The sequence below is a fragment of the Telmatherina bonti genome (assembly GCF_933228915.1).
Source record: "Telmatherina bonti genome assembly, chromosome: 18".
In the NCBI taxonomy this organism is placed as follows: domain Eukaryota; kingdom Metazoa; phylum Chordata; class Actinopteri; order Atheriniformes; family Telmatherinidae; genus Telmatherina; species Telmatherina bonti.
The window spans coordinates 31,579,598-31,723,776 of NC_136616.1; the positions used below are offsets into that span (position 1 = coordinate 31,579,598).

Consider the following 144,179-nt stretch of genomic DNA (forward strand, 5'->3'; position numbering starts at 1 on the left):
CTGAACAGATACAGGAAGGAGCCACATAAACCCAAACATCAACAAAATGACAAACAATAAGACATCAGAGAACCATCTAGAAAGTGTGACTGGCAGCTGAAGAAATGACTCAACATTGATGGGAACTAAAATACACATTTTAACCATCTGAACCTTAAATGATTTCTGTCTATTTGGGTTTGATGAATTCAGCAGTGGATTCAGGAACTAAAAGCCAAACTCCAGCATGTAGCGGCTGAGTGAATGTTGTGTGGACTCTGTGGAGGAGAGTCATGGTTTCAGAGACGCTGTAGAAAGACAGAAAACCTGCTGCATGATCCAGATACACTCCTACTCTGGAGGAAGGAGGACCTGAGAATGGAGTTTGGACGTTATTGTGCTGAAAAATGTAATGTGATTTGTCACAATATAATGACCAAGATTTGTCATTGAATCCAAATAAACATTCATCTGAAGCTCCTGAACTGCTGATGTTTTTGTAGGCGACTGCTACATAAATTCTTTCCCCTGTGCACTCCACCTCCCAGTAACAACGTCCAGTCAGACTCTCTCTGCTCAGGACCTGATGACAATAACCAAATCTGTCTGGGTGACTGGAATGAGACTGTTCCTCCTCCATTAATGTTACTTTCCTGTCTCCATCAGATAATGATAGATATGTGTGAGCTGTGTTTGGATCCAGTGTGATTTCTGTTGCACAGGTTAAAAATTCAGCTCTCCTTTTTGGTTCTGGTTGAGGCAGTAAAAACTCCACATCATTCAGTGCAAGTGAGACTTTTCTCAGTTTCTCCGTCAGGATGTCCTTTAGTTTATCTCTGGTCTCTGACACAGCTGCTGTCACATCCTCAAAGTATCTGAGAGGACGAATATTGATGCTGGATGAGTGTGTAGACTGACTGAGTGCTGACAGTGAGGGGTAGTTGTGTAGAAACTGGCTGTGATCCTCTGTGTGTGAGAGCTGCTCCAGCTCACCGTCTTTCCTCTTCAGCTCAGTGATCTCCTGCTCCAGCTTCTCCTGAAGCTCTTTGACTCGACTCACTTCAGTTTCCTGCTGGGATCTGATCTGCTGCTTCACATCAGAGCTTCTTTTCTGGATGAGACGGATCAGCTGAGTGAAGATCTTCTCACTGTCCTCCACTGCTTTATCAGCGGAGACATTGATGGCCTCCACCTCCTGTTGAAGCAGCTTCACATCTTTCTCTCCGTCCTGGATTCTCTGCTGGATTTCTTGTCGACTCACCTCAGCTCTTTCTGCAGGAACCGAGACTGTTTCATGACCTTTATGTTCATCCATTGAGCAGAGATAACAGATACTCTGCTGATCAGTACGACAGAAAATCTTCTTTAGCTCGTCATGATGAGAACAGATGAGCTGCTGGAGATTCTTGGAAGCTTCAACTAGTTTATGTGTTTTAAAAGTAAAAGATTCATAATGAGGTTGGAGATGTTTCTCACAGTAAGAGGCTCGACATACCAGACAGGACTTGATGGCTTTCAGCTTCCTCCCAGTACAGACATCACAGGCCACATCTTCAGGTCCAGCATAGCAGTGATCATCTGGAGCAGCTTGGAGTCCAGTCTTCTTCATCTCCTCCACTAACTCTGCTAACATAATGTTTTTCTCCAGGACAGGTCTCGGTATGAAAGTTTTCCTGCACTGAGGACAGCTGTGGATTCCTCTCTGATCCTCTCCATCCCAGTGGGTTTTAATACAGTCCATACAGTAGCTGTGTCCACAGGGAATAGTCACCGGATCCTTCAGGAGATCCAGACAGATGGGACAAGTACATATTTCTGAATCCATCTGAACTCCTTTCTTTTCCACTTCACGTCTCAGCAGTGTCTCAACCGTTTCACAAAAACAAGATTCAGAGCCAGGAAAACTTCTTCCTCACACTGATCTTCAGTAGGTTGACGTGTCAGTTCTCTAAGTGCAGCACAGAAATTAGACCGATCCCTAAACTGTCAGATCAGTGAAAGAGAAGGAACCAGGAACTACACAGTCAGACCAGAACCCTGTGCTGGAGAGAAGGGAGGAGTTTGTTCATTTATAGGAAATGAAGCAAGTTGCATCAGCATTAATTTCTCCTTTAGTTTTTTTGTTTTTCTTTCTCTGAAATCTTCAACAAATATTGTAGTTTGGGTTTTCAGTGAATATTTTAACTTTTATAAAAACAAAAACACGTTTTAATTTGATTTCTGAAATCTATTTAAAAACACAACATACCTGCAGCACTGAACTCGCAGACTGTCAGACCCCAAACCTGCCATACAGAATGTATCAAAACCACATCTAAAATATGAAATACAACATTTCACAACTATATTTACCTGATCGGCTGCTATGAAAAAAGATGCTCCAAACCTACATGACCCAGCGACACTCGAGTCACCCAGCAGGAAACCGCCTGGTAAGATGCTGCTTCGTCTTCGATAGAGGGAGGGCTCTGAAGCCAGAGCAACACTCTGCGGTTCTGCTTGCAACAAGGAACTGACTTGAAACCAGTGTTAAGATTTTTAAACGGGTATGATGTATTCAGATCTCTCTCATTTAAAGTGCCAGCAGCAGCATCTGGATGAGCTGCAGATGTTTAATGCTCTTTTCAGAAAGTGCTGTTGCAGGACCATCAGTCTACATGGTTGAGTTTCTCCTGGTCTTACTGGAAGACTAAACTTCATTTTGCTGATGTTTCTGAGTTAATGTTGCTGAAAACCAGATCTGTGTTAAAAAAAAAAAAAAAAGGACTGCAAAGTTGAAAACTTGGTTGGATGTTTTATAACCTGGAATCTCCAGGTGTTTACAGTACTGACTCTCCTCTGATTTCTACCAAACAGAACAATCTCAGTTTTCTCTCATCTCTCATATAACCATCACAGTATACGAGACTTGGTTTCTTTTCTTGCTTGAAATTAGAAATTATTACTTTAGAAGATAAGTTTTACACTTGGAGTACTGATTTGTAATTATTGGTATTGTCGTTTAAAGCACAATTAGAAATGATGTCCGTCGCCATCAATAGAATTAAAATGATAGATTTTATTGGAATTTTTCTCACACACAAAAAAAAACACGGTCAGTTTCAGGTCAAGTTTGAAAAATAAAACAAATATTAAAAGCTGCAATCTGCTTTCAAAATGTTTCAAAGAACAGAAATCAGATTAAACACTGACTCACTACAGTATTTTATTTAGGTAATAGTTGTCTGTTAAATCCACCAAAATAAAACACGAATAACCAGATTGATCAAATATTTACCTCTTAATTTCAAACCATACAGATAAAAATACAAAACAGATAATTACGAACGTTTGACTGAACTGTTTCTTCACCATTCAACCCAAGACGTTTCTTCATGTTAAAGGTCAATATAAAGATGCTTCTGTTTGCTGAGTTTGGCTTTCAGACATCCATTCATTTAATAAACTTTACAGTATTTCAGATGTTATGACTCCAATGATAATGTTTCTGTTAATGTCACGTGTATGTTTTATGTCTAAGTCTTGGACGGCGTGTTCTGGAATTAATTTTGTTGTGCCGACTGGTTCAATTACAATAAAGTTTCTGAATTGAACTTTCTGACCTCTTTTAAAAAGAAAAAAACAGAAGTAAAAACATCATGATGTTCAAACAAGACTAAACACAACCTGCATGAAGCTGCAGAAGTTTGTCATTTACACTTTAATGAACTCAGCAGTTGATCCATAATCGAAAAATGAAAGTCCAGCATGTAGCGGCTGAGTGAATGTGGTCTGGACTCTGTGGAGGAGAGTCATGGTTTCAGAGACGCTGTAGAAAGACAGAAAACCTGCTCTGTGATCCAGATACACTCCTACTCTGGAGGAAGGAGGACCTGAAACATCAGTTAGGATTTTGTTGTGATAAAAAGTAACACTGGTCCTTTCACAACGTAAAGACCAAGATTTGTCATTGAATCCAAATCTACATTCATCAGATTCTCCATGTCTTTTAATATTCTTGTAGGCGACTGATATATAAACTATTCCGCTCCACTCCACCTCCCAGTAACAACGTCCAGTCAGACTCTCTCTGCTCAGGACCTGATACCAATAATCAAATCTGTCTGGATGACTAAAATAAGACTGTTGTTGAATCATTAATCTTGCTTTTCTTTTCCCCTCAGATAATGACATATATGTGTTTGCTGTGTTTGGATCCAGTGTGATTTTTCTTAAATATTTTAAGAATCCAGCTCTGGTTGTTGGTTCAGGTTCCGGCAGTAAAACATCCACTTCGGTGAGTGCCAGTGAGATGTTTGTCCATGTCTCTGTCAGGATGTCCTGTAGTTTATCTCTGGTCTCTGACACAGCTGCTGTCACATCCTCAAAGTATCTGAGAGGACGAATATTGATGCTGGATGAGTGTGTAGACTGACTGAGTGCTGACAGTGAGGGGTAGTTGTGTAGAAACTGGCTGTGATCCTCTGTGTGTGAGAGCTGCTCCAGCTCGCCGTCTTTCCTCTTCAGCTCAGTGATCTCCTGCTCCAGCTTCTCCTGAAGCTCTTTGACTCGACTCACTTCAGTTTCCTGCTGGGATCTGATCTGCTGCTTCACATCAGAGCTTCTTTTCTGGATGAGACGGATCAGCTGAGTGAAGATCTTCTCACTGTCCTCCACTGCTTTATCAGCGGAGACATTGGTGGCCTCCACCTCCTGTTGAAGCAGCTTCACATCTTTCTCTCCGTCCTGGATTCTCTGCTGGATTTCTTGTCGACTCACCTCCAGCTCCTTCTGCTTCTCAGCTCTTTCTGCAGGAACCGAGACTGTTTCATGACCTTTATGTTCGTCCATTGAGCAGAGATAACAGATACTCTGCTGATCAGTACGACAGAAAATCTTCTTTAGCTCGTCATGATGAGAACAGATGAGCTGCTGGAGATTCTTGGAAGCTTCAACTAGTTTATGTGTTTTAAAAGTAAAAGATTCATAATGAGGTTGGAGATGTTTCTCACAGTAAGAGGCTCGACATACCAGACAGGACTTGATGGCTTTCAGCTTCCTCCCAGTACAGACATCACAGGCCACATCTTCAGGTCCAGCATAGCAGTGATCATCTGGAGCAGCTTGGAGTCCAGTCTTCTTCATCTCCTCCACTAACTCTGCTAACATGATGTTTTTCTCCAGGACAGGTCTCGGTAAGAAAGTTTTCCTGCACTGAGGACAGCTGTGGATTCCTCTCTGATCCTCTTCATCCCAGTGGGTTTTAATACAGTCCATACAGTAGCTGTGTCCACAGGGAATAGTCACCGGATCCTTCAGGAGATCCAGACAGATGGAACAAGTACATATTTCTGAATCCATCTGAACTCCTTTCTTTTCCACTTCACGTCTCAGCAGTGTCTCAACCGTTTCACAAAAACAAGATTCAGAGCCAGGAAAACTTCTTCCTCACACTGATCTTCAGTAGGTTGACGTGTCAGTTCTCTAAGTGCAGCACAGAAATTAGACCGATCCCTAAACTGTCAGATCAGTGAAAGAGAAGGAACCAGGAACTACACAGTCAGACCAGAACCCTGTGCTGGAGAGAAGGGAGGAGTTTGTTCATTTATAGGAAATGAAGCAAGTTGCATCAACATTAATTTCTCTTTTAGTTTTTTTGTTTTTCTTTCTCTGAAATCTTCAACAAATATTGTAGTTTGGGTTTTCAGTGAATATTTTAACTTTTATAAAAACAAAAACACGTTTTAATTTGATTTCTGAAATCTATTTAAAAACACAACATACCTGCAGCACTGAACTCGCAGACTGTCAGACCCCAAACCTGCCATACAGAATGTATCAAAACCACATCTAAAATATGAAATACAACATTTCACAACTATATTTACCTGATCGGCTGCTATGAAAAAAGATGCTCCAAACCTACATGACCCAGCGACACTCGAGTCACCCAGCAGGAAACCGCCTGGTAAGATGCTGCTTCGTCTTCGATAGAGGGAGGGCTCTGAAGCCAGAGCAACACTCTGCGGTTCTGCTTGCAACAAGGAACTGACTTGAAACCAGTGTTAAGATTTTTAAACGGGTATGATGTATTCAGATCTCTCTCATTTAAAGTGCCAGCAGCAGCATCTGGATGAGCTGCAGATGTTTAATGCTCTTTTCAGAAAGTGCTGTTGCAGGACCATCAGTCTACATGGTTGAGTTTCTCCTGGTCTTACTGGAAGACTAAACTTCATTTTGCTGATGTTTCTGAGTTAATGTTGCTGAAAACCAGATCTGTGTTAAAAAAAAAAAAAAAAAAAAGGACTGCAAAGTTGAAAACTTGGTTGGATGTTTTATAACCTGGAATCTCCAGGTGTTTACAGTACTGACTCTCCTCTGATTTCTACCAAACAGAACAATCTCAGTTTTCTCTCATCTCTCATATAACCATCACAGTATACGAGACTTGGTTTCTTTTCTTGCTTGAAATAAGAAATTATTACTTTAGAAGATAAGTTTTACACTTGGAGTACTGATTTGTAATTATTGGTATTGTCGTTTAAAGCACAATTAGAAATGATGTCCGTCGCCATCAATAGAATTAAAATGATAGATTTTATTGGAATTTTTCTCACACACAAAAAAAAACATGGTCAGTTTCAGGTCAAGTTTGAAAAATAAAACAAATATTAAAAGCTGCAATCTGCTTTCAAAATGTTTCAAAGAACAGAAATCAGATTAAACACTGACTCACTACAGTATTTTATTTAGCTAATAGTTGTCTGTTAAATCCACCAAAATAAAACACGAATAACCAGATTGATCAAATATTTACCTCTTAATTTCAAACCATACAGATAAAAATACAAAACAGATAATTACGAACGTTTGACTGAACTGTTTCTTCACCATTCAACCCAAGACGTTTCTTCATGTTAAAGGTCAATATAAAGATGCTTCTGTTTGCTGAGTTTGGCTTTCAGACATCCATTCATTTAATAAACTTTACAGTATTTCAGATGTTATGACTCCAATGATAATGTTTCTGTTAATGTCACGTGTATGTTTTATGTCTAAGTCTTGGACGGCGTGTTCTGGAATTAATTTTGTTGTGCCGACTGGTTCAATTACAATAAAGTTTCTGAATTGAACTTTCTGACCTCTTTTAAAAAGAAAAAAACAGAAGTAAAAACATCATGATGTTCAAACAAGACTAAACACAACCTGCAATAACCTGCAGTAGTTTCTCTTTCACAGTTAAATGAACATAGCAGTGGATCCACTGCTGAAAAATGAAACTCCAGCATGTAGCGGCTGAGTGAATGTGGTCTGGACTCTGTGGAGGAGAGTCATGGTTTCAGAGACGCTGTAGAAAGACAGAAAACCTGCTCTGTGATCCAGATACACTCCTACTCTGGAGGAAGGAGGACCTGAGACATCAGTTTGTTCTGTGTTGTGATAAAATGTGTAATTAGTTGTGTCACATCGTAGCGACCAAGATTTCTTGTTCCACCCAAAGAAAGATTTATTGGAGTCTTCTTTTCTTTCGATATTCTTGTAGGACACTGCTACATAAACTGCTCCTTCTCTCCACTCTACCACCCAGTAACAACGTCCAGTCAGATTATCTTTGCTGAGGACCTGACAACAATAAAAGCGTCTGTCTGGATGACTAGAATATGACTGTGCCTCCTCCATTAATGTTACTTTTCTGTTTCCATCAGATAGTAGCAGATGTTTGTTTGCTGTGTTTGGATCCAGTGTGATTTCTGTTGAATATTTCAGAAATGTTTAAAGGAAGACTAATAAAATATGTATTAATAATATTATGAAAAGAAAAAACATTTTACTGTATTCTATTTCTACTATTGATTCCATTATTTTGCAGTGACATCAGTCCAGTAAGGTGAATGTTGCTTCAAGACATCTTCATTTGCCTTGCAAATCTTTACACAAATACCTAAGTAAATACACATATGCTGACACAGACCTCTCATTGTTTCATTAAACTTCATTCTGACTTCCTGTTTTAAGATTTTTCAATCTTTTTCTTCAGTTTTCACATGAGGGCAATCTTTGAACTGCATGTCTAATTCAGGATATCTGTGTGTAATTTATATCTGCAGATGACAGTAGAGCTTCATCCCTATACATACTGTACTGGTCTCCAGCATGTATTATCAGGATGTAAAGTGATGTTGTGTCAGGGTGCTTCAGGTGCCACCATGATCAGGTCCTGACAAAACTTACCGAGATCTTGCAGAGCAAACATTATGATGTTTTAACTCCTATCTTTTTTTTAAAGAGTCATAACATCTGAAATATTGTAAAGTTTTGTGAAAATGACTCACATGGGAAAGTTGTGTCAGACTTTTTTCATTTAGATTTGAAGTTTATCAAAATAAAACAGTGTAAACATGGACAGATTTTATTTTACTCTGACTCAATGAAACTCCTGTCTTTGGAACAATTTTCTGGTCTGTTTAAAATAATTACATTTGTGGTTGCATACAGTTATTTTAATTAAATGTAAGATAAATTTTATATTCAATGTTTATTGATTCATTTATTTGTGATGAATATGTGAGCGTTGAGAATCAGACATGGTGTTTTGGTGGAAAAAGGAAATAAAATTGATCTTTAAATTGAAAGCATAATCTTTGTTTTTAATTCTTATTTCACTTTCATGTTCAGTTATTATCAAGTACAACCAGAATATCCTCATTATTATCATCAGTATTAGAGGTATTTTAGTAATCCTCTGATCCCAATCCAAAGAATTAAACAGGAGGAAAGGTCCAGCAGAACCAGAACCAAGAAGGTTCTCAACTATCTGCTTTAAGAGGATTCAACTCCTGTTTTCCATCTTACAAACACAAATCCTTCCTTATTCCTCTCTCACTTCATTAATAAACTGCTGATGACACCAAATCATCTTTTATCCTCCAATAACTTTCCTCACCTGCTTCCTTGAAGCTCTGCAGGCTCATCAGTTAAGTGAAATGTGGTTCCCAGTAAATTGAATTTGTCAGGTTTCATGGTGGTTTTGAGGGCAAGAAAACATGCAGCCTTCATCTCAAACCCCTTCAGCTTCACAAAGAAGATCCTTGGGCAGAAAAGAAGCAGCCACCTTAACTACACAGAAGATGAGGTAAACAAGTACCTCAGCACCACCTACTGGGACAGTGCAAGAAAAAAACATCTTAGCTCATGCAAAACCTTGATTAACCCATCAAAACCCACCTCAGCACTTAACATCAGAGAGCCAACTTGGAAAGAAGTTGTGGAGGTCGTCAAAGCTGCTAGAAACAACTCAGCCCCAGGTCCCGGTGGAGTGCCATACGTCGTTTATATGAGATGTCCAAAATTCTTAAGGCAACTATGGTCCATCCTAAAGGTCATCTGGAGTAGGTGGTTTAGCAGTGGAGTGGTGCAGAGGGTGTCTGGATTCCAAAGGAGGAAAACTCAAGGACTGTTGTGCAGTTCAGGACAGTCTCATTCCTCAGTGTTGAGGGCAAAGATTTTTTGGTGTTGTTCACCAGCACATGACAGAGTTCCTCTTGAGGAACCCCTATATCTACACCTCTGTGCAAAAGGACTTGTCATGTAAGTTCCAGGATGCATTGAGCATACAGGAGTTGTCCCCCAACTGATCCGGGATGCACGAGAAGCCAAAGGAAACCTGGCAATCCTCTGGCTCGATCTTGCAAATGCCTACAGATATATTCCACACTAGCTGGTGGAAAACTCACTTGAATGACACCACATTCCAGCCAAAACTAAGTCTCAAACTAAAGCCGTTTTAGTTTGAGACTTACCACTGGAATGGTAAGATCTCCATTTCATCGGCTGGAGAAGGGCATTATCGCCGGATGTACTATTTCAGGGATGTTTTCCTTAGCCTGTTGGTGAAGTCAGCAGAGGTGGAATGCTGAGGCCCCCTCACCAACTCTGGTATTCAGCAGCGTCTCATCAGGTGGGCATGGATGGACTTTAAGCCAACCAACTCCAGGTCCCTGGTTGTGAGGAAGGGTAAAATGTAAGACTTGTTTTGCTTTTCAATTGGAGGTGTTCAAATTCCATCTATGAGAGAGAAGCCAGTGAAGAGCCTTGGAAGGATATATGAAGGTACCTTGAAGGATGCTGCAATGCTCCAATCAACATCATAGGAGTTAGATACCTGGTTAACAGTGGTGGACAAGTGTGGGATACCAGGCAAGTATTAAGCCTGGGTTTACCAGTATGGCATTTTGCCATGACTCATCTGGCCACTGCTGGTCTACAGTGTGCCAGTGACCACCATTGAGTGCCTTGAGAAGAAGGTCACCCGCTTCCTACTCCAGCTTCTGGCTTCATGTAGCCTCAGTAGCATTGCCTTATATGGAGAGAACAAGCCTAAAATGCCCTTCAGTAATCTGATGGAGGAGTTTATGCTTACCCAAGCAAAGGAGGTTCTGCTGTATAGGGACTCTAGTGACAACAAAGTCTCCTCAGCAGCCACTGAAGTGAAACCCGGCGGGAGGTGGAATGCCCATGAGGCAGTTAGTCAAGCTGAAGCCCGGCTGCAACATTGCAAGCTGGGGGAAACAGTAGCATCCGGACGGGCAGGTCTTGGAAGCATTCCAAGGTCTAAATACAATCAGTCCCAAGGAAAGGAGAGGCAAAAGCTGATCCAAGAGGAGGTCTGAGCAGGATTGGAGGAAGCCTGCTGCACTTGGATAGCAGGTATGTGTGCATGGACCCAATTGGAAGAGGTAGTTGACCGGAGGATATCCTGGACAGAGTTATGGAGATCTAAGCCACACCAGATCAAATTCCTCATTTAGTCGGTGTATGATGTACTCCCAAGTCCGTCCAATCTCTTTTGCTGGGGCTTGGCCGAGTCTCCACTGGGCTCCCTCTGCCAGAAAGCTAGATCGCTGAAGCACATTCTGTGCTGTTGCTCACAAGCAGTTGGAGAGGGGTGATACCACTGGCGCAACAACCAAAAGCTGCGGGTCATATCAGAGCTCATCAGTGCAGGGATTTTCACCAGCAAACGCCAACACCCAAAAAGGCAAGTCATTGCCTTTGTTGAGGTTCGGGAGAAGCCACAGGAACACCGGAGCTAATCAGGGGGACTGTTGCCATCAGTTGCTACCAGCTCTGGACTGGCAGCTGAAGGTCGACCTAGGGAGACAGCTCAAGTTCCCAGAGAACATCACTGAGACCACACTCTGGCCAGACATCTCTGGTGTCTGGCCAGAGTGTGGTCCAGTCAGGTTGTACACAACTACCCCTCACTGTCAGCACTCAGTCAGTCTACACACTCATCCAGCATCAATATTCGTCCTCTCAGATACTTTGAGGATGTGACAGCAGCTGTGTCAGAGACCAGAGATAAACTACAGGACATCCTGACAGAGACATGGACAAACATCTCACTGGCACTCACTGATGTGGATGTTTTATTGTCTGAACCACAATCAAAGAGCAGAGCTGATTTCATGACATATTCAACAGAAATCACACTGGATCCAAACACAGCAAATTCACATCTTATATTATCTGAGGGAAATAAAAAAGCAACACTTATGGAGGAAGAACAACCCTTAATCCAGAAAGATTTACTCCATGGTGGCAGGTCCTGAGCAGAGAGAGTCTGACTGGACGTTGTTACTGGGAGGTGGAGTAGAGAGGAAGAGTTCATGTAGTAGTTGCTTACAAGAACAACACCAGAGCAGGAAACTCACATGAATGTTTATATGGCTTCAACAACAAATCACAAGTCATTGCGATATGACACAAATAGTTTCACATTTTATCACAACAAAGTCCATATTACAGTCTCAGGTCCTCCTTCCTCCAGAGTAGGAGTGTATCTGGATCACAGAGCAGGTTTTCTGTCTTTCTACAGCATCTCTGAAACCATGACTCTCCTCCACAGAATCCGGCCCTTATTAACTCAGCCGCTAAATGCTGGACTTCGAGTGTCCAACTTTGATAGCAACACTGCTGAATTCATTCAAGCCAAATTGAAAAGTTTGGTAAAATTTTCATCTTTGTTTGGTCTTGTTTTCCTTTTGTTTTACATTTCACATAGACATTTTAGGTACATTCAGTAATCATTATCTTAATGGTTAGATCTAAGTAGTAATCTGTAATTCTTAAGTCAGTCTCCGGGTTTGAATTTCAAACCCCTAAAATCGATTTAAATTTTCAAAATACAAATTCAGAGTTCACTTTCTTCCCCTTTTTAACCATCTGATTTTACTTAAGATTTCTGCTTTAAATCATAATTCATCCTGGAGTACGAGTTTTTCTTCAGTAGGAGGGTTTCTCAAAATTTGCTGTCAAATTTTGAGAAATATAATATTATAATATTATTATAATAAAAAAATAATATTAAGTTGTTCACTGCATTGCTTAATCTAACTTCTCTGTGCAGCAAAACTTACAGTATTGTGGTGCTTAGGAAAGTTACAATGAACAGAATCCACTGGTGCTGGTTGTGTTTGCTGCAGTACCACTAAATGATTAGTAGATAGCAGCAAAGGTCCACGCAGAAATGAAGGCAAAGGATTTAAATTCTACCATACAAAAAAGCTGGTGAAATGTTTTTATTTGAGTCATAAGGACTACATTAAAATCTTAAAATTGACTTCAAATGCTTTTAGGACCCTTGATGTTATCCAGTTAGTTACAAAAAGATAACACATTTCCTGAGATGGAAGGGAGTAATAAATAAGCACACATGGAAATACCAAATTCAACAGTAAAGAGAATCGGTTCCAAAGTTTGAGACATGTTCACTTGCATCAGTAAGAGAACTTCATTACCCACAATGCATATGGGTCAAGAATGCTCTTTTCTGTGGTTTTTTGGTGCAACGTTAGTAATTAAAAGAACAAAGTGGAGTAGAGTTGGAAGATTTTCTCTGTAACTTGTGTATTCAGTGTTCTGTAAAGTTGACATTCAACTGTAAGCCAGAGTCTTGTCCTGTTTGATGCAGTTCACTCTTACTGCAATAACAGAGACTGCTGTGATACTCATCATTGTTTAGTGGTAAAATGGTGCTACAAAGCGCACGAACACATTCTTGTTTTTCTCACAGAGAAGAAGAAAAGTTACCGTGCAAAGAAGTAAAAAACCATACAGTCAGCATCCAGACCGATTTATTAATGTATCTCAAGTCCTGAGTAAGAATCAGCTGACTGGATGTTGTTACTGGGAGGTGGAAAGAAGCAGCAGTGTTGGAGTTGCTATTGCTAACAAGATATGGCTGCCAAAGCGTGCAAAGTGTTGACAAAAGGTACAACTGGTACCATAAAAATCAGAATTTGTCACCAACTTGGTGAGAAATGCTGACTATGGTCATGTCGGTGCCTCATCACGGAGATGAAACCAATCTACTAAAACCCTCCAAAAATCACATATCCTCACTATTTTTTAAGTTTGTCATAGTTGTCTTGTCTTATATTTAGAACTTTATAACTGTGTATAGAAAGAAAATTTAAAAATCAGAATTTACCAATATCTTGTAGAGACAAGCTGATTTTGGGCGTTCAAATGCCTTGTCAGAGCACTGACAACCAAAAACCACTGTATTCTCCTTATTTATGAAAACGGTGACAGTTTTCAAGACTTTAATTGAATTTTAAATATTATTACAGTATTATAGATGGATATCAAGACCAGCATTTGTATAGATAATATCAATATCGGAATCAATCCAGGTAACACTTGTGGCAGCAGCGCACTGCACAATCTGCCAGTAAAACAAAAGATGATTTGTGAACCCAGCACCTAATTCATTTAGCTTTGACATGCTATTTGCAAGATGAAGGTAAGCTTTGGGATAATAGCTGCCAGCTTAACAAGACTAAAAGCAAGCCAATCAAAATTTAGGGCCATGCAGTGCCATGTTTAGTTATTAGTGGACTGTGCTGGTGTGAATGCACCTTTAGAAAATCTTTGGACCAAAAGTAATGCAGAGGAAGGTGCACTGTTGTGAAAATGTGGAACTATAAGATCTTAAAGATCCACCTGTGCTGTGTCGTGAAGCGTTTTATATGAGAGTAGAAGGAAAGTGAAGCGTCTCCTGCTTCCTCTTTGCTTTCAACAAGTAGAAAGCAAATGAATATGTGTGGCTCTGCAGAGAAAAGTGCATGCATAGCTGTTGTATCATGTCAGTAAAAGGAAGAGGAGGATTTTTTTATACAGGTTTTGTCATCTGAAGTGCCACCTAATAACTATTAGATGGAAACAAAAACCAGTAGTGAAATCAAGTAAAGCCTGCAGATTCTGCATTGGAAGCATTTTGTTTTTTTTTACATATTTATTAGTCAAACATTCAAAGTGAAAAATGCTTAAACCTTCATAAAAATTAATGTTGAATAATCAAATGAACAGTGAAAGATTTTGTAACACTGTACTGTTCAGTTATTTAGATTTAAACTGTTAATTTGACTATTATTCTTTTAAATTGGCTGAAATTTTACCACCAAAATCCTTCAAAATATTTATTTTCCTTCTTTTTTGTTTTTTGGGTCAGCTACATTTGACACCAACTGAGGAAAGTAAACTTGTCTGGGCAGGACAGCGACCCACTGATAAAGAGTTTTGTGACAGAAATGTAAATACATTATTCAAAAGAAATTTCAAAACAAATCAGGCTGTTTTTCAGATGGAAGTTGTCACAACCATCAGGTTAAAGACCAACTCCTATTGTTCTTTTGAGCTTTTTGAAAATGTTCTCAGTTGTATTTAAATTGTGATTATGAAGTTTTTTCGCCAAAACCACAAAACCTGAGCTATTTTTTGGACTCATTAGCAAACCTTCTCTAAATTGTGGGTGGAGTCAGCGCAGCTCAGTGTCCTCACCACTCACCCGTTCTCAGTGAAGACCCCCCTCCCAGTCACCACGAGTCCCCAACTCTAACAAAGGCAATGACTTGCCTTGTTGGGTTTTGGCATTTGCTGGTGAATATCCATTCACTTATGATCTCTGATATGGCTTGGGAGTACATCATACACAGACTGAATGAGAAACTTGATCTGGTGTGGCTCAAATCTTCATAACTCTGTTCAGGATATCCTCCTGTCAACTATCTCTTTCAATTGGGTTCATGCACCCTGCTGCCGCAAACCTACAATCAGACTGCAACAGGTTTCCTCCACCCCTGTCCGAACCTCCTCTTGGATCAGCTGTTGTATATATATATATATATATATATATATATATATCCATCCATCCATCCATCTTCTGCCGCCTATCCGGGGTCGGGTCGCGGGGGCAGCAGCCTAAGCAGGGAAGCCCAGACTTCCCTCTCCCCAGCCACATTTACCAACTCTGCGGGGGGGATCCCGAGGCGTTCCCAGGCCAGCCGAGAGATGTAATCCCTCCAGCGTGTCCTGGGTCTTCCCCGGGGTCTCCTCCCAGAGGGACGTGCCTGGAACACCTCACCAGGGAGGCGTCCAGGAGGCATCCTGACCAGATGCCCGAGCCACCTCAACTGGTTCCTCTCGATGCGAAGGAGCAGCGGCTCTACTCTGAGCCCCTCCCGGATGACCGAGCTCCTCACCCTATCTCTAAGGGAGAGCCCGGCCACCATGCGGAGGAAACTCATTTCAGCCGCCTGTATCCTCTCCCTGAACCGTCACCTTATCGTGGTGGAGGGGTTTGTGCGTCCCGAAGATCCTAGCAGCTATGTTGTCGGGGGCTTTATGCCCCTGGTAGGGTCACCCATGGCAAACAGGTGTCTAGGGGAGGGACCAGACCAAGCATGGCTCATAGACCCCTATGATGACGACTAACCTGGGCATGAATGTTCCCTTGCCCGGACGCGGGTTATCGGGACCCCCCTCTGGAGCCAGGCCTGGAGGCGGGGTACGAGAGCGAGCGTCTGGTGGCCGGGCCTTCGCCCATGGGGCCCGGTCGGGCTCAGCCCGAAAGGGTTACATGGGCCCCACCTCCCATGGGCTCACCATCTGCGGGAGGAGCCGTAGGGGTCGGGTGCAATGTGAGCTGGGCGGCAGCAAGGGGCGGGGACCCTGGCGGTCCGATCCCCGGCTGCAGAAGCTGGCTCTAGGGACGTGGAACATCACCTCTCTGGTGGGGAAGGAGCCTGAGCTTGTGCGCGAGGTTGAGCGGTTCCGACTAGATATAGTTGGACTCACCTCGACGCATGGCTTGGGCTCTGGAACCAGTACCCTTGAGAGGGGCTGGACCTTCTTCCACTCTGGAGTTGCTCATGGTGAGAGGCGCCGAGCAGGTGTGGGCATTCTCATCAGCCCCCAGCTTGGTGCCTGCACGTTGGGGTTTACCCCGGGGGATGAAAGGGTAGTTTCCCTCCGCCTCCGGGTGGGGGGGACGGCTCTTGACTGTTGTCTGTGCTTATGCACCGAACAGCAGTTCAGAGTACCCACCCTTTCTGGAGTCCTTGGAGGGAGTGCTGGAGGGTGCTCCTTCTGGGGACTCCATTGTTCTGCTGGGGGACTTCAATGCTCACGTGGGCAATGACAGTGAGACCTGGAGGGGAGTGATTGGGAGGCATGGTCCCCCCCCCTCTTAACCCAAATGGTGTTTTGTTATTGGACTTCTGTGCTCGTCATGGATTGTCCATAACGAACACCATGTTCCAGCATAAGAGTGTCCATATGTACACCTGGCATCAGGATTCCCTGGGCCGCAGTTCAATGATCGACTTTGTAGTCGTATCGTTGGATCTGCGGCCACATGCCTTGGACACTCGGGTGAAGAGGGGGGCGGGGCTGTCAACTGATCACCACCTGGTGGTGAGTTGGCTCAGATGGTGGGGGAGGAAGCCGGTCAGAGCTGGCAGGCCCAAACGTGTTGTGAGGGTCTGCTGGGAACGTCTGGCTGAGTCCCCTGTCAGAGCGAGCTTCAACTCCCACCTTCAGCAGAGCTTCGAACATGTCCCGAGTGAGGCAGGGGACATTGAGTCCGAATGGGCTGTGTTCCGTGCCTCTATTGCTGAGGCGGCCAGCCGGAGCTGTGGCTGTAAGGTAGTTGGTGCCTGTCGTGGCGGTAATCCCAGGACTCGTTGGTGGACACCAGCAGTGAGGGATGCCGTCAAGCTGAAGAAGGAGTCCTATCGAGCCTTCTTGGCCTGTGGGACTCTGGAGGCAGCTGATGGGTACCGGCGGGCTAAGCGGCATGCGGCTTCGGCTGTTGCCGAGGCAAAAATTCGGGCATGGGAGGAGTTCGGCGAGGCCATGGAGAAAGACTTCCAGACGGCTTCGAGGAGATTCTGGTCCACCATCCGGCGGCTCAGGAGGGGGAAACAGTGCTCCATCAATACTGTGTACAGTGGAGGTGGGGAGCTGCTGACCTCAACTCGGGACGTAGTGGGTCGGTGGAGGGAATACTTCGAAGACCTCCTCAATCCTACCAACACGTCTTCCCATGAGGGAGCAGAGCTGGTGGACTCAGGGGTGGACTCTCCTATCTCTGGGGCTGAAGTCGCTGAGGTGGTCAAAAAGCTCCTTGGCGGCAAGGCCCCGGGGGTGGATGAGATCCGCCCGGAGTTCCTTAAGGCTCTGGATGCTGTGGGGCTGTCCTGGCTGACACGCCTCTGCAGCATCGCGTGGACATCGGGGGCAGTACCGCTGGATTGGCAGACTGGGGTGGTGGTCCCCCTTTTTAAGAAGGGGGACCGGAGGGTGTGTTCCAATTACAGGGGAATCACACTCCTCAGCCTCCCTGGTAAGGTCTATTCAGGGGTCCTGGAGAGGAGGGTCCGCCGGATAGTCGAATCCCGGATTGAGGAGGAGCAGTGTGGTTTTCGTCCTGGTCGCGGAACAGTGGACCAGCTCTATACCCTCTCTGGGGTATCACCTTTATCACCGATTCTGTTCATAACTTATATGGACAGAATTTCTAGGCGCAGCCGAGGTGTTGAGGGGATCCGACTTGGTGGCCTCAGGATTGGGTCCCTGCTTTTTGCGGATGATGTGGTCCTGTTGGCTTCATCTGGTCGTGATCTCCAGCTCTAGCTTGAGCGATTCGCGGCCGAGTGTGAAGCGGCTGGGATGAGAATCAGCACCTCAAAATCTGAGACCATGGTCCTCAGCCGGAATAGGGTGGATTGCCCTCTCCGGGTCGGGGGTCAGGTCCTGCCTCAAGTGGAGGAGTTTAAAATATATATATATATATATATATATATATATACATGCTTCATTTCACACTTCCCTACCCCCCCTGCCCCTGCTCACATACTCACCAATGCACATATACATTCCATTTAACACAACTCCCCTCACATGCTCTCTCTCTACACACCTCGATACGCATCCCCCTTCTCACCCCCAGTTCACACGCTCTCTTATTTATCAGTACACACACCCCGTCCCACAAACATCCCCACCACACCTCAAATCACCCATTCCTCCCTACACACACACATGCACCTCAGCTCACCTTTCAGTCTCCATTCATACACTACCTCCTATATGTGCCCACACCTCCTACCCCGTCCCTCCACCTCTACACCCTACTTGCATACTCCCCCTTTATTCATACACACCCCATTGCACAATCCCCCCACCCAACCTCCACTCTACCCATACACACCTCACCCCCACCTCTACTCTCTTACATTTCATCTGCAACTTTATCCATTCGCTCCTGCATGTCCTCATCTTTCCTTCCCAACATGTCCCATATGGGATGCCCCTGGGGGACCAGCAAGGCCCTAATCAGGGCCACCACAACTACGGCCCACACTTAATAAATCTAGCTCCTGACCTTCTCTCTAGTGATGACACTGACTTTATTTCACACAATGACCTCCATTGCATAGCTTATGTCTCCTTTGGGTCAGATCAGTCATACGAAGAAAAATGTTCTACGTTACTCATGAGGTTTTGGCTTTAACCTCTGTTTTTACAATTCTGAAATGGCTGCTACAGCCATTAACCCTGCAGAGTGATGTTTTTTATGTTTGTTGATCACTTCCTCATTTGCCTCGAGCAAAGCCATCCATTTCAAAGTGACAAGACCTGGGTCCTTTTGTAAAACAACATCGTGATGGTCAGGACTGGCAAACCCACTCCTGATCCATTTGGTTTTCTCCTTACCTGAGGGTGTGTTACTTTTCAGTCCTGCACATTCATGCAAATCAGTGAAACTGGTTTCCATGACTGCTGTCACTTTCTCTCACAGCTTCCTGCCTGAGGAACAGGCAGCAGCCATCCCCTCATTACGGGATATCCCTTCAAATCTCTGACCCCAGAAAAAAAATATGAAGGTCTCAACTGTAAGCCTGTCGTTATTACCCTAAAATGTGATTGCAGACCTTGTCAACGCAATTATCCTTTCAAACCTGGGGCTATAGCTAGCATTAAAAATGTGTTTGACTCCATGGTAAAGACCGGAGTCATTATTCCATGCGACAACTCAACTGTCTGTTCAGCTTTGTTTCCTGACAAAGGTGAGCCTGAGGAATGGTGTTTTATCCAAGATCTGTAAAGTGGTAATGCAGCAATTCAACCATTGTGCCAAATCCCCATACAATTTATTCTCAGGTGCCACCAAATACCAGTTATTTTCAGTAGTGGATCTCTAAATTCAATTTTATTCTATTCTATTCTATTCTATTCTATTCTATTCTATTCTATTCTATTCTATTCTATTCTATTCTATTCTATTCTATTCTATTCTACAGTCATTTAGCAGATGTTTTATCCAAAGTTACTTACATATGAGAGTAAGAACAACACAAGCACAAAATCAAACAGTAGAGGACATCATGGGAAGGTGCTATTGGACTGCTGGAGTCCAGTAGGATGCAGGTGTTGACATGTAGTGCTACAGGCTTCTTTTTGCTTGTTTTGTTTTATTTTTCTTTCCACCCAACAATATTCCCTATGTTAAAATGCAAAGAATAAATACCACAATATTTGTTGCAAAGAATTGGGCTCAGTTCTCCAACTCCTCTAACAAATATAGTTAAACGAAGTGCAGAAGTGCTCCTTGAAGAGCTGAGTCTTCAGCTTGCTTCTAAAAGTAGACAAGGACTCCGCAGATTGGAGAGTTTGGAAGGTCATTCCACCATCATGGGACAAGGGTAGAAAAGAGTCTAGCTAGAGATTTAGTCCCACGTAGTGGTGGTAACACAAGGCATCTTTCACTGGTAGAGTGTGAAAGGGTAGAGTTGAGAGGGAGTGCCTGTTCACCCTGAGAGCCAGTTTTGGTTTGCATTTACTTTTGAGGGAAAAACTTGGACCTGACTCTGTCAGGGAGAGTGTGAAATCCCCTGCATTTACAATGCTGCTCTAAAGCAAAGTCTTGAATCCCTAAATCTAACCCCTGGCACCGCACTTTTCAATATGTTGATGACCTGATACTGTTTCTCTCATCCATCTTGAGCAGAAAACTTCTCACCTCTCCACAGCCAGATGGCTCAGGTATAACTCCATCCCTCTTGAAATGCCTAACATCACTGTAAAACAATGTACTGTTTTGAATCCAGCCAAGCTGCCACCAAACCCTGATCGTAGTGAAGAACACAACTGTGATGGTGAAGACCACAAGTGTGAGGCTGCCTTGGGACACACGAGAGCAGCTCTCCCTGACTCAGCAGACGCTTCACTTCATTCACGAATCCAGAACACTGGATTCAAACCAGGACACTGGTTGTTGATGAAAGACTTCAGGAGAAGACTATGGAACTCCAGGAGGTGGCGAGGTCCATTCCAGGTGTTACTGACCACACACACAGCTGTGAAAGTGGCAGAGAGAGCAATCTGGTTTCATGCCAGCCACTGCAGACAGGTTCCTGAACCAAAAGGCAACCTCTCCTCTGATGTACATCAGCCCCACCTGATGGACTCTGAGCAATAAACTGTTCCACTAATCGCGGAACAAAGCAGTGAGAAAGTTACTCCCACCCGTACGCTTCAGGGTGTGGGGAAGAGGGCTGATTGAGCTGAATGTGCTTGCCTTTGGAGCCACAAACAGCCCACTTTAGGGCATTTGAGTTGCGTGTGTCACTAGACTATCTCTGTTCTGTGCAACAGACCCTTGCCCCTCTCCACCAGGAAGCATATCAAACCACAAAGACTCCACTGGGGTCAGATCTGTCATGATAATCATTTCCTGCATGCAAATAGCTCTGATGTTGATCCTGATTTTGGCCCTTTTTGTACATCCTGATATTCAACCTCATGATTCTGGCATGAACACCAAACGGGATGTGACATGGCTGTCCATCTTGGAAATGAAGCTTAACCATTCAAGCCCCTACACATTAAACCTTTGGTACTGGCACACTCATTTTGTGGCCAACACAAGACCAATTGTTGTGTCTCCTCTCACATGTCGTTGACAACAGAAACGCCCACTATCATCCCACAATCCCACAAACATCCCAATGCAATTTCCCAGTTCTCATTGTCCCCCCTTCTCCAGGACTATGTGACAGTTCCTCAGATGACTCCAATGATACCTCGGTTGTGTGATGAATCAATTTTCAGTTTTAAAATGTTTTCAGTGCCTGTACTCCTCATAAAAAGCTGTCCATTTTGGTCATGCATTATGATGATGATCATTGAATCTTTGTGAATTTCATTATTTGATGCTTTATGGCTGCTATTGTGTTATTACTATAAAATACATTTATATTTTATTATAAGAAAAAGAAGGGAAATGTTGAGAAAATTTATTCCCTTTTTTAAATTTCTTATTGTTTCTACTTGATTAATTCATGACTTAGTTAATCAGACACCCAACTGAGAAAACCAAGATAAGCCATGCTTATCTATGCTTGGAAAAACTGTAGTGAACCATTGTTTGTGCCTTTAGTATACAAAAGACCTCTGTAAGAAATACACATCTCCTGAAATCTATAAAATTGTGATCTGTTGTCCTATGAGCAGATCACTCATTTTGATGCCAAATAAATAATGAGCTTTGCTGAATAAAGAGCCCAGATGTGTGTGTACATACACAATATGAGTGTGAGCTTATGCATGCAGTATATGAGTTAGGGTGGCCTAAGTAAGTTTGACTCCTGGCCTGACTTTGTTTCTCAGTCTAGCTGTGGAGGTTGGTGTGTGTTGCCTGTCTTCCTGAACCCACTTGACTTTCATGTGTCACCGTGTAGTTTGCTGTTATCCAAGGGCTCTGCAAGATCTCGGTAAGTTTTGTCAGGACCTGATCATGGTGGCACCTGAAGAGCCCTGACACAACATCACTTTACATCCTGATAATACATGCTGGAGACCAGTACAGTATGTATATGGATGAAGCTCTACTGTCATCTGCAGATATAAATTACACACAGATATCCTGAATTAGACATGCAGTTCAAAGATTGCCCTAATGTGAAAACTGAAGAAAAAGATTGAAAAATCTTAAAACAGGAAGTCACAATGAAGTTTAATGAAACAATGAGAGGTCTGTGTCAGCATATGTGTATTTACTTAGGTATTTGTGTAAAGATTTGCAAGGCAAATGAAGATGTCTAGAAACAACATTCACCTTACTTGACTGATGTCACTGCAAAATAATGGAATCAATAGTAGTAATAAAATACAGCAAAATGTATGTTCTTTTCACTACATTATTCATTCATTCATTCATTATCCGAACCGCTTATTCCAATTCAGGGTCGCGGGGAAGCTGGAGCCTATCCCAGCCGGCTTTGGGCGACAGGCAGGGTACACCCTGGACAGCTCGCCAGTCCATCGCAGGGCCACACACAGAGAGACGAACAACCACTCTCACGCTCACACTCACACCTAGGGGCAATTTAGAGTGACCAATTAACCTATCATGCATGTCTTTGGATGGTGGGAGGAAGCTGGAGAGAACCCACGCATACACAGGGAGAACATGCAAACTCCACACAAAAAGGCCACTGACCAAACCAGCCAAGGATCGAACCAGCAACGTTCTTGCTGTGAGGCCACAGTGCTAACCACTGCGCCACCGTGCAGCCCTTCACTACATTAATAATAAATATTTTATTATTATTATCTTCCTTTAAACATTTTATAAAAACACAAAGAAATAGTTGTTTGTTGATTTAACATACACATGAAGTTAAAGCAGTAGGGAAAAGCTTCATGTTTACTGCAACTGCCTTATTTACCTACATGAAAACACCACTGACTGCCGCTCCCTTCAGTTGGACTGGTTTTAGGTTCCTCCCCCACGATCCACATATCTGCCAGTTGAGGGTTCAGTGTGATCTCTGTGCTGCAAACAGAGCTGACAAGACAGAGTGAGGAAGAGGAGGACTTTGGTTTGGCTCTGAGACTTGGTTTTCAAAGAAGTGAAACTGTTGAGACACTGACTTGTGGAGAGGTAAAATGGCTCAGAAAAGAGTTTGGATGGATTCAAGGAAATTCTCGTGCTCCATCTGTGGGGATCTCCTGAAAGATCCTGTGACTATTCCCTGTGGACACAGCTACTGTATGGACTGTATTAAAACCCACTGGGATGGAGAGGATCAGAGAGGAATCCACAGCTGTCCTCAGTGCAGGAAAACTTTCAAACCGAGACCTGGCCTGAAGAAAAACATCATGTTAGCAGAGGTAGTGGAGGAGATGAAGACTGGACTCCAAGCTGCTCCAGCTAATCACTGCTATGCTGGACCTAAAGATGTGGCCTGTGATGTCTGTACTGGGAGGAAGCTGAAAGCCATCAAGTCCTGTCTGGTATGTCGAGCCTCTTACTGTAGGAAACACCTCCAACCTCATTATCATGTGGCTCAGTTGAAGAAACACAAGCTGGTGGACCCCTCCAGGAATCTCCAGCAGCTCATCTGTTCTCGTCATGATGAGGTGATGAAGATTTTCTGTCGTACTGATCAGCAGAGTATCTGTTATCTCTGCTTAATGGATGAACATAAAGGTCATGAAACAGTCTTGGTTCCTGCAGAAAGAGCTGAGAAGCAGAAGGAGCTGGAGGTGAGTCGACAAGAAATCCAGCAGAGAATCCAGGACGGAGAGAAAGATGTGAAGCTGCTTCAACAGGAGGTGGAGGCCATCAATGTCTCCGCTGATAAAGCAGTGGAGGACAGTGAGAAGATCTTCACTCAACTGATCCGTCTCATCCAGAAAAGAAGCTCTGATGTGAAGCAGCAGATCAGATCCCAGCAGGAAACTGAAGTGAGTCGAGTCAAAGAGCTTCAGGAGAAGCTGGAGCAGGAGATCACTGAGCTGAAGAGGAAAGACGGCGAGCTGGAGCAGCTCTCACACACAGAGGATCACAACCAGTTTCTACACAACTACCCCTCACTGTCAGCCCTCAGTCAGTCTACACACTCATCCAGCATCAATATTCGTCCTCTCAGATACTTTGAGGATGTGACAGCAGCTGTGTCAGAGACCAGAGATAAACTACAGGACATCCTGACAGAGACATGGACAAACATCTCACTGGCACTCACCGAAGTGGATGTTTTACTGTCTGAACCAGAACCAAAGAGCAGAGCTGACTTCCTGAAATATACAACAAAAATCACACTGGATCCAAACACAGCAAACACACACCTGGTATTATCTGAGGGGAAAAGAAAAGCAAGATTAATGACTCAACAACAATCTTATTCTAGTCATCCTGAAAGATTTGATTCTTATCAGGTTCTGAGCAGAGAGAGTCTGACTGGACGTTGTTACTGGGAGGTGAATTACAGTGGAGGAAGAGTTCACATAGCAGTCGCCTACAAGAGTATCAGAAGATCAGGAAACATACACGGATGTTTATTTGGTTTCAATGACAAATCCTGGTCATTATGTTGTGAAACAAGCCGTTACATATTTTTTCACAACCAAGTCCAAACTGCAGTCTCAGGTCCTCCTTCCTCCAGAGTAGGAGTGTATCTGGATCACAGAGCAGGTTTTCTGTCTTTCTACAGCGTCTCTGAAACCATGACTCTCCTCCACAGAGTCCAGACCACATTCACTCAGCCGCTACATGCTGGACTTCGGTTTTCAGTTTTTGGAGCCACCGCTCAGTTTAGAGTCAAACAGTAAAACCATCATCAAAGAGCAGGTTTGTGTTCAGCTCCTATTAAGGACCCTGATATTTACTCAGGAAATGGTTGGAAGGAGCATGCAGATTATAAAGTTGATTTACAAGACTGAAACAAAGGAAAGAAAAACAAATAGAAACTAATCCAAGTCAGATCAAGTTATAATAAAACATGTTTCTGCAACAAATGCAACAACAATCTAAATGTTCCTTTAAAAGCTAAAGTTTCAGATATCAGGTGAACATGTTCACTCCAAATCTTACCTCTTTCACAGAAAAATGTAAAATAATGGAGCAGCTTCATCTGCTGCCCTTCTGTCATTTCTTCATCTCTTCACAGAGATGGAGATGAAAATCCTCTGAAACCCTTCATACAAGATTTATTAAATTGATCAAGTTTCAACAATTCTGGATTGTATATTTCCTCCAAATATGGTCATGATGGAAGTTCTTTGTTTTATCGAGGATGGAGGATAAAGCTCCATTGTATGTTATATATTAATATTTTAAATGATGGAAACCGGCTGATTTTCATCATGTTTGATCAATCTGGTTAATCGTTTCATTCTCTTGTTACTGTGCTGGTTTAACTGATGATCATCTTCATATCCAATGTAGAAATAAATTACAGCGGCAGTCAGTTCAGTTATGAGAGATGTGATTGTTTTAAGATTATTTGATTTAAAGTTAGTTTCTTCCTCTGAACTTTAAAGATTTGTTGATTTTCTTGTAAATATTTGATGGTAAACAGTTTGATGTTTTTCTCTGTGTGATTTGGATGTAAAATGTTTTAAATAAAATCAGTCATTTTAGCATCTGAGCAGCAGAAAATCTGACTTCCAGTCAGACTGATTGAATAAAGTTGGATCTTTTTGTATCTGTAAATGAAGTTTGTTGGATAAAGATTATTTTTAAAATTAAAGTAAAACAAAAACTCATTGAAATGTTTCTAGAGTTCATTTTGAGACAATCTTTCTGTCAGAGTTTAACAGGTAACTTATTCTACAGCTGGAAGGTTCACAGCCAATCGGGATGCAGTGAAGTGCACCAGCTGCCACGATTAAAGTGTATTAACTCCCTTAAACTGGACAAACTGGTGAAGCTGTTTTTCTCCAGGTGAATAACTCTGCTGACGTTCACCTGCCAGGTTGTATTAAACTCTCTAACTCTCACTGTTTCACACTTGGAGGTGTGGAGGTGCTAAAAAGGTGCTAAAAAATCACCAACTATCATTGAAAAAAAATGTGATTCTGCTCCAGTACCAAGCCTGTCCCTGTCGTCTCGACCTCCAGAGCCAAGCCTGCCCTTGTCATCTTGGCCTCTGGACCAGCCTCTAGAACCAAGCCTCTATGGAGAGAAATTTGTGTCTTTATTATTCAATCAAAAAAGTTAGATTTGAAACCAAAAATGAGTTTCTATTCTTTGGTTTCACCTGGCTTTGTCGCCAACTACACCTTCTGCGTTTACCCATTTCTCTCTTGCTGTCCTGCAGCAGTTCTCCAAACTAATACCGTGCATTTCCACATTAAGTTAATAAGCGCTACTATCATGTCAACTTGCTGCTGAGAGTCAGGTAGGCCTGTACAGGTTGTGTGTGTGTCAAAAGGAAAGGCAGGGCGGAGACGGGAGGGGGGATCAACTCGCAACTGCAGAGGTTGTGAACAGGTTCGTCTCACTCACGGAGGAAAAGCGAGGAGGGGGGGCAGGGGGTAGACGGAACTCCTATTATCCCCCCCCCCCCCCCCACACACACACACACACGCACACACAGTTTTGAAGTTGGAGAAGTATGCTTTCTCAAATATATATATTTCTTAATTGGAACCTAATTAGTTTATATCTCTACAAAAAAAAAATTGATTCTCACTTGTTTTTTTTTTTTGCTCTCAAAAATCACATTTGGTTTCAAATCTAACTTTTTTGATTGGATAATCAAGACACAAATTTCTCTCCATAAGCCTGCCCCTGTCGTCTTGGCCTCAGGTCAATCCTGTGCTGGGCCCTCTGGACATTCCCCCAGGGTCCAGTACCTCTGGACTTGGTGTCTTGGCACTGGTCCCTCCCCCCCACCCATTCTTGTTTTTTGTTTTTGACTGACAGGTGGCCCTCCAATTAATTTCCAATTCATTTAACCTGTTCCTTGTTATTTCCTCTGTGCATTTCTATGCCTTGGGTTATGTTTTTAGTTGCTGCTTTATTATGTTAGTTTGTCCATAGTCCCCATGGTGTGTCCGTCCTGTTTTCTGTTCAGTTTGTTGTAAGGATTGAACCTTCTTCCTGCATTTGGCCTGCCTCCTGCCTCTTTGTCCTGCAATTGGGTCCCCACACTTCCACAAACATTGACATTAACCAGACTGATCAAACATGATGAAAATCAGCAGTTTTCCATGATTTAACATATTGAACATTTTACAGAACTTTACCAGTGTAAAGTTGTATTTATAAATCAAACTGATGTGATTCTCTGACCTCAGCCTCCCTTGTAAGGTCTATTCAGGGGTCCTGGAGAGGAGGGTCCATCAAGTAGTATCTCAGATTGAGGAGGAGCAGCGTGGTTTTTGTCCTGGTCACGGAACAGTGGACCAGCTCAAAACCCTCTTTGGGGTCCTTGAGGGGGCATGGGAGTTTGCCTAACCAATCAACATGTGCTTTGTGGACTTGAAGAGGGCATTCAACCGTGTCCCCAGGGGGCTCCTGTGGGGGGGTACTCTGAAAGTATGGGGTACCAGACCCCCTTGTACGAGCTGTCCGGTCTGCATTGCCAGCAGTAAGTAGGATTCGTTTCATGAGGGTTGGACATCTGCCCTTTATCACCAATTTTGTTCATAACTTTTATGGACAGAATTTTTAGGTGCAGTCGAGGTGTTGAAGGGATTTGGTTTGTCGACCTGTGGATTGGGTCTCTGCTTTTTGCAGATGACATGGTCCTGTTGGCTTCATATTGCTGTGATCTCCAGCTCTTGCTTGAGCAATTCGCAGCCAAGTGTGAAGCGGCTGGGATGAGAATCAGCATCTCCAAATCTGAGACCATGGTCCTCAGCCAAAATAGGGTGGATTGCTCTGTCCGGGCCTGGAGTGAGGTCTCATCGCAAGTGGAGGAATTTGAATATCTCGGGGTCTTGTTCACAAGTGAGGGAAGGATGGAGCGTGAGATCAACAGATGGATCGGTGCGGCCTCGACAGTAATGCAGACCTTGCGCTGATCTGTCATGGTCAAGAAGGAGCTGAGCCAGAAGGCAAAGCTTTCAATTTAGCAGCTGATCTTTCTTACTGTGGAGCGGTGGTCAGTGAGATGCCACATAGCAAAGGGGGATTTTCAAACAAATGCCAGACAATGCTACTCTGGGGTATTCACCCAGGGAAAGGTATGTGGGTGGTTACAACCCAAATTAGACACCAATAAGATGATCACAGCTGACATTCACAGCGACGTGCAGGATGGCTTACAGCTGTCTTCTGAGCTCAATGAGGAGCGTGCAGCCTGCAGCAAAACCCACGAGTCTCTAGAAGATCGACCAGAGTGAACAACCTGAACAATGCTTAACAAACAACCTGTAGCTGCAGCCACAACCTACCTGCCACCCTTTGGAGAAAAAACCACGGACCTGGAAATGACGTACCAACAGTTCCCAGCAAGCAAGACCTAGAATGTACACCCTGCTGACATTTTAAGTGCTGCGCCCTCTGCCGATTAGCTGGCACGCTGGATGCACTGAGGGATATAGCAATTGAAGGTAGGTGTGTCCTGGTGCACTGTCATGGAATTTATCTGATGAGAAATAAATCTTAAGATCAGCCATGTTCTTTCCAGTTTATTGACAATGCACAGTTGTTGTGAGCGAGAGGTCTCAAGAGCTCAGCCCCTGCTAAGGGTGTTACAGCCTTCTTTAGGCATACACAAATAACCTTTGTCTGGCAGCACTAGTCAAAACAACTTCCAGCTTGAAGATAGCAACAGCCAAAGCTGAAACAGGCCTTGAACAGAACATTCAGTTTCATTCATTCATCATAAACCTACTAAAGCAAGCTTTCTGAACCACTCTAAACTATGCAGAATATATATTTTGTACTACATAAAAAAAAGCTTAATAAATGAGTAACATATTAAAACTACACTATGCGCATAATTTCCACCACATCCCCCCTTTTGATCCTTCAATTCAGGGATGCAATAATACAACAAAACAAGCCCAGAAAATAAAACTAACTGCTTAAAGAGATACAGGAATATCTAAGACATCCGAATGGTCACTCCATGCAGGGTTGAAGAACATTCGTCATAAAACATCCTGAAAGGAAAACACTCACACGTCAATATCAGAATCAGAAAAGCCATCACTATAAAAAAAAGAAGGGAAAAGAATCAGAGAGAGGGAGATCCGAAGCAGGAAGGGGGTCATAAACAAGCCAAGGAACACGATATCCCAAGGCAGTGCCAATCAGCCTAACCAACAAGGCTCTGATACACAGAACGCAATAGCAGGGGAGCTAGTGAAGCAAGTGAAATCTTGCTGTGCCACATCTGAATCAAACAGGGGAGGGGACCGTGTTTGGGAGGTAACAGGGAAAGGAACATTCCAGGAAATGCATTTTGAGAGGGTTAGGTTTAGGGTTCATGGAAGAGAGCAAGTCAACCATACAGGCAGAGCCAAACTCAGGTGGAGGGGTGACTACACGCAGTACAGGTCTGGCTCCCAGGCAGACCACACAGGCAACCTCAGTACACCTACTCGTTCTGCTAACAACCAGTTATTATTATTGCGGATATGCCAGTCATCATTTCAAAATAATTATCTACGTACGTTTCACCATTACACACAAATAGTACCATGTCTAATTGAGAATTGGGTCCTGGAACGAGGCCGCCAACGGGGGAGTGGTAAAGGAATCAGTTAAGGTACGAGGCGCAGTTACAGCATTACTCTTCACAGAAAACGAATGAAAGGGTCCTGGCAAGGGCGAGTGAACGTGCACAAGCTCTGCTGTGGCAAGGCCTTGTTTTAACATACACGGGAATTTCCAGTATTCATGTAGGTCCCTGTACACACAAAAACATTTCCCCAAGCAGAGATGTAGATGGAATCAGACAAACACCACCAGCAACTAGTCCACCAATCCATCCAAAGAACCAGAGCACACACATGGCGTAGATATCTTAATGACAGAGGAGCCCGCACAGGGGCTCCTTAGAGTGCTACCTGTTAGAACCCTTCTTGGCACTCAGCAACCACGGGGCAGAGAAGGAGCTGAGTGGCAGAGGGGTAGTTGCCACAGTGTGGTTAACAGGGGGTGAAGCAGATTGAGTAAAGAAGACAATAGGAAACACAATGATGCTAGCTAAAATAACCAAGCAACACTTTGAGCCCTTTAATGACCAGCCATGAACCCTAAATGGATGCCAGGGTGGATTTCTCTCCATGACGCCGGGTGGGCGGAGCTTGCGTTGGAGCTTGGCATGCTACTGTTGCAGGTGGACACTAATTTCACTCCACACTGAGATTGCTTGAGAACGGCGGCTGGTCTTCAGGTGTGAGAGTAGACTGTCTCACTACCCACGCTACCACAGGGACTATTCTGTCCTCTGTTGGGTGGTACGTTATTCTGCTGCATCAGGAGTAGCAGCAAGCTGGGGAGCTGAGGTCAGTGCAGGAACCTTCCTGTAGTGATACTACGGTAGTTGGGTATTACGGGCACCAAAGTAGCACGTATTCAGCCAAGTAGCAGGGTCATCTGCCAGGGTTGTCAGAAGAATTTGAAACGGGCGGTCCCAGAGCTGATGTTTGAAGCCTTTCATCAGGACAAAGTCTCCAGGCTGAAGTAAACGGAGTTGCGTAGACGCTGTTGCAGAAAGGGCTGCAACTACCTGAAAGCAAATGCCTGAAAAGGTTCACATGAGATCAGCACAGTATGATAAAACGTTAGTTTTAGTTAGGGCCGTGTCTGGAGGGTGAGCTTTGAGAGGGGCCCATGCCCATTCGGGTGGACCTGCAAATAGAATCTACAAGGAGAACTGTTGGGTCCTCCCCTTTTACGCATGCACATGGACAACAGCACTAGAGGAAGTGCATTGGTCCAAGAAAGGCCTGAGAGAGACAGAGGAGGAAATCTCCCCATCTGTGGGCTGTGAGAGAAAAGAGGAAGTGAGAGGCTACATATGGGGGTGTGTCAGAGACACAGCCTTCATCTGCAAAAGAGTCACTTGTAGAGACAGGGTCAGAAGAGTTAGTCTGAGCAGCACATTTGCATACAGCAACCTGTCGAGGGAGCAAAATGGCAGAAAGAAGGGAGCCAATAAGACGATTGTGACAAACTGGTTCACCATTAGATGTCAGGAAACCACGGTAGTTCCACAGCGCTCCAGAAGCCACACCTGAGTCTGGGTTCCAAGCCGCAGAGCCATCAACATAAAAATCAAGTCAGGGTCAATTAGAGGTTGGTCATGAAGGTCAAGTCTAGGGGTGCAGAGGATGGTCAGTCCAGCCACACAGTCATGGAACGTGTCACCGACAGGAGCAGGGAGTAGAGAGGCTGGATGTAGGACTGTGCATCAATTCACAGTCAAATCGGGAATAAAATGTCCAACACTGACATTAAAGATGATTACATCTCCTACAACAAGACTAGCATGCACACACGTGCACATGTGCATACCCACACTCACACGCACAGCAACACCTCCTTCTTAGTGGTTTTGGAGAATTGAGAATGTTTTTCAATGTTACACACACTTCTCCACTGGATTTAATACAAATGTGTGTATCGGAAAAGGCCAAGGCTAAAGGTTTAGCAAAACTAGCTTGACCTTGGAAAGATCAATATTATCCCAAATGGTCGGCCTCATGTCTATGGTATTTTGAAGACTTTCAGGGTTCAAATGATTTGTTTGCTAAGCGCGTTGACCCAGAGACAGGGCTGTCTACTGACAGCCACCACAAGAGTTGCTTCCCTTGTCAAATAAAAGCATTTGGTGTGTACTTGTGACCAGGCTGAGCCACACTACTTTAAAAAATATCCCCAAGCTAAAAGGTGGCCCGAGTAGAGAGCACCACTACAACACCAGGGAGACGGACCAGTAAATTCAACCCGATTTATTTTCTTACAATTTGGGGTTGATGACACAATCATTAAAAGTCAGAAAAAAGATAAAACCAAGGGAAATGTCCATAAAACTCCCAAGTTCCTGTTACAAGTTAAAACCAGTCTTGGCTGACTTGATGTCACTTCAATCGAGGGCGGCTTTTCCACTGCTCACGGCCAGGCCCGGCTCCGTGGGGAAAACCTCGTCTCGCGGTCCTGCACGTAAAAAGACGATGGCAGTATTCCACTCTACCGGCGATATAATGTTACAGGGAAGTCGCTCACATACATGACTGGGCAGGGTCTGTCTGCCCTGCCCATCCGCGACGTAGGGTGTTTCATAACTGCCATCCCCACTTCCTGTTCCGATATGCCACCTGCTTCCTCTGCACCAAAATCACCACCTCGTTTGCTGCCAGATCACGCCGCTCCGGCTGGCTCTAAACCATCTCGTACACCACCAGGTCACGCCACTCCAGCTGAATTCCGCACCACTCTGTTTGCTGTCAGCTCAGGCCACCCCAGCTGTACTCCAAGTCACCGCTGTCTCAGCCTTGTATCTCCACCAATAAGCCTGTGGAGAAAACAAACCCCTCCCCTGTCGACTGCCCATTCGTTGATCTACGAGCCGCTCAATAGTCGCTGGGTTTCTGAGCCCTCTCTCAACGTCCACACACCTGCAGTTAATCTCAACACTGGGAGGCAGGGTCAAACAATCAAAAAGGATGAAACCAAACATGCAATAGCATAAAAACAGTCAAATAAATAAACATGCCACTAATAAAAACAATAAAAGAAAGACTCAAACCACCCTGTGACATACCTAATAATAACAGAGTTCAGATCAGAACTAAAACACCGGGCTGTCAGCAAATAAAAACATGGAGGATTCCAACCTTTCCTAATATTCTTCTTCGATTGGTCATAATATTGCACCTGAGTGGCGTACACAAAAGCCAGAAAACTACCTCCTTATTTCTCGTCATACAGCGTCGCAGTTAATGCCACCTTATGTTGTCTGGGCTGAAAAATGATAAATGCACAGGGCTCAAGCTGGGAAGATTGTCCATGTGATGTCTTTAAAACAGGTTTGCCACCTTAACGGCTTGCCTGGTGCATGTTTTGTCAGAGACTCGAAGATAAATGTTTTGTGATAGGCACAGCTAAAGATGTAGAGTGTGCCAGAAGTTGTTTTGTCCGTATGAACTGATGTTTAGCTTCACAGCAACAGAGCATAGAGACCTCGTTCAGTTGCAAAAGTCTGCAGGACTGCAGAACTTTGTATGCGTGTTTATAAGTGTAGTATGAAGCTAAGCAGAAATAGTGAGAAAATGTTTGGTCTTTGGCCTAATCTCTTGGCCTGGTCTTGTGGATACAATGCCAGGAATATATGTAGGTGTGTATAATCATTCAGCTCAGACCCCTCGGGTCTGCTCAGGAATCAGATCCACTACAGTCACCACACTCTCCCCACCAATCAGCATACAAGCAGAAATTCACGTTTCAAAATTGGGACCACATGCTTTGTGTGTGTCACAAACACAACAGTCTTTCTGACAGAATCAGGGTGCAGCTTATTCCAGAAAACATCACCTGACTCTGTAGGCGGGGTGGGATTCATGCTGCCTGCCAGCCACATCCGTTAGTCTTTTACTTCCAGAAAATCCCACAACTAAAACAGTCTGAGGACAAGGAGGATCCATCAACTCCAGAGGTCAAAGGTGAAAATCAAGCCCACGTGTCCACCATAAAATCCATATCCACACTGTTCACAGTCACAATCAGCAGGGCTCTGCAAGACCCTCTGGTTCTGGGATCTGCATATCAGGTGCTGCTCCAGGACTCAGAGCCAGCACAGGAGGGAGGTGGAGTGTTGCGGCACGTTGTAGGCTCGTTTCTGCTCCAGTGTCCTGATAGACCACTTGTGTGACACACAGAACTCTGCAGTGGCCCAGACCAAGAACTCCCTCTTCCCCAGTCCTCCCCCTGAATCCCCCTCGGCCATGATAGACATTTTGAGGTCCCTGTGGAGACTGTAGAGCATGCTGACAAGGGTTAAAGGGTTTAGTCCATGCAATGTAAATTAATTAAACGGAGCCAGTTCCTCATGCTAAAAACCACTTCCCTTATCTTTTGGTTTATTCTCTTCTTTTTCCCAATGTGTTGTTGCACTTGATTTTCTCAGATGATAATAAAAAATTGCAATTCCTGTAGGAAAAGGGTTCCACATTCATACAAGGAGTGGCTTTCATGCTGTTACAAAAGCTTTAGGAAGAACCACACAAACAGCTATTTTACACAGGATTTATATGTTTGTTTATGTTTACCATGCTATGACATCATTCCCTTGCAGTGAGCATTAGGCCTTTAATGAACACACTCTTCTCCCTCACTTTCCTCTCTCATGTTGTCCTTTTCTTTGCTCCGCCTTCCTCATCCAAGCTTCCCCTTATCACCTACACCTGCACTGATCAATAGTTTGCAAAATACATGTAAACATGTTAGTTTTGCTTTGAACTCATCCTCTGCATCTAACAGTTCTTTCTAAATTTTTTAGAAATTTGCTATACTCTGTGCAATAATACATAATTGTCTGTCGTTTAATCTTTAACCCCCTCTTCACTAGACTGTTAGAGGAAGATAATGCTCTCTCTTTTCTTTCCTGGTCCATCCAGGCACGTTCTGTCACTTCTAACAGAGTCTGTCTGAACCAGGCTTTACTGTCATCTTTTGGAGAAATGCCCGTGATCTGATATTCAATCTTTAATTGATTTTTTTTCTTAGACATTGACTTGAGAAAATGTGCTTAATCATTAGTCAGTGTGGACAGCAATTTGTGTATGTAATTTTGATGCTTGGCACAACAGATATTTGGATCCTACACCCACTTTAACATTTGCAGATCTTTCATGGGCCATCATGTAAGCAAACTTACACATGCGCTGATTTCTGTGTGAATAGCCGCTATGGCCCTGTGATTTCAACCAAGCCAGCCAATCACATGGTTTTAATTCACCCAGGAAAAGAGTCACAAAAAAAAAAAGAAAAAAAAAATCTCCTTCAATATCTCCACACAACTCTCCAGAGAATAGCAGGTCAGACCTCTATTTTTAATTCTGCTTATGGAGAGTGAACCAGCCCGCGCATTAATGTTTTTTTCTGTTCCAACATTTCCATCTGATACATGCTCATAAAGCTTCCTTCCAGAAACCCACATTCTTCACACCAGAATGTTAAGAAAATTTACTTAGGTCTTCACCATATTTCTTCTTTATAAACACCAAAATAGAATCTGGTGAAAGTTGCTCCTCCTTTCCCCCTGTATTCCCCATTGTCACCTGGTCTTATATTTCTGCTATGTCGGTCTGATATTTCTACTCACAGGACTTTGTTTAGTAACCTGATCTCGTACTCACAGGACTTCGTTTTGGAACCTGATCTTGTATTTCTACTCACAGGACTTCATTTAGTAACCTGATCTCTCACTCACGGTCCTTTATTCCTTATTTAGTCCGTGATTGACCGAAACCGTTAACTGTGGCCCTCGTCACTCTTAAAGCCTGTTTGAGGTTTGAAGATGCATCTGTTTGGATTCAGGTGGCCTGCCCCTCAGTCCGGTCCTGGCGGAAACACGTGAGATCCCACTTCTGACACCAAACTGTCGTGGAATTTATTTGATGAGAAATAAATCTAGAGATCAACCATGCTCTGTCCAGTTTATTGACAATGCACAGTTTTTGCGAGCGAGAGGTCTCGAGAGCTCAGCCCCTGCTAAGGGTGTTACAGCCATCTTTAGGCATACATAAATAACCTTTCCGTGGCAGCACTAGTCAAAACAACTGCCAGCTTGAAGATAACAACAGTCAAAGCTGAAACCGGCCTTGAACAGAACATTCAATTTATGCATAAACCTGCTAAGCAAGCTTTCTGAACTACTCTAAACTATGCAGAATATATATTTTGTACTACATAAAAGAAACTTAATAAAGGAGTAAAATATTCAAACTACACGTTGTGCATAATTTCTTCCACCACACGTAGCAACATTCACAGCGACGTGCAGGATGGCTTACAGCTGTCTTCTGGGCTCGATGAGGAGCGTGCAGCCTGCAGCAAAACCCACAAGTCTCTAGAAGATTGACCAGAGTGAACAACCTGATGAACGATGCTGAACAAACAACCTGTAGCTGAAGTCACAACCTACCTGCCACCCTTTGGAGGAGAAGCCACAGACCCGGAAATTACATAATACTGGTTACCAGCGAGCAAGACCTAGAATGTATGCCCTGCTGACATTTTAAGTACTGCACCCTCTGCCAATTGGCTGGCACACCAGATGCACTGAGGGATAGCAATTGAAGCCAGGTGTGTCCTGCTGCACTACACTCACCTATGGTCATGAGTTGTGGGCTGTGACTGAAAGAACGAGATCTCGCATACAGGCAGCTGAAATGAGTTTCCTCCGCAGGGTGGCCAGGCTCTCCCTTTGAGATAGGGTGAGAAGCTTGGTCATCCGAGAGGGGATCAGAGTAGAGCTCGGGCATCTGGTCAGGATGCCCCCTGGTAAGGTGTTCCGGGAACGTCCTTGTGGTAGGAGACCCAGGGGGAGACCCAGGACACGATGGAGGGATTATATCTCTCAGCTGGCCTGGGAACACTTTGGGATCCCCCCGCAAAGTTGGCAGATGTGGCTGGGGAGAGGAAGTCTGCGCTTCGCTGCTTAGGCTGCTATCCCCATGACCCAAACCCCGGATAAGGGGCAGAAAACGGACAGATGGATGGTGATTCTCTGACATTTTAATGACTGATAATGGGGTTTTTTTCCAAGCTAAGTTACTATAGCAGTGAGGTCACTTTTTATTTTTACTTTTCATTTTACACTTATAATGAAAAAATAAAACTTTTGATTGTTTGAGTAAAATGTGATTTTGTTTCTTCACCGTTCAACCCAACATGTTTCTTCATAATAAAGGTCATATGAAGATTCTTCTGTTTGCTGAGTTTGGCTTTAAGATCTTCATTCATGTAATAAACTTTACAATATTATAATAAACAATTCAGCAGCAGCAAAAAGGTGATGTATTTCAGGAGTACTTTTTTTTAACACCCACACAAAACAGCAGAAGGGGGGGGGGGGGGGGGGGGGGGGGGGGGGGGGGTCTCTCCTGGAACAGTCTTTCAGACTCTTCTTGCCAACGTGAAGACAGAATTACAAGCCAAACTTAGCATGAACGTAATAATGAATAAGAGTAATTTGGTAACTTTTTTTTTTATTACTTTATTCATCCCTGAGGGGCATTTTGAAGGCAAAGAGCAAATAAGCTACAGATACAGATAAAAGCTAAAAGCACAAAGAAAATTCAACATAAAGGAAATCTTAAACAAAATGAAATATTAAACAAGGTAAAGGTCCTGGTTGACTTATTGAGTTCAAGAGGAAAACTGCCTTGGGGACAAAGGTAGCTGTTCTTCTCTGGGTTTTGTGGGCTGGACAGTGGAGCCTGTGACCAGATGGCAGCAGCTCAAAAGCTGGAAAGTGAGTGTGTGGGGTCCTTGAGAATGCGACCAATACAGTACAGGACTTGAACTTAACCGGTAACCCGTGATCTTTTGCAGCTGTTTTAGCTATGACTCTTTAACTCTATGACTCATGACTAAAAAATACTGTATCCAACCACAAACGTATGTTTATTTAAAACAGGCCAGAATAATGTTCCAGAGACAAGAGTCTCATTGAGTCAGAGTAAAATAAAAGCTGTCCATTTTTACAGTTTTATTTTGATAAACTTCAAATCTCTGACACAAAAGTCTGACACAACTTTCTCATGTGGTTCATTTTCACAAAACTTTTACAATATTTTAGATGTTATGACTCTTAAAAAAGAAAAAGACAGAAGTAAAACATCATGATGTTCAAACAAGACTGAACACAACCTGCTTGAAGCTGCAGTGGTTTTCTCTTTTACTCTTTAATGAACTGAGCAGTGGATCCAGGCAGTAAAAACTTCAATCCAGCATGTAGTGGCTGAGTGAATGTGGTCTGGACCTCTGTGGAGGAGAGTCATGGTTTCAGAGACGCTGTAGAAAGACAGAAAACCTGCTCTGTGATCCAGATACACTCCTACTCTGGAGGAAGGAGGACCTGAGACTGACGTTTGGACTTCGTTGTAAGCAAATATGTAACTGTTTGCATTACATCGTAACGACCAAGATTTCTTGTTGAATCCAAATAAACATTCACGTGAGTTTCCCTCTCTTTTGATATTATTGTAGGCTACTGATACACAAACTCCTCCTCTCCACTCCACCTCCCAGTAACAACGTCCCATCATACTCTCTCTTGCTCAGGACTTGATAATAAGATGTGAATCTGTCTGGATGACGAGAATAAAGATTGTTGTTTTTCCATAGCTGTTGCTTTTCTATTTCCGTCAGATAATAACAGATATGTGTGTACTGTGTTTGGATCCAGTGTGATTTTTGTTGCATATTTCAGGAAGTCAGCTCTGCTCTTTGGTTCTGGTTCAGACAGTAAAACATCCACATCAGTGAGGGCCAGTGAGATGTTTGTCCATGTCTCTGTCAGGATCTCCTGTAGGTTTATCTCTGGTCTCTGACACAGCTGCTGTCACATCCTCAAAGTATCTGAGAGGACGAATATGATGCTGGATGAGTGTGTAGACTGACTGAGTGCTGACAGTGAGGTGTAGTTGTGTAGAAACTGGCTGTGATCCTCTGTGTGTGAGAGCTGCTCCAGCTCGCCGTCTTTCCTCTTCAGCTCAGTGATCTCCTGCTCCAGCTTCTCCTGAGCTCTTTGACTCGACTCACTTCAGTTTCCTGCTGGGATCTGATCTGCTGCTTCACATCAGAGCTTCTTTTCTGGAGGAGACGGATCAGCTGAGTGAGATCTTCTCACTGTCCTCCCACTGCTTCATCAGCGGAGACATTGATGGCCTCCACCCTCCTGTTGAAGCAGCTTCACATCTTTCTCTACTCCTGGATTCTCTGCTGGATTTCTTGTCGACTCACCTCCAGCTCTTTCTGCTTCTCAGCTCTTTCTGCTGCAGCTGGAACCGTTTCATGATCTTTATGTTCATCCAATGAGCAGAGATAACAGATACTCTGCTGATCAGTACGACAGAAAATCTTCATCACCTCATCATGACGAGAACAGATGAGCTGCTGGAGATTCCTGGAGGGGTCCACCAGCTTGTGTTTCTGTAAATGGTGGAGCATCATAATGAGGCTGGAGGTGTTTCTCACAGTAAGAGGCTCGACATACCAGACAGGACTTGCTGGCTTTCAGCTTCCTCTCAGTACAGACATCACAGGCCACATCTTCTGGTCCAGCATAGCAGTGATCATATGGAGCAGCTTGGAGGTCCAGTCTTCTTCAGCTCCTCCACTAACGCTGCTAACATGATGTTTTTCTCCAGGACAGGTCTCAGAATCAATATTTTCCTGCACTGAGGACAGCAGTGGATTCCTCTCCGATCCTCTTCATCCCAGTGGGTTTTAATACAGTCCATACAGTAGCTGTGTCCACAGGGAATAGTCACAGGATCTTTCAGTAGATTCCCACAGATGGAACAAGAGAATTTTTCTGAATCCAATCCAAACTCTTTTCTGAGCCATTTTACCTCTCCACAACAGTCAGTGTCTCAACAGTTTCACTTCTTTAAAAACCAAGTCTCAGAGCCAAACCAAAGTCCTCCTCTTCCTCACTCTGTCTTGTCAGCTCTGTTTGCAGCACAGAGATCACACTGAACCCTCAACTGGCAGATATGTGGATCGTGGGGGAGGAACCTAAAACCAGTCCAACATAAGGGAGTGGCAGTCAGTGGTGTTTTCATGCAGGTAAATAAGGCAGTTGCAGTAAACATGAAGCTTTTCCCTACTGCTTCAACTTCATGTTTATGTTAAATCAACAAACAACTATTTCTTTGTGTTTTTATAAAATGCTTAAAGGAAGATAATAATAATAAAATATTTATTATTAATGTTGTGAAAAGAACATACATTTTGCTGTATTTTATTTCTACTATTGATTCCATTATTTTGCAGTGACATCAGTCAAGTAAGGTGAATGTTGTTTCTAGACATCTTCATTTGCCTTGCAAATCTTTACACAAATACCTAAGTAAATACACATATGCTGACACAGAACTCTCATTGTTTCATTAGACTTCATTGTGACCTCCTGTTTTAAGATTTTTCAATCTTTTTCTTCAGTTTTCACATTAGGGCAATCTGTGAACTGCATGTCTAATTCAGGATATCTGTGTGTAATTTATATCTGTAGATGACAGTAGAGCTTCATCCCTATACATACTGTACTGGTCTCCAGCATGTATTATCAGGATGTAAAGTGATGTTGTGTCAGGGTGCTTCAGGTGCCACCATGATCAGGTCCTGACAAAACTTACCGCGATCTTGCAGAGCCCTTGGATAAAAGCAAACTACATGGTGACACATGTAAGTCAAGTGGGTTCAGGAAGACAGGCAACACACACCAACCTCCACAGCTGAGGCAGACTGGGGTGGTGGTTGCCCTTTTTAAGAAGGGGGAACGGAGGGTGGCGTTCCAATTACAGTGGGATCACACTCCTCAGCCTCCCTGGAAAGGTCTATTCAGGGGGTCTTGGAGAGGAGGGTCTGTCGAAAAGTCGAACTTCGGATTGAGGAGGAGCAGTGTGGTATTTGTCCTGTTCGTGGAACATTTGACCAGCCCTGTACCTTATTTTGGGTCCTGAAGGGGACATGGGATTTTGCATATCCAGTCTACATGTGCTTTGTTGACAGTCTAGTCTACACATATTTCCTATGGAGGCTATGGATGGTGGAGGGAGTTTGCCGAACTCCTCCCACACTAAGCCGCATTGCGCTTAGCCTGTTGGTACCTATCAGCTGCCTCCAGAGTCCCACAGGCCAAGAAAGCTCGATAGGACTCTTTCTTTGGCTTGATGGCATCCCTCACTGCTGGTGTCCACCACAAGTTCTGGGATTACCGAAATAACAGGCACCAATGACCTTACGGCCACAGCTCTGACTGGCCGCCTCAACAACAGAGTCATGGAACACAGCCCCCCAATGTCCCCCCACCTCACTCGGGACATGGTTGAAGCTCTGCTGAACGTGGGAGTTGAAGCTCACTCTAACAGGGGTCTCTGCCCTCACAACACATTTGATCCTGCCAGATCTGACCGGCTTCCTCCCCCACCACCTGAGTTAACTCACCACCAGGTGGTGATCAGTTGACAGCTCCCCCCCCCTGCACCTGAGTGTCCAAGGCATGTGGCTGCAGGTCCAATGATATGACGACAAAATTGGTCATCGTAGTGTGGCCCAGGGAGTCCTGATGCCAGGTGTACATATGGACACTCTGATGTTCGAACAAGGTTTTCAGTATGGACAAACCATGACGTGCACAGAAATCCAATGGCAAAATACCATTTAGGTTCAAATGGGGGGACAATGCCGCCCACTCACTCTCCTCCAGGTCTAACTGTCATTGCCCAGGTAAGCATTAAAGTCCCCAGGCAGACCAATGGAGTCCCCAGAAAGAGAACCCTCCAACACTCCCTCCAACTACACTTTTCTCCACCAAGCAAAACCTAAATGTACAGGCACCAAGCCGGGGTCTAATGACACAGCAAACACCTGCTTGGCGCCTCTCACCATGAGCAACTCCAGAGTGGAAGAAGGTCCGGCCACTCTCGAGGGTACTGGTTCCAGAGCCTAAGCCATGTGTCGAGGTGAGTGCAACTATATCTAGCCAGAACCGCTCACCCTCACACACAAGCTCAGGCTCCTTCCCCACAAGAAAGGTGACATTTGATGTCCCTAGAGCCAATTTCTGTAGTTGGGGATTGGACCGCCAGGGTCCCCACCCCTTGCTGCCACCCAGCTCACACTGCACCCGACCCCTACAGCTCCTCCCACAGATGGTGAGCCCACAGGAGGTGGGGTCCATGTAGCCCTTTCGGGCTGAGCCCAACCGGGCCCCACCGACAAAGGCCTGGCCACCAGACGCTCATGCCCCACCCTAGGCCTGGCTCCAGAAGGGGGCCCTGGTGACCCACATCCGGGCAAGGGAACGTTTTTGCCGATGGTCGTTGTCATCATAGGGGTCTTTGAGATGCACTAAGTATTTGAGATGCCTAGACACCCGTTTGCCATGGGTGACCCTACCAGGGCCATCAGCTCTGTTGTTAGATAAGTGGATCATGTGGTAGTAACCTAAAACCAGTCCAAGCTGAAGGGAGTGGCAGTTAGTGGTATTTTCATGCAGGTAAATGAAGCAGCTGCAGTAAACACAAAGCTTTTGTCACCTGCTTCAACTTCATATTCATGTTGAATCAACAAATAGTTATTTATTTCTGCTTTTGAAAGAATAATAATATATTACATCATATTTATAGAAATAATAAAATCCATCCATTTTCGTAACCACTTAATCCAATTCAGGGGCATGAGAACGCTGGAGCCTATCCCAGCAGTCACTGGGTGAGAGGCAGATACACCCTGGACAGACCACCAGTCCACCAAAGGGCCAACACAGGAGGACAAACAACCGTTCACGCTCACAATCATTCCTGGGAACAGTTTACAAGGATCACTTATATGTAAATAACTTCTTTTGCGGCCAAATTTATTATCTAAGGGTTTAAAAGATGCAGTCGACTCTGTTTCAAACAGACTGAAACTTGGAATAATAAACAGAAATCCAGAAAAAAGCCAGTGTTATTCAGTCTCCCCCTATAACTCCAGTTTAAGAGGATGACATGCTGAATGTTGCAGGTCTTGAGCTTTGCTGTGATATTGCATTTTGCTACCATCTAGTGTTTATCTGATGCTACTGCAGTTAAATAATACAGAATATCTTGACATTAATATGTCAACTTCATAAAAATAAAATTTCATAATTCTTCATTTTTTGCATTCTCATGAGGAAAAAATGTGTCTGCAAAAGTAAAAATTCCAAACCTGCAACCTGTGAAACTCCAGAAACAATACTTTGATCTAAAACTGGATGTTAAATGACCAAAATCTTTCTACTTTATTTGATATTGTTTTTGATTGTGTTTCTATCATCTTACTCATTTTAAATCCAACCCACTCCACAAAATAACAAAATGAAAAAGATTCACCCCTTTTTCTACGTCTATATAAATATACCATATATATATATATATATATATATATATATATATATATATATATATATATATATATATATATATATATATATTCGTATATATACATATATATATGTATATATATATATATATATATATATATATATATATATATATATATATATATATATATATATATATTGAAGCTGCAGTATTGGCAACAGAATCTGGCAGGTTTTTGCAATACAGCGCTTTACCTGCCTCAGTCATTACGCAATTTCCAGTTTCCACATTCTATTAGAAAGATGGGTCTTTGCTGGTGATGAGACACTTTCATCTGTAAAAGATTACCAACATAACCGAATTAATTGCATTTGGATTTGTTTTATGTACTGTCAGAAATGAGGACCCGTGTGGTGAAAATGTCGGCCACATGCACAAAACATGACAATGGAATCACCTCAGTCTAATTTTTTTGTTTTTTGCACCTTTTCAATGGCAGTTTAATCATTTATTTCAATCATTCATAAAAAAAAATCTGAGAAAACATTATTTTCTCGAACATAATTATTGGGGTGCACATCAGCTTAGTGGTCAGCACGGGGTCCTTACAGCAAGAAGGTTGCTGGTTTGGGCCTTGGCTGGGGGGAGGTTTATACAGTGGCCTTTCTATGTGGAGTTTGCATGTTATCCACGTGTATGCTTGGCTTCTCTTTGGGTACTCCGGCTTTCTCCCACCATCCAAAGACATATATTTACCTATTTACCTATTAGGTAAACTCTAAACTCTAAGTTGTTTGTCCTTCTCTGTTGGTCCTGTGATGGACTGGAAACCTGTCCAGGGTGTGCCTGCTTCTCGTCCAATACTGTTGGGATGATTGCCTGTGACTCTGTGCCTGAGAAAATGAATGAATGAACTTAAATATCACATGGATGGGTGGTGATTAGAGTCTTAGATATGTCAAAGACCAGCAACAAAATTGATATGATGTCATCAGTAGTATTGACGTTGTTTTAGACATTTTCTCTGATGACTTTTGTGGCCAAAACTACCCCTTGGAACCCTATTAAAACTACTTACATCTGACTGTTATTACAGTTTGAAGTCATTCATTCTTTATTGTCAGCATTTCATTTAGAAAAGGTAGTGATATTGGATATTTTTTCTGGATTCCATTTGATTCAACTGGTTTCTCATGACAAAATTATGCAGGAAATCCTGATGTGTTTGACAGTCATATTGTGGAATCATTGGACCACTAGGTGGTGCTAAGACAGATTTCTTTGCATGTGTGTTTGAAATTATTTCTGATTATCAAAAAGTAAATTTAGATGTTGATGGAAAATTATAATTTTCCACATACAAATAGACAAAAACATATGTTGGTGTTTCCTGGTGGTCTCACAGCTCCATAACCTGACTGACAAAAATACCAGGTAATATTGTTATAGCAAACACTCTTGGAGCAACTTAAACACATCCTCAGTGTTGTATTACAGGTTCATTGGGTGTTTCGGTTTCACAACAGACACCCTCGCCTAGGTGACCCAACCAGGGTTGATCAAGCCCCGGCTTGTGTCTAAGTAGCCTGTAGCCACGCCCCCCCCCCCCCCCCACACACACTTGATACGCAGCCATCTCGACACATTCTCTGCTGCGTCTGTGATGTTTTTGATGGCTTTCTTCTTCTGCAGCCCATTTACTCCTAACAACTTGAGGGCCCTAGTGAAGGACTGGCCAGCAAACCCTTTGCACCTGACCTCAATGGGGTTACACTGGGTCCTCCATCCCCTACTCCAATATTTGCTTGCCAGCTCCTCATAGTTGGCCCTCTTGCTCTCAAAGGCCTCTTCCATCCTGTCTTCCCAGGGCACAGTCAGCTCCAGCAAGAACACTTGTTTTGTTGTTTCAGTCACCAGAACTATGTCTGGCCAGAGTGTGGTCTCAATGATGTTCTCTGGGAACTTTGGCTGTCTCCCTTGGTCAACCTTAAGCTGACAATCCTGAGCTGATGCCAACAGTCCCCATGATTGGCTCTGGTGCTGCTGTGGCTTCTCCCCAGCCCTAAAAAAGGCAAAGACTTGCTTTGTTGGGTTTTGGCATTTGCTGGTGGAAATCCCTTCACTGATGATCTCTGATATGACCCGTAGAACTTGGTAGTGCGTTCCGGCAGTATTGCACCACTTCAAGTGCTCGTGGGCAACAGCACAGAATGTGCTCCAGTGATCCAACTTTCTGGCAGAGGGGCACAGTGGAGACTCAGCCAGGCCCCAGCAAAAGAAAGGACTTGGAAGGACTTGGGAGTACATCTTACTCTGACTGAACTTTAACTGGTGTGGCTCAAATCTTCATAACTCTGTCCAGGATATCCTCCCTTCAACTACCTCTTCCCATCGGGTCCATGCATCCTGCTGCTGCCAACCTACTATCTGACTGCAGCAGGCTTCCTCCACCCCTGACCAAACCTCCTCTTGGATCAGCTGTTGCCTCTCCTTTCCTGGGGACTGATTGTATTTAGGCATTGGAATGCTTCCAAGACCTGCCCGTCCTGATGCCACTCTTCCCACCAGCTCATGGTGTTATAGCAGTGCTTCAGCTTGACTAACTGCCTGATGTGCATTCCACTTTCTGCCGGTTCTCACTTCAATGCCTGTTGAGGAGACAGTGTTTTTGCTGGAGTCTCCATACAGCAGCACCTCCATTGCTCAGGTAACCATAAACTACTCCATCAGACTACTGAAGGGAAGTTTAAGCTTGTTGTTCTTCTCATACAAGGCAATGCTGCTGAGGCTTTGTGGTAAGTCTAACCACTTCCAGAGGAACAAGTGACATTCCTCTTAAACCACTCTATGGTGGTCATTTTCACATCGTAGACCATCAGCGGTCTCAAAACCCAGACTTGTCCACCACTGTTTATCAGGTTTCCAATGACTATGGTGTTGTTTGGAACATTGCGGCATCCTTCGAGGTACCATCATAGCTCTTTCCCAGGCTCTTTGCTGGCTTCTCTCTCATAGATGGAATCTGAACGCCTCCTATTGAGAAGCAAAACTGGTCTGACACCTTACCGTTTCTCACAACCAGGGTCCTGGACTTGGCTGACTTAAAGTCCATCCATGCCAAGCTGATAAGACACTTCCAAATACTGGAGTTGGTGAGGGGGCCTTAACATTCCACCTTTGCTGACTTCACCAACATATTCATGGCTAAGGAAAACAACGTTCGTATTTCTGTAAGAATGCCCTTCTCCAGCCAATGAAATGCAGATGTTACTGTTCCAGTGGTAACTCTCAAACTGAAAAGGCTGTAATTGTCCAATATGAGGTCCCTAATCTTGGCTGGAATGTGGCGTCGTTCAAGTGAGGTTTCCACCAGCCTGTGTGGAATAGATCCAAAGGCATTGGAGAGATCGAGCCAGAAGACTGCCAAGTCTACTTTCCCTTCTCATGGCTCCTGGATCAGCTGGGTGACAACTCCTGTATGCTTGATGCATCCTGGAAACCGTTGGTACACCTCCTTTCTGCACAGAGGTGTCGAAATAGATGTTCTTCAAGAGGAACTCTGTCATGCGCCGGCTGAAAATTAGTTTTCCCCCAACACTGAAGAGTGAGATGATCCTGAGATCCACCTCTCCTGACTTCGCCAACATATTCATGGCTAAGAAAAACAATGTTATCTGTGATAATGCCCTTCTCCTGCCGATGAAATGCAGATGTTACCGTTCCAGTGGTAACTCTCAAACTGAAATGGCTGAGAGTTACCAGCCAAGATTAGGGACCTCCAATATGAGGTCCCTAATCTTGGCTGGAATGTGGTGTCATTCAAGTGAGGTTTCCACCAGCTTGTGTGTCATAGATCAGTAGGCACTGGCAAGATCGAGCCAGAAGACTGTCAGGTCTCCTTCACTTTCATGTGCCTCCTGGATCAGCTGGGTGACAACTTCTGTATGCTAAATGCATCCTGGAAACTTTTGTACACCTCCTTTCTGCTCAGAGGTGTTGATGTAGGTGTTCCTCAAGAGGAACAACATAATGCACCGCCTAACAACTCTGAAAAATGTTTTGCCTTGGACACGGAGGAGTGAGATGATCCTGAAATGTTCAATGAACCTCAGCTTTCCTCTTTTGGAATCCAGACACCCTCTGCACCACTCCACTGCTAAGCCATCTTCTCCCTTGTCCAGATGATCTTTAGGATTGACCATAGTCGACGTAAGAATTTTGGACATCTCATATAAACGACGTATGGCACTCCACTGGGACCTGGGGCTGAGTTGTTTCTAGCAGCTTTCACGACCTCCACAACTTCTTTCCAAGTTGGCTCTCTGATGTTAAATGCTGAGGTGGGTTCTGATGGGTTTATCAAGGTTCTGAACGGGCAAAGATGATTTTTTTTCTTGCACTGTCTCTGTAGGTGGTGCTGAGGTACTTGTTCACCTCATCTTCTATTCAGTTAAAGTGGCTGCTTCTTTTCTGCCCAAGGATCTTCTTTGTGAAGCTGAAGGGGTTTCAGATGAAGGTTGCATGTTTCCTAGACCTGAAGACCACCATGAAAACAGGATGGAAAACAGGAGCTGCATCATGTTGAAGCAGATCGTTGAGAACCTTCTTGGTTCTGGTTCTGCTTGACGTTTCCTCCTGTATGAAATTACCTCTTTGGATTGGGATCAGAGGATAACTAAAATACCTCTAATACAGATGATAATATTCTGGTTGTACTTGATAACAACTGAACATGAAAGTGAAAAAATACTTAAAAACAAAAAATATGTTGTCAATTTACTGATAAATTTTATTTTATTTTTACACCAGAACATTGGTTGAAATGATATAATTACACTTAATTAAAATAACTGTATCCAACTAAACATATGTTTATTTAAAACAGGCCAGAATAATGTTCCAGAGATAAGAGTCTCATTGAGTCAGAGTAAAATAAAAGCTGTCCATGTTTACACTGTTTTATTTTGATAAACTTCAAATCTAAATGAAAAAAAGTCTGACACAACTTTCTAACGTGATTCATTTTCACAAAACTTTACAATATTTTAGATGTTATGACTCTTAAAAAATCGTAAAGAATAATAAATAATCTTAAAAGTAAAAACATCATGATGTTCAAACAAGACCAAACACAACCTGCATAAAGCTGCAGCAGTTTCTAATTTACACTTTAATGAACTGAGCAGTGGATCCATAGTTGAAAAATGAAACTCCAGCATGTAGCGGCTGAGTGAATGTGGTCTGGACTCTGTGGAGGAGAGTCATGGTTTCAGAGACGCTGTAGAAAGACAGAAAACCTGCTCTGTGATCCAGATACACTCCTACTCTGGAGGAAGGAGGACCTGAGACATCAGTTTGTTCTGTGTTGTGATAAAATGTGTAATTAGTTGTGTCACATCGTAGCGACCAAGATTTCTTGTTCCACCCAAACAAAGATTTATCGCAGTCTTCTTTTCTGTTGATATTCTTGTAGGAGACTGCTACATAAACTGCTCCTCCTCTCCACTCTACCTCCCAGTAAAAACGTCCAGTCAGATTCTCTTTGCTGAGGACCTGATAACAATAAGATAGTCTGTCTGGATGACGAGAATATGACTGTTGTAGAATCATTAATGTTGCTTTTCTGTTTCCATCTGATAGTAGCAGATGTTTGTTTGCTGTGTTTGGATCCAGTGTGATTTCTGTTGAGCATTGTAGGAAGTCAGCTCTGCTCTTTGGTTCTGGTTCAGACAGTAAAACATCCACATCAGTGAGTGCCAGTGAGATGTTTGTCCATGTCTCTGTCAGGATGTCCTGTAGTTTATCTCTGGTCTCTGACACAGCTGCTGTCACATCCTCAAAGTATCTGAGAGGACGAATATTGATGCTGGATGAGTGTGTAGACTGACTGAGTGCTGACAGTGAGGGGTAGTTGTGTAGAAACTGGTTGTGATCCTCTGAGTGTGAGAGCTGCTCCAGCTCGCCGTCTTTCCTCTTCAGCTCAGTGATCTCCTGCTCCAGCTTCTCCTGAAGCTCTTTGACTCGACTCACTTCAGTTTCCTGCTGGGATCTGATCTGCTGCTTCACATCAGAGCTTCTTTTCTGGATGAGACGGATCAGCTGAGTGAAGATCTTCTCACTGTCCTCCACTGCTTTATCAGCGGAGACATTGATGGCCTCCACCTCCTGTTGAAGCAGCTTCACATCTTTCTCTCCGTCCTGGATTCTCTGCTGGATTTCTTGTCGACTCACCTCCAGATCCTTCTGCTTCTCAGCTCTTTCTGCTGCAGCTGAGACTGTTTCATGACCTTTATGTTCATCCAATAAGCAGAGATAACAGATACTCTGCTGATCAGTACGACAGAAAATCTTCATCACCTCATCATGACGAGAACAGATGAGCTGCTGGAGATTCTTGGAGGGGTCCACCAGCTTGTGTTTCTTCAACTGAGCCACATGATAATGAGGTTGGAGGTGTTTCTCACAGTAAGAAACCAAACAAACCAGACAGGACTTGATGGCTTTCAGCTTCCTCCCAGTACAGACATCACAGGCCACATCTTCAGGTCCAGCATAGCAGTGATCAGCTGGAGCAGCTTGGAGTCCAGTCTTCTTCATCTCCTCCACTAACTCTGCTAACATGATGTTTTTCTCCAGGACAGGTCTCGGTAAGAAAGTTTTCCTGCACTGAGGACAGCTGTGGATTCCTCTCTGATCCTCTCCATCCCAGTGGGTTTTAATACAGTCCATACAGTAGCTGTGTCCACAGGGAATAGTCACAGGATCTTTCAGGAGATCCAGACAGATGGAACAAGATAATTTTGCAAAATCCATCTGATATTTTGCTGTTAGTTTCTTACTACTTTACAAGAGTCCCTTCTTCCTATAATCTCAGGAACCAGAAGAACTTCCTCATACCTTAAGTAGTTTGACTTGTCTGTGTGCAGCTCAGAAATTAGACAAATCCCTAAACTGTTAGATCAGTGAAAGAGGAGGGACCAGTAAATAGACCAATCAAACTGAACTCTGTGTTGTAGAAACAGGAGGAGTTTGTTTATTCCAGGAAATGAAGCAGGTGGCATCAACATTAATTTTCACTTCGCTTTATTGTGTTTTGTCTCTGAAAACTAACAAAAGTCAAAGTTTTGTTTTTCAGTAAATATTTTCATCTATGTCTGATTGCCTTTTTGTCTGAATGTGTCCAAATGAAACAGGATACACATAGCAGAGTTTGAAACCCCCACCATCATGATACATTGGTTCTTACTCCCCTCCAGAGGTGATCTTGTGGTACCACAGATAAACAAAACAGAACCAGGGCATTCTGCTAATTTTAAGGACCTTTTTCTGATTTTAATTCACTCCAACATGCTCTGTTGGTGTTAGACATTAAGAAACACAGGTTTATTTTTTCTCCTCCTCCCTCCGCCGCCACCTTATCATGGTGGAGGGGTTTGTGTGTTCTGAAGATCCTAGCAGCAATGTTGTCACGGGCTTTATGCCCCTGGTAGGGTCACCCATGGCAAACAGTTGTCTTGGGTAGGGACCAGACTTAGTGCATCTCAAAAACCCATATGATGACAACGACCATCGGCAAAAACGTTCCCTTGCCCGGATGTGGGTCACCAGGGCCCCTTCTGGAGCCAGGCCTAGGGTGGGGCGCGAGCGTCTGGTGACCCGGCCTTTGCCCGGTGGGGCCCAGTCGGGCTCAGCCCGAAAGGGATACATGGGCCTCACCTCCTGTGGGCTCACCATCTGCGGGAGGAGCCATAGGGGTTGGGTGCAATGTGAGCTGGGCAGCAGCAAGAGGCAGGGATCCAATCCTCGGCTGCAGAAACTGGATCTAGGGATGTGGAATGTCACCTTTCTTGTGGCGAAGGAGCCTGAGCTTGTGTGTGAGGGAGAGTGGTTCTGGCTAGATATAGTTGCACTCACCTTAACACATGGCTTAGGCTCTGGAACCAGTACCCTCGAGAGGAGCCGGACCTCCTTCCACTCTGGAGTTGCTCATGGTGAGAGGCGCCAAGCAGGTGTGTGCCGTGTCATTAGACCCTGGCTTGGTGCCTGTACATTTTGGTTTAGCTCAGTGGAGAAAAGAATAGTTGGAGGGAGTGTTGGAGGGTTCTCTTTCTGGTTGTTCTGCCTGGGGACTTTAATGCTCACCTGGGCAATGACAGTTAGACCTGGAGGAGAGTGAGTGGGTGGCATTGTCCCCCCATTTGAACCTAAATGGTATTTTGTCATTGGACTTCTGTGCACATCATGGTTTGTCCATACTGAACACCTTGTTCGAACATAAGAGTGTCCATATGTACACCTGGCATCAGGACTCCCTGGGCCGCAGTATGATGACCAATTTTATCGTCATATACTTGGACCTGCAGCCACATGCCTTGGACACTCAGGTGCAGAGGGGGGGGGGAGCTGTCAACTGATCACCACCTGGTGGTGAGTTAACTCAGGTGGTGGGGGAGGAAGCCGGTCAGATCTGGCAAGATCAAATGTGTTGTGAGGGCAGAGACCGCTATCAGAGTGAGCTTCAACTCCCACGTTCAGCAGAGCTTCAACCATGTCCCGAGTGAGGTAGGGGACATTGGGGGGCTGTGTTCCATGACTCTTTTGTTGAGGCGGCCAGTCAGAGCTGTGGCCGTAAGGTCGTTGGTGCCTGTTATTTTGGTAATCCCAGAACTTGTGGTGAACACCAGCAGTGAGGGATGCCATCAAGCCAAAGAAAGAGTCCTATCGAGCTTTCTTGGCCTGTGGGACTCTGGAGGCAGCTGATAGGTACCAACAGGCTAAGCACAATGCGGCTTAGTGTGGGAGGAGTTCGGCGAACTCCCTCCACCGTCCATAGCCTCCATAGGAAATATGTGTAGACTAGACTGTCAACAAAGCACATGCAGACTGGATATGCAAAATCCCATGTCCCCTTCAGGACCCCAAATAAGGTACAGGGCTGGTCAAATGTTCCACGAACAGGACAAATACCACACTGCTCCTCCTCCTCAATCCGAAGTTCGACTTTTCGACAGACCCTCCTCTCCAAGACCCCTGAATAGACCTTTCCAGGGAGGCTGAGGAGTGTGATCCCACTGTAATTGGAACGCACCCTCCGATCCCCCTACTTAAAAAGGGCGACCACCACCCCAGTCTGCCTCAGCTGTGGAGGTTGGTGTGTGTTGCCTGTCTTCCTGAACCCACTTGACTTTCATGTGTCACCGTGTAGTTTGCTATTATCCAAGGGCTCTGCAAGATCTCGGTAAGTTTTGTCAGGACCTGATCATGGTGGCACCTGAAGCACCCTGACACAACATCACTTTACATCCTGATAATACATGCTGGAGACCAGTACAGTATGTATAGGGATGAAGCTCTACTGTCATCTGCAGATATAAATTACACACAGATATCCTGAATTAGACATGCAGTTCAAAGATTGCCCTAATGTGAAAACTGAAGAAAAAGACTGAAAAATCTTAAAACAGGAAGTCACAATGAAGTTTAATGAAACAATGAGAGGTCTGTGTCAGCATATGTGTATTTACTTAGGTATTTGTGTAAAGATTTGAAAGGCAAATGAAGATGTCTTGAAGCAACATTCACCTTACTGGACTGATGTCACTGCAAAATAATGGAATCAATAGTAGAAATAAAATACAGTAAAATGTTTTTTCTTTTCATAATATTATTAATACATATTTTATTAGTCTTCCTTTAAACATTTCTGAAATATTCAACAGAAATCACACTGGATCCAAACACAGCAAACAAACATCTGCTACTATCTGGTGGAAACAGAAAAGTAACATTATTGGAGGAGGCACAGTCATATTCTAGTCATCCAGACAGACGCTTTTATTGTTGTCAGGTCCTCAGCAAAGATAATCTGACTGGACGTTGTTACTGGGAGGTAGAGTGGAGAGAAGGAGCAGTTTATGTAGCAGTGTCCTACAAGAATATCGAAAGAAAAGAAGACTCCAATAAATCTTTCTTTGGGTGGAACAAAAAATCTTGGTCATTACGATGTGACACAAATAATTACAGATTTTATCACAACCAAGTCCAAACTGATGTCTCAGGTCCTCCTTCCTCCAGAGTAGGAGTGTATCTGGATCACAGAGCAGGTTTTCTGTCTTTCTACAGCGTCTCTGAAACCATGACTCTCCTCCACAGAGTCCAGACCACATTCACTCAGCCGCTACATGCTGGAGTTTCATTTTTCAGCAGTGGATCCACTGCTATGTTCATTTAACTGTGAAAGAGAAACTACTGCAGGTTATTGCAGGTTGTGTTTAGTCTTGTTTTAACATTATGATGTTTTAACTCCTATCTTTTTTTTAAAGAGTCATAACATCTGAAATATTGTAAAGTTTTGTGAAAATGACTCACATGGGAAAGTTGTGTCAGACTTTTTTCATTTAGATTTGAAGTTTATCAAAATAAAACAGTGTAAACATGGACAGCTTTTATTTTACTCTGACTCAATGAAACTCCTGTCTTTGGAACAATTTTCTGGTCTGTTTAAAATAATTACATTTGTGGTTGCATACAGTTATTTTAATTAAATGTAAGATAAATTTTATATTCAATGTTTATTGATTCATTTATTTGTGATGAATATGTGAGCGTTGAGAATCAGACATGGTGTTTTGGTGGAAAAAGGAAATAAAATTGATCTTTAAATTGAAAGCATATTCTTTGTTTTTAATTCTTATTTCACTTTCATGTTCAGTTATTATCAAGTACAACCAGAATATCCTCATTATTATCATCAGTATTAGAGGTATTTTAGTAATCCTCTGATCCCAATCCAAAGAGTTAAACAGGAGGAAAGGTCCAGCAGAACCAGAACCAAGAAGGTTCTCAACTATCTGCTTTAAGAGGATTCAACTCCTGTTTTCCATCTTACAAACACAAATCCTTCCTTATTCCTCTCTCACTTCATTAATAAACTGCTGATGACACCAAATCATCTTTTATCCTCCAATAACTTTCCTCACTTGCTTCCTTGAAGCTCTGCAGGCTCATCAGTTAGGTGAAATGTGGTTCCCAGTAAATTGAATTTGTCAGGTTTCATGGTGGTTTTGAGGGCAAGAAAACATGCAGCCTTCATCTCAAACCCCTTTAGCTTCACAAAGAAGATCCTTGGGCAGAAAAGAAGCAGCCACCTTAACTACACAGAAGATGAGGTAAACAAGTACCTCAGCACCACCTACTGGGACAGTGCAAGAAAAAAACATCTTAGCTCATGCAAAACCTTGATTAACCCATCAAAACCCACCTCAGCACTTAACATCAGAGAGCCAACTTGGAAAGAAGTTGTGGAGGTCGTCAAAGCTGCTAGAAACAACTCAGCCCCAGGTCCCGGTGGAGTGCCATACGTCGTTTATATGAGATGTCCAAAATTCTTAAGGCAACTATGGTCCATCCTAAAGGTCATCTGGAGTAGGTGGTTTAGCAGTGGAGTGGTGCAGAGGGTGTCTGGATTCCAAAGGAGGAAAACTCAAGGACTGTTGTGCAGTTCAGGACAGTCTCATTCCTCAGTGTTGAGGGCAAAGATTTTTTGGTGTTGTTCACCAGCACATGACAGAGTTCCTCTTGAGGAACCCCTATATCTACACCTCTGTGCAAAAGGACTTGTCATGTAAGTTCCAGGATGCATTGAGCATACAGGAGTTGTCCCCCAACTGATCTGGGATGCACGAGAAGCCAAAGGAAACCTGGCAATCCTCTGGCTCGATCTTGCAAATGCCTACAGATATATTCCACACTAGCTGGTGGAAAACTCACTTGAATGACACCACATTCCAGCCAAAACTAAGTCTCAAACTAAAGCCGTTTTAGTTTGAGACTTACCACTGGAATGGTAAGATCTCCATTTCATCGGCTGGAGAAGGGCATTATCGCCGGATGTACTATTTCAGGGATGTTTTCCTTAGCCTGTTGGTGAAGTCAGCAGAGGTGGAATGCTGAGGCCCCCTCACCAACTCTGGTATTCAGCAGCGTCTCATCAGGTGGGCATGGATGGACTTTAAGCCAACCAACTCCAGGTCCCTGGTCGTGAGGAAGGGTAAAATGTAAGACTTGTTTTGCTTTTCAATTGGAGGTGTTCAAATTCCATCTATGAGAGAGAAGCCAGTGAAGAGCCTTGGAAGGATATATGAAGGTACCTTGAAGGATGCTGCAATGCTCCAATCAACATCATAGGAATTAGATACCTGGTTAACAGTGGTGGACAAGTGTGGGATACCAGGCAAGTATTAAGCCTGGGTTTACCAGTATGGCATTTTGCCATGACTCATCTGGCCACTGCTGGTCTACAGTGTGCCAGTGACCACCATTGAGTGCCTTGAGAAGAAGGTCACCCGCTTCCTACTCCAGCTTCTGGCTTCATGTAGCCTCAGTAGCATTGCCTTATATGGAGAGAACAAGCCTAAAATGCCCTTCAGTAATCTGATGGAGGAGTTTATGCTTACCCAAGCAAAGGAGGTTCTGCTGTATAGGGACTCTAGTGACAACAAAGTCTCCTCAGCAGCCACTGAAGTGAAACCCGGCGGGAGGTGGAATGCCCATGAGGCAGTTAGTCAAGCTGAAGCCCGGCTGCAACATTGCAAGCTGGGGGAAACAGTAGCATCCGGACGGGCAGGTCTTGGAAGCATTCCAAGGTCTAAATACAATCAGTCCCAAGGAAAGGAGAGGCAAAAGCTGATCCAAGAGGAGGTCTGGGCAGGATTGGAGGAAGCCTGCTGCACTTGGATAGCAGGTATGTGTGCATGGACCCAATTGGAAGAGGTAGTTGACCGGAGGATATCCTGGACAGAGTTATGGAGATCTAAGCCACACCAGATCAAATTCCTCATTTAGTCGGTGTATGATGTACTCCCAAGTCCGTCCAATCTCTTTTGCTGGGGCTTGGCCGACTCCACTGGGCTCCCTCTGCCAGAAAGCTAGATCGCTGAAGCACATTCTGTGCTGTTGCTCACAAGCAGTTGGAGAGGGGTGATACCACTGGCGCAAAAACCAAAAGCTGCGGGTCATATCAGAGCTCATCAGTGCAGGGATTTTCACCAGCAAACGCCAACACCCAAAAAGGCAAGTCATTGCCTTTGTTGAGGTTCGGGAGAAGCCACAGGAACACCGGAGCTAATCAGGGGGACTGTTGCCATCAGTTGCTACCAGCTCTGGACTGGCAGCTGAAGGTCGACCTAGGGAGACAGCTCAAGTTCCCAGAGAACATCACTGAGACCACACTCTGGCCAGACATCTCTGGTGTCTGGCCAGAGTGTGGTCCAGTCAGGTTGTACACAACTACCCCTCACTGTCAGCACTCAGTCAGTCTACACACTCATCCAGCATCAATATTCGTCCTCTCAGATACTTTGAGGATGTGACAGCAGCTGTGTCAGAGACCAGAGATAAACTACAGGACATCCTGACAGAGACATGGACAAACATCTCACTGGCCCTCACTGATGTGGATGTTTTACTGTCTGAACCAGAACCAAAGAGCAGAGCTGGATTCTTAAAATATTTAAGAAAAATCACACTGGATCCAAACACAGCAAATTCACATCTTATATTATCTGAGGGAAATAAAAAAGCAACACTTATGGAGGAAGAACAACCCTTAATCCAGAAAGATTTACTCCATGGTGGCAGGTCCTGAGCAGAGAGAGTCTGACTGGACGTTGTTACTGGGAGGTGGAGTAGAGAGGAAGAGTTCATGTAGTAGTTGCTTACAAGAACAACACCAGAGCAGGAAACTCACATGAATGTTTATATGGCTTCAACAACAAATCACAAGTCATTGCGATATGACACAAATAGTTTCACATTTTATCACAACAAAGTCCATATTACAGTCTCAGGTCCTCCTTCCTCCAGAGTAGGAGTGTATCTGGATCACAGAGCAGGTTTTCTGTCTTTCTACAGCATCTCTGAAACCATGACTCTCCTCCACAGAATCCGGCCCTTATTAACTCAGCCGCTAAATGCTGGACTTCGGGTGTCCAACTTTGATAGCAACACTGCTGAATTCATTCAAGCCAAATTGAAAAGTTTGGTAAAATTTTCATCTTTGTTTGGTCTTGTTTTCCTTTTGTTTTACATTTCACATAGACATTTTAGGTACATTCAGTAATCATTATCTTAATGGTTAGATCTAAGTAGTAATCTGTAATTCTTAAGTCAGTCTCCGGGTTTGAATTTCAAACCCCTAAAATCGATTTAAATTTTCAAAATACAAATTCAGAGTTCACTTTCTTCCCCTTTTTAACCATCTGATTTTACTTAAGATTTCTGCTTTAAATCATAATTCATCCTGGAGTACGAGTTTTTCTTCAGTAGGAGGGTTTCTCAAAATTTGCTGTCAAATTTTGAGAAATATAATATTATAATATTATTATAATAAAAAAATAATATTAAGTTGTTCACTGCATTGCTTAATCTAACTTCTCTGTGCAGCAAAACTTACAGTATTGTGGTGCTTAGGAAGGTTACAATGAACAGAATCCACTGGTGCTGGTTGTGTTTGTTGCAGTACCACTAAATGATTAGTAGATAGCAGCAAAGGTCCATGCAGAAATGAAGGCAAAGGATTTAAATTCTACCATACAAAAAAGCTGGTGAAATGTTTTTATTTGAGTCATAAGGACTACATTAAAATCTTAAAATTGACTTCAAATGCTTTTAGGACCCTTGATGTTATCCAGTTAGTTACAAAAAGATAACACATTTCCTGAGATGGAAGGGAGTAATAAATAAGCACACATGGAAATACCAAATTCAACAGTAAAGAGAATCGGTTCCAAAGTTTGAGACATGTTCACTTGCATCAGTAAGAGAACTTCATTACCCACAATGCATATGGGTCAAGAATGCTCTTTTCTGTGGTTTTTTTGGTGCAACGTTAGTAATTAAAAGAACAAAGTGGAGTAGAGTTGGAAGATTTTCTCTGTAACTTGTGTATTCAGTGTTCTGTAAAGTTGACATTCAACTGTAAGCCTGAGTCTTGTCCTGTTTGATGCAGTTCACTCTTACTGCAATAACAGAGACTGCTGTGATACTCATCATTGTTTAGTGGTAAAATGGTGCTACAAAGCGCACGAACACATTCTTGTTTTTCTCACAGAGAAGAAGAAAAGTTACCGTGCAAAGAAGTAAAAAACCATACAGTCAGCATCCAGACCGATTTATTAATGTATCTCAAGTCCTGAGTAAGAATCAGCTGACTGGATGTTGTTACTGGGAGGTGGAAAGAAGCAGCAGTGTTGGAGTTGCTATTGCTAACAAGATATGGCTGCCAAAGCGTGCAAAGTGTTGACAAAAGGTACAACTGGTACCATAAAAATCAGAATTTGTCACCAACTTGGTGAGAAATGCTGACTATGGTCATGTCGGTGCCTCATCACGGAGGTGAAACCAATCTACTAAAACCCTCCAAAAATCACATATCCTCACTATTTTTTAAGTTTGTCATAGTTGTCTTGTCTTATATTTAGAACTTTATAACTGTGTATAGAAAGAAAATTTAAAAATCAGAATTTACCAATATCTTGTAGAGACAAGCTGATTTTGGGCGTTCAAATGCCTTGTCAGAGCACTGACAACCAAAAACCACTGTATTCTCCTTATTTATGAAAACGGTGACAGTTTTCAAGACTTTAATTGAATTTTAAATATTATTACAGTATTATAGATGGATATCAAGACCAGCATTTGTATAGATAATATCAATATCGGAATCAATCCAGGTAACACTAGTGGCAGCAGCGCACTGCACAATCTGCCAGTAAAACAAAAGATGATTTGTGAACCCAGCACCTAATTCATTTAGCTTTGACATGCTATTTGCAAGATGAAGGTAAGCTTTGGGATAATAGCTGCCAGCTTAACAAGACTAAAAGCAAGCCAATCAAAATTTAGGGCCATGCAGTGCCATGTTTAGTTATTAGTGGACTGTGCTGGTGTGAATGCACCTTTAGAAAATCTTTGGACCAAAAGTAATGCAGAGGAAGGTGCACTGTTGTGAAAATGTGGAACTATAAGATCTTAAAGATCCACCTGTGCTGTGTCGTGAAGCGTTTTATATGAGAGTAGAAGGAAAGTGAAGCGTCTCCTGCTTCCTCTTTGCTTTCAACAAGTAGAAAGCAAATGAATATGTGTGGCTCTGCAGAGAAAAGTGCATGCATAGCTGTTGTATCATGTCAGTAAAAGGAAGAGGAGGATTTTTTGATACAGGTTTTGTCATCTGAAGTGCCACCTAATAACTATTAGATGGAAACAAAAACCAGTAGTGAAATCAAGTAAAGCCTGCAGATTCTGCATTGGAAGCATTTTGTTTTTTTTTACATATTTATTAGTCAAACATTCAAAGTGAAAAATGCTTAAACCTTCATAAAAATTAATGTTGAATAATCAAATGAACAGTGAAAGATTTTGTAACACTGTACTGTTCAGTTATTTAGATTTAAACTGTTAATTTGACTATTATTCTTTTAAATTGGCTGAAATTTTACCACCAAAATCCTTCAAAATATTTATTTTCCTTCTTTTTTGTTTTTTGGGTCAGCTACATTTGACACCAACTGAGGAAAGTAAACTTGTCTGGGCAGGACAGCGACCCACTGATAAAGAGTTTTGTGACAGAAATGTAAATACATTATTCAAAAGAAATTTCAAAACAAATCAGGCTGTTTTTCAGATGGAAGTTGTCACAACCATCAGGTTAAAGACCAACTCCTATTGTTCTTTTGAGCTTTTTGAAAATGTTCTCAGTTGTATTTAAATTGTGATTATGAAGTTTTTTCGCCGAAACCACAAAACCTGAGCTATTTTTTGGACTCATTAGCAAACCTTCTCTAAATTGTGGGTGGAGTCAGCGCAGCTCAGTGTCCTCACCACTCACCCGTTCTCAGTGAAGACCCCCCTCCCAGTCACCACGAGTCCCCAACTCTAACAAAGGCAATGACTTGCCTTGTTGGGTTTTGGCATTTGCTGGTGAATATCCATTCACTTATGATCTCTGATATGGCTTGGGAGTACATCATACACAGACTGAATGAGAAACTTGATCTGGTGTGGCTCAAATCTTCATAACTCTGTTCAGGATATCCTCCTGTCAACTATCTCTTTCAATTGGGTTCATGCACCCTGCTGCCGCAAACCTACAATCAGACTGCAACAGGTTTCCTCCACCCCTGTCCGAACCTCCTCTTGGATCAGCTGTTGTATATATATATATATATATATATATATATATCCATCCATCCATCCATCTTCTGCCGCCTATCCGGGGTCGGGTCGCGGGGGCAGCAGCCTAAGCAGGGAAGCCCAGACTTCCCTCTCCCCAGCCACATTTGCCAACTCTGCGGGGGGGATCCCGAGGCGTTCCCAGGCCAGCTGAGAGATGTAATCCCTCCAGCGTGTCCTGGGTCTTCCCCGGGGTCTCCTCCCAGAGGGACGTACCTGGAACACCTCACCAGGGAGGCGTCCAGGAGGCATCCTGACCAGATGCCCGAGCCACCTCAACTGGTTCCTCTCGATGCGAAGGAGCAGCGGCTCTACTCTGAGCCCCTCCCGGATGACCGAGCTCCTCACCCTATCTCTAAGGGAGAGCCCGGCCACCCTGCGGAGGAAACTCATTTCAGCCGCCTGTATCCTCTCCCTGAACCGTCACCTTATCGTGGTGGAGGGGTTTGTGCGTCCCGAAGATCCTAGCAGCTATGTTGTCGGGGGCTTTATGCCCCTGGTAGGGTCACCCATGGCAAACAGGTGTCTAGGGGAGGGACCAGACCAAGCACGGCTCATAGACCCCTATGATGACGACTAACCTGGGCATGAATGTTCCCTTGCCCGGACGCGGGTTATCGGGACCCCCCTCTGGAGCCAGGCCTGGAGGCGGGGTACGAGAGCGAGCTTCTGGTGGCCGGGCCTTCGCCCATGGGGCCCGGTCGGGCTCAGCCCGAAAGGGTTACATGGGCCCCACCTCCCATGGGCTCACCATCTGCGGGAGGAGCCGTAGGGGTCGGGTGCAATGTGAGCTGGGCGGCAGCAAGGGGCGGGGACCCTGGCGGTCCGATCCCCGGCTGCAGAAGCTGGCTCTAGGGACGTGGAACATCACCTCTCTGGTGGGGAAGGAGCCTGAGCTTGTGCGCGAGGTTGAGCGGTTCCGACTAGATATAGTTGGACTCACCTCGACGCATGGCTTGGGCTCTGGAACCAGTACCCTTGAGAGGGGCTGGACCTTCTTCCACTCTGGAGTTGCTCATGGTGAGAGGCGCCGAGCAGGTGTGGGCATTCTCATCAGCCCCCAGCTTGGTGCCTGCACGTTGGGGTTTACCCCGGGGGATGAAAGGGTAGTTTCCCTCCGCCTCCGGGTGGGGGGGACGGCTCTTGACTGTTGTCTGTGCTTATGCACCGAACAGCAGTTCAGAGTACCCACCCTTTCTGGAGTCCTTGGAGGGAGTGCTGGAGGGTGCTCCTTCTGGGGACTCCATTGTTCTGCTGGGGGACTTCAATGCTCACGTGGGCAATGACAGTGAGACCTGGAGGGGAGTGATTGGGAGGCATGGTCCCCCCCCCTCTTAACCCAAATGGTGTTTTGTTATTGGACTTCTGTGCTCGTCATGGATTGTCCATAACGAACACCATGTTCCAGCATAAGAGTGTCCATATGTACACCTGGCATCAGGATTCCCTGGGCCGCAGTTCAATGATCGACTTTGTAGTCGTATCGTTGGATCTGCGGCCACATGCCTTGGACACTCGGGTGAAGAGGGGGGCGGGGCTGTCAACTGATCACCACCTGGTGGTGAGTTGGCTCAGATGGTGGGGGAGGAAGCCGGTCAGAGCTGGCAGGCCCAAACGTGTTGTGAGGGTCTGCTGGGAACGTCTGGCTGAGTCCCCTGTCAGAGCGAGCTTCAACTCCCACCTTCAGCAGAGCTTCGAACATGTCCCGAGTGAGGCAGGGGACATTGAGTCCGAATGGGCTGTGTTCCGTGCCTCTATTGCTGAGGCGGCCAGCCGGAGCTGTGGCTGTAAGGTAGTTGGTGCCTGTCGTGGCGGTAATCCCAGGACTCGTTGGTGGACACCAGCAGTGAGGGATGCCGTCAAGCTGAAGAAGGAGTCCTATCGAGCCTTCTTGGCCTGTGGGACTCTGGAGGCAGCTGATGGGTACCGGCGGGCTAAGCGGCATGCGGCTTCGGCTGTTGCCGAGGCAAAAATTCGGGCATGGGAGGAGTTCGGCGAGGCCATGGAGAAAGACTTCCAGACGGCTTCGAGGAGATTCTGGTCCACCATCCGGCGGCTCAGGAGGGGGAAACAGTGCTCCATCAATACTGTGTACAGTGGAGGTGGGGAGCTGCTGACCTCAACTCGGGACGTAGTGGGTCGGTGGAGGGAATACTTCGAAGACCTCCTCAATCCTACCAACACGTCTTCCCATGAGGGAGCAGAGCTGGTGGACTCAGGGGTGGACTCTCCTATCTCTGGGGCTGAAGTCGCTGAGGTGGTCAAAAAGCTCCTTGGCGGCAAGGCCCCGGGGGTGGATGAGATCCGCCCGGAGTTCCTTAAGGCTCTGGATGCTGTGGGGCTGTCCTGGCTGACACGCCTCTGCAGCATCGCGTGGACATCGGGGGCAGTACCGCTGGATTGGCAGACTGGGGTGGTGGTCCCCCTTTTTAAGAAGGGGGACCGGAGGGTGTGTTCCAATTACAGGGGAATCACACTCCTCAGCCTCCCTGGTAAGGTCTATTCAGGGGTCCTGGAGAGGAGGGTCCGCCGGATAGTCGAATCCCGGATTGAGGAGGAGCAGTGTGGTTTTCGTCCTGGTCGCGGAACAGTGGACCAGCTCTATACCCTCTCTGGGGTATCACCTTTATCACCGATTCTGTTCATAACTTATATGGACAGAATTTCTAGGCGCAGCCGAGGTGTTGAGGGGATCCGACTTGGTGGCCTCAGGATTGGGTCCCTGCTTTTTGCGGATGATGTGGTCCTGTTGGCTTCATCTGGTCGTGATCTCCAGCTCTAGCTTGAGCGATTCGCGGCCGAGTGTGAAGCGGCTGGGATGAGAATCAGCACCTCAAAATCTGAGACCATGGTCCTCAGCCGGAATAGGGTGGATTGCCCTCTCCGGGTCGGGGGTCAGGTCCTGCCTCAAGTGGAGGAGTTTAAAATATATATATATATATATATATATATATATACATGCTTCATTTCACACTTCCCTACCCCCCCTGCCCCTGCTCACATACTCACCAATGCACATATACATTCCATTTAACACAACTCCCCTCACATGCTCTCTCTCTACACACCTCGATACGCATCCCCCTTCTCACCCCCAGTTCACACGCTCTCTTATTTATCAGTACACACACCCCGTCCCACAAACATCCCCACCACACCTCAAATCACCCATTCCTCCCTACACACACACATGCACCTCAGCTCACCTTTCAGTCTCCATTCATACACTACCTCCTATATGTGCCCACACCTCCTACCCCGTCCCTCCACCTCTACACCCTACTTGCATACTCCCCCTTTATTCATACACACCCCATTGCACAATCCCCCCACCCAACCTCCACTCTACCCATACACACCTCACCCCCACCTCTACTCTCTTACATTTCATCTGCAACTTTATCCATTCGCTCCTGCATGTCCTCATCTTTCCTTCCCAACATGTCCCATATGGGATGCCCCTGGGGGACCAGCAAGGCCCTAATCAGGGCCACCACAACTACGGCCCACACTTAATAAATCTAGCTCCTGACCTTCTCTCTAGTGATGACACTGACTTTATTTCACACAATGACCTCCATTGCATAGCTTATGTCTCCTTTGGGTCAGATCAGTCATACGAAGAAAAATGTTCTATGTTACTCATGAGGTTTTGGCTTTAACCTCTGTTTTTACAATTCTGAAATGGCTGCTACAGCCATTAACCCTGCAGAGTGATGTTTTTTATGTTTGTTGATCACTTCCTCATTTGCCTCGAGCAAAGCCATCCATTTCAAAGTGACAAGACCTGGGTCCTTTTGTAAAACAACATCGTGATGGTCAGGACTGGCAAACCCACTCCTGATCCAAAATTTTGGTTTTCTCCTTACCTGAAGGTGTGTTACTTTTCAGTCCTGCACATTCATGCAAATCAGTGAAACTGGTTTCCATGACTGCTGTCACTTTCTCTCACAGCTTCCTGCCTGAGGAACAGGCAGCAGCCATCCCCTCATTACGGGATATCCCTTCAAATCTCTGACCCCAGAAAAAAAATATGAAGGTCTCAACTGTAAGCCTGTCGTTATTACCCTAAAATGTGATTGCAGACCTTGTCAACGCAATTATCCTTTCAAACCTGGGGCTATAGCTAGCATTAAAAATGTGTTTGACTCCATGGTAAAGACAGGAGTCATTATTCCATGCGACAACTCAACTGTCTGTTCAGCTTTGTTTCCTGACAAAGGTGAACTAGAGGAATGGTGTTTTATCCAAGATCTGTAAAGTGGTAATGCAGCAATTCAACCATTGTGCCAAATCCCCATACAATTTATTCTCAGGTGCCACCAAATGCCAGTTATTTTCAGTAGTGGATCTCTAAATTCAATTCTATTCTATTCTATTCTATTCTATTCTATTCTATTCTATTCTATTCTATTCTATTCTATTCTATTCTATTCTATTCTATTCTATTCTGTTCTACAGTCATTTAGCAGATGTTTTATCCAAAGTTACTTACATATGAGAGTAAGAACAACACAAGCACAAAATCAAACAGTAGAGGACATCATGGGAAGGTGCTATTGGACTGCTGGAGTCCAGTAGGATGCAGGTGTTGACATGTAGTGCTACAGGCTTCTTTTTGCTTGTTTTGTTTTATTTTTCTTTCCACCCAACAATATTCCCTATGTTAAAATGCAAAGAATAAATACCACAATATTTGTTGCAAAGAATTGGGCTCAGTTCTCCAACTCCTCTAACAAATATAGTTAAACGAAGTGCAGAAGTGCTCCTTGAAGAGCTGAGTCTTCAGCTTGCTTCTAAAAGTAGACAAGGACTCCGCAGATTGGAGAGTTTGGAAGGTCATTCCACCATCATGGGACAAGGGTAGAAAAGAGTCTAGCTAGAGATTTAGTCCCACGTAGTGGTGGTAACACAAGGCATCTTTCACTGGTAGAGTGTGAAAGGGTAGAGTTGAGAGGGAGTGCCTGTTCACCCTGAGAGCCAGTTTTGGTTTGCATTTACTTTTGAGGGAAAAACTTGGACCTGACTCTGTCAGGGAGAGTGTGAAATCCCCTGCATTTACAATGCTGCTCTAAAGCAAAGTCTTGAATCCCTAAATCTAACCCCTGGCACCGCACTTTTCAATATGTTGATGACCTGATACTGTTTCTCTCATCCAGCTTGAGCAGAAAACTTCTCACCTCTCCACAGCCAGATGGCTCAGGTATAACTCCATCCCTCTTGAAATGCCTAACATCACTGTAAAACAATGTACTGTTTTGAATCCAGCCAAGCTGCCACCAAACCCTGATCGTAGTGAAGAACACAACTGTGATGGTGAAGACCACAAGTGTGAGGCTGCCTTGGGACACACGAGAGCAGCTCTCCCTGACTCAGCAGACGCTTCACTTCATTCACGAATCCAGAACACTGGATTCAAACCAGGACACTGGTTGTTGATGAAAGACTTCAGGAGAAGACTATGGAACTCCAGGAGGTGGCGAGGTCCATTCCAGGTGTTACTGACCACACACACAGCTGTGAAAGTGGCAGAGAGAGCAATCTGGTTTCATGCCAGCCACTGCAGACAGGTTCCTGAACCAAAAGGCAACCTCTCCTCTGATGTACATCAGCCCCACCTGATGGACTCTGAGCAATAAACTGTTCCACTAATCGCGGAACAAAGCAGTGAGAAAGTTACTCCCACCCGTACGCTTCAGGGTGTGGGGAAGAGGGCTGATTGAGCTGAATGTGCTTGCCTTTGGAGCCACAAACAGCCCGCTTTAGGGCATTTGAGTTGCGTGTGTCACTAGACTATCTCTGTTCTGTGCAACAGACCCTTGCCCCTCTCCACCAGGAAGCATATCAAACCACAAAGACTCCACTGGGGTCAGATCTGTCATGATAATCATTTCCTGCATGCAAATAGCTCTGATGTTGATCCTGATTTTGGCCCTTTTTGTACATCCTGATATTCAACCTCATGATTCTGGCATGAACACCAAACGGGATGTGACATGGCTGTCCATCTTGGAAATGAAGCTTAACCATTCAAGCCCCTACACATTAAACCTTTGGTACTGGCACACTCATTTTGTGGCCAACACAAGACCAATTGTTATGTCTCCTCTCACATGTCGTTGACAACAGAAACGCCCACTATCATCCCACAATCCCACAAACATCCCAATGCAATTTCCCAGTTCTCATTGTCCCCCCTTCTCCAGGACTATGTGACAGTTCCTCAGATGACTCCAATGATACCTCGGTTGTGTGATGAATCAATTCTCAGTTTTAAAATGTTTTCAGTGCCTGTACTCCTCATAAAAAGCTGTCCATTTTGGTCATGCATTATGATGATGATCATTGAATCTTTGTGAATTTCATTATTTGATGCTTTATGGCTGCTATTGTGTTATTACTATAAAATACATTTATATTTTATTATAAGAAAAAGAAGGGAAATGTTGAGAAAATTTATTCCCTTTTTTAAATTTCTTATTGTTTCTACTTGATTAATTCATGACTTAGTTAATCAGACACCCAACTGAGAAAACCAAGATAAGCCATGCTTATCTATGCTTGGAAAAACTGTAGTGAACCATTGTTTGTGCCTTTAGTATACAAAAGACCTCTGTAAGAAATACACATCTCCTGAAATCTATAAAATTGTGATCTGTTGTCCTATGAGCAGATCACTCATTTTGATGCCAAATAAATAATGAGCTTTGCTGAATAAAGAGCCCAGATGTGTGTGTACATACACAATATGAGTGTGAGCTTATGCATGCAGTATATGAGTTAGGGTGGCCTAAGTAAGTTTGACTCCTGGCCTGACTTTGTTTCTCAGTCTAGCTGTGGAGGTTGGTGTGTGTTGCCTGTCTTCCTGAACCCACTTGACTTTCATGTGTCACCGTGTAGTTTGCTGTTATCCAAGGGCTCTGCAAGATCTCGGTAAGTTTTGTCAGGACCTGATCATGGTGGCACCTGAAGAGCCCTGACACAACATCACTTTACATCCTGATAATACATGCTGGAGACCAGTACAGTATGTATATGGATGAAGCTCTACTGTCATCTGCAGATATAAATTACACACAGATATCCTGAATTAGACATGCAGTTCAAAGATTGCCCTAATGTGAAAACTGAAGAAAAAGATTGAAAAATCTTAAAACAGGAAGTCACAATGAAGTTTAATGAAACAATGAGAGGTCTGTGTCAGCATATGTGTATTTACTTAGGTATTTGTGTAAAGATTTGCAAGGCAAATGAAGATGTCTAGAAACAACATTCACCTTACTTGACTGATGTCACTGCAAAATAATGGAATCAATAGTAGTAATAAAATACAGCAAAATGTATGTTCTTTTCACTACATTATTCATTCATTCATTCATTATCTGAACCGCTTATTCCAATTCAGGGTCGCGGGTCCCAGCCGGCTTTGGGCGACAGGCAGGGTACACCCTGGACAGCTCGCCAGTCCATCGCAGGGCCACACACAGAGAGATGAACAACCACTCTCACGCTCACACCTAGGGGCAATTTAGAGTGACCAATTAACCTATCATGCATGTCTTTGGATGGTGGGAGGAAGCTGGAGAGAACCCACGCATACACAGGGAGAACATGCAAACTCCACACAAAAAGGCCACTGACCAAACCAGCCAAGGATCGAACCAGCAACCTTCTTGCTGTGAGGCCACAGTGCTAACCACTGCGCCACCGTGCAGCCCTCCACTACATTAATAATAAATATTTTATTATTATTATCTTCCTTTAAACATTTTATAAAAACACAAAGAAATAGTTGTTTGTTGATTTAACATAAACATGAAGTTGAAACAGTTGGGAAAAGCTTCATGTTTACTGCAACTGCCTGATTTACCTGCATGAAAACACCACTGACTGCCGCTCCCTTCAGTTGGACTGGTTTTAGGTTCCTCCCCCACGATCCACATATCTGCCAGTTGAGGGTTCAGTGTGATCTCTGTGCTGCAAACAGAGCTGACAAGACAGAGTGAGGAAGAGGAGGACTTTGGTTTGGCTCTGAGACTTGGTTTTCAAAGAAGTGAAACTGTTGAGACACTGACTTGTGGAGAGGTAAAATGGCTCAGAAAAGAGTTTGGATGGATTCAAGGAAATTCTCGTGCTCCATCTGTGGGGATCTCCTGAAAGATCCTGTGACTATTCCCTGTGGACACAGCTGCTGTATGGACTGTATTAAAACCCACTGGGATGGAGAGGATCAGAGAGGAATCCACAGCTGTCCTCAGTGCAGGAAAATATTCAAACCGAGACCTGGCCTGAAGAAAAACATCATGTTAGCAGAGGTAGTGGAGGAGATGAAGAAGACTGGACTCCAAGCTGCTCCAGCTGATCACTGCTATGCTGGACCTGAAGATGTGGCCTGTGATGTCTGTACTGGGAGGAAGCTGAAAGCCATCAAGTCCTGTCTGGTATGTCGAGCCTCTTATTGTAGGAAACACCTCCAATCTCATTATGATGTGGCTCATTTGAAGAAACACAAGCTGGTGGACCCCTCCAAGAATCTCCAGCAGCGCGTCTGTTCTCGTCATGATGAGGTGATGAAGATTTTAGAAAAACACTACGAACAAATGTCAGCTGCAGCAGAAAGAGCTGAGAAGCAGAAGGAGCTGGAGGTGAGTCGACAAGAAATCCAGCAGAGAATCCAGGACGGAGAGAAAGATGTGAAGCTGCTTCAACAGGAGGTGGAGGCCATCAATGTCTCCGCTGATGAAGCAGTGGAGGACAGTGAGAAGATCTTCACTCAGCTGATCCGTCTCATCCAGAAAAGAAGCTCTGATGTGAAGCAGCAGATCAGATCCCAGCAGGAAACTGAAGTGAGTCGAGTCAAAGAGCTTCAGGAGAAGCTGGAGCAGGAGATCACTGAGCTGAAGAGGAAAGACAGCGAGCTGGAGAAGCTCTCACACACAGAGGATCACAGCCAGTTTCTACACAACTACCCCTCTCTGTCAGCACTCAGTCAGTCTACACACTCATCCAACATCAATATTCGTCCTCTCAGATACTTTGAGGATGTGACAGCAGCTGTGTCAGAGACCAGAGATAAACTACAGGACATCCTGACAGAGACATGGACAAACATCTCACTGGCCCTCACTGATGTGGAGGTTTTACTGTCTGAACCAGAACCAAAGAGCAGAGCTGACTTCCTGAAATATACAACAAAAATCACACTGGATCCAAACACAGCAAACACATATCTGTTATTATCTGAGGGGAAAAGAAAAGCAAGATTAATGACTCAACAGCAACCTTATTCTCGTCATCCTGAAAGATTTGATTCTTATTATCAGGTTCTGAGCAGAGAGAGTCTGACTGGACGTTGTTACTGGGAGGTGAGTGGAGGAAGAGTTCATATAGCAGTCGCCTACAAGAGTATCAGAAGATCAGGAAACATACACGGATGTTTATTTGGTTTCAATGACAAATCCTGGTCATTATGTTGTGAAACAAGCCGTTACACATTTTTTCACAACCAAGTCCAAACTGCAGTCTCAGGTCCTCCTTCCTCCAGAGTAGGAGTGTATCTGGATCACAGAGCAGGTTTTCTGTCTTTCTACAGCGTCTCTGAAACCATGACTCTCCTCCACAGAGTCCAGACCACATTCACTCAGGGGCTACATGCTGGACTTCGGTTTTGAGTTTATGGAGCCACCGCTCAGCTTAGAGTCAAACAGTAAAACCATCATCAAAGAGCAGGTTTGTGTTCAGCTCCGATTAAGGACCCTGATATTTACTCAGGAAATGGTTGGAAGGAGCATGCAGATTATAAAGTTGATTTACAAGACTGAAACAAAGGAAAGAAAAACAAATAGAAACTAATCCAAGTCAGATCAAGTTATAATAAAACATGTTTCTGCAACAAATGCAACAACCATCTAAATGTTCCTTTAAAAGCTGAAGTTTCAGATATCAGGTGAACATGTTCACTCCAAATCTTACCTCTTTCACAGAAAAATGTAAAATAATGAAGCAGCTTCATCTGCTGCCCTTCTGTCATTTCTTCATCTCTTCACAGAGATGGAGATGAAAATCCTCTGAAACCCTTCATACAAGATTTATTAAATTGATCAAGTTTCTACAATTCTGGATTGTAGATTTTCTCCAAATATGATCATGATGGAAGTTCTTTGTTTTATGGAAGATTTTTACAGCTCCATTGTATGTTATATTTTTATTTGTTAAATGATGAAAACCTGCTAATTTTTATCATGTTTGATCAATCTGGTTAATTGTTTTATTCTCTTGTTACTGTGCTGGTTTAACTGACTGATCATCTTCATATCCAATGTAGAAATAAATTACAGCGGCAGTCAGTTCAGTTCTGAGAAATGTGATTGTTTTAACATTTTTTGACTTAAAGTTAGTTTCTTCCTCTGAACTTTAAAGATTTGTTGATTTTCTTGTAAATATTTGATGGTAAACAGTTTGATGTTTTTCTCTGTGTGATTTGGATGTAAAATGTTTTAAATAAAATCAGTCATTTTAGCATCTGAGCAGCAGAAAATCGGACTTCCAGTCAGACTGACTGAATAAAGTTGGATCTGTTTGTATCTGTAAATGAAGTTTGTTGGCTAAAGATTCTTTTTAAAATTAAAGTAAAACAAAAACTCATTGAAATGTGTCTAAAGTTCATTTGGAGACAATCTTTCTGTCAGAGTTTAACAGGTAACTTATTCTACAGCTGGAAGGTTCACAGCCAATCGGGATGCAGTGAAGTGCACCAACTGCCACGATTAAAGTGTATTAACTCCCTTAAACTGGACAAACTGGTGAAGCTGTTTTTCTCAGGGGAATAACTCTGCTTTATTCACCGCTATCTGACGTTCACCTGCCAGGTTTAACCTCTCTAACTCACTGTTTCACTTGTGTCTATTGAGACTCTTAACTTTGATTTCACAAACCAAATATTCTAAATATTTATCTGAAAATGGCTTAATTTCTCTGGAGACAGAAAATATTTATCTTGATGATGTTAAGGTGGAAAATAAAAACAAATAGAAAAAAGTCTTCTCTTGGGGTGGAGGTGTAAAAAAAATCACCTTGGGGCAAAGATATGTGGTAAAATTTCGCTTCGGGACATGCAGAACCCAACATGTCTGTTTTCAGATGCAGCTTCATAAAGATGTTTTTCCCAACCTGACAAGTCGCTGCAGAGCCTGACTTGCCCTGATCAGTTTCGGGATGATATAAATAACTGATAAATGACACCTCCCTACATGGGAAGAGGCGGTTGGTTAATACACAATGCAGCACAGAAAACTGCCAAACACTCATCAATTCAGCAGCACTGACTGCTTGGAGATCATGTCAACTTACAGCTGACTGTGAAGCCACTAACTGTTGGTTTTCTATATAAATTGCATATTAATTAATAAAAAATAATAAACTTTATATTTCTCTCATAACTGAACTGACTGCAGCATTAATTTATTTCTATATTAGATGTAAATATGATGATTAGTTAAACCAGCACAGTAACTGGACAGCAAAACTATTAACTGGTGTAATATTGGTGTTGTCTCTTTCGTTCCTGGTTTCCTGTTTTATTTTGTAGTCTAGGTCCTCTATGTATTGTTGCCCGTTTTGCTTCCTGTTACTTAGCTCATCTGGTTTTGATTTTCCAATTCATTTCACCAGTTTTTGCATCAGTCCTCTGTATATTTAATTTAATTCAGCTTTATTTGTAAATCATCACTTCACAACTATATTGTCTCTGGGCACTTTACAGACACATCAATTCAAGCTAATTTCTAAAGAGTATGGCGAACAGAAACCAACTGATTGCATCTAATCTTGAATTAGATCCAAACCCTTATTTATATCCCTTGGGTTATGTTTGCAGTTGCTCATTTATTATGTTAGTTTGTCTGTAGTCACCTGTTTTATCTGCCCTGTTTTCTGTTCAGTTTGGTTTTAAGGATTACACCTAGTTCCTGCATTTGGTCTGCCTCCTGTGTCTCTGTCCTGCAATCGGATTCCAAATCTTTGTAGAACCTTGACAGAATGAACCAGCTAAGTCAGACCCAGCAGAAGAGAAAAAAGAGGACCATCCAAGTGCCGTCAGCAGAGACATGAACAAACTATTGGCATCCTCTTCTGTCCCCTGGTTTGCTCCTCTTCCATCCTTGCCTGCTCCAGCGTCCAAGGAGGTCGATCCTCCTCTGTCACTCCTCCTCTGCCCCAGCTGTCCCAGCTTCTGAGGTGGTCCCTCCACCTCCACCCTTAGTTTCTGCCAGCCTTCAAGAGACTCGGCTGCTGTTATGCCAGCCTCTGGGCTTTCCACCTAGGTACAGTTCCTATCATGTCCGCTTCCGGGGTGCCACCCCCAAGCCGAGCATACCCCCATCGTCTCAGCCTATAGAACCAGGCCTGCCTCTGTTGTCTCAGCCTCAGGGTGATCCTGTGCTGGGCCCTCTGGACATTCCCCTGAGTCCTGAGTCGCGGGATGGTGGACCAGAATTGCCTCGAGACTGCCCGGAAGTCATTTTCCATGGCCTCGCCAAACTCCTCCCATGGCTAAGTTTTAGCCTTGGCGACAGCCGAAGTTGCATGCTGCTTAGCCTATTGCTACCTTTCAGCTGCCTTCAGAGTCCCACAGGCCAAGAAGGCTTGAAAGGACTCCTTCTTCAGTTTGACGGCATCCCTTATTGCTGGTGTCAACAACTGTGTTCTGGGAATACTGCCATGACAGGCACCAATGCCTTTACGGCCACAGCTCCGGCTGGCTGCCTCAACAAAAGAGGCACGGAACACAGCCCACTCGGACTCAATGTCCCAAGCCTCACTCGGGACATGGTTGAAGCTCTGCTGAAGGTGGGAGTTGAAGCTCGCTCTGACAGGGGACTCAGCCAGACGTTCCCAGCAGACCCTCACAACATGTTTGGGCCTGACAGATCTGACTGGCTTCCTCCCCCACCATCTGAGCCATCTCACCACCAGGTGGTGATCAGTTGACAGCTTTTCCCCTCTCTTCACATGAACGTCCAAGGCATGTGGCTGCAGGTCCGATGATAGGACTACAAAATCAGGGTGGGTACTCTGAACTGCTGTTCGGTGCATAACACAGACAACAGTCAGAGCCCGTCCCCCCACCCAGAGGCAGAGGGAAACTACCCTTTTGTCAACCGGGGTAAACCCCAACGTGCAGGCAACAAGCTGGGGGCTAATGAGGATACCCACACCTGCTCGGCACCTCTTACCATTAGCAACTCCAGAGTGGAAGAAGGTCCAGCCCTTCACGAGGGTACTGGTTCCAGAGCCCAAGCCATGCGTTGAGGTGAGTCCAACTATCTCTAGCCAGAACCGCTCAACCTCACACACAAGCTCAGGTGCCTTCCCACCAGAGGAGTGACATTCGATGTCCCTAGAGCCAGTTTCTGTAGTTGGGGATCGGATTTCCAGGGTCCCAGTCTCTAGCTGCCACCCAGCTCACATTGCACCCAACCCCTATGGCTCCTCCCACAGATGGTGAGCCCACAGGAGTTGGGGCCCATGTAGCCCTTTCGGGCTGAGCCCAACCGGGCCCCACTGGCAAAGGCCTGGCCACCAGATACTCGCTTTCCTGCCCCACCCCAAGGCCTGGCTTCAGAGGGGGTCCCCTGTGACCGGGCACAGGAACATTTCTGCCCATGATCGTAGTTATTGTAGCGGAATATGCCTCTACAAATTATTAAATTATTAATCTATTAATTACCTCGGAGCACCACTCATCACTTTTAATTAACTTAAAATTCAGGTGGATGAGACACCTGTAATACTCTCATTTCAATAAACAGTCTCACTTCAAAGGAGTAAACCCTAAGAACGAATGAACCAGAAATTGTGCATTCAGAAATTATGACAAGAACGGATGAATTGATTATACATATTTTTTACAATGATGGTAAACATACAGCAGTGAAAATGAGTAATGATGGAGAGGTTATTGCTGAGATGGTATAATGAATTTGTCTGCATGGAATTTCATTTATGACATTAATAAGGAACGCTGAAATTAATTAAATGAGATGGAGCAGGAAGAAACTGGTTGGAATTAAGCAAATAAATCGGGATGATTATCTTCCTTAAATCCTTGATAAGAGCGTGTTCAATAATTCTAAATTTGGATAAGAATTCAATTTTAATTATTTAATTAGAATTTGATGTACTGGTTTGGGACATCACAAATGTCAGAGCGCTATCAGATCCTACTTTGGACGCTGAATCCGGATTGTGGGTCGAAGTGGGTGGTTGGTCCCCTATTCGGCGTGTTTCCGGGGGATTGGATCCCCGGAGCGTCAGAAGAGGTAGGTCTACGTAGCTACTCTGGGTTTCTGGGTCCGTTCCGCGGAGTTCCAGAGCGGCGTGATGATGATCCAGATTGTCCCAAAAATAGATAGCTCCAGCTTTTACGTGTAAAGACGTAGTGGAAAAAGTTGGAGCTACGGTTCTAGTTAATTACTGATCTCAGGAAAAATACTGGTTACAAATAAACACTTGTTGTACTTTCTCCTGTTTGGAAGAACGGAGAGGTAAAAGCTTATAATTAAAACGAAAAAGAAAAAAAACGAAAGACTAAAGACAAAAGTTAAGGACAAGAAAGAAACTTAGAGTAAGGGGGAAAAAGCTTAGACAGAAGCAAGAAACTTCACGAGGAGACAAAAGCTTAGGAAGTCGGTCTGCCAGTCTAATTTAAACAGACCCGCCTTTCGAACTTCCAGCCAATCATGAGTTGCTTCTGTCAGAGGCTGACCAACCTTATCCAATCAGGTCAGCTCTAGTTCCTTCCCTCTGCATCTCATCAGTGAGAACATATTACCCTCAATTCTTTGCTTTGTTTGACTCCAATACACATCAAATCAAATTCTTTCAGAGTTATGCAGATTCCTTGTTTGCTGGGGAAGGAAAGCATTTTATAGTATTACTTTCACACATGAAAAGATTGGCTACATGTATTTTTATTAAAGGTGGATTAATTAATTGTCATGACTCGTCCTCATCGGGTAATCCTAAAAAAAGGGGACACTCACATTTTATTCATTCAAATTAGTAGCTTAAGAGAAGTCTGAAGCTTGGAAAACATAATCAACCATTATTTAATGCAGTGTTTATGATTAATATGTGTGTGTGCTCAGTTCAAGGAATTAAATCACATATCAAGATAAAATAATGGAAAAGAAGAAATTTAATCAAAACAATTAACCACAGTCATTTAGACTAAGTTAAATCAGTTAGACACTTGAAGAATAAGATCATGAGGTTAAGCATCTAAAGTTCCCTTAAATTGGGGAAAGAAGTTTGAATTTCTCTCAGTCTCCTTCACAGTCAGGGGAGATGTTGTTCTGGTGCCATGAAGTCTAGTACTTTGATGAAAGGTGTCATTTTTGACAAGAACCAGGGTTTGGTCAGATGCGACTCTCAGCATCCCCCGACCTGCAACCATAAATTGTTAGATGTTCTACTCCCTTTTGTGGAATGCTGTAGAGAGAAAGGTTGTAAATCTCTGTGTGTCGTCTTTCCTTTGGGGTCAAATGGTCAGCCCTCCTCGCCCTGTGTGGACCAGTCTTTACTGCAGAGAAATAAAAGACAACTTGTTTTTAATCCAGTTCGAATGTCTTTTAATCCTGGAAGGCCAAGATCACTACATTATATTAGAGGTCTTTGATCTGCACTTAGTCTGATCCCTCCTCTAGATACCTGTTTGCCATGGGTGACCCTACCAGGGGCGTAAAGCCCCCAACAACATAGCTGCTAGGATCTTCAGGACACACAAACCCCTCCACCACAAGAAGGTGAGGGGTGAGTGTGTCCTGCGAGTGTCCTGCGAGCGAGAGGTCTCGAGAGCTCAGCCCCTGCTAAGGGTGTTACAGCCATCTTTAGGCATACACAAATAACCTTTGCCTGGCAGCACTAGTCAAAACAACTGCCAGCTTGAAGATAGCAACAGCCAAAGCTGAAACGGTTCTTGAACAGAACATTCAGTTTCATTCATTCATCATGAACCTACTAAAGCAAACTTTCTGAACCACTCTAAACTATGCAGAATATATATTTTGTACTACATAAAAAAAGCTTAATAAATGAGTAACATATTAAAACTACACTATGTGCATAATTTCCACCACATCCCCCCTTTTGATCCATCAATTCAGGGATGCAATAATACAACAAAACAAGCCCAGAAAATAAAACTAACTGCTTAAAGAGATACAGGAATATCTAAGACATCCGAACGGCCACTCCATGCAGGGTTGAAGAACATTCGTTATAAAACATCCTGAAAGGAAAACACTCACACGTCAATATCAGAATCAGAAAAGCCATCACTATAAAAAAAGAAGGGAAAAGAATCAGAGAGAGGGAGATCCGAAGCAGGAAGAGGGACATAAACAAGCCAAGGAACACAATATCCCAAGGCAGTGCCAATCAGCCTAACCAACAAGACTCCGATACACAGAACGCAATAGCAGAGGAGCTAGTGAAGCAAGTGAAATCTTCCTGTGCCACACCTGAATCAAACAGGGGAGGGGACCATATGTGGGAGGTAACAGGGAAAGGAACATCCCAGGAAATGCATTTTTGAGAGGGTTAGGGTTCACGGAAGAGAGCAAGTCAACCATACAGGCGGAGTCAAACTCAGGTGGAGGGGTGACTAAACGCAGTACAGGTCTGGCTCCCAGGCAGACCACACACAATAAAGTTCATTTTGAGACAATCTCTCTGTCACAGTTTAACAGGTAACTTATTCTACAGCTGGAAGGTTCACAGCCAATCGGGATGCAGTGAAGTGCACCAACTGCCACGATTAAAGTGTATTAACTCCCTTAAACTGGACAAACTGGTGAAGCTGTTTTTCTCAGGGGAAGACCTCTGCTTTTTTCACCGCTGTCTGACGTTCACCTGCCAGGTTTTAACCTCTCTAACTCACTGTTTCACTTGTGTCCATTGAGACTCTTAACTTTGATTTCACAAACCAAATATTCTAAATATTTATCTGAAAATGATTTAATTTCTCTGGAGACAGAAAATATTTATCTTGATGATGATAAGGTGGAAAATAAAAACAAATAGAAAAAAGTCTTCTCTTGGGGTGGAGGTGTAAAACATCACCTTGGGGCAAAGATATGTGGTAAAATTTCGCTTCAGGACATGCAGAACCCAACATGTCTGTTTTCAGATGCAGCTTCATAAAGATGTTTTTCCCAACCTGACAAGTCGCTGCAGAGCCCGACTCGCCCTGATCAGTTTCGGGATGATATAAATAACTGATAAGTGACACCTCCCTACATGGGAAGAGGCGGTTGGTTAATACACAATGCAGCACAGAAAACTGCCAAACACTCATCAGTTCAGCAGCACTGACTGGTTGGAGATCATGTCAACTTACAGCTGACTGTGAAGCCACTAACCATTGGTTTTCTATATAAATTGCATATTAATTGCACTTTGCTAAAGTGCATCTTGCATAGAACTGAAGCTGAAGAGAGAAAAAAATAAAAACCAAGGAGTAGTGTATAAAACTGCTTTTATGATGCTGTATTATTCTGTTAATTCTTTTGCAAGTGAGCTTGTGATGTTGTTAAACACAACTTATAAGCATCCAGCACCTTGGTATGTTATGACAACCTATAAAAACTTCTTTTGCACTACACACTTTTTGTTTGTTGTATACAGTCTTTTTCTTTAATATAGATGTGTAGCTGTTCCCTCTGTTTTTCTGTTCTGATTTTTGTAGCACCTCTACAGCACCTGAGAGTAGATTTGTTCTGTTTATTTTCATTTTCCACTTCAACATCATCAAGATACATATTTTCTGTCTCCACAGAGGAATGAAACCATTTTCAGGTAAATATTTAGTTTGTGAAATCAAAGTTAGGAGTCTTAATTGACACAAGTGAAACAGTGAGAGTTAGAGAGTTTAATCCACCTGACCGGTGAACATCAGACAGCGGTGCATAAAGAGTTATTCACCAAGAAAGGACAGCTTCACCAGTTTGTCCAGTTTAATGGAGTTTAGACACATTGATACTGGCTGCTGGTGCACTTCACTGCATCCTGATTGGCTGTGAACCTTCCAGCTGTGGAATAAGTTACTTGTTAAACTGTGAAACAGAGATTGTCTCAAAATGAAATTCAGAAACATTTAATTGAATCTTAACCAAACTCCTCCCATGGCTAAGTTTTAGCCTTGGCGACAGTCGAAGCTGCATGCCGCTTAGCCTATTGCTACCTTTCAGCTGCCTTCAGAGTCCCACAGGCCAAGAAGGCTTGAAAGGACTCCTTCTTCAGTTTGACGGCATCCCTTATTGCTGGTGTCCACCAATTTGTTCTGGGATTACTGGCATGACAGGCACCAATGCCTTTATGGCCACAGCTCCGGCTGGCTGCCTCAACAAAAGAGGCATGGAACACAGCCCATTCGGACTCAATGTCCCAAGCCTTACTCGGGACATGGTTGAAGCTCTGCTGAAGGTGGGAGTTGAAGCTCGCTCTGATAGGGAACTCTGCCAGACGATCCCAGCAGACCCTCACAATATTTTTGGGCCTGATAGATCTGACCGGCTTCCTCCCCCACCATCTGACTGACAGCTAACTCACCACCAGGTGGTGATCAGTTGACAGCTTTTCCCCCCTCTTCACATGAACGTCCAAGGCATGTGGCTGCAGGTCCGATGATAGGACTACAAAATCAGGGTGGGTACTCTGAACTGCTGTTCCCTGCATAAGCACAGACAACAGTCAGAGCCCGTCCCCCCACCCGGAAACTACCCTTTGCTGGATTTCTTGTCGACTCACCTCCAACTCCTTCTGCTTCTCAACTCTTTCTGCTGCAGCTGAGACCGTTTCATGACCTTTATGTTCATCCATTAAGCAGAGATAACAGATACTCTGCTGATCAGTACGACAGAAAATCTTCATCACCTCATCATGACGAGAACAAATGAGCTGCTGGAGATTCTTCTTTCAAAGTCTGTCTGTGTAAACATTTCCTACCAGGAACAAGATAAAACCAGCAGGGTTCCTGGTTTAACGTGGAGGTCTGTGTGCAGTATTGAGATGGATCTGAATTTAATGGCTTTCTTTGATCTTTGTTTTGGAGACATGTGGATGGTCTTCCTTTGAAGTAGAAAATCACACCTGAATCAAACAGGGGAGGGGACCATGTGTGGGAGGTAACAGGGAAAGGAACATCCCAGGAAATGCATTTTTGAGAGGGTTAGGGTTCACGGAAGAGAGCAAGTCAACCATACAAGCGGAGTCAAACTCAGGTGGAGGGGTGACTACACGCAGTACAGGTCTGGCTCCCAGGCAACCCCAGTACACACACCTACTCGTTCTGCTAACAACCAGTTATTGTTATTGCGGATATGCCAGTCATCATTTCAAAATAATTATCTACATACGGTTCACCATTACACACAAATAGTACCCTGTCTAATTGAGAATTGGGTCCTGGAACGAGGCCGCCAACGGGGGAGTGGTAAAGGAATCAGTTAAGGTACGAGACGCAGTTACAGCATTACTCTACACAGAAAACGAATGAAAGTGTCCTGGCGAGGGCGAGTGAACATGCACAAGCTCTGCTGTGGCAAGGCCTTGTTTTAACATACACAGGAATTTCCAGTATTCATGGAGGTCCCTGTACACACAAAAACATTTCCCCAAGCAGAGATGTAGATGGAATCAGACAAATACCACCAGCAACTAGTCCACCAATCCATCCAAAGAACCAGAGCACACACATGGCGTAGATATCTTAATGACAGAGGAGCCCGCACAGGGGCTCCTTAGAGTGCTAGCTGGGGAACGGAAGAGGGTGCGTCTACCTGTTAGAACCCTTCTTGGCACTCAGCGACCACAGGGCAGAGAATGAGCTGAGTGGCAGAGGGGTAGTTGCTACAGTGTGGTTAACAGGGGGTGAAGCAGATTGAGTAAAGAAGACAATAGGAAACACAATGATGCTAGCTAAAATAACCAAGCAACACTTTGAGCCCTTTAATGACCAGCCATAAACCCTAAACGAAGGCCAGGGTTGATTTTTCTCCATGACGCCGGGTGGGTGGACCTTGCGTTGGAGCTTGGCATGCTACTGTTGCAGGTGGACACTAATTTCACTCCACACTGAGATTGCTTGAGAACGGCGGCTGGTCTTCAGGTGTGAGAGTAGACTGTCTCACTACCCACGCTACCACAGGGACTATTCTGCCCTCTGTTGGGTAGTGCGTTATTCTGCTGCATCAGGAGCAGCAGCAAGCTGGGGAGCCGCGGTCAGTGCAGGAACCTTCCTGCAGCGATACTACGGTAGTTGGGTATTACGGGAACCAAAGTAGCATGTATTCAGCCAAGTAGCAGGGTCATCTGCCAGGGTTGTCAGAAGAATTTGAAACGGGCGGTCCCAGAGCTGATGTTTGAAGCCTTTCATCAGGACAAAGTCTCCAGGCTGAAGTAAACGGAGTTGCGTAGACGCTGTTGCAGAAAGGGCTGCAACTACCTGAAAGCAAATGCCTGAAAAGGTTCACACGAGATCAGCACAGTATGATAAAACGTTAGTTTCACACAGGGCCGGGTCTGGAGGGTGAGCTTTGAGAGGGGCCCATGTCCATTCAGGTGGACCTGCAAATAGAATCTACAAGGAGAACTGTTGGGTCCTCCCCTTTTACGCATGCACATGGACAACAGCACTAGAGGAAGTGCATTGGTCCAAGAAAGGCCTGAGAGAGACAGAGGAGCAAATCTCCCCATCCGGGGGCTGTGAGAGAAAAGAGGAAGTGAGAGGCTACAAATGGGGGGGGGGGGGGGGGGGGCTGGGTCAGAGACACAGCCTTCATCTGCAAAAGAGTCACCTGTCACCTGTAGAGACAGGGTCAGAAGAGTTAGTCTGAGCAGCACATTCGCATACAGCAACCTGTCGAGGGAGCAAAATGGCAGAAAGAAGGGAGTCAATAAGGCGATTGTGACGAACTGGTTCACCATTAGATGTCAGGAAACCACGGTAGTTCCACAGCGCTCCAGAACCCACACCTGAGTCTGGGTTCCGAGCCGCAGAGCCATCAACATAAAAATCAAGTCAGGGTCAACTAGAGGTTGGTCATGGAGGTCAAGTCTAGGGGTGCAGAGGATGGTCAGTCCAGCCACACGGTCATGGAACATGTCATCGACAGGAGCAGGGAGTAGAGAGGCTGGATGTAGGACTGTGCATCAATTCACAGTCAAATCGGGAATAAAATGTCCAACACTGACATTAAAGATGATTACATCTACTACAACAAGACTAGCACGCACACATGTGCATACCCACACTCACACGCACAGCAACACCTCCTTCTAAGTGGTTTTGGAGAATTGAGAATGTTTTTCAATGTTACACACACTTCTCCACTGGATTTAATGCAAATGTGTGTATCAGAAAAGGCCAAGGCTAAAGGTTTAGCAAAACTAGCTTGACCATGGAAAGATCAGTATTATCCCAAATGGTCGGCCTCATGTCTATGGTATTTTGAAGACTTTCAGGGTTCAAATGATTTGTTTGCTAAGCGCGTTGACCCAGAGACAGGGCTGTCTACTGACAGCCACCACAAGAGTTGCTTCCCCTTGTCAAATAAAAGCATTTGATGTGTACTTGTGACCAGGCTGAGCCACACTACTTTAAAAAATATCTCCAAGCTAAAAGGTGGACCGAGTAGAGAGCACCACTACAACACCAGGGAGACGGACCAGTAAATTCAACCCGATTTATTTTCTTACTGCCAGATCACGCCGCTCCGGCTGGCTCTAAACCATCTCGTTCACCGCCAGGTCACGCCATTTCAGCTGAATTCCGCACCACTCTGTTTGCTGTCAGCTCAGGCCACCCCAGCTGTACTCCAAGTCACCGCTGTCTCAGCCTCGTATCTCCACCAATAAGCCAATAAGTGTAGTATGAAGCTAAGAAGAAATAGTGAGAAAATGTTTGGTTTTTGGCCTAATCTCTTGGCCTGGTCTTGTGGATACAATGCCAGGAATATATGTACGTGTGTATAATCATTCAGCTCGGACCCCTCGGGTCTGCTCAGGAATCAGATCCACTACAGTCACCACACTCTCCCCACCAATCAGCATACAAGCAGAAATTCATGCCGGGAAGTGCCCAACACATGTCTATTAAAAGCTTCCTGGTAGATAAATCAGGTTCATATGTGTAATTAATCAAGAGTGGGGCAAAGGTTCAAGGAAGCAGATCCAGGTTTTCCACAGTGAGCTGAGTGAACACAACAGTCTTTCTGACAGAATCAGGGTGCAGCTTATTCCAGAAAACATCACCTGACTCTGTAGGCGGGGTGGGATTCGTGCTGCCTGCCAGCCACATCCGTTAGTCTTTTACTTCCAGAAAATCCCACAACTAAAACAGTCTGAGGACAAGGAGGATCCATCAACTCCAGAGGTCAAAGGTGAAAATCAAGCCCACGTGTCCACCATAAAATCCATATCCACACTGTTCACAGTCACAACCAGCAGGGCTCTGCCAGACCCTCTGGTTCTGAGATCTGCATATCAGGTGCTGCTCCAGGACTCAGAGCCGGCACAGGAGGGAGGTGGAGTGTTGCGGCACGTTGTAGGCTCGTTTCTGCTCCAGTGTCCTGACTGACCACATGTGTGACACACAGAACTCTGCAGTGGCCCAGACCAAGAACTCCCTCTTCCCCAGTCCTCCACCTGAATCCCCCTCGGGCATGATAGACATTTTGAGGTCCCTGTGGAGACTGTAGAGCATGCTGACAAGGGTTAAAGGGTTTAGTCCATGCAATGTAAATTAATTAAACGGAGCCAGTTCCTCATGCTAAAAATCACTTCCCTTATCTTTCGGTTTATTCTCTACTTTTTCCAATGTGTTGTTGCACTTGATTTTCTCAGATAATAATAAAAAAAATTGCAATTCCTGTAGGAAAAGGGTTCCACATTCATACAAGGAGTGGCTTTCATGCTGTTACAAAAGCTTTAGGAAGAACCACACAAACAGCTATTTTACACAGGATTTATATGTTTGTTTATATTTACCATGCTATGACATCATCCCCTTGCAGTGAGCATTAGGCCTTTAATGAACACACTCTTCTCCCTCACTTTCCTCTCTCATGTTGTCCTTTTCTTTGCTCCGCCTTCCTCATCCAAGCTTCCCCTTATCACCTACACCTGCACTAATCAATAGTTTGCAAAATACATGTAAACATGTTAGTTTTGCTTTGAACTCATCCTCTGCATCTAACAGTTCTTTCTAAATTTTTTAGAAATTTGCTATACTCTGTGCAATAATACATAATTGTCTGTCGTTTAATCTTTAACCCCCTCTTCACTAGACTGTTAGAGGAAGATAATGCTCTCTCTTTTCTTTCCTGGTCCATCCAGGCACGTTCTGTCACTTCTAACAGAGTCTGTCTGAACCAGGCTTTACTGTCATCTTTTGGAGAAATGCCCGTGATCTGATATTCAATCTTTAATTGATTTTTTTTCTTAGACATTGACTTGAGAAAATGTGCTTAATCATTAGTCAGTGTGGACAGCAATTTGTGTATGTAATTTTGATGCTTGGCACAACAGATATTTGGATCCGACACCCACTTTAACATTTGCAGATCTTTCATGGGCCATCATGTAAGCAAACTTACACATGCGCTGATTTCTGTGTGAATAGCCGCTATGGCCCTGTGATTTCAACCAAGCCAGCCAATCACATGGTTTTAATTCACCCAGGAAAAGAGTCACCAAAAAAAATTTAAAAAATCTCCTTCAGTATTTCCACACAACTCTCCAGAGAATAGCAGGTCACACCTCTATTTTTAATTCTACTTATGGAGAGTGAACCAGCCCGCGCATTAATGTTTTTTTCTGTTCCAACATTTCCATCTGATACATGCTCATAAAGCTTCCTTCCAGAAACCCACATTCTTCACACCAGAATGTTAAAAAATTTACTTAGGTCTTCACCATATTTCTTCTTTATAAACACCAAAATAGAATCTGGTGAAAGTTGCTCCTCCTTTCCCCCTGTATTCCCCATTGTCACCTGGTCTTATAATTCTGCTATGTCAGTCTTATATTTCTACTCACAGGACTTTGTTTAGTAACCTGATCTCGTACTCACAGGACTTCGTTTTGGAACCTGATCTTGTATTTCTACTCACAAGGCTTCGTTTTGGAACCTAATCCTGTATTTCTAATCACAGGACTTTGTTTAGTAACCTGATCTCTCACTCACAGTCCTTTATTCCTTATTTAGTCCGTGATTGACCGAAACCGTTAACTGTGGCCCTCGTCACTCTTAAAGCCTGTTTGAGGTTTGAAGATGCATCTGTTTGGATTCAGGTGGCCTGCCCCTCAGTCCGGTGCCGGTGGAAACACGTGAGATCCCACTTCTGACACCAAACTGTCGTGGAATTTATTTGATGAGAAATAAATCTAGAGATCAACCATGCTCTGTCCAGTTTATTGACAATGCACAGTTTTTGCGAGCGAGAGGTCTCGAGAGCTCAGCCCCTGCTAAGGGTGTTACAGCCATCTTTAGGCATACATAAATAACCTTTCCGTGGCAGCACTAGTCAAAACAACTGCCAGCTTGAAGATAACAACAGTCAAAGCTGAAACAGGCCTTGAACAGAACATTCAATTTATGCATGAAACTACTAAGCAAGCTTTCTGAACTACTCTAAACTATGCAGAATATATATTTTGTACTACATAAAAGAAACTTAATAAAGGAGTAACATATTAAAACTACACTATGTGCATCATTTCTTCCACCACACGTAGCGACATTCACAGCGATGTGCAGGATGGCTTACAGCTGTCTTCTGGGCTCGATGAGGAGCGTGCAGCCTGCAGCAAAACCCACAAGTCTCTAGAAGATTGACCAGAGTGAACAACCTGATGAACGATGCTGAACAAACAACCTGTAGCTGAAGTCACAACCTACCTGCCACCCTTTGGAGGAGAAGCCACAGAGCCGGAAATTACATACTACTGGTTACCAGCAAGCAAGGCCTAGAATGTATGCCCTGCTGACATTTTAAGTACTGCACCCTCTGCCGATTGGCTGGCACACCAGATGCACTGAGGGATAGCAACTGAAGCCAGGTGTGTCCTGCTGCACTACACTCACCTATGGTCATGAGTTGTGGGCTGTGACTGAAAGAACGAGATCTCGCATACAGGCAGCTGAAATGAGTTTCCTCCGCAGGGTGGCCAGGCTCTCCCTTTGAGATAGGGTGAGAAGCTTGGTCATCCGAGAGGGGATCAGAGTAGAGCTCAGGCATCTGGTCAGGATGCCCCCTGGTAAGGTGTTCCGGGAACGTCCTTGTGGTAGGAGACCCAGGGGGAGACCCAGGACACGATGGAGGGATTATATCTCTCAGCTGGCCTGGGAACACCTTGGGATCCCCCCGCAGAGTTGGCAGATGTGGCTGGGGAGAGGAAGTCTGCGCTTCGCTGCTTAGGCTGCTATCCCCGTGACCCAAACCCCGGATAAGGGGCAGAAAACGGACAGATGGATGGTGATTCTCTGACATTTTAATGATTGATAATGGGGTTTTTTTCCAAGCTAAGTTACTATAGCAGTGAGGTCACTTTTTATTTTTACTTTTCATTTTACACTTATAATGAAAAAATAAAACTTTTGATTGTTTGAGTAAAATGTGATTTTGTTTCTTCACCGTTCAACCCAACATGTTTCTTCATAATAAAGGTCAATATAAAGATTCTTCTGTTTGCTGAGTTTGGCTTTAAGATGTTCATGTAATAAACTTTACAATATTATAATAAACAATTCAGCAGCAGCAAAAAGGTGATGTATTTCAGGAGTATTTTTTTTAACACCCACACAGAACAGCCGAAGGGGGGGGGGGTCTCTCCTGGAACAGTCTTTCAGACTCTTCTTGCCAACGTGAAGACAGAATTACAAGCCAAACTTAGCATGAACGTAATAATGAATAAGAGTAATTTGGTAACTTTTTTTTTATTACTTTATTCATCCCTGAGGGGCATTTTGAAGGCAAAGAGCAAATAAGCTACAGATACAGATAAAAGCTAAAAGCACAAAGAAAATTCAACATAAAGGAAATCTTAAACAAAATGAAATATTAAACAAGGTAAAGGTCCTGGTTGACTTATTGAGTTCAAGAGGAAAACTGCCTTGGGGACAAAGGTAGCTGTTCTTCTCTGGGTTTTGTGGGCTGGACAGTGGAGCCTGTGACCAGATGGCAGCAACTCAAAAGCTGGAAAGTGAGTGTGTGGGGTCCTTAAGAATGCGACCAGTACAGTACAGTGCTTGAACTTAACCGGTAACCCGTGATCTTTTGCAGCTGTTTTAGCTATGACTCTTTAACTCTATGACTCATGACTAAAAAAACTGTATCCAACCACAAACGTATGTTTATTTAAAACAGGCCAGAATAATGTTCCAGAGACAAGAGTCTCATTGAGTCAGAGTAAAATAAAAGCTGTCCATTTTTACAGTTTTATTTTGATAAACTTCAAATCTCTGACACAAAAGTCTGACACAACTTTCTCATGTGATTCATTTTCACAAAACTTTACAATATTTTAGATGTTATGACTCTTAAAAAAGAAAAAGACAGAAGTAAAAACATCATGATGTTCAAACAAGACTGAACACAACCTGCATGAAGCTGCAGTGGTTTCTCTTTTACACTTTAATGAACTCAGCAGTGGATCCAGGCAGTAAAAACTTCAATCCAGCATGTAGTGGCTGAGTGAATGTGGTCTGGACTCTGTGGAGGAGAGTCATGGTTTCAGAGACGCTGTAGAAAGACAGAAAACCTGCTCTGTGATCCAGATACACTCCTACTCTGGAGGAAGGAGGACCTGAGACTTCAGTTTTATGTGTGTTGTAAAAAAATGTAAAACTGGTCTTTTCACAATGTAACGACCAAGATTTGTTGTTGAATCCAAATGTACATTCATCTGATTCTCCTTTTCTTTTGATGTTCTTGTAGGCGACTGATACATGAACTCCTCCTCCTCCCCACTCCACCTCCCAGTAACAGCGTCCAGTCAGACTCTCTCTGCTCAGAACCTGACACCATCCAGTGAATGTGTCTGGATGACTAGAATAAGATTGTTGTTTTTCCGTTAATGTTGCTTTTCTGTTTTCATCAGATAAAAACAGATATGTGTTTGCTGTGTTTGGATCCAATGTGATTTCTGTTGAATATTTCAGGAAGTCAGCTCTGCTCTTTGGTTGTGGTTCTGGTTCAGAAAGTAAAACATCCACATCAGTGAGTGCCAGTGAGATGTTTGTCCACGTCTCTGTCAGGATGTCCTGTAGTTTATCTCTGGTCTCTGACACAGCTGCTGCCACATCCTCAAAGTATCTGAGAGGACGAATATTGATGCTGGATGAGTGTGTAGACTGACTGAGTGCTGACAGTGAGGGGTAGTTGTGTAGAAACTGGCTGTGATCCTCTGTGTGTGAGAGCTGCTCCAGCTCGCCGTCTTTCCTCTTCAGCTCAGTGATCTCCTGCTCCAGCTTCTCCTGAAGCTCTTTGACTCGACTCACTTCAGTTTCCTGCTGGGATCTGATCTGCTGCTTCACATCAGAGCTTCTTTTCTGGATGAGACGGATCAGCTGAGTGAAGATCTTCTCACTGTCCTCCACTGCTTCATCAGCGGAGACATTGATGGCCTCCACCTCCTGTTGAAGCAGCTTCACATCTTTCTCTACGTCCTGGATTCTCTGCTGGATTTCTTGTTGACTCACCTCCAGCTCCTTCTGCTTCTCAGCTCTTTCTGCTGCAGCTGGAACTGTTTCATGATCTTTATGTTCATCCAATGAGCAGAGATAACAGATACTCTGCTGATCAGTACGACAGAAAATCTTCATCACCTCATCATGACGAGAACAGATGAGCTGCTGGAGATTCTTGGAGGGGTCCACCAGCTTGTGTTTCTGTAATGGTGGAACATAATAATGAGGCTGGAGGTGTTTCTCACAGTAAGAGGCTCGACATACCAGACAGGACTTGATGGCTTTCAGCTTCCTCTCAGTACAGACATCACAGGCCACATCTTCTGATCCAGTCTTCTTCAGCTCCTCCACTACCTCTGCTAACATGATGTTTTTCTCCAGGACAGGTCTCAGAAGCAATATTTTCCTGCACTGAGGACAGCTGTGGATTCCTCTCTGATCCTCTTCATCCCAGTGGGTTTTAATACAGTCCATACAGTAGCTGTGTCCACAGGGAATAGTCACAGGATCTTTCAGTAGATTCCCACAGATGGAACAAGAAAATTTTTCTGAATCCATCCAAACTCTTTTCTGAGCCATTTTACCTCTCTACAACAGTCAGTGCCTCAACAGTTTCACTTCTTTGCAAAGTAGTCTCAGAGCCAAACCAAAGTCCTCCTCTTCCTTGCTCTGATCTTCGGTAGTTTGACTTGTCAGCTCTGTTGTCAGATAAGTGGATCATGTGGGAGGAACCTAAAACCAGTCCAAGCTGAAGGGAGTGGCAGTTAGTGGTATTTTCATGCAGGTAAATGAAGCAGCTGCAGTAAACACAAAGCTTTTGTCACCTTCTTCAACTTCATGTTCATGTTGAATCAACAAATAGTTATTTATTTCTGCTTTTGAAAGAATAATAATATATTACATCATATTTATAGAAATAATAAAATCATTTTCGTAACCACTTAATCCAGTATAGGGGCATGAGAACACTGGAGCCTATCCCAGCAATCACTGGGTGAGAGGCAGATACACCCTGGCCACCAGTCCACCAAAGGGCCAACACAGGAGGACAAACAACCGTTCACGCTCACAATCATTCCTGGAAACAGTTTACAAGGATCAGTTACATGTAAATAACTTCTTTTGCGGCCAAATCTATTATCTAAGTTTAAAAGATGCAGTCGACTCTGTTTCAAACAGACTGAAACTTGGAATAATAAACATAAATTCAGAAAAAAGCCAGTGTTATTCAGTCTCCCCCTATAACTCCAGTTTAAGCGGATGACATGCTGAATGTTGCAGGTCTTGAGCTTTGCTGTGATATTGCATTTTGCTACCATCTAGTGTTTATCTGATGCTACTGCAGTTAAATAATCCAGAATATCTTGACATTAATGTCAACTTCATAAAAATAAAATTTCATAATTCTTCATTTTTTTTCATTCTCATGAGGAAAAAATGTGTCTGCAAAAGTAAAAATTCCAAACCTGCAACCTGTGAAGCTCCAGAAACAATACTTTGATCTAAAACTGGATGTTAAATGACCAAAATCTTTCTACTTTATTTGATATTGTTTTTGAATGTGTTTCTATCATCTTACTTGTTTTAAATCCAACCCACTCCACAAAATAACAAAATGAAAAAGATTCACCCCTCTGTCTTTGTATATATATATATATATATATATATATATATATATATATATATATATATATATATATATATATATATATATATATATACATATATATATATATATATATATATATATATACATATATATATATATATATATATATATATATATATATATATATATATATATATTGAAGCTGCAGTATTGGCAACAGAATCTGGCAGGTTTTTGCAATGCAGCGCTTTACCTGCCTCAGTTATTACACATTTACCAGTTTCCACATTCTATTAGAAAGATGGGTCTTTGCTGGTGATGAGACACTTTCATCTGTAAAAGATTACCAACATAACCGAATTAATTGCATTTGGATTTGTTTTATGTACTGTCAGAAATGAGGACCCATGTGGTGAAAATGTCGGCCACATGCACAAAACATGACAATGGAATCACCTCAGTATCTTTTTTGCACCTTTTCAATGGCAGTTTAATCATTTATTTCATTCATTCATAAAAAAAAAAAAATCTGAGATAACATTATTTTCTCGAACATAATTATTGGGGTGCTCAGCAGCATAGTGGTCAGCACAGGGTCCTTACAGCAAGAAGGTTGCTGGTTTGGGCCTTGGCTGGGAGGAGGTTTATACAGTGGCCTTTCTATGTGGAGTTTGCATGTTATCCACATGTATGCTTGGCTTCTCTTTGGGTACTCCGGCTTTCTCCCACCATCCAAAGACATATATTTACCTATTTACCTATTAGGTAAACTCTAAACTCTAAGTTGTTTGTCCTTCTCTGTTGGTCCTGTGATGGACTGGAAACCTGTCCAGGGTGTGCCTGCTTCTTGTCCAATACTGTTGGGATGATTGCCTGTGACTCTGTGCCTGAGAAAATGAATGAATGAACTTAAATATCACATGGATGGGTCTTTGGTGGTGATTAGAGTCTTAGATATGTCAAAGACCAGCAACAAAATTGATATGATGTCATCAGTAGTATTGACGTTGTTTTAAACATTTTCTCTGATGACTTTCTCTGATGGCCAAAACTACCCCTTGGAACCCTATTAAAACTACTTACATCTGACTGTTATTACAGTTTGAAGTCATTCATTCTTTATTGTCAGCATTTCATTTAGAAAAGGTAGTGATATTGGATATTTTTTCTGGATTCCATTTGATTTAACTGGTTTTTCATGACAAAATTATGCAGGAAATCCTGATGTGTTTGACAGTCATATTGTGGAATCATTGGACCACTAGGTGGTGCTAAGACAGATTTCTTTGCATGTGTGTTTGAAATTATTTCTGATTATCAAAAAGTAAATTTATATGTTGATGGAAAATTATAATTTTCCACATACAAATAGACAAAAACATATGTTGGTGTTTCCTGGTGGTCTCACAGCTCCATAACCTGACTGACAAAAATACCAGGTAATATTGTTATAGCAAACACTCTTGGAGCAACTTAGACACATCCTCAGTGTTGTATTACAGGTTCATTGGGTGTTTCGGTTTCACAACAGACACCCTCGCCTAGGTGACCCAACCAGGGTTGATCAAGCCCCAGCTTGTGTCTAAGTAGCCTGTAGCCACGGGTCCCCCCCACTTGATACGCAGCCATCTCGACACATTCTCTGCTGCGTCTGTGATGTTTTTGATGGCTTTCTTCTTCTGCAGCCAATTTACTACTAACAACTTGAGGGCCCTAATGAAGACTGGCCAGCAAACCCTTTGCACCTGACCTCAATGGGGTTACACTGGGTCCTCCGTCCCCTACTCCAATATTTGCTTGCCAGCTCCTCATAGTTGGCCCTCTTGCTCTCAAAGGCCTCTTCCATCCTGTCTTCCCAGGGCACAATCAGCTCCAGCAAGAACACTTGTTTTGTTGTTTCAGTCACCAGAACTATGTCTGGCCAGAGTGTGGTCTCAATGATGTTCTCTGGGAACTTGGGCTGTCTCCCTCGGTCAACCTTCAGCTGACAATCCCAAGCTGATGCCAAGTCCCCATGATTGGCTCTGGTGCTGCTGTGGCTTCTCCCCAGCCCTAAAAAAGGCAAAGACTTGCTTTGTTGGGTTTTGGCATTTGCTGGTGGAAATCCCTTCACTGATGATCTTTGATATGACCTGTAGAACTTGGTAGTGCGCTCCGGCAATATTGCACCTCTTCAAGTGCTCGTGGGCAACAGCACAGAATGTGCTCCATCTATCCAGCTTTCTGGAAGAGGGGCACAGTGGAGACTCAGCCAGGCCCTAGCAAAAGAAAGGACTTTGAAAGGACTTGGGAGTACATCTTACACTGACTGAACTTTAACTGGTGTGACTCAAATCTTCATAACTCTGTCCAGGATATCCTCCCTTCAACTACCTCTTCCCATCGGGTCCATGCATCCTGCTGCTGCCAACCTACTATCTGACTGCAGCAGGCTTCCTCCACCCCTGACCAAACCTCCTCTTGGATCAGCTGTTGCCTCTCCTTTCCTGGGGACTGATTGTATTAAGGCCTTGGAATGCTTCCTAGACCTGCCCGTCCAGATGCCACTCTTCCCACCAGCTCATGGTGTTATAGCAGTGCTTCAGCTTGACTAACTGCCTGATGGGCATTCCACTTTCTGCCGGTTCTCACTTCAATGCCTGCTGAGGAGACATTGTTTTTGCTGGAGTCCTCATTCAGCAGCACCTCCATCGCTCAGGTAACCATAAACTATTCCATCAGACTACTGAAGGGAGGTTTAAGCTTGTTGTTCTTCTCATACAAGGCAATGCTGCTGAGGCTTTGTGGTAAGTCTAACCACTTCCAGAGGAACAAGTGACATGCCTCTTAAAGCACTCTATGGTGGTCATTTTCACATCATAGACCATCAGCGGTCTCATAGCCCAGACTTGTCCACCACTGTTTATCAGGTTTCCAATGACTATGATGTTGTTTGGAACATTGCGGCATCCTTCGAGGTATCATCATAGCTCTTTCCCAGGCTCTTTGCTGGCTTCTCTCTCATAGATGGAATCTGAACGCCTCCTATTGAGAAGCAAAACTGGTCTGACACCTTACCGTTTCTCACAACCAGGGACCTGGACTTGGCTGACTTAAAGTCCATCCATGCCAAGCTGATAAGACACTTCCAAATACTGGAGTTGGTGAGGGGGCCTTAACATTCCACCTTTGCTGACTTCACCAACATATTCATGGCTAAGGAAAACAACGTTCGTATTTCTGTAATAATGCCCTTCTCCAGCCAATGAAATGCAGATGTTACTGTTCCAGTGGTAACTCTCAACTGAAAAGGCTGTAATTGTCCAATATGAGGTCCCTAATCTTGGCTGGAATGTGGCGTCGTTCAAGTGAGGTTTCCACCAGCCTGTGTGGAATAGATCCAAAGGCATTGGAGAGATCGAGCCAGAAGACTGCCAAGTCTACTTTCCCTTCTCATGGCTCCTGGATCAGCTGGGTGACAACTCCTGTATGCTTGATGCATCCTGGAAACCGTTGGTACACCTCCTTTCTGCACAGAGGTTCGAAATAGATGTTCTTCAAGAGGAACTCTGTCATGCGCCGGCTGAATAATAGTTTTCCCCCAACACTGAAGAGTGAGATGATCCTGAGATCCACCTCTCCTGACTTCGCCAACATATTCATGGCTAAGAAAAACAATGTTATCTGTGATAATGCCCTTCTCCTGCCGATGAAATGCAGATGTTACCGTTCCAGTGGTAACTCTCAAACTGAAATGGCTGAGAGTTACCAGCCAAGATTAGGGACCTCCAATATGAGGTCCCTAATCTTGGCTGGAATGTGTTGTCATTCAAGTGAGGTTTCCACCAGCTTGTGTGTAATAGATCAGTAGGCACTGGCAAGATCGAGCCAGAAGACTGTCAGGTCTCCTTCACTTTCATGTGCCTCCTGGATCAGCTGGGTGACAACTTCTGTATGCTAAATGCATCCTGGAAACTTTTGTACACCTCCTTTCTGCTCAGAGGTGTTGATGTAGGTGTTCCTCAAGAGGAACAACATAATGCACCGCCTAACAACTCTGAAAAATGTTTTGCCTTGGACACGGAGGAGTGAGATGATCCTGAAATGTTCAATGAACCTCAGCTTTCCTCTTTTGGAATCCAGACACCCTCTGCACCACTCCACTGCTAAGCCACCTTCTCCCTTGTCCAGATGATCTTTAGGATTGACCATAGTCGACGTAAGAATTTTGGACATCTCATATAAACGACGTATGGCACTCCGCTGGGACCTGGGGCTGAGTTGTTTCTAGCAGCTTTCACGACCTCCACAACTTCTTTCCAAGTTGGCTCTCTGATGTTAAATGCTGAGGTGGGTTCTGATGGGTTTATCAAGGTTCTGAACGGGCAAAGATGATTTTTTTTCTTGCACTGTCTCTGTAGGTGGTGCTGAGGTACTTGTTCACCTCATCTTCTATTCAGTTAAAGTGGCTGCTTCTTTTCTGCCCAAGGATCTTCTTTGTGAAGCTGAAGGGGTTTCAGATGAAGGTTGCATGTTTCCTAGACCTGAAGACCACCATGAAAACAGGATGGAAAACAGGAGCTGAATCATGTTGAAGCAGATCGTTGAGAACCTTCTTGGTTCTGGTTCTGCTTGACGTTTCCTCCTGTATGAAATTACCTCTTTGGATTGGGATCAGAGGATAACTAAAATACCTCTAATACAGATGATAATATTCTGGTTGTACTTGATAACAACTGAACATGAAAGTGAAAAAATACTTAAAAACAAAAAATATGTTGTCAATTTACTGATAAATTTTATTTTATTTTTCCACCAGAACATTGGTTGAAATGATATAATTACACTTAATTAAAATAACTGTATCCAACTAAACATATGTTTATTTAAAACAGGCCAGAATAATGTTCCAGAGATAAGAGTCTCATTGAGTCAGAGTAAAATAAAAGCTGTCCATGTTTACACTGTTTTATTTTGATAAACTTCAAATCTAAATGAAAAAAAGTCTGACACAACTTTCTAATGTGATTCATTTTCACAAAACTTTACAATATTTTAGATGTTATGACTCTTAAAAAATCGTAAAGAATAATAAATAATCTTAAAAGTAAAAACATCATGATGTTCAAACAAGACCAAACACAACCTGCATAAAGCTGCAGCAGTTTCTAATTTACACTTTAATGAACTGAGCAGTGGATCCATAGTTGAAAAATGAAACTCCAGCATGTAGCGGCTGAGTGAATGTGGTCTGGACTCTGTGGAGGAGAGTCATGGTTTCAGAGACGCTGTAGAAAGACAGAAAACCTGCTCTGTGATCCAGATACACTCCTACTCTGGAGGAAGGAGGACCTGAGACATCAGTTTGTTCTGTGTTGTGATAAAATGTGTAATTAGTTGTGTCACATCGTAGCGACCAAGATTTCTTGTTCCACCCAAACAAAGATTTATCGGAGTCTTCTTTTCTGTTGATATTCTTGTAGGAGACTGCTACATAAACTGCTCCTCCTCTCCACTCCACCTCCCAGTAACAACGTCCAGTCAGATTATCTTTGCTGAGGACCTGACAACAATAAAAGCGTCTGTCTGGATGACTAGAATATGACTGTGCCTCCTCCATTAATGTTACTTTTCTGTTTCCATCAGATAGTAGCAGATGTTTGTTTGCTGTGTTTGGATCCAGTGTGATTTCTGTTGAGCATTGTAGGAAGTCAGCTCTGCTCTTTGGTTGTGGTTCTGGTTCAGACAGTAAAACATCCACATCAGTGAGTGCCAGTGAGATGTTTGTCCATGTCTCTGTCAGGATGTCCTGTAGTTTATCTCTGGTCTCTGACACAGCTGCTGTCACATCCTCAAAGTATCTGAGAGGACGAATATTGATGCTGGATGAGTGTGTAGACTGACTGAGTGCTGACAGTGAGGGGTAGTTGTGTAGAAACTGGCTGTGATCCTCTGTGTGTGAGAGCTGCTCCAGCTCGCCGTCTTTCCTCTTCAGCTCAGTGATCTCCTGCTCCAGCTTCTCCTGAAGCTCTTTGACTCGACTCACTTCAGTTTCCTGCTGGGATCTGATCTGCTGCTTCACATCAGAGCTTCTTTTCTGGATGAGACGGATCAGTTGAGTGAAGATCTTCTCACTGTCCTCCACTGCTTTATCAGCGGAGACATTGATGGCCTCCACCTCCTGTTGAAGCAGCTTCACATCTTTCTCTCCGTCCTGGATTCTCTGCTGGATTTCTTGTTGACTCACCTCCAGCTCCTTCTGCTTCTCAGCTCTTTCTGCTGCAGCTGGAACTGTTTCATGATCTTTATGTTCATCCAATGAGCAGAGATAACAGATACTCTGCTGATCAGTACGACAGAAAATCTTCATCACCTCATCATGACGAGAACAGATGAGCTGCTGGAGATTCTTGGAGGGGTCCACCAGCTTGTGTTTCTTCAACTGAGCCACATGATAATGAGGTTGGAGGTGTTTCTCACAGTAAGAAACCAAACAAACCAGACAGGACTTGATGGCTTTCAGCTTCCTCCCAGTACAGACATCACAGGCCACATCTTCAGGTCCAGCATAGCAGTGATCAGCTGGAGCAGCTTGGAGTCCAGTCTTCTTCATCTCCTCCACTAACTCTGCTAACATGATGTTTTTCTCCAGGACAGGTCTCGTAATGAAAGTTTTCCTGCACTGAGGACAGCTGTGGATTCCTCTCTGATCCTCTCCATCCCAGTGGGTTTTAATACAGTCCATAGAGTAGCTGTGTCCACAGGGAATAGTCTGTGAGGACACTTCCTCCAACAATGTCAAGAGTCAAAACAACTTCCTTTTACTGGTTTTCAGTTGTTTACTTGTCAGCTTTCTGTTTGCAGCCCAGAATTTAAACCAATCTCTCAACTGTTTGAACAGCGAATGAGGAAGAACCACAAAATAGACAGACCGAGTCAAAATATGTGCTGGAGAGAAGGGAGGAGTTTGTTTCTTCCAGGAAATGAAGCAGGTTGCATTATATCATTCCTTCAGTGTCATTTTTTCTATTTTTAATTGTTTGCTGGGAACCACATTTCAATATTTACTATTTGCTTTCAGAGATGCTGTAGGAAGACAGAAAACCTGCTCTGTGATCCAGATACACTCCTACTCTGGAGGATGAAATGATCGGAGAAAGGACCCAAAAGCAGCACAAGAGATCTGGGCAGGTTAACAGTTTTTATTTTAGCCACTTGGTGAGGTTCGGTGCTGGAGTTGAACTCTGGTTCCCAATGAGCAGAGCAGAGCAGAGCAACTTTCCTCTGGGCCGACAGAGTAGACACCTAGCACAACAAGGTGAGTGAAGATCCACAACTCACGGTTGGGGGTCCTCCAGGACAGAAACCCAGTAACCACTGGGGAGCAGGCTCCAAGGGCAAGGCAGGAAGCGGAAGTCGGGGACGGATCAGGTCGGTAACGGGCAGGCAATTGTGGTCGGAGTGCTGGAAGGTCAGGCATGAGAGCAATGAACTGATTAGGGGTGTGGCAAGCAGCAATGTTGGAGGAAGCAAGGCTGATTGTGACAGAGGAAGGAGGACCTGAGACATCAGTTTGGACTTTGTTGTGATAAAATCTGTAATCATTTGGATCACAACGTTATAACTAAGATTTGTTGTTGAATCCAAACGTACATTCATCTGATTCTCCTTCTTTTCTGTTATTGTAGGCGACTGCTAAATAAGGTCCTCCTCTCCACTCCACCTCCCAGTGACATAATCCAGTCAGACTCTCTCTGCTCAGAACATGCCACCATCCACTGAGTTTGCCTGGATGACTAGAATAAGACTATTGAATTTTCATAAATGTTGCTTTCATGTTTCCATCAGATAAAAACAGATGTGTGTTTGCTGTGTTTGGATCCAGTGTGATTTCTCTTGAATATTTCAGGAAGTCAGCTCTGCTCTTTGGTTCTGGTTCAGACAGTAAAACATCCACATCAGTGAGACTTTTGTCCATGTCTCTGTCAGGACGTCCTGTAGTTTATCTCTGGTTTCTGACACAGCTGCTGTCACATCCTCAAAGAGGATCCTGAGAGGACGAATATTGATGCAGGATGAGTGTGTAGACTGACTGAGTGCTGACAGTGAGGGGTAGTTGTGTAGAAACTGGTTGTGATCCTCTGTGGATCCTTCAGCAGATGCAAACAAATGAAAGAAGAAAATATTTCTGAATTTATCTGAACTCCTTTTTTTGCCACTTCATGTCTAAAAAAAACAGTCTCAACAGTTTCACTTTGAAAAACAAGTCTCAGAGCCAAACCAAAGTCCTGCTCTTCTTCATTCTGATTTCCAGTAGTTTGGCCTATTCAGCTCTGTTTGGAGCACAGAGATTATACCAAACCTTCAACTGGCAGATATGTGGATCATGGGGGAGAAACCTAAAACCAGTCCAACTGAAAGGAGTGGTAGTCAGTGGTGTTTTCATGCAGGTAAATGAAGCAGTTGCATTAAACATGAAGCTTTTCTTACCTGCTTCAACTTCATGTTTATTCTCTTTGCATCTTCATCTGTTGCAGAAAGGGATTACATTTTTCTGCATCTTTAATCCTCTTCTTCCAAGAAACAATCACTTCTTTGTGCTTTCATTTTTACTTTTGAAAGAAAAAAATACATTTATATTTCTATTCGTTTATTTATTCGTTAATTCATTTTCCTAGCTGCTTAATCCAATGAAGGGTCGCGGGGAAGCAGGAGCCTATTGTCAGGGCAAAAGGCAGGGTACACCCTGGACAGCTTGCCAGTCCATTGCAGGGCCACACAGAGACAAACAACCACTCACACTCACACTCACTCCTAGGGGCAATTTAGAGTAACCAGTTAACCTAACATGCATGTCTTTGGATGGTAGGAGGAAGCCAGAGTTCCCGGACAGAACCCATGCAGAGTATACACGGGGAGAACATGCAAACTCAACGCAGAAAGGCCACTGTCCAAATCCTGCTCCAAATACAAGACAAATACGGTCATTTTTTTAAAGCAATATATGTTGAATTCGATGATTTATTGTGTGTAATACAACTGTAAACTTTTTAAGTTTCATTGTAATGGAATTTAATGTGTATTCCTACATTTTTCATGCTGTGAAAATGTTAGTGTCATTGATAAGGGGGTTTTGGACTATGTAAGTGCCCAACTTCTTCCAAAACCCTTTTCGAACTTAAGAAGCTCATTTTATTTGTTGTTTGTTGAAACAAATATTTGTTCTATTAAAAGTCCTTTTTTTAGTTTGAAAAAAAAAAAACGTGTCTGTTTATGCTTAAAACTTTTAAATGTTTTTCGGATAAATCATTTCTTCTGGCTGAATCAGACTGAACCTGAGTGAAAAATGCTTTGTCTTCCTGCATCTGAGCACCATAATGCTTTTAATCACGCAGCAACATCAGTCAAATAAGGTGATAGTTGTCTCAAAATATCTTCATTTGCCTTGGAAATCTTTACAAAAACATGTAAGTAAAGACACTTACTGACTCATCAGTATGATTTATTATTTTTTTAAATGTTTTTCTTTTGAGTATTGATGTTCAGGTTTAGTTTTGATTGTATATTTCCTCTTGCAATGAAGATATGAATGCACACTGTACAATCACGATTTTTAGAAGTATTGATATATATTTCCGTTTTGATTAAATTGTGGCATAAACAAAGGACATTGTATTGGCATAAAAAACTTTGGGATCACTCATCCCTAGCTTTTGGCATCCATTTGCTTTGCTCGTGTTAACTGATCTTTAAAACATCTCCATTATCTTACTGACCTACCGCATATGAGTGAAAACTGATAAAAATGAATCGTTTACTCTGTGGGTGAATGTTAGTACCAGGCCAATTAGTTGCACCAATATAGAGGCTGCCATTTATCACCGATTCTGTTCATAACTCATATGGACAGAATTTCTAGGTGCAGCTGAGGTGTTGAGAGGATCGGGCTTGGTGGCCTCAGGATCGGGTCTCTGCTTTTTGCGGATGACGTGGTCCTGTTGGCTTCATCTGGCTGTAATCTCCAGCTCTCGCTTGAGAGATTCGCAGCTGAGAGTGAAGTGGCTGGGATAAGAATCAGCATCTCCAAATCTGAGACCATGGTCCTCAGGTGAAATAGGGTGGATTGCCCTCTCCGGGTCGGGAGTGAGGTCCTGCCTCAAGTGGAGGAGTTTAAATATCTTGGGGTCTTGTTCACCAGTGAGGGAAGGATGGAGCATGAGATCGACAGATGGATCGCTGCGGTGTCTGCAGTAATGTGGACTCTGTGCTGGTCTGTCATGGTGAAGAAGGAGCTGAGCCAGAAGGTGAAGCTCTCGATATACCAGTCGATTTACGGTCCTACCCTCACCTATGGTGTTGCGCTGTGGGTCGTGACCAAAAGAATGAGATCCTGTACACAGGGAGCTGAAATGAGTTCCCTCCACACGGTGGCCAGGCTCTCCCTTAGAGATAGGGTGAGAAGCTTGGTCATCCGGGAGGGGCTCAGAGTAGAGCCGCTGCTCCTTTGCATCGAGAGTAGCCAGTTGAGGTGGCTCGGGCATCTGGTCAGTATGTCTCCTGGATGCCTCCCTGGTGAGGTGTTCCGGGCACATCCCTCTGGGAGGACCCAGGACACGCTGGAGAGATTTTATCTCTTGGCTGGCCTAGGAACACCTTGGGATACCCCTCGCAGAGTTGGCAAATGTGGTTCCCAGACAAGTGAGGTCACAGCTTGCCAAGTCCGTGAGTGGAGGGATGACAGTCAGAGTGTGTTGATTGATGTATTATGGTGTTGATTGATTAATTGTGGTGGGCCTTTATAAAACCTACCTGGCGGCTTGCTGAAAATTTCACCAGTACCTTGACATCCACATTTAACAAAGACAAAGTTTGATAACAACCACAAGCAATTGGATCCTTGTTCTTTTTAGGAAAAAGAGATATGGAAACCTGGATGAGGGTGGGTGGCAACTTGCCAAATTCCAACTATTTGTGATATACATGAATAAGAAGTGGGGCAAATATGTCACAAAAAACAAAAAAAAATAAATAAATAAAAAACTGCGGATAGCCTTCTGGACCTAGAGCTATATTATTTTGCGTAACTTTAACTGCGCAGATTGTTTCGCCTACATTTAATGGAGAATCCAGAATGCTATTCTATTTTATTTTACAGTCATTTAGCAGATGCTTTTATTGAAAGCGACTTACATATGAGTGAGAACAACATAAGCACGAAATCAAACAGTAGAGGACATCATGGACTAGTGGCTAGTGGACTGTCCAGTTGGACGCAGATCCTTCCATGAAGTGCTACAGGCTTTTTTTTACTTTTTTTTTTTATTTTTTTATTACTCCCTTCCCACACCATAAAGGCACCTATGTTATAATACAAAGAAATAATACCATAAAGTTTGTTGCAAAGAACTGGGCTAAGTTCTCCAACTTTCCAATAAATATGGTTATACTAAGTGTTGAAGTGCTCCTTGAAGAGCTGAGTCTTCAGCTTGCACTAAAAAGTAGACAAAGTTTGGGAGTTTTGGGAGATCATTCCACCATCGTGGCACAACAGAGGAAAAGAGCCTGGCTAGTGATTTAGTCCCATGTTGTGGTGGTAACATGAGGCGTCTTTCACTGGTGGAACGTAGCTGTCGAGAGGGAGTGTAGGTCTGGATTAGGGAGTGAAGATAGACGGGAGCCGTTTGAGTTATGGTTTTGTAAGCCAGAGGCAAAGCTTTAAATTTGATGCGTGCTGTGACCGGAAGCCAGTGAAGAGGGATTTGCAGCGGAGTGACATGAGCTTGTTTGGGTTGGTTTAAAACCAGACACGCTGCGGTATTCTGGATCATCTGCAGAGGTTTAACAGAGCACGCAGGCAGACCTGCCAGTAGGGAATTGCAGTAATTGATGAATATTGGCAGAAATGAGATTTTTCTGCCTAAACTAGGATGCTGATGTGTAAGTTAGAATGCTATTAAATCTGTTCAAACTGTGTGTAAGTAGGTTTAAAAGTATAGTTTCAAAAGGAAAAGCATTTGTAAAATTATTGTCATGTTTTACAAACCAGGGCATTTTCTTAGCACAATGCTGCCACCTACAGACCACTTTGGGTATAGCTTTCATTTAAAAAAAGCTTTATTGAAAGAGGGAAACGTTCACAGTGACAATGGAGAAGCTAGTTTTACATGTCTGTCAGGAGTGTGTTCTCTCACTGTTTGCTCAACATTTGTATCTTCGGTAAGTTTTGTCACCATGTTCAGCTTGATAAATGTTAAATTCTATATATTGTTTGCTGTTTGTAAAATGGGCTTCATGTTAGTTATACTTCTGATTGAATGCTAGCTCAGCCACGTGCTGTTCTTTCAGCATCACGTTAGCCTTGTACAAAGTGTAGATTGTTGTACTAAATTTACACAAAGTATTTTATATTTTTATTTCCTCAATTTCAGACTTTCTTGGGATGATTCAACCTGTGGACAGCTGCAATAAGTCTCCAGATTCTTGACATGAGGAGTTTAGCTGCAAACGGCGCACCATCAAGATTGCACACTGAATGCATCCAGAACCAAACAAGGATCAATAGTAGGTGTTTATAAATAATCCAAATGGTGATCCAAATCACTGGAATCTGCAGGAGATTCTGGTTTATTTAATATGAAGGAGATCCAGGGTTTGAGAAAAATCCTACAATAACAGTGTTTAATTTGGGGAATCTGGCAAGAGGTGTGTTTGGTGTTTCAGCTGGTGTGGAAGGAAATGACCTGCTTTTCTGCCATATTTATAATCATTTACATAAGGTTGTAATATCAATAAAACACACACACACACACACACACACACACACACACACAAAGCCTGTCCCTGCATCCAACTGGACAGTCCACTAGCACCTTCCTACGATGTCCCCTACTGTTTGATTTTGTGCTTGTGTTGTTCTCACTCATATGTAAGTCGCTTTGGATAAAACTGTCTTCTAAATGAGAATAGCATAGCATAGAATAGAATAGAATAGAATAGAATAGAATAGAATAGAATAGAATAGAATAGAATAGAATAGAATAGAATAGAATGTGTTCTGCTTGTCTAGCTGAGAGAAGATCAAATTCAGCCTGAAAGGAGATTTTTGTTCATACAAGTCTGGGGTAGGATTGGGGGTCTGAGAATGGAATCCACAAGTTTAGTTTTTTAAGACTTATTGTATTTTGGTTCATTTAGCAGAGTATGAAATAATTAGACCTCTAAGACAGTTCCAGATTAAAGAGTGTGAGGTAGAGTCTGCTTTATTAAACATAAGAAAGATAAAAATGGTAGAGGTCATGATCCGAGAGAATTAAATCTACAAGGAAGACGAGGTTTACAATGGAAAGACAAGGCTGTATGAAGACTGAGGGCAGTTTGGTCGCCTTTAATTATTGCATGATATTCAGCTGAGGACATGTTAAAGAGAAGGTTAACATGAATGAAAAAAGTCAGTTCATAAATAAGTAATTTACATGATAGAAAAAGGACATCTCTTTCACATGGGAACACTGGAAGCTCCATGGATCAGCAAAACCATTCTGCAACATAAAGTCCAACATTGATCAGGACATAGCAGAGGGAGAAGTTGTTTTCAAGGTAGAAGAGTCTAACAGTGGCTCCATCACACGATTAAAGTCACCACCAAATATTAGCAGATGTGTGCTGGGTAGACTAGTCAACAATCTACTTGCAAAACCTGGATCATCAAAGCTTTGACCATACACATTAACAAGAAATTCATGTGTTTAAAAAGTAAGTCTGTAACAATCAGATACCTCCAGTTAGGATCAGAAATAGTATGAGAAGTTATAAACTGTATCTGCTTATGACTTACATAAATAAATCCTTTACTTGGAATTAAAGGTTAAATAAAAAAAACTTGGTTCTTTCTTTCATCTGTAGTACCATCATATGATTACTAGATGGCAGTAACACACAATGTATGTTGTGATGGTGGAGGTTTACAGATCTGCAATTAATCTCCTGTTTCACTTCGAGTCACTTGGATTGAAAAGCAATTAAAAAAAACAGCATAAAATATTACTAAGGAACAAATCTCAAACTTTTATATTTCTGAAAAATACCTGACAATGTGAAAAGAAAAATAATTTTGATGTAACCTGCTTCATTTCTTAAAATAACCAAACTCCTCCCTTCTCTCCAGCACAGAGTTCAGCTCTGAAAATATAGTTCCTGATCTCTTTAACTGATCTAACTCTTTAGGGCTTGGTCTAACGTCTGGGCTGCAAACAAAGGGCTGGCCAGTTAAACTACTGAAGATGAGTATGAGGAAGTTGTTTTGGCTTTGACATTGTAGGAAGAATCGGTGAGAGATAACAGCAAAGATATCACATGGATTCTATCAACATTTCTTGTCCCATCTGTCTGGATCTTCTGAAAGATCCGGTGACTATTCCCTGTGGACACAGCTACTGTATGGACTGTATTAAAACCCACTGGGATGGAGAGGATCAGAGAGGAATCCACAGCTGTCCTCAGTGCAGGAAAACTTTCATACCGAGACCTGTCCTGGAGAAAAACATCAAGTTAGTGGAGGAGATGAAGAAGACTGGACTCCAAGCTGCTCCAGGTGATCACTGCTATGCTGGACCTGAAGATGTGGCCTGTGATGTCTGTACTGGGAGGAAGCTGAAAGCCAGCAAGTCCTGTCTGGTTTGTTTGGTTTCTTACTGTAAGAAACATCTCCAACGTCATTATGAATCATCTACTTTTAAAAAACATAAACTAGTTGATGCTTCCATTAATCTCCAGCAGCTCATCTGTTCTCGTCATGATGAGGTGATGAAGATTTTCTGTCGTACTGATCAGCAGAGTATCTGTTATCTCTGCTTATTGGATGAACATAAAGGTCATGAAACAGTCTCAGCTGCAGCAGAAAGAGCTGAGAAGCAGAAGGAGCTGGAGGTGAGTCGACAAGAAATCCAGCAGAGAATCCAGGACGGAGAGAAAGATGTGAAGCTGCTTCAACAGGAGGTGGAGGCCATCAATGTCTCCGCTGATAAAGCAGTGATAAAGCAGATCAGATCCCAGCAGGAAACTGAAGTGAGTCGAGTCAAAGAGCTTCAGGAGAAGCTGGAGCAGGAGATCACTGAGCTGAAGAGGAAAGACGGCGAGCTGGAGCAGCTCTCACACACAGAGGATCACAGCCAGTTTCTACACAACTACCCCTCATCAGTCAGTCTACACACTCATCCTGCATCAATATTCGTCCTCTCAGATACTTTGAGGATGTGATATCAGCTGTGTCAGACCAGAGATAAACTACAGGACATCCTGACAGAGACATGGACAAACATCTCACTGGCACTCACTGATGTGGAGTTTTTACTGCCGGAATCACAATCAAAGAGCAGAGCTGGGTTGTTAAAATATTCAAGAGAAATCACTCTGGATCCAAACACAGCAAACACTCATCTACTTTTATCTGATCAGAACAGAAAGGTAACAGTTATGAAGCAACGATATTATTCTCATCATCCAGACAGATTCACCTCTTATTATCAGGTCCTGAGCAGAGATAGACTGGCTGGGCGTTGTTACTGGGAGGTGGAGTGGAGAGGAGGAGAAGTTTGTATAGCAGTCGCCTACAAGAACATCAGCAGAGTGGGAAACTCAAATGAATATGTCTTCGGACGGAGCAATAAATCCTGGTCATTATGTTGTGACAAACACATTACATTTTTCAGCACAACAAAGTCCAAACTGAAGTCTCAGGTCCTCCTTCCTCCAGAGTAGGAGTGTATCTGGATCACAGAGCAGGTTTTCTGTCCTTTTACAGCATCTCTGAAACCATGACTCTCCTCCACAGAGTCCAGACCACATTCACTCAGCTGCTTCATGCTGGAGTTTGGTTAGGATTAGAAACCATTGCTGAATTCAAGGTAAAGTTTTGTTGTTTTTTTTTTTTTAATAGTTACATGTTTCCATGTGCTGTATGAGACCCAAAAATTAGAAAATTCTGTCCCCTTCTCACATTTAATTAACCCACTTTATGTATGTATGCTCAAACGGATGAGTCTTAGATCTTTCCCTTTGTGACCTCATGAAGAGAAATAAACCTGCCCCCAGCTAGCTCAGACTGCCCTTTGAAATCACAGACAGGCACCAGCATCTCTCCGAGAGGGGCATGGAGTGGGTGGACACAGACACCACTCATGAACATTCAGAGGTTCAGAAAAAGCCTGTTCTTTGTTAAAGCTCACGAAAGCAACTTTTGGAAAAGCTCAAATTAAAGACGAAAGCTGAATTTTGGGTGAAACGCTTCAAACAGAATTGTAAAAAAAAAAAAAAAAAAAAAAAAAAAAGTATAATGTGGTATTTTTAATGGTTTAATCATGTTAAGTTAACTGTATCTTATTTGATACAGTTTCTCAGACTTTTTGCATCACTTTGTTACCAATGTACTTTCTATAAGAGGATTTTTACTTTAAGTTCTCAGCCATATCTCATCTCATATCCTTAGAGAAAACAGGAAATACTCTAATCTGAGCAGACAAGGATTATATGTGGAGTTCCCCAAGCCTCCATACTGGGGCCTTTTCTGTGTAACATATGCATGCTCCGCTGGCACAGGTCATAAAGAACAGCATTAGTTACCATAGCAAAGCAGACGACACTGTTCTATATTACAATGTCCCTGTGAGACTGAGGCCTTGTACGGGCTCTCGGTAAATTTGTTGAGGAGATTAATGACTGGACGTGTCCAAACTTTATTGAGTATAACAGAACTGTGGTCTTAAGATCTTCATTCTATTCTTGTAAAAACCACCAACCAGGCCAGAAATTTGGATGAGTGATGGAATCTGGATCAGAGATATCTTGTATCCGGATGAACCTATCAGACCCCTGAGGTTATCTGGATCTGGTTTTTATCAGTTCCAGAGTCAGAAGCAGACCTGGAGAAGCTGCATTCAGCTTCTAAGCTCCACATGTCTAGAAGAAACTCCCAGAAAGCATCAGATATGCTGGAACATCCAGTGAAAGACCTTCCTGTTCTCATCTGCATGGAAATAGTTTTTATTTAAAAGTCCAAATCCGATCAGTTTCTTTTCAGATGGAATTTTTAAACTTGATCATGTTTTGTCAAATGGTCTCTCTTTTGGTTTTCGTTTCAAATGATGCTACTTGTTTTCTAATGTTTCAGTGTATCTCTAAAGCACTGTTGTTGTATTGTACTGTACATATAAAGTTTGACAACCCATCTAAATGTGTCAATGTTAGATGTCCATCATTATCACTATTAAAGTGCTAAATTTGACAACATTGTTCTGAAATGATGCTATACAAATAAAGCTGATTTAAATTTTATTGCACTAAAAATGTTAAGTTTCAAGTCAAATAGGAAAAATAAAACGGCAAAGATTCAGAGCTATAATCTGCTTTGAAAATGTCTCAAAGAACAGAAAACAGATCAAACTCACTGCTGCATTTTATTGAGTCAATAATAATCTGTTCAATCCACCGAAATAAAACACTAATAACCAGAATGATCAAATATTCAAAACTGAACATCTGAAGTTGTATTAATAAATGTATGGGCCAGTTGATGCAAATCTGTACTAGACAGGTGTGTAGGGTGTGTGTTAGACTGGGAAAGAAAACAATTTTAGATCACTTTACTGAGAACACGTTAACATGCAGCATTTGTTTTAAGCATGTATTGGAAAAGGAACAGCTGAAAAATAAATCTGCTTTTTACTGCAACTGGCAGTGTCTGGACAATGATACCATCTACAGCAGTGTCAGCTAAAATTCAGGATCTAAACATTCCAGTGGCTTCAGGTCCTGGCTTTAGCCCCTTCTAATAAATTAAAGTGAAGAGGTTTTTACTTTGAAGCAAAGTTACTGCAGACGCGAGGCCACTCTTTCATTTTTACCACTTTCTTTCAAACCTTGTGATTTGACATAAATTTTAATGAAAAAAACAAAGTTTTTGAATATCTTGGTGTCTCCTGGTGGTCTCATAGCTCCATAATTGTCAAAAATACCAGTTAATGCCAATCTTTAATGCTAATGTCATCACAAAACCTGCAAGCTTTAGTTTGCCGGGGACCGCATTTCCCCTGCAGAGCTTCAAAGAAGCAGATGAGGAAAGTTCTTAGAGATTGTCGTGGAATTTATCCGATGAGAAATAAATCTAGAAATCTACTGTTTTTTGTTCAATTTATTGACCATGTACAGATGTTGCGAGTGAGAGATCTCAAGAGCTCTGCCCCTGCTCAGGGTGTTACAGTGTTCTTTAAGCATACACAAACAACCTTTGTCTGGCAGCACTAGTCAAAACAACTGCACGCTTGAAGATAACAACAGTCAAAGCTGAAACAGGCCTTGAACAGAACACTGTTTTATGCATGAATCTACAAAAGCAAGCTGACTGAACTACTCTAACTATGCAGAATATATATCTTGTACTACATAAGAGAAACTTAATAAAGGAGTAACATTAAAACTACACCATACGCATAAATCCCACCACATTTCCCCCTTTTGATCCTTTCAGGATCAGCACAAAAAAATCTATTCCCGAACACAACAAAGCCATAAAATAACACTAACTACCCAAAGAGATAAAGGAAACTAAAACATTAGAATGGTCACACCCGGCAGGGTTGAAGAACATTCGTCATAAAACACCCTGTAAGGAAAAAACAATCACATCAGCGTCAGAATCAGAACTACCATCACTATTAAAACAGAAGGGAAAAGGATCAGAGAGAGGCAGATCTGAAGTAGGAAGTAGGTTATAAACAAGTTGAGGAATGCGCTGACCTAAGGCAGCATCAATCAGCCTAAGCAGCAGAGCCCTGATACACGGGATCCGCACAAAAGCAGCAAAGCAGAGAAGGATGCAACATATGCCAGAACTGATGCAGCGGAGGTCCGATACTTACCAAACCCATCAAACCAGCCAACCAAAAGGGGGCATCAATGCCAGAGTGCACAGCCATCTTACTACTAAGGGACCTAAGGGCATCCATAGCACAAGTGAGCTTCCCCATAGGGGCAGTGTTGTTAGGAATGTACGTGCAACATTGCGCCCCAAACAGAGAGCAGACACCCCCTCGCTCAGCCAAGATCATGTCCAACGCCATCCTATTCTGGAAAGCAATCAGAGAGGTCACCTTGAGCTGTTCATGGACCACCTGCTGGCCATCGCAAGTGAAATTGGATAATCTCTGAACATTAAAATGAATGTAATTGATTCGTCGATATTTTTATTTAAAGTGCACAACAAACAAATTGATGATTCAAAACCCGCGGCAATCTGGTTCTCCAGCTTGTATTGATCAGGAACACCCCAAGGAACCCCAATAGCATTTATGTAAGTTGGATCATCTGTGTCATCAGGAAGAATAGAGTGCCTGGCCCAAGCGACTGGAGAAGGGGAGACTGAAGGGAAACCCAGGAAGACAGTAGTTGGTAAGAGAAGGGTGACTGGAGCACAAACACCAGCCCATTGGGCTGGCAGCACACTTCTAAGAACCGGACCAATACCACCAAAGGGAGTACTCTGGGGAGTAACACATCATTGCCATCTTCTGCCTCTCATCAGCCTCACAGACGGTTCCTGGAGATGCTGCTGGTTCTCCTGCTGGTTGGTCCCCAGCTGCCCTCCTGACATCTTCATCATCATCTGGCTCCAGAAGGTCACCGTTGCTCATGCAGATGTTGTAGAGGACAGTGGATGTACTTTATCTCCTTCCAGAGCCTTTAGGAAGACGGACCTCCACCTGGTCTTTAGGATCCTGAAAGACCTCTCCACACACACCTGGCTTCTGACTGGCAGCAGTTGAAGCAAGCTTGCAGGTGGTTTTAGGCAGGCTGCCTGAGGAGCATCATGAGGAAGATGGACTGCGACAAGCAGGGGGAGATTTAATAAAGGATTAAATAAAAGGTTTCAATAACAACTTTGCTGCATCCCTGTGTCTGAGCATCTTCTTTACAGCATTGCATTCCCTACATTATCATTTATAATCTGTTTCCCATTGCCAAATGTGCACAGTATCAGAGTAAACACCAATTAAAACAGACGTGTTTTAATGTAAAGGACATTTTTTACACTGAAAATGTCTTTGCATATTTAAAAGCTGTTTTATTAGTGTTTTGATTTGCACTTAATTATACTAAAAAGCATGTGAGAGACATGCAAAGACATGTCAGTCTGATGTTGCTTTGTCTAGTTAACTGAGATAAGTCACTATAGTGTAGGCCATAATTTATGATGATATGATACATTAAGTTATGTTTGCTGGATTTGTTCATTTATTTATTACTACTTCCTAAAAAGAATTTAGAGGGACTAACTGTCCCTGAAACGGAAAGTCAATAATGAAGCTGGCAATAGGTACGCACTCTGGACACGTATGCAGGCAGGTCATACACATTAAAAATAAATAAATATATGTACCAACTCATGTTCAGCCAATCGGAGGAGGATGCTTCATCACCTTTAATGCGATGTAGTTTCATGAGAGTAGCAAATTCATTCTCTTAATTTAGCGTTTTGTTTTACTTTTGGCGGCAGAAGAATTGTGGTCAAATGCGAGTTTGTCCCTACCGGTAAGTGCACTATGTCCAGTGTTCCATTTGGGACAGCACTTGCTCATTGTAGTGCGCACTACAGAAGAAAGTGCGTAGTGCGCACTACGCACTACATTCCAGTGCACTAACTGGTCTTATATTTCGGTTATGTCCTCCTAAAAGTCTACTCACAGGACTTCGTTTAGTAACCTGATCTCGCACTCACAGGACTTCGTTTTGGAACCTGATCTCGTAGTACTACTCACAGGGCTTCTTTTTGGAACCTGATCTCATACTTACAGGACTTTGTTTTGGAACCTGATCTCATAGAGTCTGTCTGTCTCTGTCTGTCTGTCTCTATTTGTCTATTTGTCAAAGTCAGTCCTGGGGAAAAGGAGCGCAACCACCATGATTATGAAAACAGTCAACAATTTTATAAGCACTCTTTCAGTTTGATTCACAATAAGAATCACTCAGTCTATAATATTATATCCAAAAAATTTTCAATCAAATTATAATTTGGAAAATATAGTTCTCACCAGATAAATCCACAGGTGGGTTGAGATCCCGCCGTGATCGACCGAAACCGTTGACTATGGCCCTCGTCACTCTCAAGGCCTACACGAGGTTTTTAGGATGAATCTATTTGGATTCAGGTGGCCAGCAAGACCCTGAGATATTTAAATTTCTCCACTTGGGGCAGGACCTCACTTCCGACCTGGAGAGGACAATCCACTTATTCCGGCTGAGGACCATGGTCTCAGATTTGGAGCCGCTTAACACTCTGCTGCAAATTGATCAAGTGAGAGCTAAAGATCACAACCTGATGAAGCAAACAGAACCATGTCATCTGCAAATAGCAGAGATCCATTCCTGAGGTCACCAAACCGGATCTCCTCAACACCTTGATTGCACCTAGAAATTCTGACCATAAAAGTTATTAACAGAATCGGGATAAAGGGCAGCATTGGCAGAGGCCAACCCTCACTGAAAACAAATCCAATTTACTGTGGAGCAAGCTCTGACACTTGTTGTACAGGGACCGGGCAGCCCGTACAAGGAGTATCCTCCTCAGGAGTCCCTGGTGGACACAGTCAAATGCTTTCTCCAGGTCCACAAAGCACATGTAGATGGGTTGGGCAAACTCCCATGTCCCCTCCAGGACCCCAAAGAGGGTATAGAGCTGGTCCACTGTTCCACGACCAGAACGAAAACCACACTGCTCTTCCTCAATCCAATGTTCGACTTTCTGACAGACCCCCATGGGTCCCCAGGACAGCTGTATAGACCTTACCAGGGAGGCTGAGGAGTGTGATTCCCTTGTAATTGGAGCACATTCTCCGGTTCCTCTTCTTGAAAAGGAGGATCACCATCCCAGTCTGCCAGTCGACAGGCACTGGCCCCACAGCATCCAGAGCCTAAAGGAACTCCAGGCGGATCTCATCCACCCTCGGGGCCTTGCCACCAAGGAGATTTTTAACCACCTCAGTGACCTCAGCCCCGGAGATAGGAGAGTCCACCCCTGAGTCCCCCAGCTCTGCTTCCTCACCGGTAGATGTGTTGGTAGGATTGAATAGGTCTTCAAAGTATTCCTTCCACCGACCAACAACATCCTGGGTTGAGGTCAGCAGCTCCCGATCTCCACTGTACAAGTTTTGTACGGAGCACTGCTTTCCCCTCCTGAGTCGCCGGATGGTGAACCAGAATCACCTCGAAGCTGTCCAGAAGTCATTCTCCATGGCCTCCATGAACTCCTCCCATTCCTGAGTTTTTGCCTTGGTGACAGCCGCATCCCAATTACTCCCCTCCAGGTCTCACCATAATTGTCTATGTAAGTGTAGAAGAATTGATTAATTCCTCTAATCAGAAGGGGTTTTAAGAGTGGAAGAATTACCCCGCACTTAATACAGACCTGGAAATTCTCTTTTCCCGTTCCTGTTTACAGCTGGTACCGAAGCACAGATCGAAAGACTCGCTTTTTTTTTTTTTTTTAACGTATGTACAGATTATCGCAAGGATCGCAACACGGAGAAACACGCATACCTGCTTTTCGTCCCTCTTCTTATCCCCCCGCAATACACACGTCCTCCTTCCTTCTTGCTAACAATAAACGAAGATACAATAAACACACTCATGACTGATGGTATGTTGTTTATCTCAGAGGCTGGCAGCCTACACCAGTTTTATCTGGCCTGTGTACTCTTCCAAATGTTCATCTTAACCTTAAATGTTTTTTATGCTGCGTGACCTCAAATAACTACATAAGCATTGAGCATTGATGATTACATTCTGGTTGTACTTAATAATAACTGAACATGAAGATACAAAAAAAGTACAAGAATGTGTTGTGAATTTAATTAAATTTAATTTTCTTTTTCAACCAAAACATTGTGTGTAAATACAAAGGTACCGTTTTTTCACATATTTAATTCCCACTCTTGAAATTTACGCAACATCTGATGTCCAAAAGCCACAAATCAATGAAAAGATGCAAGTTTAAAGGAAAAAAAAAACAAATTTGTTCATGAAACTTAATCACACAAACATGTATTTATTTTAGGATAAAATCCAAAACCATCACCTTTATCATCCCTATTGATAATATAAATCATCAGTTTGTTGACACATTAAATCAGTAAAATCTGCTAAATGATTCTTGTTCAATGATTTCTTGAACAGATTCACTTCATCCAGATAATCAGTGAGTCTGACTCAGAATATCAGCTATGTACAATAAAATAATGACTCATGTCCTGATTGATGAGATGGAAACAGTAATGATCATCATCTCTACGGCCACGTGAACAACAATGACACTTGATCTGATAAACCAGTCAATGTAAAAAAAAAATAAGTTAAGGTAAATAAAATGCTGATGAGCAGTGAAAGCCTCCATAGCTGAACAGATAAAGGAAGGAGCCACATAAACCCAAACATCAACAAAATGACAAACAATAAGACATCAGAGAAGCATCCAGAAAGTGTGACTGGCAGCTGAAGAAATGACTCAACATTGATCGGAACTAAAATACACATTTTAACCATCTGAACCTTAAATGATTTCTGTCTATTTGGGTTCGATGAATTCAGCAGTGGATTCAGGAACTAAAAGCAAAACTCCAGCATGTAGCGGCTGAGTGAATGTTGTGTGGACTCTGTGGAGGAGAGTCATGGTTTCAGAGACGCTGTAGAAAGACAGAAAACCTGCTCTGTGATCCAGATACACTCCTACTCTGGAGGAAGGAGGACCTGAGAATGGAGTTTGGACGTTATTGTGCTGAAAAATGTAATGTGATTTGTCACAATATAATGACCAAGATTTGTCATTGAATCCAAATAAACATTCATCTGAAGCTTCTGAACTGCTGATGTTTTTGTAGGCGACTGCTACATAAATTCTTTCCCCTGTGCACTCCACCTCCCAGTAACAACGTCCAGTCAGACTCTCTCTGCTCAGGACCTGATGCCAATAACCAAATCTGTTTGGGTGACTGGAATGAGACTGTTCCTCCTCCATTAATGTTACTTTCCTGTCTCCATCAGATAATAACAGATATGTGTGAGCTGTGTTTGGATCCAGTGTGATTTCTGTTGCACAGGTTAAAAATTCAGCTCTGCTTTTTGGTTCTGGTTGAGGCAGTAAAAACTCCACATCATTCAGTGCAAGTGAGACTTTTCTCAGTTTCTCCGTCAGGATGTCCTGTAGTTTATCTCTGGTCTCTGACACAGCTGCTGTCACATCCTCAAAGTATCTTAGAGGACGAATATTGATGCTGGATGAGTGTGTAGACTGACTGAGTGCTGACAGTGAGGGGTAGTTGTGTAGAAACTGGCTGTGATCCTCTGTGTGTGAGAGCTGCTCCAGCTCGCCGTCTTTCCTCTTCAGCTCAGTGATCTCCTGCTCCAGCTTCTCCTGAAGCTCTTGACTCGACTCACTTCAGTTTCCTGCTGGGATCTGATCTGCTGCTTCACATCAGAGCTTCTTTTCTGGATGAAACGGATCAACTGAGTGAAGATCTTCTCACTGTCCTCCACTGCTTTATCAGCGGAGACATTGATGGCCTCCACCTCCTGTTGAAGCAGCTTCACATCTTTCTCTCCGTCCTGGATTCTCTGCTGGATTTCTTGTCGACTCACCTCCAGCTCCTTCTGCTTCTCAGCTCTTTCTGCTGCTGCTGGAACCATTTCATGACCTTTATGTTCATCCATTGAGCGGAGATAACAGATGGTCTGCTGATCAGTACGACAGAAAATCTTCTTTAGCTCGTCATGATGAGAACAGATGAGCTGCTGGAGATTCTTGGAAGCTTCAACTAGTTTATGTGTTTTAAAAGTAAAAGATTCATGATGAGGTTGGAGGTGTTTCTTACAGTAAGAGGCTCCACAGTCCAGACAGGACTTGCTGGCTTTCAGCTTCCTCCCAGTACAGACATCACAGGCCACATCTTCAGGTCCAGCATAGCAGTGAGCTGCTTGGAGTCCAGTCTTCTTCATCTCCTCCACTAACTCTGCTAACATGATGTTTTTCTCCAGGACAGGTCTCAACATGAACGTTTTCCTGCACTGAGGACAGCTGTGGATTCCTCTCTGATCCTCTCCATCCCAGTGGGTTTTAATACAGTCCATACAGTAGCTGTGTCCACAGGGAATAGTCACCGGATCCTTTAGGAGATCCAGACAGATGGAACAAGATAATTTTGCAAAATCCATCTGATATTTTGCTGTTAGTTTCTTACTACTTTACAAGAGTCCCTTCTTCCTATAATCTCAGGAGCCAGAAGAACTTCCTCATACCTTAAGTAGTTTGACTTGTCTGTGTGCAGCTCAGAGATTAGACCAATCCCTAAACTGTTAGATCAGTGAAAGAGGAGGGACCAGGAAAATAGACAGATCGAGCTGAACTCTGTGTTGTAGAAACAGGAGGAGTTTGTTTATTCCAGGAAATGAAGCAGGTGGCATCAACATTAATTTTCACTTCGCTTTATTGTGTTTTGTCTCTTAAAACTAGCAAAAGTAAAAGTTTTGTTTTTCAGTAAATATTTTCATCTGATATGTCTGATTGCCTTTTTGTCTGAATGTGTCCAAATGAAACAGGATACACACTGCAGAGCTTGAAACCCCCACCATCATGATACATTGGTTCTTACTCCCCTCCAGTGGTGATCTTGTGGTACCACAGAAAGACACAGAACCAGGGCATTCTGCTAATTTTAAGGACCTTTTTCTGATTTTAATTTACTCCAATATTCTCTATCTGTGTTGGACATTAAGAAACACAGGTTTATTTTTTCTCCTCCTCCCTGAGCCGCCACCTTATCATGGTGGAGGGGTTTGTGTGTTCTGAAGATCCTAGCAGCTATTATGCCGGGTTGCACACAAACAACAGGAGGCACGAGAGTTCTTTACTTTTCTTTTTTTTTTTTTTTTTTAAACCTGTCCTGTCCAGCATCTCAGCATACAGAACAGCAATCTGCGTGCCACATTTTTGTCAGACAGATTTGCTCTGTCAAGGGAGACATCTCATGTATATAGCTGCCCTTGATCATCTGAATATTTTTATTATTATGATAATTATTTTATTTTATTTTATTTCTTTCTTTATTTATTTATTTATTTATTTATTTTTCCTTTTATCATTTTGCAATCATCGTCAGTCTTGATATGGCCGAGCTGGACCTGGCAGGGAAAGAGGAAAAAAAAAAGAGGAAATGAAAGGAGGAAAAAGAGAGACAGAAAAGAAAGGCGTGTCTAAGCTGCTGAAGTTACAGTATTTGCAAAACAATACAAAGTACTGAAAAAATACAACAAGACATAAGTAAGGTAGTGACAACATTCAAAAACAGACAAAAAAATGAAAAATAAAAGTAAAAACAGTAAATGAATTAATAAAATAACAATTACAATACCAACCGTTATTAAACATACCTACAGAGAGTCATCAGCAACATTTAGTAGGAAGCAGATGGGAAGATGAGCGCTTTGTGGGCGTGCACTTGTGAGTGTTCAACCTGTGATCATGCAATCAAAGATCAGCTGAGTGCTTGTAGGGGAGCACGACCACGACCCGAGGTGTAGGGGAGGAACCCAAGGCCCCCAGGGCCCAGCAAGCCCACCGCGCACAGAGCCCGGGCAGGCAAAGCAGAGAGAGCCCCCGTCCCCCGAGCCCAGAGCAGTGGAAGGCCCCAAGCAGGTGCCACCCAGCGCGACGAGGCAGGGGCACCGGGTAGCACAGGGCGACGGTAAGCCGGCCCGGCGGGCGCCGGGTGCTGAAGCAAGGGCCGCACAGAGAGCCGGCAGCCCAGGGGCCCCAGGACCACCCGTACCCCCCGCCAAGACCCAGCGGGCCCCGCCCGCCCAGAGCAAAACCATCGCGGGCCGGCACCACCACGATACCAGGGGCGGGATCCACAAGGACAAGGACACGTCCGTAGACCATCCCCCCAACAACCCCTCCCCACAACCCTCCCGCTGCTTCCTATCCCCCCTCACCAGCACCCTCCCCATCCCTCTCCCTCCCATACCCTACTGTCCCCAACACTCCCACCCCCCCTTCCTCCACCCCCCCCCCTCCCCGCCCCACCCCTCCCTCCCATTCCACACACCCCCCTCCGTCCCTCCCACACACCTCCTCGCATTCAATCCTCCCTCTCCCTCCCAATGCCCCCCCCCCCCAGAGACAGCCGGAGCCGGAGGACTGCAGGCCCCAGACCTGAACTCTCCACATTCACACACCCACACCCACACACACTGCGGCCCAGGCATCGCCCAGGACAGAGGGCCCCCCGCAGTGCCCTGTCCCCAACCCCCAGGCCAGCACCAGGCCCGCCCCCCTACCCCGAGTGCTCCCCACGAAGAGGGGACATAGGAAGACCCCTGCCCCCCCACCCGCCCGCCTCTGTGGTGTGTGCATGGGTGGGTCGTGGTTCTAGTGCAAGTAAAAAAAAAAGGGGTGGCCGTGGGGGGGTGGGACCAGCTGCCAGACAGCCAGACCCACCCTCCCCAGCATTCCCTTGTTTATGTGAGTGTCTGTGTGTGTGTGTGTGTGCTCCTTGTGTAAATGTAATAGTGTCTAAGTTGTGAGTAAAAACGAGGGGAGAAAGACCCCAATGGGAGGGGATGGGCAAGGGCCACCGCTGTAGTTCTTGTCCACCCCCCATGGCCAAGGCGCCTGTCCCCTCGAAACCCTAAATGTATATTGGTGTCTATGTTGCAATTAAAATTTAGTGGGGCAGGTGGTCGCCGGGGTCCATCGGAAAATGCCCCTTAGGGTTCCCGGGACCACCGACTTCACCCGCCCCACCGTGCCCTATATGCTGTATGTATGATGTCAGGTGGCGGAAGAGGAGGGGGGCATGGGGAGGGGCACAACCAGGGGAGAAGGACTCCTCCCCTGGGCGACCAACTCCTCAGCTGGCCGCAGTAGGTGCCCCCACCTCACCGGGACAGCCCCAGGGCAGAAGGGCAAGTCCCGGCCCGCCAGGCGCCGCAGGAGGCAGCACCCTGGTTGTCCCCCCATACCCGGCGGCCCAGCGCCAGCACTCCAGGGGCTGGAGAATCCCCGATTCCCACCCAGACATCCATCCAGGTCCGGGGCCCGGTGCCACCAGCAACGCCAAGACTGCCGTCGACGGGAGGAGACAGAGCCAGAGGGAGGATCCCCTCCGCCATGGACCCTATTCCTACCCCACCCATTCCCAACCATCCCCCTCCCTCCCACGCCCCCCCGTCCACCCCCTCCTCTGCTGCCACCACCACCACCCCCTACACCGCCCCCCCCTTCCCACGCCGCCCTCCTCCCCCCCTCCTACACCGCCCCCCCTCCCACGCCGCCCTCCTCCCCCACCTCCTACGCGCCCCCCCCATGAGTGCCAGTTGAGTTGCTGATATTCTAGAAATCTGCTACTATTAATTCCATATTGTGATGATAGAGTGTCAAAAGATAAAATTCTTCTGTTATGGATAATATGCTCTAAAGAATTAATTCCTTTATTAACCCATTGTTTAAAGTTGATCATATTGTTGTTTAAAAGAATGTCAGGGTTGTTCCAGATAGGTGTGAGTTTACATGGGATTATTGATGAATTGTTTTTTTTAAGAAATTCCCACCAAGCTGTCAGAGAGGTGCTAATGTTGATGCTTTTGAAGCACTTTAACTTTTTTACACTGAAGCTGAAGAATGGAAGATTAGAGATTTCCACATTGTCACAGAATGTTTGTTCTAAGTCTACCCATGGTTCATCTAATGGACTCGGTTTAAGCCATTTTAAGATATATTGCAGCCTATTTGCTGAGAAATAATGTTGAAAGTTAGGCAAGTCTAAGCCTCCCTGATCTTCAGATTTTTGTAATGTTTTTAAACTAATCTGGGGTGGTTCATTCTTCCAGAGAAATTGGGAAGTGTATGATTCTAGTGATTTGAACCAGGTGGAGGGAGGTTTCATAGGAATCATGGAGAACAGGTAGTTGATTTTGGGTAGAACATCATTTTTATCATAGCAACTCTCCCCATAAGTGAAATGGGGAGTGACTTCCAGCGAGTGAGATCATCTTCTATAGTCATAAGAAGGTTAGTGTAATTACATTTTATCAGTTCTGGGAGCCTGGGGGGAATATTTATGCCTAAGTATCTAATGTTACCTGATTTTTTTTTTAAACTTTATTTTTATAAGTGACATTTTTAAATTTTAAACAGATCAAAACAAAAATGCAGACCACTACATAATAAATGAACACAAAAACACAGAGCATACAGGGTACATCTAGACATTCAGGCAAGGCATGAACATTGTAATTGGTTTTATACATATACCTTTCTCTTTCTTTCCTTTCCCTTTCTTTCCCCCTTTCTTTTTTTTTTTTTTTTTTCCCCTTTTCTCTTTCTTCTTTCCCTCTTCCTCTTTTTCCCTCTCTTCTTTTTTCTTTCTTCCCTTCTTCCAAAGAAGTCCATCACAAAGTCCTTTTTTTCGTGTAACTGTCCCATTTTTCCCAATATTTTTTACATTTTTCCGCGGCCAACCTTAAAGAGAATGTCAGTCTTTCCATGTCATAAATTTCAGAAACAATTTGTATCCAGTCTAGTGTAGAGGGGACATCTTCTTGTAACCATTTGCGTGTTATGGCTTTCTTTGCCCCTGCCAACAGTATTGATAACAAGTACTTGTCTGACTTCTTTAGTTTTTGAGGTACATTGCCTAAATATATGATTATAAAGTCGTATGGCAAGTCCAGCCCAAGTATGTTCTTAATTTCTTTTAGAACTTTTGCCCAGTAGGGTGCGATCTTGACACAGTCCCAAAAAACATGAAAGTGTCCTGCACAAGCATTTCCACAGTTTCTCCAACAATAAGCTTTATCTGGATCTTTACATTGTTTACTTGTAATATAAGGTGGTATAAAGAAACGTACAATGTTTTTCCATGTAAACTCTCTCCAAAGATTAGAAGAGGAAGTAGTCATGGCAACTTTACACATATTTAACCAGTCATCTTCAGAAATTATCACATCAATTTCTTTTTCCCAAGCTTTTTTAATATATATAGTTGAATGTTTTTTTAAAGATTGTAAACAAGTGTACAGCTTTGACATTTGCTTCTTTGGAGTCTTACCTTTGCAAGATTTCAAGAAAATCTTAACAAGTCCTACTTCTTCTTTCTTTGGGAGCTTAACGTTCTTATCAAAATAATGCCGTAACTGAAAATATCTGTATAGATCATGCTTTTCCAGACTGTATGTCTCTGAAAGTTGTGAGAAGCTTTTTAGAACATTTTTTTCTGAGATAGCCCAATATCCTGTGATACCTTTTTGTGACCACTGTGTAAAACCAGTATCTATCTTTGAGGGCAAAAAATCAGAATCATAGGCTGGCCATCGTAAAAATTTGGCACTCCTCTCAGTGTCGCTGTCCTTAAGTATTTTAAACCAAGTGTTTATTGGTACAACTATCCAAATGGGTAATAATTGTGAAGTTAAATATTTTTTAAGAAGAGGTCTGTCACCAAGCATGGACTGAAGAGGAGTGTCAAAATAGGATTGGTCCATTTCTTTCCACTTGGCCTCAAATGATGGGTCACACCAACACATAAGTATCCGCAGCTGTGCTGCTCTGTAATAATTTTCTAGACATGGCAAGGCTAATCCGCCTTCCTCCTTTCGTAATTGTAATGTTTGAAATTTTATTCTTGGTTTTCGTTTTCCCCAAATAAAATCTGAAATCATTCTATCCCAGTCATTGAATTGCTTAGAGGAAACTGAAATTGAGAGTGCTTGAAACAGGTAAAGAATTCGCGGTAATACATTCATTTTTATTATGTCAATTCTATTGTACATATTCATTGGCAGCAGGGACCAACACTGTAAATCGGCTTTAATATTTGAAGTCAAAATTGTATAATTTTCTTCATATAATTGTGATAAATCTTTTGGAATTTGGACACCTAAATATTTAATTTTATTATTTTTCCAATTAAATTTAGATATTTTTTGAGTTTCTAAAGATGGTTTATAATTGAATGAAATAACCTGGGTTTTTTGTAAATTTAGCTTGTACCCTGAATATGTACCAAATTCTTTTAGCAAAGACAGGAGATTGGGCAGACTTACACTGGGGTTAGATAATGTAAGAAGAACATCGTCGGCATACAAACAGGCCTTGTGTTCTGTGTCTCCTATGATGATACCTGAGATGTCCTTATGTTCTCTGATTGCCTGAGCTAAAGGTTCTATAAAGAGGGCAAAGAACGTCGCGCTGAGCGGGCAGCCTTGGCGGCAACCTCTCTCTAGGTGTACTATGTCAGAGAGACCGCCATTGATTTTGATTCTGGCGGTTGGAGAATCATACAACGATCGTATGCATCTAATTATATTGCTATTAAAACCAAATCTGTTCAAAGCTAAATATAAGTAGTCCCATCCAACAGAATCAAATGCTTTTTCAGCATCAAGACTGACAGCTATTGATTCTTTATTTTTCATTTTGTTAAAAAGATGAAGGGCTCGCCTTATATTATCATGAGTTTGTCTATTACAGACAAAACCCGATTGGTCTGTGTCTGTTACTTCAGGGATGATCGATTCAAGTCTTTTAGCTAATATTGTTGTAAATATACGGTAATCAATATTTAGAACTGAAATTGGCCTATAGGAGCCACATAGAGTTTTATCTTTACCTGGTTTGTGGATGACTGAAATTACTGCCCGTTTCCATGACGGTGGTATTTCTCCTCCTGTTAAGACGTGGTTAAAACAGTTTTTAAGTTGAGGAATAATTAAGTGTCGGAAGTGTTTGTACCACTCTGCAGGGTAACCATCTTCACCCGCCATTTTATTTGTTTTCAATTTAGAAATTGTTTTGCCAATTTCTTCTTCTGTTATTAGTTGATTTAATCTTTTATTTTGTTCTGTTCCTATTGATGGCAGGTCGAGGGAGGAGAGAAAACGGTCTATAGCTGCTTGATCCACTGATTGTGGTTGCGTATATAGTTGCGTGTAATATGCTACAAATGAATTCTGTATGTCTTTTAAATTATGATATACGTTATTATCAAGAGGACTTTTCACTTTGTGTATGAATCTGTCGGCCTGCTGTTTTCGTATCCTCCAAGCGAGAAGTTTCTTGGCTTTAGGTCCATTTTCGTAGTAATTTTGCTTCATAAATTTGGCTTTCATTTCTATTTGATCTTCATATGCTTTGTTCAATGTTTGCTTTACTTCTGCAATACGTGTTAGTAGATCATTGTTATTACTTTGCATATGTTCTTTTTCAAGGGACTTTAATTTGTCAGTTAAATTAATAATGTGACTTTCTTTTTCTTTTTTCTTCATAGAAGACCACATGATCAATTTTCCTCTGAGAACAGCCTTTGAGGCGTCCCATGAAATGCTCGGAGAAATGTTATTTCCATCATTATGGTGAATATAGTCACCGATTTCTTCTTCAACAAAGTTTTGAAATTCTCTATATTTCAAAAAGCTAGTATTAAACCTCCACAATGTTTCTTTACGGTCATTATCCAGGTGTAATGTTAAACAAACAGATGCATGGTCAGATATGTCTCTTACTCCTATTTTACAATCTACGATTCTATGTCTCTCTGACTTTAGCATAAAAAAATAGTCTAATCTTGAATGTACGTGATGGGAGTGTGAAAAGAAGGTATAACTTTTATCCGTTGGGTGCAGATTTCTCCATACATCCATCATTCCGAGTTTTTTAAGCATTTTTTTAGTTAAGGTTGCTTCTGCTTGGGTTTTTTTAATTTTGCTTGAAGAGTCTATGGCGGCGTTCAGACAGATATTCCAATCACCTCCACAGATAAACACACCAGATATTTCTGTTGCTATAAGATCAAATATTTTCTTAATTAGACAGTTGTCTTTACCAGGTGGTCTGTACAGATTTAACAAAGTTACTTCTTTGTGATCTATGAAACCTTTTACAAGTATATAACGTCCTTCCTTGTCACTGATTTGAGATGAAAATTGAAAGTCTATCCTGTTTGGTATTAAGATCACAACACCCCTAGAATTACCTTTTGTATATGAGGAGTAATACAAGTTTTTAAACCCCATTTTACGTATTTTTTCATGCTCTGCATCAGAAACATGTGTTTCTTGCCAGAAAATGATGTCATATTTATCACGTTTCATTTTAGCCAGAGCTTTGCTTCTTTTAATGGGGTTATGTAAACCATTTACATTAAGTGAGATTACTTTATAATGTTGTTTAGCCATAATCTAAAGGTGTGGAACACATATGCACCTCTCTAAATGCTCTGTTAAACACAAAAGGATCTGCAAGAACTGAAAATATAAAACATAATTGAACAAATAACTCAAATGACTTCCAAAAGTGAGGTATAAATCCACCTTCATAGTTGGGAGGGGAGTCCCAGGGAAACCGGGGGGCCCCTCTCCGTGCTTCTACTCTTCTCCAACTCCTGTCCATAGTAGCAGCACGTGGCGAAAACGCTCCGCAGGTGACGGTCTCTTATATCTTCAACCTTTATGGGCGGTGATCATCAGTGGAGCTCGTTGTAACGTAGGAAAATGTTCACCAAAGTGTCTTAATCATTCGGTAGTTTGGGGGCGTCTAAATCCTTTCAGTTTATCTTGAATGTACTTGGTATGGTCATCTCTGCTCCATCCAGTTCTTCGTGCTTTTTCCCAGGCGGCTTTTCTTGGCTTGTGGCTGAGCGCGGTGTCATCGGTGTCGGCTTGTATCACTCCTCTCTTCTTCAGATCGTCCGTAGCATCATCTGGGTTGTTGTAAACAATAGTGGTACCATCGAGGAACACACGAAGCCTGGCTGGATGCAGAGTTTGGAAACGATACCCCTTCTCTTTCAATGTTTTGCGAATAGGATTATAGGCTTTGCGCTTGAGCAGAATATCACTGGGATAGTCGTGGTCAAAATACACACGTTTCCCACTGAACTCGATGACCTTCTTCTCCCATGCCGTGCGCAATACCTTCTCCTTAGTTGTATACTCCAAGAAACACATGACGATAGACCTCGGGCTAGCGCTCATCGGGGGTTTGGGGCCAAGCGAGCGGTGGCAACGCTGGATGTTAAGAGGCGTGTTTGAGAGGTTGAGCTCAGACTTCAAAAAGTTCTCCATAAACGTTAGCATGTTGGTTCCTTCGGCCTCCTCAACAATCCCATGTATTCGTATGTTGTTCCTACGTGACCGTGCCTCTAGATCTGATATACGCGTTTGAAGATCTACTTGCATTTGCAGAGCGTGTTCCAAGGCTTCTTTCGCATCGACATTGAACTCCTCTATGTCGGCCACTCTCTGCTCCGTCTCCTCCACTCTTTGCGTAACCCCTTTCAGGTCTTCTGCAATATCATCCATGCGTTTCCCCATTTCTCCTCTAAAGCCAGTCACTTCAGTTTTCAAAGCCTCGATGTTGTCAATCAGCTCCTTTTTGGCGTCATCTTGAACCTTTCTTAACTCCGCGATGATGTTAGCTTGGATAGCTTCCATGCTAGCTTCCATAGCTAGCTTGTTAGCCGCACTGGTCTCGGAGGGCGATGGCTCTTTGTTTTTCGCAGTTTCTTGCTGAATTGCCCTTGTCTTTCTTTGCTTACTCCCTGACATACTATTTTAACCGATATTTCACGTTTTAAAATGTTTTTTTTTAGTCAGGGAGTGTCGGACCGTCTGAGAGGTAAAACCTCACGCTTGTGCTCGCTTCCGCCTCATCCCGGAAGTCCTAATGTTACCTGATTGTAAATTAGTGTTGGATGGATTTCGAAACCTACAGTTAATTGGTAGGACTGTGCTCTTAGACCAATTAATAGAGTAGTCAGATGAGGTGAGACGTGATGAGAATTTATTAATTAGTGAGATTGTTTCAGATAATGATGTTTGTGAGTTTTGGAGGAATAGTAAAATATCATCGGCATAAAGGCTTATTTTATGAAATATCCTGTAAGAACACAATGTCTGCCTGTAGATCATTTAGCCTGTTAAAGATTTTTAGTCTCTTCTCTCCGGTCCCAGCTCCGTGAATATTCCACGTGATAAACCTAAGTACTGTCATGCTTGTGGTGACAGGGTAGGTGTTAGATGCTTCCACTTGATGTGAATAAGTGTGCGCGCAGGTGTAAGTATGTGTGCCTTGTGTTGTGCGACTGTATTGAATGTTACTAAATATGTTTGAAATAATAACAGTGAGAGTGTTGGGTTATGTATGTAAGTGTTATCTAATGAACTGTGTAGTTTTGCATCTGTGTTATTTAGTTCTGCGAGGTGGCAGCTAGAAAAGAAAGAAAGAAAAGAGTATGGAAGAAGAGAGAAAAAGATGAGCCAGAAGTTGACCAAAAGAGGAAAGTGAGTGAAAAGGAAAAACAAACCCATAAGGAGATCTGTTTTGTGAAAGAGACTGGCAGTGTTGTTAACTATTGTGAGCAAACATTAAACTCTGATTAAATCCCAGTGAGACTTATTAGCTTTAATATCACCAGTGCAAAGCGTGTAGAGTGTGGATACATATCTGAGGTTCGTAGAGCCAGGGAGTGGCGTTATGGTCACGATGTAGCTGGCCATTGACATAGAGCTTGTCCACCGAGATGACCGCGCGGGTTCATCCGTCCAGGAATTTCCTCCTGATGGGGAACAAGATCTTACGACGCTCCAGGATCTCTCTGGGGAACTGATCGCTCATGCTGATATGAGACCCACGGAGCTGTCTCCCACAGCGCTTCACCTCTTCTTTTTCTTTTGTGTAGCACGAATTTAGCAACTATTGGTCTTGGTCTGGGGCTGCACGGTGGCGCAGTGGTTAGCACTGTGGCCTCCCAGCAAGAAGGTCGCTGGTTCGATCCTTGGCTGGTTTGGTCTTTGGTCAGAAAGTGGCCTTTCTGTGTGGAGTTTGCATGTTCTCCCCGTGTATGCGTGGGTTCTCTCCGGGTACTCCGGCTTCCTCCCACCATCCAAAGACATGCATGATAGGTTAATTGGTCACTCTAAATTGCCCCTAGGAGTGAGTGTGAGCGTGAGTGGTTGTTCGTCTCTCTGTGTGTGGCCCTGCGATGGACTGGCGAGCTGTCCAGGGTGTACCCTGCCTGTCGCCCAAAGCCAGCTGGGATAGGCTCCAGCTTCCCCACGACCCTGAATTGGAATAAGCGGTTCGGAAAATGAATGAATGGTCTTGGTCTGCCCTCCGATGTTTTTCTTCCCATGCGATGAACACAGTGAAAGGAGATGGCTTTTACCTTTTCCTCTGGAAGCTTAAGGTGGGATCGGATGAATTCTTTCATGGTTACCTCTGCGTCTTCCTCTGGCTGCTCAGGGAGCCATGAAATAACTAAGTTATCTCTCATGCTACGGGCCTGGATATCTAAGACTAATTCTTTCATTTTTTTATTTTCCTCCGTTAGTCGGCATACTCCATCCGTGAGAGTCTTAACAGAGTCTCGTTGTTCTCCGTAGCTAAAGCTTCTACCTGCTGCTGGCTGTATTTTAGACTGTGCTTTAACGACTGGAACTCCCGATGTAGAACTTCCAGCAGGGAAAGCCTGGCGTCTAGGCTGGCTAACTTCCCGTCGATGAAGATTAGGATATCCGTTGTAACACTACCTGTTGGAGAACCTGGTGAGGTTACTTCGGGGGAATCCACTGGGCGAACTCTTTTTGAGGTGGAGCCGGTTTTGGACGCCATCGCCGCGGTGTTGCTGGTTTTCCCCATTACAATCCACGAGAGTTCTTTTCAACTGATGTTTACCACAGTATTTTCTCTTACACCACAGGCACACCGTAGAACTGGTGACACACAAATGATGTACATAAAATTAACATAGGCTTTTAAATGACATAAATTATACAATAGACAAACAATAAAGTAAAACATACCACTTTGGCCTGCTAGTGAACAAACCGGTGCTCATAGAAAATACTTATTTAGCTTCAAAACTCTCTTAACGAGCACGATGTCGGGTCTGTCGGCTTCTGCTGTTTTCACTGCTTAGCGCTACACAGGAAGTGACCTTTACACGACCTTACACTTATCTTAATAGTTTGACAAACAAAATTTCTCTTAAATGTACCATATTATTTAATATATGACCCTATAAAGATTACTGAAATGCTAGGAATACAAAAATAATTATGTAAAATAAATTGCAAATGTAATATTCTCAATGACATTATCTTACAAATAGCTCCGCCTAGTGGTACATCTGAAACTAAGTAACTTCAACCGTTACAGCTATGTTGTCAGGGGTTTTATGCCCCTGGTAGGGTCACCCATGGCAAACGGGTGTCTAGGCATCTCAAATACTTAGTGCATCTCAAAGACCCCTATGATGACAACGACCATCAGCAAAAACATTCCCTTGCCCGGATGTGGGTCACCAGGGCCCCCTTCTGGAGCCAGGCCTGGGGTGGGGCACGAGCGTCTGGTGGCCAGCCCTTTGCCCGGTGGGGCCCAGTCGGGCTAAGCCCGAAAGGGTTACATGGGCCTCACCTCCTGTGGGCTCACCATCTGCGGGAGGAGCCATAGGGCTCGGGTGCAATGTGAGCTGGGCAGCAGCAAGAGGCAGGGATCCAATCCTCAGCTGCAGAAACTGGATCTAGGGATGTGGAATGTCACCTCTCTTGTGGGGAAGGAGCCTGAGCTTGTGTGTGAGGGTGAGCGGTCCTGGCTAGATATAGTTGCACTCACCTTAACACATGGCTTAGGCTCTAGAACCAGTACCCTTGAGAGGAGCCGGACCTTCTTCCACTCTGGAATTGCTTATGGTGGGAGGCGCCAAGCAGGTGTTTGCCGTGTCATTAGACCCCGGCTTGGTGCCTGTACATTTTGGTTTTGCTCGGTGGAGAAAAGTGTAGTTGGAGGGAGTGTTGGAGGGTTCTCTTTCTGGGGACTCCATTGTTCTGCCTGGGGACTTTAATGCTCACCTGGGCAATGACAGTTAGACCTGGAGGAGAGTGAGTGGGCGGCATTGTCCCCTCATTTGAACCTAAATGGTATTTTGTCATTGGACTTCTGTGCACGTCATGGTTTGTCCATACTGAACACCTTGTTCGAACATAAGAGTGTCCATATGTACACCTGGTATCAGGACTCCCTGGGCCGCAGTACAATGACCAATTTTGTCGTCATATCATTGGACCTGCAGCCACATGCCTTGGACATTCAGGTGCAGAGGGGGGGGGGGAGCTGTCAACTGATCACCACCTAGTGGTGTGTTAACTCAGGTGGTGGGGGAGGAAGCCGGTCAGATCTGGCAGGATCAAATGTGTTGTGAGGGCAGAGACCCCTGTCAGAGTGAGCTTCAACTGCCACGTTCAGCAGAGCTTCAACCATGTCCCGAGTGAGGTGGGGGACATTGGGGGGCTGTGTTCTATGACTCTTTTGTTGAGGCGGCCAGTCAGAGCTGTGGCCGTAAGGTCGTTGGTGCCTGTTATTTTGGTAATCCCAGAACTTGTGGTGGACACCAGCAGTGAGGGATGCCATCAAGCCAAAGAAAGAGTCCTATCGAGCTTTCTTGGCCTGTGGGACTCTGGAGGCAGCTGATAGGTACTAACAGGCTAAGCGCCTTGACTTTCATGTGTCACCGTGTAGTTTGCTGTTATCCAAGGGCTCTGCAAGATCTCGGTAAGTTTTGTCAGGACCTGATCATGGTGGCACCTGAAGAGCCCTGACACAACATCACTTTACATCCTGATAATACATGCTGGAGACCAGTACAGTATGTATATGGATGAAGCTCTACTGTCATCTACAGATATAAATTACACACAGATATCCTGAATTAGACATGCAGTTCAAAGATTGCCCTAATGTGAAAACTGAAGAAAAAGATTGAAAAATCTTAAAACAGGAGGTCACAATGAAGTTTAATGAAACAATGAGAGGTCTGTGTCAGCATATGTGTATTTACTTAGGTATTTGTGTAAAGATTTGCAAGGCAAATGAAGATGTCTTGAAGCAACATTCACCTTACTTGACTGATGTCACTGCAAAATAATGGAATCAATAGTAGAAATAAAATACAGCAAAATGTATGTTTTTTTCACTACATTAATAATAAATATTTTATTATTATTATCTTCCTTTAAACATTTTATAAAAACACAAAGAAATAGTTGTTTGTTGATTTAACATAAACATGAAGTTGAAACAGTTGGGAAAAGCTTCATGTTTACTGCAACTGCCTTATTTACCTGCATGAAAACACCACTGACTGCCACTCTCTTCAGTTCGACTGGTTTTAGGTTCCTCCCCCACGATCCACATATCTGCCAGTTGAGGGTTCAGTGTGATCTCTGTGCTGCAAACAGAGCTGACAAGACAGAGTGAGGAAGAGGAGGACTTTGGTTTGGCTCTGAGACTTGGTTTTCAAAGAAGTGAAACTGTTGAGACACTGACTTGTGGAGAGGTAAAATGGCTCAGAAAAGAGTTTGGATGGATTCAAGGAAATTCTCGTGCTCCATCTGTGGGGATCTCCTGAAAGATCCTGTGACTATTCCCTGTGGACACAGCTACTGTATGGACTGTATTAAAACCCACTGGGATGAAGAGGATCAGAGAGGAATCCACAGCTGTCCTCAGTGCAGGAAAACTTTCAAACCGAGACCTGGCCTGAAGAAAAACATCATGTTAGCAGAGGTAGTGGAGGAGATGAAGACTGGACTCCAAGCTGCTCCAGCTAATCACTGCTATGCTGGACCTAAAGATGTGGCCTGTGATGTCTGTACTGGGAGGAAGCTGAAAGCCATCAAGTCCTGTCTGGTATGTCGAGCCTCTTACTGTAGGAAACACCTCCAACCTCATTATCATGTGGCTCAGTTGAAGAAACACAAGCTGGTGGACCCCTCCAGGAATCTCCAGCAGCTCATCTGTTCTCGTCATGATGAGGTGATGAAGATTTTCTGTCGTACTGATCAGCAGAGTATCTGTTATCTCTGCTTAATGGATGAACATAAAGTTCATGAAATGGTTCCAGCTGCGGCAGAAAGAGCTGAGAAGCAGAAGGAGCTGGAGGTGAGTCGACAAGAAATCCAGCAGAGAATCCAGGACGGAGAGAAAGATGTGAAGCTGCTTCAACAGGAGGTGGAGGCCATCAATGTCTCCGCTGATAAAGCAGTGGAGGACAGTGAGAAGATCTTCACTCAGCTGATCCGTCTCATCCAGAAAAGAAGCTCTGATGTGAAGCAGCAGATCAAATCCCAGCAGGAAACTGAAGTGAGTCGAGTCAAAGAGCTTCAGGAGAAGCTGGAGCAGGAGATCACTGAGCTGAAGAGGAAAGACGGCGAGCTGGAGCAGCTCTCACACACAGAGGATCACAGCCAGTTTCTACACAACTACCCCTCACTGTCAGCACTCAGTCAGTCTACACACTCATCCAGCATCAATATTCGTCCTCTCAGATACTTTGAGGATGTGACAGTAGCTGTGTCAGAGACCAGAGATAAACTACAGGACATCCTGACAGAGACATGGACAAACATCTCACTGGCCCTCACTGATGTGGAGGTTTTACTGTCTGAACCAGAACCAAAGAGCAGAGCTGACTTCCTGAAATATACAACAAAAATCACACTGGATCCAAACACAGCAAACACACACCTGGTATTATCTGAGGGGAAAAGAAAAGCAAGATTAATGACTCAACAACAATCTTATTCTAGTCATCCTGAAAGATTTGATTCTTATCAGGTTCTGAGCAGAGAGAGTCTGACTGGACGTTGTTACTGGGAGGTGAATTACAGTGGAGGAAGAGTTCACATAGCAGTCGCCTACAAGAGTATCAGAAGATCAGGAAACATACACGGATGTTTATTTGGTTTCAATGACAAATCCTGGTCATTATGTTGTGAAACAAGCCGTTACATATTTTTTCACAACCAAGTCCAAACTGCAGTCTCAGGTCCTCCTTCCTCCAGAGTAGGAGTGTATCTGGATCACAGAGCAGGTTTTCTGTCTTTCTACAGCGTCTCTGAAACCATGACTCTCCTCCACAGAGTCCAGACCACATTCACTCAGCCGCTACATGCTGGACTTCGGTTTTCAGTTTTTGGAGCCACCGCTCAGTTTAGAGTCAAACAGTAAAACCATCATCAAAGAGCAGGTTTGTGTTCAGCTCCTATTAAGGACCCTGATATTTACTCAGGAAATGGTTGGAAGGAGCATGCAGATTATAAAGTTGATTTACAAGACTGAAACAAAGGAAAGAAAAACAAATAGAAACTAATCCAAGTCAGATCAAGTTATAATAAAACATGTTTCTGCAACAAATGCAACAACCATCTAAATGTTCCTTTAAAAGCTAAAGTTTCAGATATCAGGTGAACATGTTCACTCCAAATCTTACCTCTTTCACAGAAAAATGTAAAATAATGGAGCAGCTTCATCTGCTGCCCTTCTGTCATTTCTTCATCTCTTCACAGAGATGGAGATGAAAATCCTCTGAAACCCTTCATACAAGATTTATTAAATTGATCAAGTTTCAACAATTCTGGATTGTATATTTCCTCCAAATATGGTCATGATGGAAGTTCTTTGTTTTATGGAGGATGGAGGATAAAGCTCCATTGTATGTTATATATTAATATTTTAAATGATGGAAACCGGCTGATTTTCATCATGTTTGATCAATCTGGTTAATCGTTTCATTCTCTTGTTACTGTGCTGGTTTAACTGATGATCATCTTCATATCCAATGTAGAAATAAATTACAGCGGCAGTCAGTTCAGTTATGAGAAATGTGATTGTTTTAAGATTATTTGATTTAAAGTTAGTTTCTTCCTCTGAACTTTAAAGATTTGTTGATTTTCTTGTAAATATTTGATGGTAAACAGTTTGATGTTTTTCTCTGTGTGATTTGGATGTAAAATGTTTTAAATAAAATCAGTCATTTTAGCATATGAGCAGCAGAAAATCTGACTTCCAGTCAGACTGATTGAATAAAGTTGGATCTTTTTGTATCTGTAAATGAAGTTTGTTGGATAAAGATTATTTTTAAAATTAAAGTAAAACAAAAACTCATTGAAATGTTTCTAGAGTTCATTTTGAGACAATCTTTCTGTCAGAGTTTAACAGGTAACTTATTCTACAGCTGGAAGGTTCACAGCCAATCGGGATGCAGTGAAGTGCACCAGCTGCCACGATTAAAGTGTATTAACTCCCTTAAACTGGACAAACTGGTGAAGCTGTTTTTCTCCAGGTGAATAACTCTGCTGACGTTCACCTGCCAGGTTGTATTAAACTCTCTAACTCTCACTGTTTCACACTTGGAGGTGTGGAGGTGCAAAAAGGTGCTAAAAAATCACCAACTATCATTGAAAAAAAATGTGATTCTGCTCCAGTACCAAGCCTGTCCCTGTCGTCTCGGCCTCCAGAGCCAAGCCTGCCCTTGTCATCTTGGCCTCTGGACTAGCCTCTAGAACCAAGCCTCTATGGAGAGAAATTTGTGTCTTTATTATTCAATCAAAAAAGTTAGATTTGAAACCAAAAATGAGTTTCTATTCTTTGGTTTCACCTGGCTTTGTCGCCAACTACACCTTCTGCGTTTACCCATTTCTCTCTTGCTGTCCTGCAGCAGTTCTCCAAACTAATACCGCGCATTTCCACATTAAGTTAATAAGCGCTACTATCATGTCAACTTGCTGCTGAGAGTCAGGTAGGCCTGTACAGGTTGTGTGTATCTCAAAAGGAAAGGCAGGGCGGAGACGGGAGGGGGGATCAACTCGCAACTGCAGAGGTTGTGAACAGGTTCGTCTCACTCACGGAGGAAAAGCGAGGAGGGGGGGCAGGGGGTAGACGGAACTCCTATTATCCCCCCCCCCCCCCCCCCCCCCCCCACACACACACACACACACACAGTTTTGAAGTTGGAGAAGTATGCTTTCTCAAATATATATATTTCTTAATTGGAACCTAATTAGTTTATATCTCTACAAAAAAAAAATTGATTCTCACTTTTTTTTTTTTTTGCTCTCAAAAATCACATTTGGTTTCAAATCTAACTTTTTTGATTGGATAATCAAGACACAAATTTCTCTCCATAAGCCTGCCCCTGTCGTCTTGGCCTCAGGTCAATCCTGTGCTGGGCCCTCTGGACATTCCCCCAGGGTCCAGTACCTCTGGACTTGGTGTCTTGGCACTGGTCCCTCCCCCCCACCCATTCTTGTTTTTTGTTTTTGACTGACCGGTGGCCCTCCAATTAATTTCCAATTCATTTAACCTGTTCCTTGTTATTTCCTCTGTGCATTTCTATGCCTTGGGTTATGTTTTTAGTTGCTGCTTTATTATGTTAGTTTGTCCATAGTCCCCATGGTGTGTCCGTCCTGTTTTCTGTTCAGTTTGTTGTAAGGATTGAACCTTCTTCCTGCATTTGGCCTGCCTCCTGCCTCTTTGTCCTGCAATTGGGTCCCCACACTTCCACAAACATTGACATTAACCAGACTGATCAAACATGATGAAAATCAGCAGTTTTCCATGATTTAACATATTGAACATTTTACAGAACTTTACCAGTGTAAAGTTGTATTTATAAATCAAACTGATGTGATTCTCTGACCTCAGCCTCCCTTGTAAGGTCTATTCAGGGGTCCTGGAGAGGAGGGTCCATCAAGTAGTATCTCAGATTGAGGAGGAGCAGCGTGGTTTTTGTCCTGGTCACGGAACAGTGGACCAGCTCAAAACCCTCTTTGGGGTCCTTGAGGGGGCATGGGAGTTTGCCTAACCAATCAACATGTGCTTTGTGGACTTGAAGAGGGCATTCAACCGTGTCCCCAGGGGGCTCCTGTGGGGGGGTACTCTGAAAGTATGGGGTACCAGACCCCCTTGTACGAGCTGTCCGGTCTGCATTGCCAGCAGTAAGTAGGATTCGTTTCATGAGGGTTGGACATCTGCCCTTTATCACCAATTTTGTTCATAACTTTTATGGACAGAATTTTTAGGTGCAGTCGAGGTGTTGAAGGGATTTGGTTTGTCGACCTGTGGATTGGGTCTCTGCTTTTTGCAGATGACATGGTTGGCTTCATATTGCTGTGATCTCCAGCTCTTGCTTGAGCAATTCGCAGCCAAGTGTGAAGCGGCTGGGATGAGAATCAGCATCTCCAAATCTGAGACCATGGTCCTCAGGCAAAATAGGGTGGATTGCTCTGTCCGGGCCTGGAGTGAGGTCTCATCGCAAGTGGAGGAATTTGAATATCTCGGGGTCTTGTTCACAAGTGAGGGAAGGATGGAGCGTGAGATCAACAGATGGATCGGTGCGGCCTCGACAGTAATGCAGACCTTGCGCCGATCTGTCATGGTCAAGAAGGAGCTGAGCCAGAAGGCAAAGCTTTCAATTTAGCAGCTGATCTTTCTTACTGTGGAGCGGTGGTCAGTGAGATGCCACATAGCAAAGGGGGATTTTCAAACAAATGCCAGACAATGCTACTCTGGGGTATTCACCCAGGGAAAGGTATGTGGGTGGTTACAACCCAAATTAGACACCGATAAGATGATCACAGCTGACATTCACAGCGACGTGCAGGATGGCTTACAGCTGTCTTCTGAGCTCAATGAGGAGCGTGCAGCCTGCAGCAAAACCCACGAGTCTCTAGAAGATCGACCAGAGTGAACAACCTGAACAATGCTTAACAAACAACCTGTAGCTGCAGCCACAACCTACCTGCCACCCTTTGGAGAAAAAACCACGGACCTGGAAATGACGTACCAACAGTTCCCAGCAAGCAAGACCTAGAATGTACACCCTGCTGACATTTTAAGTGCTGCGCCCTCTGCCGATTAGCTGGCACGCTGGATGCACTGAGGGATATAGCAATTGAAGGTAGGTGTGTCCTGGTGCACTGTCATGGAATTTATCTGATGAGAAATAAATCTTAAGATCAGCCATGTTCTTTCCAGTTTATTGACAATGCACAGTTGTTGTGAGCGAGAGGTCTCAAGAGCTCAGCCCCTGCTAAGGGTGTTACAGCCTTCTTTAGGCATACACAAATAACCTTTGTCTGGCAGCACTAGTCAAAACAACTGCCAGCTTGAAGATAGCAACAGCCAAAGCTGAAACAGGCCTTGAACAGAACATTCAGTTTCATTCATTCATCATAAACCTACTAAAGCAAGCTTTCTGAACCACTCTAAACTATGCAGAATATATATTTTGTACTACATAAAAAAAGCTTAATAAATGAGTAACATATTAAAACTACACTATGCGCATAATTTCCACCACATCCCCCCTTTTGATCCTTCAATTCAGGGATGCAATAATACAACAAAACAAGCCCAGAAAATAAAACTAACTGCTTAAAGAGATACAGGAATATCTAAGACATCCGAATGGTCACTCCATGCAGGGTTGAAGAACATTCGTCATAAAACATCCTGAAAGGAAAACACTCACACGTCAATATCAGAATCAGAAAAGCCATCACTATAAAAAAAAGAAGGGAAAAGAATCAGAGAGAGGGAGATCCGAAGCAGGAAGGGGGTCATAAAGAAGCCAAGGAACACGATATCCCAAGGCAGTGCCAATCAGCCTAACCAACAAGGCTCTGATACACAGAACGCAATAGCAGGGGAGCTAGTGAAGCAAGTGAAATCTTGCTGTGCCACATCTGAATCAAACAGGGGAGGGGACCGTGTTTGGGAGGTAACAGGGAAAGGAACATCCCAGGAAATGCATTTTGAGAGGGTTAGGTTTAGGGTTCACGGAAGAGAGCAAGTCAACCATACAGGCAGAGTCAAACTCAGGTGGAGGGGTGACTACACGCAGTACAGGTCTGGCTCCCAGGCAGACCACACAGGCAACCTCAGTACACCTACTCGTTCTGCTAACAACCAGTTATTATTATTGCGGATATGCCAGTCATCATTTCAAAATAATTATCTACGTACGTTTCACCATTACACACAAATAGTACCATGTCTAATTGAGAATTGGGTCCTGGAACGAGGCCGCCAACGGGGGAGTGGTAAAGGAATCAGTTAAGGTACGAGACGCAGTTACAGCATTACTCTTCACAGAAAATGAATGAAAGGGTCCTGGCAAGGGCGAGTGAACGTGCACAAGCTCTGCTGTGGCAAGGCCTTGTTTTAACATACACGGGAATTTCCAGTATTCATGTAGGTCCCTGTACACACAAAAACATTTCCCCAAGCAGAGATGTAGATGGAATCAGACAAACACCACCAGCAACTAGTCCACCAATCCATCCAAAGAACCAGAGCACACACATGGCGTAGATATCTTAATGACAGAGGAGCCCGCACAGGGGCTCCTTAGAGTGCTACCTGTTAGAACCCTTCTTGGCACTCAGCAACCACGGGGCAGAGAAGGAGCTGAGTGGCAGAGGGGTAGTTGCCACAGTGTGGTTAACAGGGGGTGAAGCAGATTGAGTAAAGAAGACAATAGGAAACACAATGATGCTAGCTAAAATAACCAAGCAACACTTTGAGCCCTTTAATGACCAGCCATGAACCCTAAATGGATGCCAGGGTGGATTTCTCTCCATGACGCCGGGTGGGCGGAGCTTGCGTTGGAGCTTGGCATGCTACTGTTGCAGGTGGACACTAATTTCACTCCACACTGAGATTGCTTGAGAACGGCGGCTGGTCTTCAGGTGTGAGAGTAGACTGTCTCACTACCCACGCTACCACAGGGACTATTCTGTCCTGTGTTGGGTGGTACGTTATTCTGCTGCATCAGGAGTAGCAGCAAGCTGGGGAGCTGAGGTCAGTGCAGGGACCTTCCTGCAGTGATACTACGGTAGTTGGGTATTACGGGCACCAAAGTAGCACGTATTCAGCCAAGTAGCAGGGTCATCTGCCAGGGTTGTCAGAAGAATTTGAAACGGGCGGTCCCAGAGCTGATGTTTGAAGCCTTTCATCAGGACAAAGTCTCCAGGCTGAAGTAAACGGAGTTGCGTAGACACTGTTGCAGAAAGGGCTGCAACTACCTGAAAGCAAATGCCTGAAAAGGTTCACATGAGATCAGCACAGTATGATAAAACGTTAGTTTTAGTTAGGGCCGTGTCTGGAGGGTGAGCTTTGAGAGGGGCCCATGCCCATTCGGGTGGACCTGCAAATAGAATCTACAAGGAGAACTGTTGGGTCCTCCCCTTTTACGCATGCACATGGACAACAGCACTAGAGGAAGTGCATTGGTCCAAGAAAGGCCTGAGAGAGACAGAGGAGGAAATCTCCCCATCTGTGGGCTGTGAGAGAAAAGAGGAAGTGAGAGGCTACATATGGGGGGTGTCAGAGACACAGCCTTCATCTGCAAAAGAGTCACTTGTAGAGACAGGGTCAGAAGAGTTAGTCTGAGCAGCACATTTGCATACAGCAACCTGTCGAGGGAGCAAAATGGCAGAAAGAAGGGAGTCAATAAGACGATTGTGACAAACTGATTCACCATTAGATGTCAGGAAACCACGGTAGTTCCACAGCGCTCCAGAAGCCACACCTGAGTCTGGGTTCCAAGCCGCAGAGCCATCAACATAAAAATCAAGTCAGGGTCAACTAGAGGTTGGTCATGAAGGTCAAGTCTAGGGGTGCAGAGGATGGTCAGTCCAGCCACACAGTCATGGAACGTGTCACCGACAGGAGCAGGGAGTAGAGAGGCTGGATGTAGGACTGTGCATCAATTCACAGTCAAATCGGGAATAAAATGTCCAACACTGACATTAAAGATGATTACATCTCCTACAACAAGACTAGCATGCACACACGTGCACATGTGCATACCCACACTCACACGCACAGCAACACCTCCTTCTTAGTGGTTTTGGAGAATTGAGAATGTTTTTCAATGTTACACACACTTCTCCACTGGATTTAATACAAATGTGTGTATCGGAAAAGGCCAAGGCTAAAGGTTTAGCAAAACTAGCTTGACCTTGGAAAGATCAATATTATCCCAAATGGTCGGCCTCATGTCTATGGTATTTTGAAGACTTTCAGGGTTCAAATGATTTGTTTGCTAAGCGCGTTGACCCAGAGACAGGGCTGTCTACTGACAGCCACCACAAGAGTTGCTTCCCTTGTCAAATAAAAGCATTTGGTGTGTACTTGTGACCAGGCTGAGCCACACTACTTTAAAAAATATCCCCAAGCTAAAAGGTGGACCGAGTAGAGAGCACCACTACAACACCAGGGAGACGGACCAGTAAATTCAACCCGATTTATTTTCTTACAATTTGGGGTTGATGACACAATCATTAAAAGTCAGAAAAAAGATAAAACCAAGGGAAATGTCCATAAAACTCCCAAGTTCCTGTTACAAGTTAAAACCAGTCTTGGCTGACTTGATGTCACTTCAATCGAGGGCGGCTTTTCCACTGCTCACGGCCAGGCCCGGCTCCGTGGGGAAAACCTCGTCTCGCGGTCCTGCACGTAAAAAGACGATGGCAGTATTCCACTCTACCGGCGATATAATGTTACAGGGAAGTCGCTCACATACATGACTGGGCAGGGTCTGTCTGCCCTGCCCATCCGCGACGTAGGGTGTTTCATAACTGCCATCCCCACTTCCTGTTCCGATATGCCACCTGCTTCCTCTGCACCAAAATCACCACCTCGTTTGCTGCCAGATCACGCCGCTCCGGCTGGCTCTAAACCATCTCGTACACCACCAGGTCACGCCACTCCAGCTGAATTCCGCACCACTCTGTTTGCTGTCAGCTCAGGCCACCCCAGCTGTACTCCAAGTCACCGCTGTCTCAGCCTTGTATCTCCACCAATAAGCCTGTGGAGAAAACAAACCCCTCCCCTGTCGACTGCCCATTCGTTGATCTACGAGCCGCTCAATAGTCGCTGGGTTTCTGAGCCCTCTCTCAACGTCCACACACCTGCAGTTAATCTCAACACTGGGAGGCAGGGTCAAACAATCAAAAAGGATGAAACCAAACATGCAATAGCATAAAAACAGTCAAATAAATAAACATGCCACTAATAAAAACAATAAAAGAAAGACTCAAACCACCCTGTGACATACCTAATAATAACAGAGTTCAGATCAGAACTAAAACACCGGGCTGTCAGCAAATAAAAACATGGAGGATTCCAACCTTTCCTAATATTCTTCTTCGATTGGTCATAATATTGCACCTGAGTGGCGTACACAAAAGCCAGAAAACTACCTCCTTATTTCTCGTCATACAGCGTCGCAGTTAATGCCACCTTATGTTGTCTGGGCTGAAAAATGATAAATGCACAGGGCTCAAGCTGGGAAGATTGTCCATGTGATGTCTTTAAAACAGGTTTGCCACCTTAACGGCTTGCCTGGTGCATGTTTTGTCAGAGACTCGAAGATAAATGTTTTGTGATAGGCACAGCTAAAGATGTAGAGTGTGCCAGAAGTTGTTTTGTCCGTATGAACTGATGTTTAGCTTCACAGCAACAGAGCATAGAGACCTCGTTCAGTTGCAAAAGTCTGCAGGACTGCAGAACTTTGTATGCGTGTTTATAAGTGTAGTATGAAGCTAAGCAGAAATAGTGAGAAAATGTTTGGTCTTTGGCCTAATCTCTTGGCCTGGTCTTGTGGATACAATGCCAGGAATATATGTAGGTGTGTATAATCATTCAGCTCAGACCCCTCGGGTCTGCTCAGGAATCAGATCCACTACAGTCACCACACTCTCCCCACCAATCAGCATACAAGCAGAAATTCATGCCAGGTAGTGCCCAACACATGTCTATTAAAAGCTTCCTGGTAGATAAATCAGGTTCATATGTGTAATTAATCAAGAGTGGGGCAACAGGTTCAAGGATGCAGGTCCAGTTTTCCACAGTGAGCTGAGTGAACATGTTGCAGGTCCCGAGCACGCGACCATACAGCAGTGTCTGAGAAAAAAAAAGGTTAAATGAGCAGACGGGACATCGTCACGCGACTGCTGCATCGACTCTTTATCACGGAGTGACAAAAAAAACAACAATCAACCGTTTTTCCATTCAACACTGCAAATTGCTGAAGTCCAGGTTTACAAAGTTTGTTTCCAAGTGCAAATGCTTGATTTATTTACACATTAAACACATCTCTGAACATGCACAAAAGTAATCATAACAAAATATTTCAAGGAGCAGATCAATATTGGTTGTAGGAGCTTATGACTGAATCCCAAACGCATTCTAAACTGCCACGAGGTCGCCATGATAATACAATCCGACAGTACTGGCCTCACCACGTTGCAGGAAAACAAAATGAAAATACAACTTAAACCATCACACCAGGCATCAACCAATACATTCAGCTACTACATAGTTTCATCTTACTTGTATATAAAGTACTTGTACATATAAAATACTAACCTGAGAAAAAAAAGGTTAAATGAGCAGACAGGACATCGTCACGCGACTGCTGCATCGACTCTTTATCACGGAGTGACAAAAAAAACAACAACAGCCAAAAAGCCGAGTTTCGGTGAGCTGAGAGGTGTCCTGCTGCCGCCTACTGGCGTAAATGGGTATTACGACCTAAATAACCCCAAATCCACAGGGACTGACATGGGATTCACTAAACCCCTGATAAATCCTAAACTTAAACTGGAACACATATTGTTACCCCATGCAGTGGAAAAAAACTGAAAGAAAAATTGGGACCACGTGCTTTGTGTGTGTCACAAACACAACAGTCTTTCTGACAGAATCAGGGTGCAGCTTATTCCAGAAAACATCACCTGACTCTGTAGGCGGGGTGGGATTCATGCTGCCTGCCAGCCACATCCGTTAGTCTTTTACTTCCAGAAAATCCCACAACTAAAACAGTCTGAGGACAAGGAGGATCCATCAACTCCAGAGGTCAAAGGTGAAAATCAAGCCCACGTGTCCACCATAAAATCCATATCCACACTGTTCACAGTCACAATCAGCAGGGCTCTGCAAGACCCTCTGGTTCTGGGATCTGCATATCAGGTGCTGCTCCAGGACTCAGAGCCAGCACAGGAGGGAGGTGGAGTGTTGCGGCACGTTGTAGGCTCGTTTCTGCTCCAGTGTCCTGATAGACCACTTGTGTGACACACAGAACTCTGCAGTGGCCCAGACCAAGAACTCCCTCTTCCCCAGTCCTCCCCCTGAATCCCCCTCGGCCATGATAGACATTTTGAGGTCCCTGTGGAGACTGTAGAGCATGCTGACAAGGGTTAAAGGGTTTAGTCCATGCAATGTAAATTAATTAAACGGAGCCAGTTCCTCATGCTAAAAACCACTTCCCTTATCTTTTGGTTTATTCTCTTCTTTTTCCCAATGTGTTGTTGCACTTGATTTTCTCAGATGATAATAAAAAATTGCAATTCCTGTAGGAAAAGGGTTCCACATTCATACAAGGAGTGGCTTTCATGCTGTTACAAAAGCTTTAGGAAGAACCACACAAACAGCTATTTTACACAGGATTTATATGTTTGTTTATGTTTACCATGCTATGACATCATTCCCTTGCAGTGAGCATTAGGCCTTTAATGAACACACTCTTCTCCCTCACTTTCCTCTCTCATGTTGTCCTTTTCTTTGCTCCGCCTTCCTCATCCAAGCTTCCCCTTATCACCTACACCTGCACTGATCAATAGTTTGCAAAATACATGTAAACATGTTAGTTTTGCTTTGAACTCATCCTCTGCATCTAACAGTTCTTTCTAAATTTTTTAGAAATTTGCTATACTCTGTGCAATAATACATAATTGTGTGTCATTTAATCTTTAACCCCCTCTTCACTAGACTGTTAGAGGAAGATAATGCTCTCTCTTTTCTTTCCTGGTCCATCCAGGCACGTTCTGTCACTTCTAACAGAGTCTGTCTGAACCAGGCTTTACTGTCATCTTTTGGAGAAATGCCCGTGATCTGATATTCAATCTTTAATAGATTCTTTTTCTTAGACATTGACTTGAGAAAATGTGCTTAATCATTAGTCAGTGTGGACAGCAATTTGTGTATGTAATTTTGATGCTTAGCACAACAGATATTTGGATCCTACACCCACTTTAACATTTGCAGATCTTTCATGGGCCATCATGTAAGCAAACTTACACATGCGCTGATTTCTGTGTGAATAGCCGCTATGGCCCTGTGATTTCAACCAAGCCAGCCAATCACATGGTTTTAATTCACCCAGGAAAAGAGTCACAAAAAAAAAGAAAAAAAAAATCTCCTTCAATATCTCCACACAACTCTCCAGAGAATAGCAGGTCAGACCTCTATTTTTAATTCTGCTTATGGAGAGTGAACCAGCCCGCGCATTAATGTTTTTTTCTGTTCCAACATTTCCATCTGATACATGCTCATAAAGCTTCCTTCCAGAAACCCACATTCTTCACACCAGAATGTTAAGAAAATTTACTTAGGTCTTCACCATATTTCTTCTTTATAAACACCAAAATAGAATCTGGTGAAAGTTGCTCCTCCTTTCCCCCTGTATTCCCCATTGTCACCTGGTCTTATATTTCTGCTATGTCGGTCTGATATTTCTACTCACAGGACTTTGTTTAGTAACCTGATCTCGTACTCACAGGACTTCGTTTTGGAACCTGATCTTGTATTTCTACTCACAGGACTTCGTTTAGTAACCTGATCTCTCACTCACGGTCCTTTATTCCTTATTTAGTCCGTGATTGACCGAAACCGTTAACTGTGGCCCTCGTCACTCTTAAAGCCTGTTTGAGGTTTGAAGATGCATCTGTTTGGATTCAGGTGGCCTGCCCCTCAGTCCGGTCCTGGCGGAAACACGTCAGATCCCACTTCTGACACCAAACTGTCGTGGAATTTATTTGATGAGAAATAAATCTAGAGATCAACCATGCTCTGTCCAGTTTATTGACAATGCACAGTTTTTGCGAGCGAGAGGTCTCGAGAGCTCAGCCCCTGCTAAGGGTGTTACAGCCATCTTTAGGCATACATAAATAACCTTTCCGTGGCAGCACTAGTCAAAACAGCTGCCAGCTTGAAGATAACAACAGTCAAAGCTGAAACCGGCCTTGAACAGAACATTCAATTTATGCATAAACCTGCTAAGCAAGCTTTCTGAACTACTCTAAACTATGCAGAATATATATTTTGTACTACATAAAAGAAACTTAATAAAGGAGTAAAATATTCAAACTACACGTTGTGCATAATTTCTTCCACCACACGTAGCAACATTCACAGCGACGTGCAGGATGGCTTACAGCTGTCTTTTGGGCTCGATGAGGAGCGTGCAGCCTGCAGCAAAACCCACAAGTCTCTAGAAGATTGACCAGAGTGAACAACCTGATGAACGATGCTGAACAAACAACCTGTAGCTGAAGTCACAACCTACCTGCCACCCTTTGGAGGAGAAGCCACAGACCCGGAAATTACATAATACCGGTTACCAGCGAGCAAGACCTAGAATGTATGCCCTGCTGACATTTTAAGTACTGCACCCTCTGCCAATTGGCTGGCACACCAGATGCACTGAGGGATAGCAATTGAAGCCAGGTGTGTCCTGCTGCACTACACTCACCTATGGTCATGAGTTGTGGGCTGTGACTGAAAGAACGAGATCTCGCATACAGGCAGCTGAAATGAGTTTCCTCCGCAGGGTGGCCAGGCTCTCCCTTTGAGATAGGGTGAGAAGCTTGGTCATCCGAGAGGGGATCAGAGTAGAGCTCGGGCATCTGGTCAGGATGACCCCTGGTAAGGTGTTCCGGGAACGTCCTTGTGGTAGGAGACCCAGGGGGAGACCCAGGACACGATGGAGGGATTATATCTCTCAGCTGGCCTGGGAACACCTTGGGATCCCCCCGCAAAGTTGGCAGATGTGGCTGGGGAGAGGAAGTCTGCGCTTCGCTGCTTAGGCTGCTATCCCCGTGACCCAAACCCCGGATAAGGGGCAGAAAACGGACAGATGGATGGTGATTCTCTGACATTTTAATGATTGATAATGGGGGTTTTTTCCAAGCTAAGTTACTATAGCAGTGAGGTCACTTTTTATTTTTACTTTTCATTTTACACTTATAATGAAAAAATAAAACTTTTGATTGTTTGAGTAAAATGTGATTTTGTTTCTTCACCGTTCAACCCAACATGTTTCTTCATAATAAAGGTCATATGAAGATTCTTCTGTTTGCTGAGTTTGGCTTTAAGATCTTCATTCATGTAATAAACTTTACAATATTATAATAAACAATTCAGCAGCAGCAAAAAGGTGATGTATTTCAGGAGTATTTTTTTTAACACCCACACAGAACAGCAGAAGGGGGGGGGGGGGGGGGGGGGGGGGTCTCTCCTGGAACAGTCTTTCAGACTCTTCTTGCCAACGTGAAGACAGAATTACAAGCCAAACTTAGCATGAACGTAATAATGAATAAGAGTAATTTGGTAACTTTTTTTTTATTACTTTATTCATCCCTGAGGGGCATTTTGAAGGCAAAGAGCAAATAAGCTACAGATACAGATAAAAGCTAAAAGCACAAAGAAAATTCAACATAAAGGAAATCTTAAACAAAATGAAATATTAAACAAGG

The 144,179-nt window shown here is 43.6% G+C and overlaps 4 protein-coding genes and 1 pseudogene across 5 annotated transcripts; 3 read left to right on the plus strand and 2 right to left on the minus strand.

The window, feature by feature from the left end:
• Window positions 1-23,256: 23,256 nt before the first annotated feature.
• LOC306769276 (tripartite motif-containing protein 16-like) lies at window positions 23,257-68,362 on the plus strand (the record flags this gene model as incomplete). The annotated part of the gene is made up of 5 exons (XM_079257842.1): window positions 23,257-24,444; window positions 52,898-53,361; window positions 55,443-55,882; window positions 67,286-67,302; window positions 68,357-68,362. The coding sequence occupies 5 exons, from the start codon at window positions 23,257-23,259 to the stop codon at window positions 68,360-68,362; spliced, it is 2,115 nt and encodes a 704-aa protein (XP_079113968.1).
• Window positions 37,962-49,869, minus strand: LOC306768986 (annotated as a pseudogene). The gene is made up of 4 exons: window positions 48,308-49,869; window positions 44,762-45,373; window positions 39,725-39,805; window positions 37,962-39,625 (listed from the first exon to the last, which is right to left on the minus strand). The product of its transcript is annotated as an uncharacterized misc_RNA (transcript).
• A 118-nt stretch (window positions 68,363-68,480) lies between the features above and the next one.
• LOC306769277 (tripartite motif-containing protein 16-like) lies at window positions 68,481-70,040 on the plus strand (the record flags this gene model as incomplete). The annotated part of the gene is made up of 1 exon (XM_079257843.1): window positions 68,481-70,040. One exon carries the CDS (start codon window positions 68,481-68,483, stop codon window positions 70,038-70,040), a length of 1,560 nt encoding a protein of 519 aa, XP_079113969.1.
• A 17,015-nt stretch (window positions 70,041-87,055) lies between these two features.
• Window positions 87,056-114,956, minus strand: LOC306769279 (uncharacterized protein; the record flags this gene model as incomplete). The annotated part of the gene is given in 10 exon segments (XM_079257845.1): window positions 87,056-88,705; window positions 91,477-91,778; window positions 91,840-91,984; window positions 94,885-96,477; window positions 108,617-108,823; window positions 109,033-109,115; window positions 109,495-109,551; window positions 110,786-110,864; window positions 113,365-114,170; window positions 114,173-114,956. Coding segments are annotated over 10 exon segments (5,706 nt in total).
• A 14,182-nt stretch (window positions 114,957-129,138) lies between these two features.
• Window positions 129,139-130,806, plus strand: LOC306769280 (tripartite motif-containing protein 16-like; the record flags this gene model as incomplete). Its single annotated transcript, XM_079257846.1, has 1 exon — window positions 129,139-130,806. One exon carries the CDS (start codon window positions 129,139-129,141, stop codon window positions 130,804-130,806), a length of 1,668 nt encoding a protein of 555 aa, XP_079113972.1.
• Window positions 130,807-144,179: the final 13,373 nt, after the last annotated feature.